Consider the following 144,179-nt stretch of genomic DNA (forward strand, 5'->3'; position numbering starts at 1 on the left):
CTTTTAAATTAAAACCCCCAACCAAGGAGGAACAGATGTACAGAATATGCAAACCCAGGAGAAGGAAGATTTATCAGCAGGGATTCTACAGACTGCAGCTACAATCAGGAAAAATATTCCCCCCATTCTCATGCACTGAGCAGAACCATTTTATACAGGGTATTTGAACGCAGTACCTACCTGACCCATCACCCACAGCTGAACAACAGGATTCCCCTATTTCTAAAGGGCTGCTGAAATAGGACCTGTGCTAAGTTTTGGGCCTGATGCAAGATTTCTCTTAGAGTTCCTATTGTTTGTAAGCTAGCAAGAAGGCACAGACTAATCAATTCAGTGAAGATCACTGCTGTAGCTGCATGACATCCACACTGTATTTCTCTACTAATTAGAAATAAAACACAATCAAAAGAATTTAAATCGAATGTAAAAAGCTTCTGAAATAGCCTGACTTCAACAGGCAAAGATTTACAGGTATTTTAGAGAGAGGCTCAAGCCACTAAGTACAGATCCAAAGTTCTCCAATGTCTGGGGAATTTACCATCAGTTGTAATAAAACATATCTCACTGATATGGCAGAACTGAAAATGGCCAGGCAGGTGGCAAATTGTGATTCCTATTCCTGACTGCCTAAGAATTGCGTGCATCCCTATTATTTTTATTAGCACATCTCTCCCACCCCATGTTTGTCTCATCCACCTGTTAAGTCTTGTCTCTTATGATAATCAATTTGAAGCAGGGACTGTTATTTACTATACCTGCTTGTACAGCACCTTGCACAATGTGGCCTCAGCTTGGCTGGCCTCTAGATGCTACCAGAATCTAACTATTAAAAAATTCACAACAACTTTTTTCAAAGGTGACAACTACCCCCAAAAAGCAGAACTTGAGCGCGACAGTAGGGGAAGTCAGGACAAGAGATTCTAAGCCAGGATACAGTGCAAAGCATGTGCTTTAGATGTGTGTTCTCTTTTCAAGTCTTAGATGAGTGTAAATTGGTTTCTAGTTTACTGAGGGTTATTTTCCCTCTGTTCTTGGAAGCTTCAAAAAGAAAGAGAGAAAAGGGGGAAGTATCAACAGATGTGAGATAAACCACTACTAAAAAGGTGTAAAATATTTAGCAGGTTCTTTTAATAACTAACCAGCCCAGGAGTTTGGGGCTCTCTGTATTGATGGCACAGCACAGGCCTTGTCAAAGAAGAAACAAAACTATCTGATCGCCTATTAAAATGTGTTATCATGGGGACACTTCCAGGGCTCGGCAGAGGCTGTCGTGCATAACCATTTCCCTGAAGATGTTTCTTTGGGGTTTGAGTATATGTTGCATCCTTCCCTTTGTGATGATGTATTGCACCCAATAGGTTTCTGAATGTTTTTTCTTGAAACACACATTACATGAGAACCGGTTATAAGACTTCACTGGTAACTGATGTTATACACTGCCCACATCGCTATGTCCATGCATGAATATAATCTATGATCTCTCTCAGAGTAGAGGAGAGACAGGCCTCAGTTTTAATGAACAGAAAGATTCTTTGTTAAGGCTGCTGGACACAGACAGACCCCATGGCTCTTCCTGGATCTCTTTCTCCTAAACTGACTAACACGGTCTGTACTGCTTACTATCACCATACAAGGTCTTCCTAAATCCTGGCCTGGACTCAGCAATCAAGAGAAACAGCTAACTATGGTCCAATATCCAACCTCCTGATGGAAGAGGTCCCCTGGGGAAATTTGTGGGCAGAGGGTAAAAGAACAAACTGACCTGAAACAGAAAAGCGGGTACAACTCCTGGAGCAGGAGGCAGCACTGAAAAATCTTGGACTGCACATGGGTAGTCTCAGAGAAATTAAGGCTGAAGTCTGCAGCTGACCCTAAATAACAGCAGATTAGAAACCCCCCTCTCTCACACAAATTTTGCCTCTCTTCTGGAGATGGGGTTAGAAGCAGGGAGCTTTTCTGGGCTGGCATTATCTTAAATTCTTCATACAGTGGTTTATTTAAACATAGTTCAGCTCTTTGGCCACCGGAAAACTGTCTATCAAATTTCTCCCATTATTTGCTGTTTGAACTGTGTGACAGGTCAATTGAGTCACATGCTATGGTTTCTGCGCCCTGACTGGCTGATTCCCAAACACAAGATGGCAGCCTTCAGGATAGAAAAAGGGGTAACAGTGAGGTGGCAAAATTTGCAGATGACACAAAACTACTCGAGGTAGTTAAGTCCAAAGCAGACTGTGAAGAATTACAAAGGGATCTCACAAAAGGCAACAAAATGGCAGATGAAATTCAATGTTGTTAAATGCAAAGTAATGCACATTGAAAAACATAATTGCAACTATACATATCAAATGATGGTCCAAATTAGCTGTTACCACTCAAGAAAGAGATCTTGGAGTCATTGTGGATAGGTCTCTGAAAACATCCACTCAATATGCAGCAGCAGTCAAAAAAGTAAAGAGAATGTTGGGAATCATTTAAGAAAGGAATAGATAATAAGACAGAAAATATCATATTGCCTGTGTATAAATCTATGGTACACTCACATCTGGAACACTGCATGCAGATGTGGTCGCCCCATCTCAAAAAAGATACAGTATATTGGAATTGGAAAAGGTTCAGAAAAGGGCAACAAAAATTATTAGGGGTATGGAACGGCTTCCATATGAGGAGAGATTAATAAGACTAGGACTTTTCAGCTTGGAAAAGAGATAACTAAGGGGGGATTTGATAGAAGTCTATAAAATCACGACTGGTATGGAGAAAGTAAATAAGGAAGTGTTATTTAGTTCTTCTCATAGCACAAGAACTAGGGGTCACAAAATGAAATTAACAGGCAGCAGGTTTAAAACAAACAAAAGGAAGTATTTCTTCACACAATGCACAGTCAACCTGTGGAACTCTTTGCCACAGGATGTTGTGAAGGCCAAGACTATAACAGAGTTCAAAAAAGAATTAGATAAATTCATGGAGGTTAGGTCCATCAATGGCTATTAGCCAGGATGGGCAGGGATGGTGTCCCTAGACTCTGTTTGCCAGAAGGTAGAAATAGGTGATAGCGGTTGGATCACTTGATGATTATCTGTTCTATTCATTCCCTCTGGGGCACCTGGCATTGGCCACTGTCAGAAGAGAGGATACTGAGCTAGATGGACCTTTGGTCTGACCCAATATGGCCAATCTTATGTTCTTATGGATGCCATAGTTCTTCTGAAGCAAATCCGTTTCACACAAGTATTCAGTTTTTACTCCCTAGAATGTTCATGTTGCTGTCATATAAACAGTGGCAAAACTGAGCCAATGAAGGGGAGTTAAATAAAAATAGCAAAGACATCTTATTTGAACAAACACTTGCAAATATTTTTCCCATGTTTGCACAGCCCCAGTCAAAGCACACTACAGAAGGGAATGGGAGCAATTAGTTGTTATCTTTATGGGTTAAACAGATCACCCTGCTAACAATCCCCTTGTTTAAATACCATTAATGACAGACAAAAGTCTGCATATTCACCTCAACTGAGACAGCTTCAAGGATGCTCCAGTGATCCATAGTGAACATGGCATATTTAGACTCACAGAGTTGACAGACTCACAGACTTTAAGGTCAGAAGGGACCAACGTGATCATCCAGTCTGTCCTCCTGCACATTGCAGGCCACAGAGCCACACCAACTCCTGAAATAGACCCCTAACCTCTGGTTGAGTTACTGGAGTCCTCAACTCATGGGTTAAAGACTTCAAGTTACAGAGAATCCACCATTTACACTAGTTTAAACCTGCAAGTGACCCGTGCCCCATGCTGCAGAAGAAGGCAATAAACCTTCAGGGTCTCTTGCCAATCTGACCTGGGGGAAAATTCCCAAATATGATGATCAGTTACACCCTGAGCATGTGGGCAAGATGCAGCAGGAAGATACCTGGGAAAGAATTCTCTGTAGTAACTCAGAGCCCTCCCCACCTAGCGTCCCATCTCCATGGATCCCTTAGATCATCTCACCTAACATCTTGCATCAAACAGGAACGACCCTATTGCTATTCCTTCCCAACACTTATATAACCTTCTCTTGGACCACGCTAGCAACTGCACCTTGGGCTTGTGCTTGTGCTGGGGCAGAACACAGAATAACTCAAGCTTCAGTTAGAATTCCAGGTGTGCAGAACCTAAACCTGGCCTCTTCCTCCCGTCTGCTCCCAGGGCCCCGAATGGAGGCTTTTCATCATGTTACTAATGTGCCTCACCCCTCCTTGACTTGGAAAGACCAACTCTCAGAGTGGATTTAGGCTTCAGGACTGCCCTCTCTTGGCTGGTCTGCTGAGACTGCCAGCTAGGGTGCCAGATAGTGCCCCTTATGGTGGCTTGTGATGGACATGGAGTGGTAAACCAATAGAGATAACTGAACAACAGCAGTTTCTGGTCCTTCAATCCAGGTGGCACCCGATCTTCAAGGAGGTTACATCTCTTTGGGATTTGCCATGATGATGATGAGCTTTTAGTCCTTACTGACCAGGGTCAAATTTAAACTGGTTGCAAAGGTAAAAGGTTCTGTGTCCCATTACCAATCCCCTCATCCAGACACTGCCATCATGAAAAAACATCATTCGAACTTCATTTATTTTATTTTAAGAAAAAAAATCACCCAAACTTTGCTAGAGCTGGTAAAATCTTTCTGATTTATTCAAGGCCAGAATGGTCCATCTGTCCTTTATATACATATATTGGCAGTGTTTTGTAAACATCTTGTTCCTAGAAAGACCAATATGGCTATGAATCACATTAATGGGTCAACTGCATTACTGCTATTTTGTTTCCTGTGTACCTAAGATGACAGGGCCATTGAAGATTCCCATCCATAGTGTTACTGGATGAATTCTCTGGAGGTTCTTGGGATAATAGGAAGTGGAAATTGTTTCAGTGGTATTCCTAACAGTAAATCAATACTTTGTATTTTACACTAGGGCCTCTTTGCTACAAAGCTTGTAATGTTTGTAAAGAGGTTAACAAACTTTAGACCTCAATACATCCTTAAAAGGATATACAAGGATTGTTTCATCCACCACTATAATGCAGCCACCTTTGTGGCAGAGTGTTGGAACAATACACAAAACACTGCATAACATTTAGGACAGAAAGTAAACGAGAAAACTGCTAACAATTTAAACTGCATGGATGTGGAATTAAGTCTGCAGAAGTAATTAATCTAATTATGGTTACCCAGTAAGTTATATGGGGTTTTCCCTTGAGGCATATTGTTATTCAGTTGTGTTGCTCAAAGTGTGAAGCTGATATCTCTTACTGAGTAGACTCCAATGTCTTCCAGGGGTGATCAAGCTAGTCTGGAGAAAAGTGAAGTAAGGAGAAAAACAAAAGCAAAAGACTCAGCAAAACCAGAGTCTGGTGCAAATTTACTGACCATTCAAACCTTTCACCTCATTAGTAATCACTTTGCCTTTCCATGCCATGGTATACATGTCTGGTATACACTGAAACGTTATATTGGCATGTAGCTATGTCAGTCAGGGGTGTGAGATTCTGGGTACTCTCCATTTTTGAAAATCTGATTCCTTGTTTAGGCTCTTAATAAGGATTTAGGAGCCTAAACTTTAGGTTCCAATTCTAAAACTCTTGGCCAGAAAGTTTAAGCTCTAACCTCCTGGCCTCCCCAATAAGGATGACGAACCCATCGGAATAAAACAACCTACTCACAACTATAAGCCTCAAGGACTTGTGTTTAATATTCATTTGTAAAGAATAGGTTTTTTAAACTTGCTGCTTCTGCAGCCCAGGGAGGTTGTGAAATCTCCATCATTGGAGACTTTTAAGAACAGGTCAGACAAACGTCTGCCAGGGATGGTCTAGATAATACTAGTTGAAGAAAATTGTTGATGCTCGTGACCCAATGGAGCTGGGGATGAGAGGTTTGGGGTGTGGGAGGGGCTCAGGGCTGGGGCAGAGGGTTGGAGTGCGGGGGTGAGGGCTGCAGGGTGGGGCAGGGGATGAGGGGTTTGGGGTGCAGGAAGGGGCTTCAGGTTTGGGGGGGCTCAGGGCTGGGGCAGGGGGCACTCCCGGTCAGCGGCACAGTGGGGATGCTAAGGCAGGCTTCCTGCCTGTCCTGGCACCACGGACTGCGCTGCACCTCGGAAGTGGCTCTCACCTGCAGACATCACCTGTAATACCAATCACATTGTGTAATGCAAGTGCTGACCTGGCCTTAACCCCTCTGGCATAAACACTATAGGTCGTATAGGGACCAATCCTGCAATGTGTCTTCATGTGCATAGTGCCACTGAGGTCAATGGGCTTATGCACGTGAATGATGGTTTCAGGATCAGACCACTGGACTTGTGGACATTCCCCTGGCTTAATGTAAAGAAAAGTGCAGTGAGAGAATAGATTCCATCAATGTGGAGCAGCCAGAAAGGACATAGAGCCCTTAGCTTAAAAAAAAAAAAAAAATCAATAAGGCTAATTTGGCATTCCCATTTACCCTGTCCTATAAGGCAAAAACAAAGAGGCATTCAATGAAGTTAAGAGCCAAACATTTAAAGCAGATCCAAAGCAACACTTTAGGGAGTTTAGGTGATAGATAATTAACCAGTGGAGCTCACTGCTGTAAGATATCAGCAAGGCAAATCATTTCCTATCCATTTCATACATGAATAAGCAAAGCAGCTGCAGTGACATTAAGTAGGATAACTAAATTCAATGACCAACAACTGTTGCCAATCCCCTGTCTCTGAATGATGACTCTCCCCCCCAAATACTCTCACATAGAGCACTCTTTTCAAAATAAAAAATGTAATTTAAGTGAAGAACAGTAATTTAAACCTTTCCTCAGATGCTGCCTTCTCTAAAGCTGACAGCATGGTAATTCAACATTTTCAGTATGCTTCAACGTTTCACTGACATCTCCCCAACCCTCAAACTCTTTCCCTCAACAGCAAATGGAGAACGTGCAAGAAGAAACCTGCTTATCACATCATCTCCCCTTGTCATAGTCCTTTAATTTTGTACTCTCCACATCACCTGTGCAATTATTACTGAGGGAAGAGGCACCTGAAAATACTATTAGTTTTGAATGTACAATAAGTCTTACTTTTCTGATTTCTATCTTAGCCCTCCATGCATACAGAACATATTAGATCCCTTTTTTTTCTGGACAGAATGTGCGTGTGTTGTGGAATAAGTCTACTGTGTTCTAAAGATGGCACAATAATTGTGTTTTTGACTGTTGAAACATCAGTGTATTTGCATGTTTCTCTATAGATTTACTGTACTGAGGTTGGCTTTATAGAGTAGGACTATCTTTAAAGCAGTCTGCATATTTTAAGATAATAAATAAATCTAAACAACCAAAGAAAGAGTATGAGTGAAGCACCAGTGCAACAGAATCACTAAAGTATCAATGCTAGTATAAGAGAAGCAACCTGGTTAGAGCACTGGTCTGGGGACTCAGGAGATATGGGAGCTATTCCCAACTCTGCTACTGAGCTATTACTTGACCTTGGGCAAGCCACTTAACCCCTCTGGGCCTCTGTTTCTCCTCTCACCCTTTGTCTGTCTTGTCTCTTTGACAGTAGGGGCAGGGAGTGTCTCTCACTATGTGTCTGTACAGCACCTAGCACCAGGGGTCCTGATCTCAAATAATATAGATTTTTAAAGCACTACTGTACAAATTATAGCTCAGGGAGAGCAGTGCCAACACAAGGAGAACAGAAATACTGAGTGCAGGAGCACAGCAGCAGCTAAAAGTTAGTAAACCATTACCGCTCTCCCCTTAGATAGGTACACAGCACAGCCTTGCTTATGAAGTTCCAGGTTCCACTCCAAGTGGAGCTTTTGCTTTGGGAACTAAAATTGATACAGGCAGTTTGGAGGTGTAGCAGCCTTGGGCTTGGCATGAGCACAGTACACTCACTGTTCAAAAACCAAACACGCGTACAAGCTGGAGAACAGGCAGTTTTGCTGAAATGAGATCTGCGCAGCAGGGCAGGAATGGCTTTCCCATTACCCTAATAGGCTAATAACCAAACAAGTGATATTCTTGGTCGTGTCAAAAGAATGGTGATTTCTCACCGTCCCCAAGACACCTTAAAACAGGAGCAGAAACACCCAGGATACAGGATCTGGCCTGTAAATAAAAGAGTGGGCTATGATACAGCCCTTTCCATGCTGGGACATAATTAAACTGCTGTGAATTCACAAGCACCAAGACATCTACCCCATCCGTCAGGCAACAGGGATATCTGAAGCTGTTGCTGGTTTTTTTCACTCCTGAATTTTTTATGGACAAGTCTCTCTACGGGAATGCACGGACCATAATCCTTGGGAACAATGGAGTGATCTAGATTAACGAATAGCCCTCCCCCCCCCCCCCCGAGACATTTCCTCCTCCCAGACTTATTTTATTCAAACTACGGCAAGTGTCGGTTCCCCGAAGTACCGTGTTCTTGGTGGCCGGCACGCACGGCAGCATTTAGGCACGACTGACTTGATAATTGCGTTATCTGCAGCCACCGATGAATGAACAACTGTAATGCATACATCCTGCTTTTAGCTCTCCCAGGGCTGGGAGATGAAGCCTTTCCACAGCAGATGTCGTTTACTCAGTCCAAACACACGCAGAGCATGTATGTGTGTATTTCCCCTTGTGTTAACCGCGATGTTATATTTGTGCCCACACCAAAAGCAAAATTCCCTTTCTGTTTAAAGCCATGATTACAAAGTCTTTCCTAAACCCAGGTCTCTACAGCTGCAATCTCCTTCACCTGCAGATAAAAGGCTCCGTAATAAATCTTTGATCTGTATAAAAAATCGTGGTGCAACACAACAATGTCTAGACTACAGAGACGAGACTAATATCCCTACAGCATGATGGCCTTTTACAGAACACCTAGTCCTCCTGGCTACCATGGCCTCAGTAATAAAATGGACCCCACGGGATTCCTTAATGCGGGGTAACGGGGAGGAGATTACTAGCTACCACACCTGGAAAAGCTCTGGCTTGACGAAAAAAGTTAAATGCATAGATGATCTTACCTTGCAAGTCAATCGACAGCTTCCTTGCTCCGAGAACACTACATGCTGCAGATTTGCAGCTCTGTTTTTCTGTGGCATGAAGTCCTGACTTCACAGACACACGAGCAGCTGGCCAATGGGCTGTGTTTCCTCCTACCTCATTAGAATGGCTCTGGAATCATCCACTCCGGCAGAGCTCAGTTGGCGAGCTTCACAACTGATTCCTTCTCACCAACGCCACGGCAAAAATGGAAGGGGTCTGTGCGTTCCACAGGAAAAAACAAGGAGTGCGATCAGACTTACACTTCATCCATCAGGCAGCCTCCGCGCTGGGCTAGCCAGATGGCGAAGGCTCGGGTTGTGGATATCCCCTTTCTGCACTTGTTGCAGGCTTCAGTCACTCCTAATCCCAGGCATGGTGAAATTGCTAGGAGGAAGGGTGGGAAGCCATAGTAAGGTCTTGAAGGGGCAGACAGAGTTAAAAGTATGTTGTAATAGCAAATTATAATTTCATTTGCCCATCGCTGTCTAATCTAGGGCTAATGCAAACCACAGAAAAATACAGAGACGAGATGAGGGAAATTCACTCCTTAGTTTGTAATTAATTGAATGTCTGGAGCCTGGGAACAGATAATTGAAGTGGAGGGGAGAAGGTCCCTACTAATAAACCTCCACCTAATCCCCTCTACACTTCACAAGCTATTATTTATTATGTGTATTGCAGTGGTGCTGAAGAGCTCCAGCCATGGGCCAGGACCGTGCTGTGCTTGGCGCAGGACAAACAGAACAAAGACGGTCCCTGCCCCAAAGAGCCCAGCTGCAGAAAATACACATTTAAATCAACCCACTCAGGGTCTGATCTGCTGCCTGCATGTAGGAAGAAATCCCATTGAACCCAACAGGGATTTTCACTTACCTCAAAATAGCAGGATCTTTCATGATCTTTTCTCTTGAGCATCAGTATTGGTCCAAGTCGATGTCTTTCTTCTCCCCCTTCAGAGGTTTTAAAAATTAACTATATTTGAAGTCACAGAAAAGTAATTTCATTTTCTTAGCCTCATCCCTGTCCTCCTAATCAGGAATACCCCCAAATTAATTCAAAGGGGACTCCAAGGGAAGTCACTGGATGAAAATATGGCAACTTGCCTGAGAAAAGAGTGACTAGCTCCCGCTGCCAAAGAGAGAACACATTGTGTCTGAGATTATCAATGAAGCATAAGGGTGGTAGGCACTAAACTCTCAGAGGCAGATTTGAAAATCTTAGCCTTTAATTTCAGAGAAGGACAAAAGCCCAAATTCTCAAAACTATTTAGGCACCTAACTCCCATTGACTGCAATAGAAGCAGGAGCTGGGGAAGAGTCCTAAAAGTGGGGGTGCCACAGGCACTGGAACTATGGCCCTGCCCCCATTGTAGCACCCCTTCTCCCCGAGCCCCCGCTCTCGCACCGCACCTGCCCCAAGACTCTGCTCCACACCGCCTTTTCCCCCCCAAGACCTCACCCCCGATTGCTCCTCTCCACCCCCTCCCCCCTGACCTGGCACCACTGAGTAAAAGTTTGATGCTTAAGACCTGAGCCTAGAACCCTCCAAGGACAAAAGACAGGCTGTCTGATATCGAAGTGTTTCACAGGTGGGAGACATAAGTTAGCACCAAGGACACCAGGCAGCCCTCTACTCTTCAAAAGGGGCACATGGAATCCTTAAGAGCTAGACATCCTTGTGCTCTGAGCATGGGACTGCGGAGCCACGAATTCCTGAGCTCAAAATCCAGCTGCGACACAGCTTCCTTGAGGGGCCTTGGGGGGGAGTGACCTTGCCTCCCCAGCTCCTTCCTCTCCCACCTGATGGGTAGAAGGGGGATAAAAACTTGTAGCATCTTTGCAAGACTTCCAAGAAAATTTAGCAGCTCAGGCACAAAATCTTCTCCTCCCCATGATGGCTAATATAAGCATGGGTTGGGTTGGGGAGAGAATTATGATACTTTACTCAGCGGTCTCCCCAGAAAGAACCTTTACCCTGAAAAACAGCAATCTGCAAGAGTGTCTTGTAGGGAGGTTGCAAGAATGAGCTAATATTTGTCAACACTTTGAAGTTAGAAAATGTTATATAATTGAGTGCAAAGCATAAATCCACTAAAAGCAGACAGAGCCTTCCTTGGCTCTTATATTTTCACCCGAAAGGTCAGCATGCAGTAGAGGGCTAGGTAATCACTTTAGCCCTGATTCCTCCCAGCCCAGGACACAGAGCAAGAGACCTGTCTGCCTGTCCCCATCCCAAACTGGGGCTTCTGGGAGCCAGTTCAGTGCAGGGTCTGGCTGTCCTAATTTGTGCCTGGCTATCCATGCCCCTAGGCACCTTGCAATAGCCAGGAAATAGCCATGGCACAGGGCTGACCTGGTTATACCTCCACCCCTCCTGGAACAGCCCCTGCACTAAGGGTTCTCATGTTGGGGAGAGAGCCAGCAGAGCTGTCTGTGAGCTTAGCCAGGCAGGCCTTCAGGGAGGTTCTGCAAATGGTTTGGAGCCCTTGCGTCAATGTAACGGACTTAATGGGAAGCAAGGATTGGGCCCTTTCTCTGACTCGGAATGGTGAATTGCAGAGTCACTTCTGGTGTAATTCAAGTTTAGTTTTGAAACTTGAGGTCAGAGTCATTGAATCATCTGTGCCCAAAAGAGCAGGCATTGCAGGCCAAAATGAGGAAAACTGTGATAAAACTAAAATACTTAAAGACCAGAAACAGCACAGCAGCCAACATGCCAAGTTTTCATTAATGTTGGTGCCTAAATGGGAGCTAAGTTCTTTTGAAAATCAGGCCAATAATGTTTTAGTTGATACCAATAACAGTGGCTCATCTGATCAGGAATAAGCCAATATTTCCTGTGTAAGTGGATAGGACTATGGATCTTAATGCTGGCTGGCGGTGATTCTCCTTTCCCCATTTTCTAAGGTTTTGTGAATAGGAGTTTGTACTTTTTACAGCAAACACCTGTCCCCTGAAATGTCTTGTCTTCCTGCTCCACTCCCAAGCCGGCTTTCCTGCTGGGGCTGCATTAACAAAGGCAAGTAATTGAATGTTACATTGCTAATTGCTGTTTTTCTAACATTTGAGGTGACATTTAGCACATCATGCCATGCCACATCTTCACAGCGTTCTTCCCCCAACAGCAGTAAATTAGCACCTCTGGGAAAGTCAGACACACAGAAAAGAGCGAATACAGACGTGTGTAACAAGAGCACTTGCTAGGCTGAGTACTTCTTAGAGGAGAGGCCAGGTATGTCTTTGTTAGCATCAAAGGTAGATCTGCAGCATCAGAGTCAGGGACAGAACACAGCTCTCCCCATTCCAGGCTCCCTTGCTCCACAAGACAGCTGGGCCTCTTATTCAGTATAACAGTGTTTGAACTGGATGCAGATGACGTCATCCTGACCCTGTGAAGGCCCCCAGACAGAACCACTGTGTCACGTACAAAGGTAAATCATAAAGGGCAATGCAACAGACACAAGTTTACTGACACTTTACATTAGTACTGTGAGCACATGAGTTGTTTGTTTAGCCAGAGTCAAAAGAAAAATAGAAGCATATGAAACATTCCTCTAATCCAAGGAGCACTGAAAGCAGGGATCATGATGACCCCAGCTATTGTGTCAGTGGATACTGCTAGGGGTCCTTAATGCCCCAGATTATTGGCATGATGGACTTGTTCTGCAGTCAGATCTGTTCCAATCTCCGTTCTGACACATGATGCTTGGGTAAGTGGGGGCAGAAATAAGACACGCTGGTTTCTGCTCTCAGGTGAGGCATTTGGAAAACTCAATGGGCCCAATTCCCCACTGCCCAACCTCTTGTCTCATCATTTACACCTCTCTTTCCATGCAAAGGACAGTGAGCATAAATCACCCTGGTACAGACTTCTCCATTTACTTATGTCCCACTAGGTGCAGGGGTAACTTTTGACACAAGGCACAAAGCTGTGGAGAATGAGGGCCCAGGTGGAAGGTCAGATTCTCCCCTGCCTTGCACCTCGTGTCACCATTTACAACTCTGGTAAGTGCATACAAAGTGAATGTTAAATGCTGCCCATCTTGCTCCCAAATGCACAAGGCAGTCAAGAAAAATTTATGCATAATGGTAACAAAACACCTTGATCTTATACAGCACTTTTCATCAATAGATCTCAAAAAGCTCTTTGCAAAGTAGCTCAGTATCATTATCCTCATTTTACAGATGGGGAAACCTAGGCACAATGGGGTGAAGTGACTAGTCCAAAGTCACTAAAAAGTGGCAAAACTGAGAATAGAATCCAACTCTCCGGCATCCAAGTCAGGTGCGCTATCCACAAGACCATACTGCCTCCCCTGCATGAGCTAGGCCCAAAACCAGCATGGCAGTGTTTTACATCCACTTTGCACTGAAGCAATGTCTGCACAAGCTGCAGGACAATGGAAAATCGGGCTTGGAAAAGGTTTAGCAATTACCATGGTCTTAAATGCCTGCTCAGGGAAGAGATTCAGTGCCACAGGTTTCAACCTGGGCCATGTGAAATGCTAGCCATGGTGAGCACTGCAGACTCCTAACTGATGTGGAAGGAGTCCAGAGAGCTATGCCTTCTGGAAATCATCATAAAATGAGGTTCATGACATCCTTTATTTGACCCCCAAAAACTCAGAGTTAGTTTGTCGCAAACCATTTAATTTAAAAGCCCCTGTAAAGATCCCCACTGCTTTTATTCTTCATCATATAAAAGGAAAATCTGTAAAGAGGTGGAATTCTTCCTCTAATTATTTGATAGTTAATAAAGGGAGAAAAGGAGAATTCTGCCTCTTCTTCTTCTTGGAGTCTCACTGAAAAGAGAGAATAAACCCTGCCACTGAAAAGAGAGAATAAACCTTTGTTGTGTCGTTGGGTCTGCTGGGTTTCAGAAGCTCAGGACCGGTTCAGAGTTCTGAATGCTGCCTTAACACTCCTGCCACTGGCCATTTGGAAGCTACAGTGGAGCTAGACTAAGGTACAGTTGAGAACCTACACAGTGTTCCTCATGGAAGAGTGACCTTTTGGATCTAAAATCCCTCCTTCTCTGCTCTTCCTACCCTTCCTGCTACATGCTCCTTCACTCTCCCCTTGTCACTCATTGGTAGGCAGGGTGGGACAGAGGAAAGAGCACAGGGCTGGCACTCAGGAATAGAGCTGTGGGTATAACTGATTCCTAAGTTTGCTGGCAGTTGCAAAAAATTGAAGGGAGAGGGAATCAGTGCAGGTCAAACCAAACCCAAAATATTTTCAGATTTTCAGCAAATCAAAAAATGTTCATTTCAAGTCAGACGAATCATTGGACATTTCCCATTTTTTTTTCTTGTTTTCATATAATAGCAATGTAGGGTAGGGAGGGAACTCCAGAAGTCATCTGCTGAGACAGGGTTAAGTACACCTAGACTACCCAGGCAGGTCTTTGTACAACCTAGTCTTTAAAAGCCTCCAGTGATGGGGATTCCACAACCCCTCTTGGTAACCAGTGCTGATCTACCCTGACAGTTAGAAAGTTTTTCCTAATATCTAACCTAACTCTCCCTTGCTGCAGATTAAGCCCATTACTTCTTGTCCTACTCTCTATGGACATGGAGAACAACTAATCACCACCATCTTTCTAACAACCTTTTATATATTTGACGACTGCTACCATGTCCCCCTTCAGCCTTCTCTTCTCTAGGCTAAACATGCCCAGTTGTTTCAACCTTCCCTCAGATGTCAGGTTTTCTAAACCTTTGATCATATTTGTTGCTCTCCTCTGGACTCTCTCTATTTTGTTCACATCCTTTCCAAGGTGTAGTGACCCAAACCAGGCACAGGACTCCAGCTGAAACCTCACTAGTGCTGAGCACAGCAGGACAACAGCCTTCCATGTCTTACATACGACACTCCTGTTAACACACCCCAGAATGAATTTGCCTTTTTTGTGGCAGCATTGCACCGTTGACTCCCACTCAGTTGTGTATCAACCAAAACAAGCCTCTGAAACCAACCCACATGTGCTAAATGGTTTTGGCCAACCCAAATCTCCGTTTTTAGTCAGAAAAAAGTTTCAGCTGAAAAACTTCCCCCAACTACAGTCAGGAGACCTGGGTTCTATTGATGACTGTGCCACTGACTCAATGTGTGCCTTGGGTAAGTCACTTCACCTCTCTGTGCCTGGGGCTTTGTCTGTTTTACCAGATGCATCAGTTTTATAGATGTGTTTGTCAATCCATTTAGTTAAACCAGTGTAAGCCCATGAAAGGATACTCTTAAATAGGTTTCAAACTGAGCTACAGACTCATGATAAACTAATTTAACTTAGTTTTATTTAAACAAATTCAATTTACAATGATACATAACATTGTGTCTGAGACTTTATTGAAATAGCTAGCAGATGAAGTGGTGCCAAAATATGGTAAGGGAGCAATTTCCAAGGCAAAAGCCTCTAAAGTTTTCCCCAGGGTTGTGAAGATTTCTGCTTGCTTTATGCAAAGCTCTTCATAAATATAAGTCTTAAAATGTCAGACTTCTTTGGTAAGTGATGGGGAGCCACCAATTTCTAGTGCATCTGAAAGAGAGTTCCCCTGTACCATAGGATTAGATGATTATGTGGTGTCAGGTGTGTGGGTGGGAAGGGAAGATTGAAAGAGTTGCTAACATGTCTCACTGCAGCACAGCTGCTGCAGAGAAGGGAATTTTGTTTTCTATCAGCAAGAAAATGAAGTCTTCCTCTCCTTGGTGAAAGAGAGCTAAAGCACAGTTAATCATTGCAATAACCTTTAGTAGATCTCAGTTACAATGCCACTGAAAGTGGCAATTTACAGACCAGAGAGGTGTTGTTTCTTCTATCAGATTAACGCACCTTTACATCCAAAACAGGGCTTAGCTCTCCCTCTTTACTTCCATCGTAAACTCAGTGGCAGGGTGGCAAGACAAAATATTCGAAACATGAAGACCACTTCCTATTCTCTGTTTCTCTGATGTGAATCAAAAGTAATTCAAGGAAGTTACTTAGGATTTACAACATAATAGAGAGCAAAACCTGGTCTCTAGTAATGTCTTTTTACCAGGTCTTCAAATACAATGCTGCCCATATTCACATATTGTTTTCCTTTCCTAAGTGTTGAGTAGTGCTACTCAAAAAGAAACAATTATTTTTCATGGGAAATTTGCTTTTTTGACATTCCCCACAAACATTTTTCAGATGTTTTTTTTACAAGAACCCAAAACAGAATTTTTTTCAGTTTTCAAACACCATTTTTGCTTGTTGAAAAAGGTTTGATTCCTGGTAAACATTTCTAGCTTTTGATAACTAAAACTGAGCTGAAAACAAAAACAACAACAAATCAGTTTTTTTTTAAATGAACAATCAGAAAATTTCAACAAAATGCAGGGTTTCAGAGTGGTAGCCACGTTAGTCTGTATCAGCAAAAAGAATGAGGAGTACTTGTGGCACCTTAGAGACTAACAAATTTATTTGGGCATAAGCTTTCGTGGGCTAAAACCCACTTCATCAGATGCATGCAGTGGAAAATACAGTAGGAAGATATATATACTGTGACAAAGTTCCTCCTCTACCTTGGTGGGTCTTGTGCTTATTGGCGGATTTGCTCGCCTTGGAGCTTCACGGCAGCCCTCAGTTTGTAGCCATCTGGCCCGACCCTGTCACAATACACAGAGAACATGAAAAAATGGGTGTTGCCATACCAACTCTAATGAGACTAATCAATTAAGGTGGGCTATTATCAGCAGGAGAAAAAAAACTTTTGTAGTGATAATCAAGGTGGCCCATTCAAACAGTTGACAAGAAGGTGTGAGTAACAGTAGGGGAAAAATTAGTATGGACTTCTACATAGAGTACTTCTGCCAATGTGCACGGGCTGAAATTGTGGAAAAGCAGCATCACTTGCCCCATAACCTCAGCTGTGCAGAACAGAATGCCATCCACAGCCTCAGGAACAACTCTGACATCATAATCAAAAAGGCTGACAAAGGAGGTGCTGTCGTCATCATGAATAGGTCGGAATATGAATGAGAGGCTGCTAGGCAGCTCTCTAACATCACATTCTACGGGCCATTATCCTCTGATCCCACTGAGGTTTACTAAAAGAAACTACACCATCTGCTCAAGAAACTCCCTGAAAAAGCACAGGAACAAATCCGCACAGACACACCCCTAGAACCCCGACTAGAGGTATTCTATCTGCTACCCAAGATCCATAAACCTGGAAATCCTGGATGCCCCATCATCTCAGGCATTGGCACCCTGACAGCAGGATTATCTGGCTATGTAGACTCTCTTCTCAGGCCCTACGCTACCAGCACTCCCAGCTATCTTTGAGACACCACTGGCTTCCTGAGGAAACTACAGTCCATTGGTGATCTTCCAGAAAACACCATCCTAGCCACTATGGATGTAGAAGCCCTCTACACCAACATTCCACACAAAGATGGACTACAAGCCGTCAGGAACAGTATCCCCGATGATGTCACGGCAAACCTGGTGGCTGACCTTTGTGACTTTGTCCTTACCCACAACTATTTGGGGACAATGTATACCTTCAAGTCAGCAGGACTGCTATGGGTACCCGCATGGCCCCACAGTATGCCAACATTTTTATGGCTGACTTAGAACAACGCTTCCTCAGCTCTCGTCCCCTAATGCCCCTACTCTACTTGCGCTACATTGATGACATCTTCATCATCTGGACCCATGGAAAAGAAGCCCTTGAGGAATTCCACCAGGATTTCAACAATTTCCATCCCACCATCAACCTCAGCCTGGACCAGTCCACACAAGAGATCCACTTCCTGGACACTACAGTGGTAATAAGCGATGGTGACATAAAGACCACCCTACTCCGGAAACCTACTGACCGCTATGCTTACCTACATGCCTCCAGCTTTCATCCAGACCATATCACACGATCCATTGTCTACTGCAAAGCTCTAAGATGCAACCGCATTTGCTCCAATCTCTCAGACAGAGACAAACACCTGCAAGAGTTCTATCAAGCGTTCTTAAAACTACAGTACCCACCTGCTGAAGTGAAAAAACAGATTGACAGAGCCAGAAGAATACCCAGAAATCATTTACTTCAGGACAGCCCCAACAAAGAAAGTAATAGAACGCCACTAGCCGTCACCTTCAGCCCCCAACTAAAACCTCTCCAACGCATCATCAAGGATCTACAACCTATCCTGAAGGACAATCCCTCACTCTCACAGATCTTGGGAGACAGGCCAGACCTTGCTTACAGACAGCCCCCCAACCTGAAGCAAATACTCACCAGCAACCACACACCACACAACAGAACCACTAACCCAGGAACCTATCCTTGCAACAAAGCCCATTGCCAACTGTGTCCACATATCTATTCAAGGGACACCATCATAGAACCTAATCACATCAGCTACAGCATCAGAGGCTCATTCACCTGCACATCTACCAATGTGATATATGCCATCATGTGTTAGCAATGCCCCTCTGCCATGTACATTGTCCGGTTTGGCCAGTCTCTACGTAAAAGAATAAATGGACACAAATCAGACATCAAGAATTATAACATTCAAAAACCAGTCGGAGAACTCTTCAACCTCCCTGGTCACTCAATTACAGACCTAAAAGTCACAATTCTTCAACAGAAAAACTTCAAAAAAACACTCCAATGAGAAACTGCGGAACTGGAATTAATTTGCAAACTGGACATCATTAAATTAGGCTTGAATAAAGACTGGGAGTGGATTGGTCATTACGCAAAGTAAAAACTATTTCCCCATGCTAATTTTTCCCCTACTGTTACTCACACCTCCTTGTCAACTGTTTGAAATGGGCCACCTTGATTATCACTACAAAAGTTTTTTTTCTCCTGCTGATAATAGCCCACCTTAATTGATTAGTCTCGTTAGAGTTGGTATGCAACACCCATTTTTTCATGTTCTCTGTGTATATATATCTTCTTACTGTATTTTCCACTGCATGCATCTGATGAAGTGGGTTTTAGCCCACGAAAGCTTATGCCCAAATAAATGTGTTAGTCTCTAAGGTGCCACAAGTACTCCTTTTCTTATAACAAAATGAATATTTTCCACAAAAATTGTTTTCTTTTGGTCAAGAGGTTATTTCATCAAGAACAATTCTTGATGAAAAAACTTCAAACATCTATAATGTGGAGATCTAAAATTTAAATTTCACATGGAAAATTGTATTGTTTGGAAGCCATTGCTGCTCAATTTAAAATTAAATCATATAAGATTTGTCCCATCTTTGACTGGCCAAGAAGCGGCTTTTTCCTCGCAAGCCATGTTTTTTTCTCATCAAGGTTAGGCTACTGCAACTTCATTCTGCTGGGAATCACAAATTGAATAAGAGTCAACAATGTGATGCAACTGCAGAAAAGGCTAATATCACTCTGGGGTGAATTAACAGGAGTGTCATTTGCAAGACGTGGGAAGTAATTGTCCTGCTCTACTTGGCACTAGTGAGGCCTCATCAGGAGTACGGTGTCCAGTGCTGGTCACCACACTTTAAGAAAGATGTGAACAAATTGGAAAGTGTTGAGAGGAGAGCAATAAAAATTATAAAAGGTTTTGAATACCTGACCTATAAGAAAAGATTGAAATACTTAGGCATGTTTAGTCTAGAGAAGAAAAGGCTAAAGGGGGACCAGAAGGGCTGTTATTAAGAAGATGGTGATTAACTGTTCTTCATGTCCACTGAAGGCAGCACATGAAATAATCAGCTTAATCTGTAGCAAGGGAGATTTAAATTTGATATTAGGAAAAACTTTTGAACTATCAGGATAGTTAAGCACTGGAACAGGCTTCCAAGGGAGACGGTAAAATCCCAATCATTGGCCGTTTTTAAGAACAGGTATAAATATCTGGTCTAGGTTTAGTTGGTCCTGCCTCAGCACGGGGCAATGGGCCAGGTGACCTCACAAGGGTCCTTCCAGCCCTACATTTATATGATTCCATGACTTGGACAAAGTCACAGAGCCAGCAGGTCTGAGAATCCATTACCCTGTCGCATAGACCACATTGCTTTTTTGATGCCAGAGCCAAACTGTCCAGAGAAACTCTTCCCATGTAATTTCCCCTACAAGCTATCAAGTGACAATAAGCTCAGCCAAAGAAACACGACACTTAGAAGCAACACATCATCAGAACTAGAGCTGGGTGCATTCCTAGGAGCAACTAACTAATTCAAAAAATTTCACCTTTTTATTTTCTGTTGGTAAATTAATTGTGAAGAGATCAGAATTCTCTAAATTGCATTTACTGCTCATAATTAATCAATAAGTCATTTCAGCAACCTATGCTTGCTCTGAAGCTTGTTAAGGGCAAATTAAAGTGCTTTTAGCTAGGTTTGACTGTGCTCGTTGGTCCTATGGGTATGTTCTGTTCCCCAGTTAGATGTACATTACTCTTAGAATAAGGTGTCCCGTACAAATACTTACAATTTATTAATCTGAAATTTGCTTTCTATAAATATTTTTCAATGATTGCTTAAAAATCTGTTCCAATTAACACTCCTGCCAATAAACCTATTTGCTAGTATATTCATGAACAGACAACAAAAAAGGGCAGGAACAAAGTGCGTTTAGGGTTTTCATCTAAGAAAATCTGCACACATTTTTTCTTTATTTATATTTGTTCATTTCTAATCAGAACTCATTGGTTTGATCGTACCTTGAGGAGAGAACATCTGTAACTAAGCAACTACTAAGAGCTAGTGACTTATGCTGACACAATCTTTCATAGGGTATCACATACACCACATTCCCTGTCAAGAAACTTCCATGTATCACTCTTGGAGACTGAGTCAATCAGTAGAGAAAGCTGTCCCATCTGTCAGAATGGGGCAGCAAAATGCTTTTGTCATATTGAAACTAGGGATAGACAAATTGCTTTGGATATATTAACCCAACCTCTTTCTACAGCATAAATCTTTGCTCAAAATACAAACTGAATAAGGTCAACTGGTTTATTTCTTTTAGAGATTTTTCACTTCCACCTCCCCTATATTTTTGTATCCCAGGTGTTAACCTAAAAGCAAGGGTACAGAAATTACCCTGCGAAAGGCTCTTCTTGAAGTGTTTCTTCCCAGGCTGGAGCCAAGTATTATCAGAAATTAATCTTGCATAAAAGCCAAAATTTACAATATTTTAGACCAAAGCCACACATCAAATCTATGAACTTTGAATCTTGCCCCTCCTTACAACATGAAACCAGCCAGCTTGATTTTTCAGTATGTTCACGTGTCAGATGGAAGTCTTAAAAGCAATTTGGGGTAGCAGCAAAGTTGGTTATTCTCTGCTAGGAATTGATTGGTTTTCTTCTATCTGCATTTCCATCCATTAGAAAGAATTCCTGATCCACCCACAACAAAGCCCAAAGCATTTGCAGTGTAAAGAAACAGAGACAGCAATTCTAATCAGACTGGAAAGCCAGAAATAAAACTAAGGGCTGAGAAAGTATCAACTGTGGAATAGGTGTGGTTTCCTTCATCTGTTCTAAGATAATGAGCAATGTTGGATCTACATTTTGCAACTGTCTTGCACAATAAGTCATAATAAACAATAGGAAGGTTTTACAATGTATCTTTTTAAACAATTATTAATAACAATAAAATAATATTATTTCACATTTCCATTGAGCCTTCCATCAGTGGATCACCAGAGATTTTGCAAGCATTAATGAGTGGAGTCTCGCAACCCACCTATTAAGTAGGTAAATTTTTTATTATTCCCATTTCAAAGGGTGAGACACTGAGACACAGAGATTTAGACCAAACTTTTCCAAGAGTAGCCTCTGATTTTGGAGTCTTTAGTTTTTGGGTGCTCAATGAGAAACCGCATAAAGGGGCCTGATTTTCATAAGTGCTGCGCACCTGCAGTTCTCACTGAAGAATAAAATGATGGGGTCCAAATTCTCTGTTACCACTCAAGAAAGAGATCTTGGCGTCATTGTGGATGGTTCTTTGAAAATATCCACTCAATGTGCAGCAGCAGTCAAAAAAGCGAACAGAATGTTGGGAATCATTAAGAAAGGAGTAGTTAAGCAAATATCATATTGCCTCTATATAAATATGTGGTACACCCACATCTTGAATACTGCATGCAGATGTGGTCACCGCAGCTCAAAAAAGATATATTGGGATTGGAAAAGGTTCAGAAGAGGACAACAAAAAATGATTAGGGGTATGGAACAGCTTCCGTATGAGGAGAGATTAATAAGATTGGGACTTTTCATCTTGGCAAAGAGACGACTAAGGGGGGATATGATAGAGGGCTATAAAATCATGACTGGTGTGGAGAAAGTAAATAAGGAAGTGTTATTTACTTCTTCTCATAACACAAGAACTGGGGGTAACCAAATGAAATTAATAGGCAGCAGGTTTAAAACAAACAAAAGGAAGTATTTCTTCACACAATGCACAGTCAACCTGTGGAACTCTTTGCCAGAGGATGTTGTGAAGGCCAAGACTATAACAGGGTTCAAAAAAGAAGTAGATAAATTCATGGAGGATAGGTCCAGCAATGGCTATTAGTCAGGATGGGCAGGGATGGTGTCCCTAGCCTCTGTTTGCCAGAAGCTAGGAATGGGCAACAGGGGATGGATCACTTGATAATTACGCACTCTGTTCATTCCCTCTGGGGCACCTGGCATTGGCCCCTGTCAGAAGACAGGATACTGGGCTGGATGGACCTTTTCAATCTGACCCAGTATGGCCGTTCTTATGTTCTTACGTTCTTATGAAGGGATTGCATGGGAGTAATGGAAGACAATGACAGCCTCACAGTACCTAGACACAGCAAATATTAGAGACTACTGAAAATCATGGGGAAATTAGTTTTCCAGTTGTAGAGCTTTCAACTCCGACGAGTCTAGGAACCCATGTCCTTCTGTTCATCTGTTCAAGTTGCTCACATAGGATCATGAATTTGTAAAATGCTGTAGGAGGCTTCTGGGTGGAAGGTGCTATACAACTGTAAGCCATCATTATTTATTAATAGAGGTTCACACTTATCCATTCAGCCCATCCTGGCTGATGTAGGTGTAATGACTTGGTTTCAAAATAATGAGACTACTGGCTCAGAGAGAGGTCAAACTGGAAACTTGCCTTGGTTGGTGCTATCTCACCCCTTTTCTTTCTCATTCTGAGTATGGCTACACTGCAATTAGATGCCTGCGGCTGGCCTGGGCCAGCTGACTTGGGCTGAGAGGCTGTTTAACTGAGGTGTGGATGTTCGGATTTGGGCTGAAGCCCAGGCTCTAGGACCCTGGAAGGTGGGAGGGCCCCAGAACTCATTCTGCAGAACTTATGCTGCCCCAGAACTCATGAGCCTGAATATCAACACCGCAATTAAATGGCCCCTGAGCCTGAGTCAGTTGGCACAGGCCACCCATGGGTTTTTAACTGCAGTGTAGACATACCCTCTAATTCTCCGAAAGCAGCCTGCATGCTAAAAATCAGGGACAAAATTCACTACTGACTTAAGCAGCCACCAACCACTTCACTAAAGTCAATGAAATTCCATCTGCAAACAGCAGAGTTGAATTTGTCTCCTGGATGCTAGCAATAAGATAGCCTCTGTATGCTACCAGAGGAGTTCTCCGAGCATTCCAAATCTGCAAGGCTTTCTGGAATTTGTGACTGGAGCTGCACATTTCCATGTTTCTCTCCCATCTAAGTGAAGTTTCAAATAAATGAGTAAGATTTATAGATATGGATCTGGACCCTCCCAAACCTTTGAGGTGCTCACACACTGGCTTGTAATTGTGCATCTGAGGCCTTTCCTTGGCTTGAAACAAACATGTAAAGTGGAGGAACTCTGGAAGAGGCAGCCTGAATCATTGGGTATTCAGTGCTACAGTTCACTGATTAACCCTCTCCACCCAGGGAGTGTCAGTGTTTTACAACCTACACACACAGGATAAAAAAACCCACAATGCTGTGACATGATTATAAGCAACACCAAACCACCTCATATTGAAATACTTCTCATATGTAATTTGGGGTTTCTGACTGACCAAGGAAACAGTCAGATATGAACCTCTCCCCTACTTGGGGCTGAAGTCTGCACCATATGATTATGTAGCACCTTTCACCCAGAGATTTCAAAGTACTCTACAGAAGAAAGTAAGCAGTATTATCCCCATTTTAACAGATGGGGAAACTGAGGCACAGAGAAAGGATGCAATTTGGTGACAATGACATAGCAGATCAGTGGCAGAACAGGGAACAAAACCCAGATCTCCCAATCCCAGTCTACTGTTCCAGCCACTGGACCACAGAACCTTGCAACCTTCCAAGCCTCTGAGTCATTAAAATTTGTGCAGTCATTGTACAATACAATCTTGCTTATCTCAACTACCATTAGTTGAGATTGCATTTTCCAGTACAGGAATCTGTCCTGAGTTCTATGAATTACACTGAACATTCCCTTGATTATCTTAACTGTCCACCATAGCAGGTGGGTTCTCCCAGGCACTTTGACTAGTTTCCAACTGTTTTCTTCTACTTGATGAGATACAAAGGTGTCCACCTCTGGGTCATTGCTTTGAAGCCAAATATGATTCGTAGTGACAGGCGCCGTTACTAGCACGGCATTTCATTGGTCTGGGTGAAATGGGGTGATTGTTCTTAGTCCACATTCTTGCATGCGCAATAAAATTCAGAAACAGACACAATTCCTAGTTGGCACCTTCCTTGGCAGACTCTGATTGACTGGGCAATGGAAATGGAATTTAGCATTAAACATTTATGTACTGCAGCAGTATCTAGAGGCCAGCAAGCTTAGGGCCCCACCATGCCGGCTTTGTTTGTGGGATATTGCAATGAGGTGCTTAATGCTGATGATTCATCACAGCACAAAGCTCATCTGATTGCAAATTTACAAACCGGGGGCGGGGGGCATATTTTGCCCCCAACGTATACTGTAAATAACCATAGTAATTATAGGAGGGGAACAGGGGACATCTCCTTCACCCAACGTTCAGCTTGGAGTGGGGACAGCCATCTCCCCACACCCTAACTTTTGCAGGGACTGAGAGAAGGCATCAGAGGGAGGGGAAGAGAAGAGTCAGGGGCTGGTTGAGCAGTAGTTCAACTGAGTCTCTTCCCCCTCCTCCTGCCAGCTGTCCATCAGCTGATTGATCCCGCATCAGTTGGGCTCCCCTGCCTTTCCCTGTGTCCTCATGCTGTGCAGTAAGGAAGCTGCATTGGTGGCTCCCACTTGCAGCCAGCTCATCGTCGTGCCTTGTTAAGAAATAGTTATGAGGGGACAGATCCCAAGAAAGGGGGGCTGTCACAAGTGGAGGGCAGGGGACAAATATGGTGGGGGGGCCTTATAATAAGAGGAGAGGCAGGAGCAGAAGTCAAAGTAAGTGCCGGGCATCTTTGTTTGCAGAAAGAAGATGGGGAGAACTTCTCTTGTGGTGAGGTTGTTATGAGCAGGAGGGCATGGTCCTGCAGACAAATGTCTGTGCCCCCCAGCAACTTCTTGGACAAAGTTACCCCTCTGCCACAAAGCCCCAGGTTGATCTGGCTTCTTCTGAAGCAATGAGCAGGGACCGTGTTTATAGGGATTGCACACAAGTGATCCTATTTCCTGCAGTTTCAATGGGCAAGCATAGGTGGCCACTGATGCCCACAACCATCATCTTTTCCTGCAGCTTCCCTCCCAGAGTTGAGGTGTGTTGGTGGGCAGCATGCAGAAAGCCTATCTTGTCACCATCCATTGTGTATCAGTTCAGAGTGGTGGGAGGAGGGAATTCACTCTCAGCAGCTGCCACCTTTCACCAGCAACCATCTCATTGTTTGGAAAAGGGGATGGATGCTATAACAAAGCTGCAGTCTAACACAATCCATGCTATCCCAACACTGAGGGCCCAGTACACCTGTGCAGTCCAGCTGGTTTTTGCCACCTGATGTAAAGCATCTGTGAACCCAGCCTAAGTTAGGCGTGGGGCTACTCTAAACTAAGTACATGGGATGGCCATGGGCCCCAGGGCAGTCTAGCAGCCAAGAGTAGCCAGAGCTCAACGGGATTCTGGGCATGCCCCCATCACTGGGGTCTGCAGGGGGAGTGGGATAGGAATACAGAAATTCCCAAACTGAATCAGATGTATGCTCCATCTAGTTTAGCGTCCTGTCTCTGATCAGTATTAGATATTTCAGGGGAAGGTATAGAAGTCCTCACAGTAGACAGATGTGGGATAATCTACTCCCCATGAAGGTCTCATCCTAATCCCTCATAGTCAGATTGTTTTAGCCATGAAGCATGAAGTTTTGTGTTCCTTCCAATACTACTTTTTGAGCATTAACTATAACAAACCTGGGCATTCTTGTTATCTATATAAGAATCCAATTCCATTTTAGAGATTGCTAAGATCTTGGCCTCAGCAACATCCTGTGGCAATGAGTTCCCCTGTGTAATCACATACTGTGTGAAAAACTACTTCCTTCTATCACTACACCAGCTTTGTGCCAGCTAGGGGCTCCCTATGCCAGTGGAAGTCCAATGAGGCGAGGGAACAACTACTTAGTAATGATAGACACACTGGAATATGGAAATATATTTACATCATTTATTTTGTTTAAAAAACAATGGGCCAGACTCCTGCCTGGTGACATGCCACCTAAACTGAAAGCGTTAATCCCAGGATGAATTTTAATACACATCCCAAGAGCAATGTGACCACCTGCACCTTGAAAATAAGTCAGCAGTTAAGTAGAACCTATGCAAAACCAAGGGGGGTTAAAAAGGGGTCTGTTCTCTCTTTCTCATATTATAAAAAGCTGTTCCACATTAGATTAACTGGCCCCTTTGACTTCTCAGCTTTCAGAGGCTCTGTCTGTGTGTGGTCCATTCATCCTGTGAAGTACGACCAGCAATTCACGTGTGTCTGCCACATTGGCTTGCCAGCCGTGAGCAGCCCATAGCATGTGCTACCAAATGAATCACACTTGGATGTGATTTATGGGGAAAGGCAGTCTGGTAACATGACTTCCCAGAGTCATGAAGGGGCCTGCGAAAGGGGGCCCAGACTGGACCAGAACAAAGCATCGCTCTGCCATTTGTTGACTCAGTAAGATGTGGCATGGAAACAATAGAAAGAAAGAGGTAGTACCTACTACAATGGGCAAGAGAGACACTGGGATGAGCTCACTATTCACTGGATTTATTACACAATAAAAACTAAGGGCTTATCTATACAGGAAAATTAGTCCAGAATAAAGTAGGGTGTGAATTTAAAATGGATTAACTATTCCCAATTAACTCCATGTGTGGACACTCTTATTCCAAAATGAGTGCCTTATTCCAAATTAGCTTCCCAAATGGATTAAGCTAATTCTAACTAAGGCACTCTTGTTGCAAAATAAGAGCATTCACACATGGAGTTAATTGGGACTAGCTAATGAGGAATAGCAATTCTGATCAGACTCCCTGTGTAGACAAGCCCTAAGAGCAACAGATCTATGGTGGTTTTCATAGGAGAACTAGCTCCCTTTGCAGTTCCTTTACTGGCAGCAGGGGCTGTTATGTTCTGTCAGACAGGGAATCTCAAGCAACGATTAATAATGGGGGTGGGGAAAAGAATACATCCCTGCTGTATGCATATGGAAGTCAGTGGTGTTACTCCAGGGATTGATCTGTCCCTTGTATCCCTGTAGCTGTATTTCACATACTGTAGACAGACGCTTCCCTCCAGAGCATGTTCTGTACACACATCTACAACAGAATCTAAATTTGATGAGCACCAGTCTTACAAACAGCCACTTATAGGAACCATGTTTTTCCAACAGGGGAATGGAGGGGGCATAATCACATAACAAAAGTGATGTTGACAAATAACAAGCTGACAACCCTTGAATACACTGGAAATCACTTTGCAGTGGCTTGCTTGAATGACAAGAAGAAAGGAGTGCAAGGCACCAGACTGCTACTTGTGCACAGTATCTACTGTAATTGTGAGATGTTAAGTTTTATGAACTTTCCTATTTTATGAACTCCTCAATCCCAAGTTAATTAAAAAAATTGGGAGTTCTATTATATATAGATACACACACAAATGCAATATACACCATGAGTGTCAGGGCCTATATATCAGCTCCAATGATCACTATGGCTGCACAGCCAAATGCGGGGTACAAAGCTTGCCTTTGTATCTTGTTACCTGTCAACTCTGTGTTCTTGGGGAACCAGGGCACAGTATCCAGCCTGTCTGACTCACGAAGGATCCCCCCACCCAACCCAGCCTCTGCTTGAACCAAAACCGATCAGAAGAAAGACTTACAAAAAGCAATGAAAAGGCAGTGAGAGACACACCTAAACCCCTCCGGATAAGGGTGACAGGATTAAGGAAACTTCTCTAACCTCATTTGCATTGGAGATGGGACAGGGAAGCTTCTCCATTAGCATACAGATTGGAGAACAGAGATTCCAAGGCAAGAACCGCACTGAACTCTGGGACCAGAAAAGCAGGGAAGCACTGCATGATGAGGAATCTCTGCTCCAGATGTTAATGAACCCACGCCTGCACACACCCAGCTCAGTAGTTAACAGACCAGTTCTAGTAATAAATCCTTTATTGGTATCCAAAATACTAAAGCTGCCTAATTGTACTGTGAGCTCCCTCAAAGGAACACAGCTCATAGCCAGGAATGATCAGTTCCTGGGTTGTCTAGCCTGAACAAAACAACATTGGTGTACTCCCTGGAGCCATCAGTTTACCCATAAACAAATCTAGTGTTCTCCCTTGAACTATTGTTGTTTCCCTACCAAAAAAACCCCTACCCACGCTCAAGTAAGTGTTCTGGTGCATGGATCCAAAATCTACATCAGTTCTTTTGGGACTTCATCTTCTCCTGACTGATCATGCTGGGGGCTCTGCCTGTTTTCAGCACTCAGGACCCTCAGCTACCAACACCACCTGGCAACCCCGACCGGTTCAAGCTTCACAGAATGGTGAGAACCCATCTCTCTCTCTTTCTCTCTCTCTCGCTGTCCCTCTTTGTTTTTTCGTCCTACTCTATGGGTATGTCTACACTACGAAATTAGGTCGAATTTATAGAAGTCGGTTTTGTAGAAAGCGTTTTTATACAGTTGATTGTGTTTGTCCCCACACAAATGCTCTAAGTGCATGTAGTCGGCGGAGTATGTCCACAGTACCAAGGCAACCGTCGACTTCTGGAGCATTGCACTATGGGTGGCTATCCCACAGTTCCCACAGTCTCCGCCGCCCATTTGAATTCTGGGTAGAAATCCCAGTGCCTGATGGGGCTAAAACACTGTCACGGGTGGTTCTGGGTACATATTGTCAAGCCCCCGTTCCCTCCCTCCCTCCGTGAAAGCAACGGCAGACAATCGTTTTGCGCCTTTTTTCTTGAGTTACCTGTGCAGACGCCATACCACGGCAAGCATAGAGCCCGCTCAGCTAACCGTCACCGTATGTCTCCTGGGTGCTGGCAGACGCGGTACTGCATTGCTACACAGCAGCAGTTTATTGCCTTTTGGCAGCAGACAGTGCAGTATGACTGGTAGCTGTCATCGATGTAGTCCTGGGTGCTCTTGGCAAATACGGGAGTGACTCAGCCAGGTCATTTCCCTTGTTTCGTCTCAAGGCAATTGAGTCCTACCGGCAGTGCACTGTCTTTTAATCTGCAGCTAGCTGAAGATGATGGCCAGCAGTCATACTGCACTGTCTTCTGCCGAGCACCCAGGAGATGACGATGGCTAGCGGTTGTACTGCACAGTCTGCTGCCAGCAAGAAGTATAAAGATAGATGAAGTGGATCAAAACAAGAAATGGACCAGATTTGTTTTGTATTCATTTTCTCCGCCCTCTGTGAAATCAATGGCCTGCTAAACCCAGTTTTGAGTTCTATCCTTGAGGTTTTGAGTTCTATCCTTGAGGGGGCCATTCTGTTTCTCACAAAGCCACCCCCTTTGTTGATTTTAATTCCCTGTAAGCCAACCAAGTGTGGAGGGGCTTAGTGTGGGTGGATCCAGGCGTGGGGTGAGAGGTTTCTGTGTGGGGCAGTCTGGGTGCGGGTGGCTCAGTGGGAGATCTGGATGCACAGGGGCTGTTGCGGGGTTCCGGGTGCAGTCTCATAGCCCTGGTCAATTGACTCAGGATTGCAGGGCTAAAAACATCTGTATAGGCATTCTGGCTTGGGCTGGATCATGGGCTTTGAAACTCTCTCCCATCACCAGGTCTCAGAGCCCAGGCTCCAGCCTGAGCCCAAAATCTGAATATCTACACTGCTATTTTTTGCCCCACAGCCCAAGTCAATTGACCCAGGTTATATTGCAGTGTAAACATACCCTAAGGGCTTCTTTGCATGGCCACCCCAATACTGCACCCAGCACTTAGTTATCTGAAAATCCAGCCCTATAGGATGTAGGTTTAAGTCTTTCACATCAGCTGCTTGATTAGTTTAGACTCGTGATAGATGAAGACTTTTGATAGCTATAGGTTCCTATACATTAGCCTAGGCAAATAGAAGCCTTGTTATATAAGGCCTTGTCTACACTATGAAATTAGGTCGAATTTATAGAAGTCGGTTTTGTAGAAAGCGTTTTTATACAGTCGATTGTGTGTGTCCCCACACAAATGCTCTAAGTGCATGTAGTCGGCGGAGTGCGTCCACAGTACTGAGGCAATTGTCAACTTCTGGAGCGTTGCACTGTGGGTAGCTATCCCACAGTTCCCACAGTCTCCGCCACCCATTTGAATTCTGGGTAGAAATCGCAGTGCCTGATGGGGCTAAAACATTGTCGCAGGTGGTTCTGGGTACATATCGTCAGGTCCCCCTTCCCTCCTTCCTTCCGTGCAAGCAAGGGCAGACAATCGTTTTGCGCCTTTTTTCTTGAGTTACCTGTGCAGACACCATACCACGGCAAGCATGGAGGCCGCTCAGCTAACCATCACCATATGTCTCTTGGGTGCTGGCAGACGCGGTACTGCATTGCTACACAGCAGCAGTTTATTGCTTTTTGGTAGCAGACAGTGCAGTCTGACTGGTAACCGTCGTCAACGTAGTCCAGGGTGCTCTTTTAACCGACCTCAATGAGGTCGGGGCGCCTGGGCAAACACAGGAGTGACTCAGCCAGGTCATTTCCCTTTTAAGTTTCGTCTCATGGCGATTCAGTCCTACCGGCAGTGCACTGTCTTTTAATCTGCAGCTAGCTGAAGATGATGGCCAGCAGTCATACTGCACCGTCTTCTGCCGAGCACCCAGGAGATGACGATGGCTAGCGGTTGTACTGCACAGTCTGCTGCCAGCAAGAAGTATAAAGATAGATGAAGAGGCTCAAAACAAGAAATGGACCAGATTTGTTTTGTATTCATTTTCTCCGCCCTCTGTGAAATCAATGGCCTGCTAAACCCAGTTTTGAGTTCTATCCTTGAGGAGGCCATTCTGTTTCTCACAAAGCCACCCCCTTTGTTGATTTTAATTCCCTGTAAGCCAACCCTGTAAGCCATGTTTTCAATCGCCCCTCCCTCCGCCAGAGCAACGGCAAACAATCGTTTCATGCCCTTTTCCTTGGATTGCCCAAGCAGGAGCAGATGCCATAGCACAGCAAGCATGGAGCACATTCAGCTCACCACAGCAGTTATGACCATTGTAAACACCTCGTGCATTATAGTGCAGTGTATGCAGAACCAGCACCTGAAAAACCAGGCGAGGAGGCAACGGCAGTGCGGTGATGAGGACATGAACACACTTTTCTCTAAAACCGCGTTCCCCTGCAATTCGGAGATCATGGTGATAATGGGGCAGGCTCATGTCGTGGAACGCCGATTCTGGGCCCGGGAAACAAGCACAGAGTGGTGGGACTGCATAGTGTTGCAAGTCTGGGATGATTCCCAGTGGCTCCGAAACTTTCGCATGCATAAGGGCACTTTCATGGAACTTTGGGACTTGCTTTCCCCTGCCCTGAAGCGCAAGAATACCAAGATGAGAGCAGCCCTCACAGTTCACAAGCGAGTGGCAATAGCCCTGTGGAAGCTTGCAATGCCAGACAGCTACCAGTCAGTCGGGAATCAATTTGGAGTGGGCAAATCTACTGTGGGGGTTGCTGTGATACAAGTAGCCAGCACAATCACTGAGCTGCTGCTATCAAAGGTAGTGACTCTGGGAAATGTGCAGGTCATAGTGGATGGCTTTGCTGCAATGGGATTCCCTAACTGTGGTGGGGCTATAGACGGAACCCATATCCCTATCTTGGGACCGGACCACCATGGCAGCCAGTACATAAACCTCAAGGGGTACTTTTCAATGGTGCTGCAAGCACTGGTGGATAACAAGGGACGTTTCACCAACATCAATGTGGGATGGCCGGGAAAGGTTCATGACACTCACGTCTTCAGGAACTCTGGTCTGTTTAAATGGCTGCAGGAAGGGATTTACTTCCCAGACCAGAAAATAACTGTTGGGGATGTTGAAATGCCTATAGTTATCCTTGGGGACCCAGCATACCCCTTAATGCCCTGGCTCATGAAGCTGTACACAGGCACCCTGGACAGGAGTAAGGAGCTGTTCAACTATAGGCTGAGCAAGTGCAGAATGGTGGTAGAACATGCATTTGGACATTTAAAGGGTCACTGGCGCAGTTTACTGACTTGCTCAGACCTCAGCAAAACCAATATTCCCACTGTTATTGCTGCTTGTTGTGTGCTCCACAATCTCTGTGAGAGTAAGGGGGAGACATTTATGGCGGGGTGGGAGGTTGAGGCAAATTGCCTGGCCACTGAATATGCGCAGCCAGACACCAGGGCAGTTAGAAGAGCACAGCAGGAAGTGGTGCGCATCAGAGAAACTTTGAAAACCAGTTTCATGACTGGCCAGGCTACGGTGTGAAAATTCTGTTTGTTTCTCCTTGATGAAACCCCCCGCCCCTTGGTTCACTCTACTTCCCTGTAAGCTAACCACCCTCCCCTCCTCCCTTCGATCACCGCTTGCAGAGGCAATAAAGTCATTGTTGCTTCATATTCATGCATTCTTTATTAATTCATCACACAAATAGGGGGATAACTACCAAGTATAAAGATAGATGTAGCCAAGGTAGCCCAGGAGGGGTGGTGGAGGAGAGAAGCACCAGGAGGGGTGGTGGAGGAGGGAAGGACAAGGCCACACAGTACTTTAAAAGTTTAAAACTTTAAAACTTATTGAATGCCAGCCTTCTGTTGCTTGGGCAATCCTCTGGGGTGGAGTGGCTGGGTGGCTGGAGGCGTCTGGGTGAGGAGGCTATGGAACATGGGGAGGAGGGCAGTTGGTTACACAGGGGCTATAGCGGCAGTCTGTGCTCCTGCTGCCTTTCCTGCAGCTCAACCATACACTGGAGCATATTAGTTTCATCCTCCAGCAGCCTCAGCATTGAATCCTGCCTCCTCTCATCACACTGCCACCACCTTTCAGCTTCAGCCTGCCACTTACTCTCTTCAGCCCGCCACCTCTCCTCCCAGTCATTTTGTGCTTTCCTGCACTCTGACATTGTCTGCCTCCATGCATTCGTCTGTGCTCTGTCAGTGTGGGAGGACAGCATGAGCTCAGAGAACATTTCATCGTGAGTGCGTTTTTTCCGCCTTCTAATCTTTGCTTGCCTCTGGGAAGGAGAAGATCCTGTGATCCTTGAAACACATGCAGCTGGTGGAGAAAAAGAAAGGGACAGTGGTATTTAAAAAGACACATTTTGTAGAACAATGGGTACACTCTTTCACGGTAAACCTTGCTGTTAACATTACATACATAGCACATGTGCTTTCGTTCCAAGGTCGCATTTTGCCTCCCCCCAGTGCGTGGCTAGACCCTCCCCCCTCCCTCCTCCCCATGGCTAACAGCGGGGAACATTTCTGTTCAGCCACAGGCAAACAGCCCAGCAGGAACGGGCACCTCTGAATGCCCCTTAAGAAAAGCACCCTATTTCAACCAGGTGACCATGAATGATATCACTCTCCTGAGGATAACACAGAGAGATAAAGAACGGATGTTGTTTGAACACCAGCAAACATACATTGCAATGCTTTGTTCTACAATGATTCCTGAGTACGTGCTACTGGCCTGGAGTGGTAAAGTGTCCTACCATGGTGGATGGAATAAGGCTGCCCTTCCCCAGAAACCTTTTGCAAAGGCTTTGGGAGTATATCCAGGAGAGCCACGAATGCCAGGGCAAATTAATCATTAAACATGCTTGCTTTTAAACCATGTATAGTATTTTAAAAGGTACACTCACCAGAGGTCCCTTCTCCCCCTGGCGGGTCCGGGAGGCAGCCTTGGGTGGGTTCAGGGGATACTGGGTCCAGGTCCAGGGTGAGAAACAGTTCCTGGCTGTCGGGAAAACCGGTTTCTCCGCTTGCTTGCTGTGAGCTATCTACAACCTCATCATCATCATCTTCCTCGTCCCCAAAACCTGCTTCCGTGTTGCCGCCATCTCCATTGAAGGAGTCAAACAACACGGCTGGGGTAGTGGTGGCTGAACCCCCTAAAATGGCGTGCAGCTCATCATAGAAGCGGCATGTTTGGGGCTCTGACCTGGAGCGGCTGTTCACCTCTCTGGTTTTCTGGTAGGCTTCCCTCAGCTCCTTAAGTTTCACACGGCACTGCTTCGGATCCTTGTTATGGCCTCTGTCCTTCATGCCCTGGGAGATTATGACAAAGGTTTTGGCATTTTGAAAACTGGAACGTAGTTCTGATAGCACGGATTCCTCTCCCCATACAGCGATCAGATCCCGTACCTCCCGTTCGGTCCATGCTGGAGCTCTTTTGCGATTCTGGGACTCCATCCTGGTCACCTCTGCTGATGAGCTCTTCATGGTCACCTGCAGCTTGCCACACTGGCCAAACAGGAAATTGAAATTCATAAGTTCGCAGGCCTTTTCCTGTCTACCTGGCCAATGCATCTGAGTTGAGAGTGCTGTCCAGAGGGGTCACAATGGAGCACTCTGGGATAGCTCCCGGAGGCCAATACCATCTAATTGCATCCACAGTACCCCAAATTCGAACCAGCAAGGCCGATTTCAGTGCTAATCCCCTTGTTGGGGGTGGAGTAAGGAAATCGATTTTAAGAGCCCTTTAAGGCGAAAAAAAGGGCTTCGTCGTGTGGACGGGTGCACGGTTAAATCGATTTAACGCTGCTAAATTCAACCTCAACTCCTAGTGTAGACCAGGGCTAGGTATAGCTTTCTAACCCTGACTTGTGTGATCAGGTATAAGTTTTCTAAACCTGACTTTTGTAATCAAATTTAAGCTAGATTTAATATTGTAACTGTTTTGTTTCTTTGGCTCTCCTTGTATGGTTATTACCTGGCAATAAATAACTTTTATGGTTAAGCTGGTTGCTTCCTTCACTCCCTCTCTCTCTCTCAATTGTGTTTTTGAATTCCCCATTTGCTCTGCAGCAACGCTCCTCTTACCTAAGCTAAAGATCCCTATAGTGCCCAAAAATCCTGTGGGGTTTGCTCATCAAGGGGTTGACTACCAGAACAAGTGTAACGTGAAAGTGGGGATAGAGACGTGCTGAACCTGTGGCACAGGAGGGTGGCAGCTTGGAAGTGCTGCTTGACCCAGCCTGCTGAGTCCAGGGGCATAAAAGGGTGACAGCTTGGGAGCGCTGATTGACCTGGGCCGCTCAGACGCGCTCTGTTAATGTGTGCATGTGTTCATCTGATTCTGGGGGCTGGAGGAACCCAGCCCTGGGGGAACCTAGGTCCTGCAGGATAGCTCCCTTGGGAGGGAACTTGCAGAAGGGAGAAGTAGAGCTCTGTATGAAAACACAAGTGACAGAAGCAGTACATTGATAGAATTACAGAATGCCCCCCCCCCCCGGGAGAGTAACCCTAATAAATGAGCGTACCCCAAAGTAATGGGCAAATCTGGTAGCAAACTTTCTGATCCTGGGTTGACTGGGCAGGCACTGGGCCCGTCACCAGCATAGTTTAGAGCAGCCTGAAGTTTCAACAGAGATAAATGTCCCTAGCAAGCAAGCTTGTTTTGCAGCTTACTTCATATGGACTTCTGCAAAAGGTGAAACACAAATTATGCTCCACTCCAGCCCCAATCACACTATCCAGTTATAAGCTGAAGCCACTCAGAGATTTTCAAAGTCCATGCTGTTCTGCATTAGAAGGGTAAGCCACTCTCATCTTGGACATTCTCACATCTGAAGCCTGTGTCCCAGTAACACTGGCATGTCAGTTGCAAACAAGCAGAGGTACCAAGCAAACATGTATTCAGCGAAACAGATGCATAGAGCAGACATCTTCTGCAAGAAACTCTTGCAGGGCATAAGCAATGCTAAATTAAAGACATGTTCGTAGGCTGGGATTTTCAAACAAGATAATCTTGGAGGGGAGGCATAGCTTAGTGGTTTGCGCATTGGCCTCCTAAACCCAGGGTTGTGAGTTCAGTCCTCAAGGGGGCCATTTAGGGATCTGGGGCAAAAATAAGGGATGATACTTGGTTCTGCTGTGAAGGCAAGGGACTGGGCTTGATGACCTTTCAAGGTCCCTTCCAGCTTTATGAGATAGGGTATATCTCTCATATTTAAAAAAAAAAAAGGGGGAGTTAGGCACTCAGTTTAAATGGGATTTGGGTTCCGAACTCCCTTTGTCTCATTTGAAATGTCCAGCCATAGTTACAAAGGGACAGGTCTGTGAGTAGCTTTGAACATTACAACCATGATTTCTGAAAATAGGAGCCTAAGGTTAGGCTTCTAAATTCATATTGAGGCATGGAAATAAATGGCCTGATTTGCAAAAGTGCCGAGCACACAACAGCTTCCATTGACTCACAGGAGGTGCTCAGAACCTTTCAAGAAAATCAGGCCATACACCATGGAAGTAAAGGCTAAAGCTTTAGCAAGCAAAGATGCTGGGTTGCCCCATGGAGTCTCCAAATCAAAGCAGTTCAGATGGGGGAGAGCAAGGTATAGAGAGGAATTTAAAGTATGGGAAAAGGTTGCTCTGCAAATACGTTCCAGGAGGAGTCTTTCCTACAGAAGTTTGATGTCATTAACATATGTAACTTGAAATAGTTCTGTAAAAAGCACTAACCTCACTTGAGACAGCGAGGACAACAGGAATACAAGTTTTACATAATGCACAAGACATCCCGAGAGAGTTGCTCTAAATCATATTGACAAAAAGAATGAAGCTGGAAACCATGTAAAAGAATATTTTGCATCTGCAACACAGCTCTGTACGTGTGCAAACCAGCTTACTCCAGGCTCCTCTGGGAATGCTGCAGCACTGAAGAACCTAGGAAAAGAGGCAGCAGCCAAGGTGGAATTATATAGCAAATCCAGTCTTTGCACAACATTTTAATTGTCTCACTCATGTATAACTGCAGGACAAATAAACACGCTCCATTTACTATTTTTGGCCCAATCCTTTCCCACTGACATCAGTGTTTTGCCATTGGCTTTAATGGAAACAGGACCTGGCCCTGTTAAATATACAATGTTCCCCTTTAATATATGAACTGCCAGTAAGCCACTCTTATGCTTAAACTCCTCAGCTCTGTATATTTTGATCATTATAATGAACAGGGAGTTTATCTTATATAAACTGATGTGCTCCCCAGCTCTCTGAATTCCTAGTCTGCCTGCTACAGTCTTATATAGTGTATTATAATACCAGGTGCTTGGCTCTTTCACATCAGTGCAAAGCAGCCCTAAAGCTGCTCTAACTTGTTCTTTAAGAAGTCTCCCACATTTGGGGAATCCTCAGTTCTAATACAGCCAGCTCCTTCACCATGCCTGTTTCTCAGCCCCTAGTGCACAGGACACAGACATCTGAAAGGGGACATGGCCCAGATACCTCTAAGCCCTGGTGATTACTCAGCAGCCAGATTGGCCCCAACAGGCTGCAAAAGCCTGCATAAGTTAGAGCAGCCCTGAGACTGCTCTTTTTTACACTGGGGACTGGCCCAGGATCTGAAGTTTGCAAAGATGACTTAAAGCCACCTTTCTCTCTCTCCTCCTAGCCCTGTGCTGAGCATAGCTAGGCCTGACCAGTGAATCTGGCCCATGAGTTTTCATAAGTATTTATGAAACATTTCCCAGTTAATATTTTCCACAATCCAGCTTTGTTTTGGTAAATATATACTCCCAGTTTATTCTTCAGAAAATTTTACCTCCATCTCTGTCTTTTTATTGTGGTAATGCCTAAGACATTAATTAGGGGTCAGCACCCCATTGTGCTCGGCACTGTACAAATAAGCAGAACAAAGATAGTCCCTGTCCCAGTGTTTTACAATCTAGGTTCAGAAGATGATATATCAAGTGGATAACAAGAAAAATGTGTGAGAGGTGAGGTGGGGGGGCAGGTAACAGTAAAGATGGGTATGTTTGCAAAAATCAGTAATTTTCACGGTCGAAGGTGGCCCCCAATCTAACTAATGCCAAATAGCAGTGATCTGTAGCCATTGCAGCAGAGGTAGGTTTTAAAGAGGCATCTGAAGGAAGATAAGACCGTGGCTTTATGAAGCTTGATGGGGAGTCCTTCCTCTGTATGGTAGAAAAGGTGAAGGTGCTTCAGAGAAAAGCAGCCAATCAAGTGGATAAGTGTTGGTTATGCAATAGTGGGGTCAGTCTCCCCTGAGCAAATGAGATGTGATAGGTAGGGCTAAATGGTGGCTGGGGCCTCGAAGATGAAGGAAGAGGCTTGTTGGTCATCACGGCACACTCACAGGCCAACCGGTTTCAGAATGACTCGTGACTATAGGTGGCCACCTGGAGACCCCTTAAAGAAGCCTGACTTTTTTTCTAATTTTTTTATTTTTTACAGAAGTGCAGCACACCCACTGTGTGGCTATCAAGTGTCAACAGCTGGGCACAGAACCACTGAGACACTTACAGTCTCTCGTCAGTTTGAAAATGTGGCCCACACATTTTAATTTTATATTAAATATTTTCACTGAAAGACCTCCTAGAGAGCCTGAATGCATTCAGTATATGTTTAACAGACAGGGTGGACAGAGGGTTTAGTTTAGTTTATTAAAATACTGTCTTTGCTGTAAACAGAAAATATCCTTCAATAATATAGTGAGTAAGCAACTTCGGTTGGATCCCAGCTAGGTAAAGGCAGTGTCACTGATTAAAGGCTTTAGGGCAGGCTCCTAAACTGTGGTTGCATTCTTGGGGTCAGCGGGTGGGGCTGCGTTACCAATTGAATATACAAGTCAAATCCCCACGTATCCAGATCTGTTCTACAAAACAGCATCCTCCACATGGCAAGACCTTGCATGTAGGGTCCATGCAAGGTCACACTCATGGAGGACACTATTTTGTAGAGCAAAATGGCATTCTACACACAGCATGACCTGGAAGCTGCCATGTTGTAGATCATGTATTTCTGTGGGGGCCTCTGGAAGTGACACATCTGGTTCAACCTCCAGCAATAAGTCTAGTAATGTAATTAGTAATGTAATGTAATTTGCAAAACAAATAAGTCACAAAATGGGGTTATGCAGGCCTTAGGGGAAAGATACAATCTTGCACCTTGATGTGAATGTAAGCAGAGCCTGAATGAGCTCTCCTCTGACATCTAGTGATGAGCTGTGGAAGAGGACTTCAGGAGCTGATCTCATTTGCCTGGGCACACCCACCCTGCCTAGGTGCTCAGCATGATGGGATTGCTTGCCCAAATGGTCACTTTTGGCTTGTATTGGATTCCCAGTATCCTTGTTATTGGAGCAGGAGCAATAAAGAGTTATTATCCTTGTTGTGTGAATCCAGGGCAGCAGAACTGTACTTGGCATTTCCTGATTGAGGGACTCACCCTCACACACACACACACACACAAAACAGGTACTTGTACCTGGTGGTGTGGGTCTTGCCTAAGGGCCTCAGACACCATTTGATTCTTTCTCTCTCCATTGTGTAATAACACAGCTAATTTAGACTCAGTTGAGAGTCTTGTTACATGCTGCAGAGCTGAAATCACTGAAACCTAGGTCTAAGTATTAGACCAGCTCTGGGATAGTGTCTCTGATGCAAGAACCTGTCCAGTGCACCAGCAGTGAGGCTCCCCCACTAACAGCTGAAATCACTGAGAGCTGTGTTAAGTGGGGGGCCCTTAAGACATCTAGGCATGGCAAGCGACCAGCAGGGCAGCTGGCAGAGAGTGCCAGAGCAGAGCCCTGCAGAGAGGGGCGGTGAGTGAGTGCCTGAGCAGCGGAGTGAGTAAGTTGCCTATTTACCCCCACTCCACCAACGGTGGGATGTGAACTCTGCAGATGCACCTCTGAGATACACCCTCCTTTTATTAAAAGCCTTTTGCTACACTCAGATTCTGTGCTTGCAAGAGGGGAAGTATTGCCTCCGAGAGACACCTGGGGGTGGTGTGTAATAGTCCCACGTCACTGGGTGGGGGCTTGAGCTGGTTTTGTGTTGTATTGTTGAAGAGGAACCCCTAAATACTGAACCCGGCCCTTGTTGCTGCCAACTCTGACTGGCAGAAGGGTTACATGAATATGCTGAGACTACAACTCATTTGATCTTCTCTGATAAGGGTTTCTACAGCTAGGAACCCAGAATTAAGAAAGCTTGGTCCCCATGCCTCCTGAGAGTCTAAACCTAGGATATTTCCACCTGCATCATTCCGATGCAGCTTCGGTCCCTGGGTGAGGCCATGTCCTGGTTCATTTAGGGCCTTGTGGATTAAGACCCAGGATTTTGAATTTCCTCCGGTAGTGATCAGGGAAACAGTGGAGTTTGAAAACATCACCACCATGCTTACCTAGTGCCTGGTTTCATAGCTAGCTGCTGCTACTTTAACTGTTTCTCTCGGCACTAGATTGAGAGAGAGGAGCAAACAGCCCCTTGATTGTTTTTGATCTTTTCAAAGGCAGAGGTGAATTTCACACTTTTCTGGGCACCACTTGGCTGTAAGTAAAGAATGCTGCAGTTTTTGGAGCCAATTACAGGCTCATTGACCCACTTTGGTATTAAAATAACTAACAGAATTGGCTCTGTCCTTGGAAAAAGACTTTGCTTCTTTACATGTGTCTCATTTAGAAAATTCACTGTTTAGTGTTTGAGGACAGCATGATTATTCAGGTGGGGGGGAAAAGCAAAACAAACAAGGGTTACCTGACTTGACCCATAGAACTAGATCCGACTGTCACTTTAAAGGAATGACTCTGGATAAATAGTAGGGACTGACTAGCTTTCAAAGGGTCACTAACGGTGATGACAAGCCTTTTCCATTATTATTTAAAAGGTACTTTTCTTTCATAGAATCATAGAATACCAGGGTTGGAAGGGACCTCAGGAGGTCATCTAGTCCAACCCCCTGCTCAAATTCTTTGATGACCTACCTAGCTTTAGCACATTTGGTAAGGGAGATGAGTTCTTGATTGGTCTGCTTTCTGCTGCGAGTGGGATCTCATGGATGAAAAAGCAGGAGTTCTCCAGCCTGCTGCCTAAACAATGCCCTTGTACCACATGTTCAGGACTCATTGTTACAAAGCAGGGAGGCGAAAAGGACGCAGAAAATTCTTGGTGTATCTAGTGCCTCAGTCATATTGTTGAGCAGTTTTACAAATTCTTTTTAGTGTTAATAGTAGAGCTGGGACAAAGCCAGAACCGCAAATCCAACCCACACTTCAGTGGAGGGGCAGATTTAAACCTAGATTCTGAGCCTGCCTGAGCCTGACCATTGAGGGTCTCTCATAACCATACAGCTAAGGGTAGCCTAGAATTCCTCCTTACCTGTAAGGGGTTAAGAAGCTCAATTAACCTGGTTGGCACCTGACCAAAAGGACCAATGTGGAAAGAAGATACCTTCAAATCTTGGGGTAGGGGCTTTGTTTTGTATGTTCTCTTGGGAATCATAGAATCATAGAATATCAGGGTTGGAAGGGACCTCAGGAGGTCATCTAGTCCAACCCCCTGCTCAAAGCAGGACCAATCCCCAACTAAATCATCCCAGCCAGGGCTTTGTCAAGCCTGACCTTAAAAACTTCTAAGGAAGGAGATTCCACCACCTCCCTAGGTAACGCATTCCAGTGTTTCATCACCCTCCTGGTGAAAAAGTTTTTCCTAATATCCAACCTAAACCTACCCCCCTGACCTTAAAAACTTCCAAGGAATGAGATTCTACCACCTCCCTAGGTAACCTATTCCAGTGCTTCACCACCCTCCTGGTGAAAAAGTTTTTCCTAATATCCAACCTAAACCTACCCCACTGCAACTTGAGACCATTACTGCTCATTCTGTCATCTGCTACTGCTGAGAACAGTCTAGTTCCATCCTCTTACCTGAAAGCAGCTATGAAATCCCCCCTCATTCTTCTTTTCTGCAGACTAAACAATCCCAGTTCCCTCAGCCTCTCCTCAGAACTCATGTGTTCCAGTCCCCTCATCATTTTTGTTGCCCTCCGCTGGACGTTTTCCAATTTTTCCACATCCTTCTTGTAGTGTGGGGCCCAAAACTGGACACAGTACTCCAGATGAGGCCTCAACAATGTTGAATAGAGGGGAACGATCACGTCCCTTGATCTCCTGGCAATGCCCCTACTTATACATCCCAAAATGCCATTGGCTTTCTTGGCAACAAGGGCACACTGTTGACTCATATCCAGCTTCTCATCCACTGTAACCCCTAGGTCCTTTTCTGCAGAACTGCTGCCTAGCCATTCGGTCCCTAGTCTGTAGCGGTACATGCGATTCTTCCGTCCTAAGTGCAGGACTCTGCACTTGTCCTTGTTGAACCTCATCAGATTTCTTTTGGCCCAATCCTCTAATTTGTCTTGGGCCCTCTGTATCCTATCCCTACCCTCCAGCATATCTACCTCTCCTCCCAGTTTAGTGTCATCTGCAAACTTGCTGAGGGTGCAATCCACGCCATCCTCCAGATCATTAATGAAGATATTGAACAAAACTGGCCCGAGAACTGACACTTGGAGCACTCCGCTTGATACCGGCTGCCAACTAGACATGGAGCCATTGATCACTACCCGTTAAGCCTGACGATCTAGCCAGCTTGCTATCCACCTTATAGTCCATTCATCCAGCCCATACTTCTTTAACTTGCTGGCAAGAATACTGTGAGACCGTGTCAAAAGCTTTGCTAAAGTCAAGGAACAACATGTCCATTGCTTTCCCCTCATCCACAGAGCCAGTTTTCTCATCATAGAAGGTAATTAGATTAGTCAGGCATGACTTGCCCTTGGTGAATCCATGCTGACTGTTCCTGATCACTTTCCTCTCCTCTAAGTGCTTCAGGATTGATTCCTTGAGGACCTGCTCCATGATTTTTCCAGGGACTGAAGTGAGGCTGACTGGCCTGTAGTTCCCTGGATCCTCCTACTTCCCTTTTTTAAAGATGGGCACTACATTAGCCTTTTTCCAGTCTTCCGGGACTTCCCCCGATCACCATGTGTTTTCAAAGATAATGGCCAATGGCTCTGCAATCACATCCGCCAACTCCTTTAGCACTCTCGGATGCAACGCATCCGGCCCCATGGACTTGTGATCGTCCAGCTTTTCTAAATAGTCCCAAACCACTTCTTTCTCCACAGAGGGTTGGTCACCTCCTCCCCATGCTGTGCTGCCCAGTGCAGCAGTCTGGGAGCTGACCTTGTTCGTGAAGACAGAGGCAAAAAAAGGATTGAGTACATTAACTTTTTCCACATCCTCTGTCACTAGGTTGCCTCCCTCATTCAGTAAGAGGTCCACACTTTCCTTGACTTTCTTCTTGTTCCTAACATACCTGAAGAAACCCTTCTTGTTACTCTTAATATCTCTTGCTAGCTGCAACTCCAGCTGTGATTTGGCCTTCCTGATTTCACTCCTGCATGCCCGAGCAATATTTTTATACTCTTCCTTGGTCATTTGTCCAATCTTCCACTTCTTGTAAGCTTCTTTTTTGTGTTTAAGATCAGCAAGGATTTCACTGTTAAACCAAGCTGGTCACCTGCCATATTTACTCTTCTTTCTACACATCGGGATGGTTTGTCCCTGTAACCTCAATAAGTATTCTTTAAAATACAGCCAGGTCTCCTGGACTCCTTTCCCCCTCATGTTATTGTCCCAGGGGATCCTGCCCATCAGTTCCCTGAGGTTGTCAAAGTCTGCTTTTCTGAAGTCCAGGGTCCGTATTCTGCTGCTCTCCTTTCTTCCTTGTGTCAGGATCCTGAACTTGACCATCTCATGGTCACTGCCTCCCAGGTTCCCATCCACTTTGCTTCCCCTACTAATTCTTCCCGGTTTGTGAGCAGCAGGTCAAGAAGAGCTCTGCCCCTATTTGGTTCCTCCAGCACTTGCACCAGGAAATTGAGAAGCAGCGAAGAATCAGAAAACTCCTGATGGTCAGAAAACTCCTTCTCCTATAAACCATCCTAAAAGTTTCTCATATTACAAAAATTGTAAGTAAAAGCCAGGCAAGGCGTGTTAGATTATCTTTTGTTCTGCTTGTGAATTTTTCCTTTGCTAGAGGGAGGTTTGTTCCTGTTTTTTGTAACTTTGCAACTAAGCCTAGAGGAAGTTCTGCTGTGTTTTTGAATCTTTTGTTACCCTGTTAAGTTATTTTTCATCCTGATTTTACAGAGGTGATTTTTACCTTTTTTTTGCAATAAAATCCTTCTTTTAAGAACCTGACTGATTTCTCTATTGTCCTAAGACCCAGGGGTTTGGGTCTGTGATCATTTTGTAACCAATTGGTTCGGATATTATTCTCAAGCCTCCCCAAGAAAGGGGGTGTAAGAGCTTGGGGGGATATTTTGGGGGAATAGGAACTCCAAGTGGTCCTTTCCATGATCCTTTGTTAAATCACTTGGTGATGACAGCGTACCCTCCAAGGGCAAAGAATTTGTACCTAGGGGAAGTTTTAACCTGAGCTGGTAGAAATAAGCTTAGGGGGTCTTTCATGTGGGTCCCCACATCTGTACCCTAGACTGCAGAGTGGGGAGGAAACCCTGACAGGGTCCACGTCAGATACAAAAACAGAAGGGGCCAATTTGCTGATTCTGTTCCATAGGCAGGATTTTGGTCCAAGATGGTGAAAGTGTCATGAAACCCTCTGATATCATGAGAAATTTCCCCTACCTAAATCTCAACCTAAACCCATATGAGAATGAATTTCATGAGGTCTGTGAAATCCAGATCTGAGCCCTGCCTAAATCTCATCCAGATCAAATATCACCTTCTTGGTCCATCCCTGACAGACCTGTCAGCTATTCAATAATAAGTTTGGGTTTATCTTATGAATCCCAGATGGGGTTGGGGGTCTGTGAAAGAGGTGTCATTCCTCACCCAAAGTAGCAAACATTCACTTTTTTCCTAGAAATAGCCAAGTCACCCTGAGGTCACCAATTCGGAGTGGCATCTACAGTTCACCTTAAGTTTATTTTATATATTACTTGCTCCATCCCCCTTCTTTGATTTTTCTTCCCTCTTTCATTTCACCTTGTTTCCTTCCATACATCACAGGATGTCTTTTCTTCAGTCTATTTCACTGTGTTTCCCTCATCCTACCTTTTCTCTACTGTTTCCACATGACAGCTCTGCACTGGCCATGGGTGGTGGGTATTGTAGGCACGGAAAGGCATTGCCTTCCCAAACAGCCTGATGTCCCCCTGCCCATGTTCCAACCGCAGGCGCCATTCTGCCTGCTGTTCCCTGGGGCAGGCAGGCTGGGAGCCGCGCCACACCGCCCATCCTGCCTGGCACTGGGGTTAAGGGCACTCTGGCCGTGCCACCTGCCCATCCACCTGCCCGGCACTGAGCAGCTTGACCAGGGGGTGCCTTCAGGGGTGGGGGTGGGGGGCAGCCAGCCAAGTTTGGGCTGGGCGGTGCAGCCCGGGGAGGCTGGGGCTGCGCTGCCCAGCTCTCCGGTGCTCCGAGGTTAGGGTGGGGGGCTGGGGGCACTAGACTTGGGTAGGAGCCAGTGGCCACAGTGGGGACTGGGCTCCAGTGGGTGCAGAAGGGGCAGAACGTCAGACAGAAATGGCAGGGCTGGGGGTCTAGCCTCCCCAAACCAGGGGTTCACCCACCGCCCATGGCACTGGCATAAACTTTCCTTATTCTGGCAGAAACTACTTTGTGTCCACCCAGAAGTTGTCTTACACTGATATATTTCACATGTTAAATAGAAAGTTACACCAATTTTTGCAATCAGCATAACTATTTCTGTGGGAATTAAATCAGTTTATTGTAAGGTGGATGCATTAGCCTTTCTAACGTATTTACACTGGTTCCATTAGTCTTCCTGCTGCATTGGCTCACACCTGAAAGTTGGGGGATTGTCTACATTTGGAATTTTTGCACCAGTGTAGGGATATTGATGTAACTGGATCATGTAAGTTGGCATCAACGTGTATTACCCAGGTAGCTGGTTTCATTTCAAACCAGAGTACGTTGCATCAGTACAAACTCCATGTTGCACTAATATAACAAGGCTCTTTGCAACACTTCATGCCCACACTGGTGTTGTGCTAGCTGAGCAGAAGTAACTGTACATCCTTTGCATACCATGGGAAAGCTTTCTGCTGACTCTACGTAGGCCAGAGCAAAAAGGTGGACTTAGGACAGGCCATGTGCAGCTACACATATCTAGTGACTTCAGTATCTGCAGAGTTGGTGTGGAGGGCTGGGAGTGGGAGTTCCGTCCTAGCCCATAGACTGGATGGCAGCCACCGCCAGGGAGAGGGGGGTTACCTAGCAGGCTCACGCTCTAGACTGGGTCAGAGGGTGGATTTTGGCTCCCCAGCTGCTCTGCCTTCCATTAACATAGAGCTCAAACAATCTGATTCTGTGCAGGGGGCACAGGTTTCACCCTCAAGGCAGAGGCCCAGTACCCTGCGGTGAGTGTGACCAGTAACTCTATATACAGTAAATAACATAGATTCTCTATCAGAGAAATCCATTTCTGAACTTGTTAGCACAGGTTATATTTTGGTTATTAGACCAAAAATGTTAAGAGTGTGCATTTCTCTATTTTAAAACTCAGTACATGGCATGTTCAAAGCATTGCACAAGCACTAATTAATCTCTGTGTCAAAGGTAAATGTTATTAGTCATCTCTATTTTAAATATGGAGAAATTGAGGTACAGAGAGGCAAACTGACTTGGTGAAGACCACAGGCAGAACTAGAAATAGGACAAAGTATTTCCCAACTCCTACTTGTGTACTCTGACCTTCACACCATATTGTCAGAGGCTTATAAATTTGTGCTGACAAATTTTTCTGGATTGCAGTTCAGCATGAGCAGCCAGTGTGTGAATTGTAATCCAATGTGATTCTTTATTTTTCCTTTGTATAAGACAACACTTGACAGCATGGAATATTATATTATATTATTATTAATATTATTATTTATTTGTGTAACAGAATAACTCATCAATGACTACATAGCCTCAAAAAAATCAATGTTGTGAGTTGTCCTAACATTTACTAACATAACATTTAAAACTGACACACTGAATGCACAAATCAGTATTTCAGTGCCATTAGAACTGTCAAATGAATTACATGTGGTGTAGTGGAACCTTTCCTCTGGCGTTATTTACAGTATGGTAGGAATGTGATAGTGCGGGTTTAATAAGAGAGCTGAGATGTGGGTAAAGTAATTGCAAGGAAGAAATAAAAGTGATAGGAAGAAGCATGGAGGCCAACATTACCATAAACCAGGGGTAATCAATTATTTTTTTGTCAAGGTCCAAATTTCTTGGTCAAGGTGTTGTCAAAGTCCAGACCTCCAGAGAAAATAACACAAAAATAACAACAAAACAACAACAACAATAATAATAATTAATAATAAAGTAAATAAAAAGTGTTCAGGGTCTGTTCAGAAGCATCTGGCAGTCCAGATTTGGCCCATCATCTGCCTATTGACTACCCCATCAAAAGTGGCCACCAATTCTAGAGGCTGAACTTAAAATACCTGGGGCTGACTTTCAGAGGTGCTGAGCACATGCGGCTCTTGCTCATCTCAATCAAGTGCTCAGCACTTCTCAAAATGGATCCCCATGGTGTCTCAAGTTGAGCACAGGAAGAGTTCTTTTAAACATTAGGGATGAGTAAGGCTACGTATCTGTCACAGATTCCGTGACTTTCCGTGATCTCCATGACTTCTGCAGTGGCCAGTGTGGCTGGCTTCAGGGCTGTCTGAGCAGATCAGGCAGCCCCTGGGCCAACCACACCAGCCATGGGTGGGGCAGTTTTGGTGTAGGTGGGGTCTCAGGGCTGGGGCAGGGGGTTGGGGTGCGGTGTGGAGCTTATCTTGGCGGGGGGCTCCCCCAAAGCAGCCAGCATGTCCCTGCAGCTCCTAGGTGGAGGGGCCAGGGGGCTCTGCAGGGTGCCCCCATCCACAGGTGCTGCCCCCACAGCTCGTGGCAGGGGCAGGGCGCAGAGTCCCCCTGGCCTTCACTCCTTGTAGGAGCTGCAGGGACATGCAGAGCTGAGTACAGAGCCTGCCAGCCCTGCCAGCCCTCCACCCTCCCCCCTCCCCAGCACCAGCAGGGGTCCCAGGCCACACTTTGCCTCAGGAAAGGCTAGTTGAGGTATTTTCAACTGAAATCACCAGTGATTTGCAGCCACTATTTCAGGATGGGGCTTGTTGCACAGAGACCCATCAGTGCCAACAGGCAAAGGGCTCACTGTTCTTTGCAAGCAACTCTTGTCTTAGACCTGACAAACTCACTACATATAACATACCACTTTCATGGTATTTATCCAGAAAGGGTAGCATGTGAGGTTTCCACTAAAAGCTTGTAACTTATTGATACTCATAATCACTGAGAGATGTGAGTGCAGGTAACAATGTAAGTATCTTGAAAACTATGCCGTTATGGTCTAGGAGTGAAAGTGAGTTGCCAGGGAATCATATGTCTCCTTGATGACCCATTCAAGTAGGAGGGATTTGTCACCCCTCCCTGGTTAGCCCATTGTAGAGTGTATTGCTCCATTGTCCACCTTTGCACCAACCCAGAAAAGTCAATGGAAAACCATCAAAGACAAACTATAACAATTAAAACCATTTTGAGGTAAAAAGGAATGACAGGACAGTGAGGCCAACACCTGCCTGTGAAGGAGAAAAGACCTAGTTAGTACATCACAAGACTGGGGTAAGAACCTCTGTATCCATCCGCATCCATCTTGTGGAGCAGGGGCATTTCAGGAAAGACTGGATCCTGGATCTCATGAAGCCAGCCAGCTCTTTTCTTAGATGGGTATGGTAACTATTAAAAAGGGCAGGCCCTAGTGCACACTTTATGATTTTGTTTTGCATTGCAACCATCTGTTTCCATCATACTATCTTATTTCTAGTGGAATCTCTGTTCTTTATTCAATAAACCTTCTTTTGTTTATTGTAAGTGCTCACAAATGCTGTGCGTTATGCAGGAGTGATGGTTTAAGGGAAAACTGGTAAAGTGGAGTAGGCTGCAACTTTGGGTGCAGACGACTTGGGATTTCTATGAGTAGCCAGTGTCAGAGGCTGGATGTCACAGGAGAAGGCTTTAAGGGACTTAGGGACTGGGCTGCACCTCTTGTTAACCTGCCAGATGAAGACAGGGCTGGCGTAGCCTGAAGAAGAGTTCTTAAGTGTCTGAAAGGCTGGTGGTGCTGGGGGCGAACCCCCAGCTACTACAGGCAAAACTCACTGTAGGGGTAACAAGGTGACTCTCAGTCCTAGGAAGCCTAAGAACCATCAGAGGGCTCTCCCCACTGCAGGGGCTACAATGAATTCTTCGAATCAGAAGGGATCCTGCCCATAGGCAAAAAGAAAGGAAATCTGTTCATGCCATTAAGTACCTCCCTCTCCTCTGATGCCAAGGGAGTTATTTGCTGTAGTGAGGTTCAGGGTGTGTGAGGTCACACAGATCAAACTAGTGAGCTTTCAGATTTCTTTTCATGAAAAATGTTGTACCAGTTTTATCCAGCTCTGCACAGCTACACTCAAACACATGCCACTAAAGGATTTGAGGCTCTTGGCAACTTGGACAGCTGCAGTTTGCCTGGGCAACATGAAACAGCTTATCAGTTGAATTTCTATTGTAAATAGAAGACATTTACTGCCCCAGAGAAGTGTGTCTGAGATTTGTGCCAGCATACAGGCAACAACAAAAATTCACCCCATCACCCTGGTGTGTAGAGTGCTTCAGAATCACAGAAGGCAATTATCTATGAATTTGTGCAAGTCCATTAAGATTCCATGATAATGGGTGACCTGAGAAAGTCTTGGTTAGGTCTTATATTAGCATAAGCTGTTATCATGCTCTTCCAAGTGAGATGGACTGTAAAGAACTTTGGAACAAAGCCTCATCCTGATATTTTTAGTTCAGCCACACCACCACTATAATCATGTTCCAACAAGATAGAGACATGGGAAGGAAATAGCCTGACAAAGAGGCAGTTCTTACTGAAGGAAAACTTGATTCCAGATGCCTTTTGCTTTCCAAAGCCAAATGATTACATGTACCTAGAACAGCCAGCTACAGACAGCATGGGCTCCATGGAGAGGACACTGGTCTGGGTGGCAAAGCTGGTGACATCATAAAGGTGAAGTGACATCATTATACAGATGAGGAAATTGGGTAACACCCCTACCCTCCTTTTCAATGCACTTTGCTCTCTGTGGTTTAAAAGTTATATATAAGTGCCAGGTACAATTATTATATCTTCAGTAGCATTTTATTTTCCAGGCCAGCTGTTAAACTGTGACCCATGAATGACTGGTGTGGTACAGATCTCTTCTTGGAGATGGCTTCTGGAGACCTATCTGGTCTTGTTTCCAGCTACTGAATCACATTAAATGCTTTCCTAATACTACTTCTCCATGTAAGCGAATGCTGTGTGATCATTACTGGGAGGGGAGGCCGTCTCTGGGATCAAGCAGAGGAGGACACCTCTCAACTAGTGGCCAATGCTATGAGAAAGTTTCTTAGCACCTAGACTTTAGGGGAACTTTTAATCTAGTCAAGTTACTGACATTCATTTCTAAGTCAAACGGCAGTGGTGGCATAGAACCCACTCTCTTGCCTTCAGCCAGGGACTTATCCACTAGAATACCTTGCCTCCTACTTACCTGCCTCCTGGATAATAGTATTTCCCTAAATTCATTAAAGATTGCAAGGCTCTCTAATACTGCAATAATGGGGAACCTATACATATCTAAAATAGGTCAGGTTTTTTTCTTGGTGAACTCCTCCACATAAATTTGTTTGAAAGACTCCAAGCACCAGCAGCAAAGATTAGAGTTTTCGGATTGAGGAAGGAGAATGGATTGTATTTAGCTGCTGCAACTCTCATGTAGTCCTGGACAATACATGAAAGCTTCCTTCAAAGTATTTGCTGTTAAGTGCTTTCAGCACAGATTCCAAGACCAGACTATTTGCTCAGTGCTGAAAGATGCTTTGTCCAGTGCCTGGCAGGACAGTTCATTCTCCAGCTGCTATATTTCACAGCAAAGAACAAATGAGCAAATCTCAGATTTGCTATAATCCAAACGAATGACATCCTCCCTGCAGCGACTGCAGAGATGGAGTGCAGCAGTGGCTTTTTGAAATGACCATTGGCACGGATGTGGATGTTCTAGAAGTGGTTGAGAGAGAAGGAATTAGTTTTACAAGTCAGTGTGTAACCAGCACTGAAACAAAGAGGCCAATAGTTGCTTGCTCTAAAAGGCCTATTAGACTTTCCACTGGTGGAAAGCCACTTAGGGGTAGAGGCTGCAGTGAAGCAAAATAGCTGCCCCCTCAGTTGTGGGAGGGAGGATGCATGTAGGAGGCTAGTGCATCTCAGAGTGGGTGGTGCTGGCCTGGAAAGGGGCATGGCCAGGAGAGTCAGTGGTTCCCCATAGCAGGTACAGCTCAAGGTTGTTTACACTAGCATTTCCCTTAAAGTCTCCCACTGTTCTAGCACTGGTTAGGGCTTGATGCCTGTGGTTAAAAACCCCAGTACTCCCCCTCTTGGAGCTGCAACTGGGAGAGACTAAGGACAGTTCTAAGGTAGCCAACGCAATAAAGCATCAGCCATAAACTGAAGCTTTCCCCTGGCAGAAACCCCATGGCCTTATCTACAATAGGAGAAAAATCAGGGATCATATCCTTAGCTAACATAAATCAGAACAGCTCTGATTTCAGTGGCATTGTGGGTCTGACCCTAGATGTGTGGCACAGTTCCATCATTTGTAATAATAGTGGAAGCTCTAGTAAAAATGGGGTTTTTTTAAGAGCAGGTTAGACAAACACTTGTCAGGGCGGGTCTAGATAATACTTAGTCCTGCCGTGAGTGCAGGGGACTGGACTAGATGACCTCTCAAGGCCCCTTCCAGTCCTACGATTCTGTGATTCAGAGCCCAAATCCCTTTCTATTGAATCACATCCCAGGGAGCTGTGGAGAATGGCTTTAGATAGGAGAGGGGGTCCCTAGAGCTGATGTGCAATGATAAGAGTTCAAATTAGAGCCCTGCATAGGACAATTTTTTTTAATCCCGCTCCCATCCTGCCCCGCAATACCCTCTCCGACCTGCTCCCATATTATTTCTTGCATGTTTATCCTGCTCCCATCCACAAAAACCTTAGATCCCACAAGAGAGACAGAGTCCCACATGCTACTAAAAAAACCCTGCCAAAACAATGGTCAGGATGTGTGTGTGTATATATATATATATATATGGAATCCAGACACAATTTTTACCACGAAAAGAATAAAACAAATCTTGCTAAAACCATGTAAAAAAATACTTTAACTACTTTAACTACTGACATCATATCCCTTACTTAAATTTAAGCATTAAAACTTTTAAGTGTTTTCCTGCAAATTACTGCAGTCTGTTTTTTTTGCCCACCCAATCCTGCCAACAACAAAGTACATTTTACCAGCTCCTGCTATTATGACAGCGGGATCCCAGTCCCACTGCAGGGCTCGGTTCAAATCACAGGAGATCTTTCCCTGTTGCCAAAAGCTACACTTAAATAAGCATAGGGTTATACAACATGGTAAGAACACCTGGACTCTTGACTATGCTACCACCAGAAGAGAAGAAGGGTCCAAAACTTTCCGGTGTAGATACATCCCAAATGAGGGTAGCAGCAATAACACCTGCCTTCTCTCCAAGTGAATCACCCTTGCAATGCAGGAGGCCTTGCTGGGAGCACACCTATATGTGGTATATGGAAAACCATATTAAAACTGTATCAAAATTGTAGAGCTAGCACTTTAAAAGCTCAGGGTTTTCTCCTCCAGCTTGCAGGTGAGAGGACTCTGTAGGAAGCATGTGAGCAGCAGTCTGTTGGCAGCCTGCCAGTTTACAGTAAGGGGTGAGTTGTGCCTCTCTCTTTTAAGGAGCAGCCTGCTTCATCTCTCTCTGGTTTTGGCTCATGTTGTTAATCATAGTGGGACTAGAAGGGACCTCAAGAGGTCTTCTAGTCCAGTCCCCTTGCACTCATGATAGTATTATCTAGACCCTCCCTCACAGGTGTTTGTCTAACCTGTCCTTAAAAATCTCCAATGATGAAGATTCTACAACCTCCCGGGGGCAATTTATTCCACTGCTTAACCACCTTGGCAGTTAGAAAGTTCTTTCTAATGTCCAACCTAAACCACCCTTGCTGGAATTTAAGCCCAATGCTTCTTGTCCTATCCTCAGAGGTTAATGAGAACAATTTTCTCCCTCCTGCTTGTAACAACCTTTTATGTATTTGAAAACTGTTATGTCCCCACTCAGTCTTCTCTTCTTCAAACTAAACAAACCCATTTTTTTCAGTCTTCCCTCATAGGTCATGTTTTCTAGACCTTTAATAATTTTTGTTGCTCTTCTCTGGACTTTCTCCAGTTTGTCCACATCTTTACTGAAATGTGATGCCCAGAACTGGACACAATACTCCAGTTGAGGCCTAATCAGTGCGGAGTAGAGCAGAAGAATTACCTCTTGTATCTTGCTTACAACACTCCTGTTAATACATCCGAGAATGATATTTGCTTTTTTTTTTTTTTTGCAAGAGTGTTACATTGTTGACTCAATATTAGGTTGTGATCCACTATGACCCCCAGATCCCTTTCTGCAGTACACTTTCCTAGGTAGTCAGTTCCCATTTTGTATGTGTGAAACTGATTGTTCCTTCCTAAGTGGAGTACTTTGCATTTGTCCTTATTGAATTTCATCCTATTTATTCAGACCATTTCTCCAGTTTATCCAGATCATTTTGTATTATAATCCTATCCTAAAGCACTTGCAACCTCCCAGCTTGGCATCATCTGCAAACTTTATAAGTGTAATCTCTATGCCATTATTTAAATAATTTATGAAGATCTTGAACAGAACTGGAACCATAACTGATCCCTGCAGGACCCCACTTGATATGTCCTTCCAGCTTGACTGTGAACTACTCTCTGGGAACGGTTATCCAAACAGTTATTCACTCACGTTATAGTAGCTCCATCTATGTTGTATTTCCCTAGTTTGTTTATGAGGTCATATGAGACAGTATCAAAAGCCTTACTAAAATCAAGATTATACCACATCTACCACTTTCCCCCTATCCAAAGGCTTGTTACCCTGTCAAAGAAAGCTATTAAGTTAGTTGACACAATTTGTTCTTGACAAATCCATGTTGACTATTACTTATCACCTTATTATCTTCTAGGTGTTTGCAAATTGATTGCTTAATTATTTGCTCCATTACCTTTCCGGGTACAGAAGTTCAGATGTCTGGTCTGCAATTCCATGGGTTGTCCTTATTTCCCTGTTTATAGATTGGCCCTATATTTGACCTTTTCCAGTCCTCTGGAATCTCTCCCATCTTCCATAACTTTTCAAAGATAATCGCTAATGGCTCAGATATCTCCTCAGTCCGCCTCTTGAGTATTCTGGGATGTATTTCATCAGGCCCTGGTGACTTGAAGACATCTAACTTATCTAAGTAATTTTTAATTTGTTCTTTCCCTATTTTAGCCTCTGATCCTACCTCATTTTCACTCATTTTAATGTTCTGGATTTTAAGAAATGAAGTAGTATTATGCTGCAACCTTCCATAAAGAGTATTCTGTGTTTTTTATCTAACTTCTCTGTGGGTGTATGCCATGAACATAACACTATACTCTATCTTCATATCCCTGCACCAACACTAATGAATATGGCCTTGTGTCTGCAGAAGCTCTGAGCTGTGTGCCTGGACAGGATAATAGTGGTGTAGGTGTTTGTAACAGCCCTGGCTTCTTCTTCCGCTGCTTGTAAAGGAGTCTAAAGTTGACACTAGTGGATAAACAGTGAAGTTTTCCCAGCATTACTCACCATGTTACCCAGTGCTCTTTCCTTTGCATTATTTACAATGCAATTGTCTGCACTGAACAGGATCTGAAAACAGGATGCTAGAGTCGGATCCCTCATGAAACCGCACACACAAGCCTATGCTACAGACTCACTGCAGCCTGCTAGGAGACTCAGCAGTACTGGGAAGCAGGTTTGTTTGCTTTGTACAAAACATTATAGCATAAAGGCAGCAAGGAAAGAGTAATTTCTCTTTCTATAATCCAATCTACTTTAGCACCATTTTTCCGCCAGTTTCACCAGGTGGGGGACATGGGATTATTTTCAACATGCTCTGGAAGTCAGGCTATACATACTCATTAAAGGAACCTTTCCCTTTAAGTTTGGGTTTTTTTGTGAGGCAGTGGATAGTAGATAGAGTGTTAGTCTGAGGTTCAGGATATTTGGGATCTGTTCCTCGCTCTGCTGCTGACCTGCTATGCAACCTTGGCTACATCATTTCACCTCTGTGCCTCTGTTTCCCCTCCCATCCTTTGTCCATCTTGTTTATTTAGATTGCAAGCTCTCTGGGCCAGGGATTTTGTACATTGCTGAACACAATATTTACTTGTGTTACAGATAAGTTACTCAGAACATATTTCACACTGGAAACCCCACCCTCAGGAAGTCATTACTAAAGAGATCAAGAGAGAAGTATGGGCATCATTTTGCTATAGCAATTATATGGCTTGTAGCAGTGTTAAAAGTCCTTTCAAAGGAAACCTGATGCAAATGCTAAGGAATTTTTGGGGTTTTGGAAGGCTTCTAGTACATGCTTTCATGGCACAGGCATCCCCCCAGTTTGACAAAGAACTGCTGCCCTACTAGAGAGTAGGAGAGATGCCATTGGATTTATCTGACTGGATTTTCCCATTGAGAAGCATTTTGGTGACAAATACCAACTATAAATGCTTAGTGTCTTTGTGATCCATATTTATAAGCTGATAAATTATACATTTACAAAGTGAACACCACTATCACTGAGCAGGTCACCTTTAGGCTATTCTGATGAAAGAGTCTTCTGGAATCTATGGAACAACTAAAACCCTCTGCCAGGTGGTAAAGTGATCATAGAATCATAGAATATCAGGGGTGGAAGGGACCTCAGGAGGTCAACTACTCCAACCCCCTGCTCAAAGCAGGACCAATCCCCAAATAAATCATCCCAGCCAGGCATTTGTCAAGCCTGACCTTAAAAACTTCCAAGGAACGAGATTCTACCACCTCCCTAGGTAACCTATTCCAGTGCTTCACCACCCTCCTGGTGAAAAAGTTTTTCCTAATATCCAACCTAAACCTACCCCACTGCAACTTGAGATCATTACTCCTTGTTCTGTTATCTGCTACCACTGAGAACAGTCTAGATACATCCTCTTACCTGAAAGCAGCTATGAAATCCCCCCTCATTCTTCTCTTCCGCAGACTAAACAATCCCAGTTCCCTCAGCCTCTCCTCAGAACTCATGTGTTCCAGTCCCCTCATCATTTTTGTTGCCCTCCGCTGGACATTTTCTAATTTTTTCACATCCTTCTTGTAGTGTGGGGCCCAAAACTGGACACAGTACTCCAGATGAGGCCTCAACAATGTTGAATAGAGGGGAATGATCACGTCCCTCGATCTGCTGGCAATGCCCCTACTTATACATCCCAAAATGCCATTGGCCTTCTTGGCAACAACAGCACACTGTTGACTCATATCCAGCTTCTCATCCACTATAACCCCTAGGTCCTTTTCTGCAGAACTGCTGCCTAGTCCCTTGGTCCCTAGTCTGTAGCGGTGCATGGGATTCTTCCATCCTAAGTGCAGGACTCTGCACTTGTCCTTGTTGAACCTCATCAGATTTCTTTTGGCCCAATCCTCTAATTTGTCTAGGGCCCTCTGTATCCTATCCCTACCCTCCAGCATATCTACTTCTCTTCCCAGTTTAGTGTCATCTGCAAACTTGCTGAGGGTGCAATCCACGCCATCCTCCAGATCATTAATGAAGATATTGAACAAAACCGGTTACAGGACTGACCCTTGGGGCACTCCACTTGATACCAGTTGCCAACTAGACATGGAGCCATTGATCACTACCCGTTGAGCCCAACGATCTAGCCAGCTTTCTATCCACCTTATAGTCCATTCATCCAGCCCATACTTCTTTAACTTGCTGGCAAGAATACTGTGGGAGACCATGTTAAAAGCTTTGCTAAAGTCAAGGAATAACATGTCCACTGCTTTCCCCTCATCCACAGAGCCAGTTATCTCATCATAGAAGGCAATTAGATTAGTCAGGCATGACTTGCCCTTGGTGAATGCATGCTGACTGTTCCTGATCACTTTCCTCTCCTCTAAGTGCTTCAGAATTGGTTCCTTGAGGACCTGCTCCATGATTTTTCCAGGGACTGAGGTGAGGCTGACTGGCCTGTAGTTCCCTGGATCCTTCTTCTTCCCTTTTTTAAAGATGGGCACTACATTAGCCTTTTCCCAGTCGTCTGGGACTTCCCCCGATCACCATGTGTTTTCAAAGATAATGGCCAATGGCTTTGCAATCACATCCACCAACTCCTTTAGCACTCTCGGATGCAGTGCATCCGAACCCATGGACTTGTGATCGTCCAGCTTTTCTAAATAGTCCCAAACCACTTCTTTCTCCACAGAGGGCTGGTCACCTCCTCCCCATGCTGTGCTGCCCAGTGCAGTAGTCTGGGAGCTGACCTTGTTCGTGAAGACAGAGGCAAAAAAAGCATTGAGTACATTAGCTTTTTCCACATCCTCTGTCACTAGGTTGCCTCCCTCATTCAGTAAGGGGCCCACACTTTCCTTGACTTTCTTCTTGTTCCTAACATACCTGAAGAAACCCTTCTTGTTACTCTTAACATCTCTTGCTAGCTGCAACTCCAAGTGTGATTTGGCCTTCCTGATTTTACTCCTGCATGCCTGAGCAATATTTTTATACTCTTCCCTGGTCATTTGTCCAATCTTCCACTTCTTGTAAGCTTCTTTTCTGTGTTTAAGATCAGCAAGGATTTCACTGTTAAGCCAAGCTGGTCGCCTGCAATATTTACTCTTCTTTCTACACATCGGGATGGTTTGTCCCTGTAACCTCAATAAGGATTCTTTAAAATACAGCCAGGTCTCCTGGACTCCTTTCCCCCTCATGTTATTCTCCCAGGAGATCCTGCCCATCAGTTCCCTAATGGAGTCAAAGTCTGCTTTTCTGAAGTCCAGGGTCCGTATTCTGCTGCTCTCCTTTCTTCTTTGTGTCAGGATCCTGAACTTGACCATCTCATGGTCACTGCCTCACAGGTTCCCATCCACTTTTGCTTCCCCTAATAATTCTTCCCCCTTTGTGAGCAGCAGGTCAAGAAGAGCTCTGCCCCTAGTTGGTTCCTCCAGCACTTGCACCAGGAAATTGTCCCCTACACTTTCCAGAAACATCCTGGATTTTCTGTGCACCGCTGTATTGCTCTCCCAGCAGATATCAGGGTGATTGAAGTCTCCCATGAGAACCAGGGCCTGCGATCTAGTAACTTCCGTGAGTTGCTGGAAGAAAGCCTTGTCCACCTCATCCCCCTGGTCCGGTGGTCTATAGCAGACTCCCACCACAACATCATCCTTGTTGCTCACACTTCTAAACTTAATCCAGAGACTCTCAGGTTTTTCTGCAGTTTCATACTTGAGCTCTGAGCAGTCATACTGCTCTCTTACATACAATGCAACTCCCATTACATACAATGCAACTCCCTACCTTTTCTGCCCTGCCTGTCCTTCCTGAGCAGTTTATATCCATCCATGACAGTATTCCAGTCATGTGAGTTATCCCACCAAGTCTCTGTTATTCCAATCACATCATAATTCCTTGACTGTGCCAGTACTTTCAGTTCTCCCTGCTTGTTTCCCAGGCTTCTTGCATTTGTGTATAGGCACTTGAGATAACTCGCTGATTGTCCCTCTTTCTCAGTATGAGGCAGGAGCCCTCCCCTCTCGCGCGCTCCTGCTCGTGCCTCCTCCTGGTATCCCATGTCCCCACTTACCTCAGGGCTTTGGTCTCCTTCTCCTGGTCTCAGAGCCCAGGCTCCAGCTTGAGCCCAAATCTGAATGCCTACACTGCTATTTTATAAGTTCTGAGGCCTTTTTTTGCAGCCATATTAGGAGACCAGCAGCCAAGAGCCAAGAAGCAGAAAGTCACAACCTCACATTCCATCTAAATTACATTAAAACAATGAAATATCAGGCTGTTAAGAAGGTGATCCTGTCCTAATAGTACCCACCACCACCAGATAAAGAAATAAATCTTAAGATGGTTAAAGAAAACTTTGTTTGATGGCATTCTGTCTGACAAGAAATCACTTATCAACAGATGTGGTTGTGAAATCCCTACTTCTTTACTGTTTTCTCTTTAAGGTCCCCACGTATCTATTGTTTATCTATATGTTCTCTGTCTGGTTCTTTGATTGTTTCTGTGTGTTACATAACTAATTTTGCTAAGTGTAAATCAATTAAGGCGGTGGGGTATGATTGGTTAAAGAATTGTTTTACAATATGTAGGATTGTTTAGAAAATTGTTTAGTAATATTTTAGTAAAATGATTGGTTAAGGTATAGTTAAGCATGACTCAAGTTTCACTGTATAAACTGGGGTCCAAGTAGGAGAACAGCAGAAGGAAAATAAGAATAAGAAGGAAAGACCTGGAAGAAGAAGAAGGACTCACCTCTAAGGCACAGCCTAAGATCAAAGCTGCTAAGAATCCTCTGCACGACCATGACGCACAGCAACCAGAATCTAGATGAGACTGACCTTGCCTAGCCAACAAGGAAAGTCCACTTGCCTGATCAGGATTGGTGAGCATAGCATTGTATCCTTAGCATGTGTATTTTGTTTGGTAATTGTTAATAAATACAGGGTAAGGATATTACTGTGTAAGGCTCTTTCACTGGTAAAAGGTCCTGCAAACCTGCAGAAGATTATGCCTTGAGCCCTAGGAACTGGATAAGGGTAGGTGCTGTGATGTTGCACTCCATAAGATTTTATGAAAATATGCTAATGAGTGTGAATATAATGTAACTGGAATATGCTTCATGCAAAGGGTCTTTTGTAAGGTTTCATTACAAAGCGTATAATCTACTGAGTGTGGTCATCCTATTTGTATAAATGTATCATTCTTGTATCTGAAACTAGAAATATGGAATATAACTCTGAGGTCCTATTGTAATTATGCAAAATGTGGGCCATTAATGGTTTGGAATCTTGATGGCTCCCATCAACTAGGACAATTGACTGTAGATGGTTCTGTTTTACTTGCAAGCCTTCCTGTGGGTCAGGCTGGGAAGAATGAAGGCTTGGGGTCTCACAGGACAAGTGACCATGTCACCTGGTACTGTAATCTATCTTAAACCTGGGCCTTTTCCATTTAGAAGGAGGGGTGGGGACCCAAAGAGACAAAAGATTCCTGCCTTGTGCCAAAGCTATAAAAGGAGGTGGAACAGAACAAAGGGGGCTGCAGTCATGAGAAATCCCCTAGTTACCACCTGAGCTGGAACAAGTACTGTACCAGGAGAAAGGATTGGGCCCAGACTAGAAAGACGTCTCGTCTGTGAAAGAAGCTTATTGGAACATCTCTGAGGGTGAGATTTATCTGTAATCAGTTTCTTAATGTATTAGGCTTAGACTTGCGTGTTTTTGTTTTATTTTGCTTGGTAACTTACTTTGTTCTGTCTGTTATTACTTGGAACCACTTAAATCCTACTTATTATATTTAATAAAATCACTTTTTACTTATTAATTAACCCAGAGCAAGTAATTAATTCCTGGGGGAGCAAACAGCTATACATATCTCTCTATCAGTGTTATAGAGGGTGGACAATTTATGAATTTACCCTGTATAAGCTTTATATAGAGTAAAACAGATTTATTTGGGGTTTGGATCCCATTGGGAACTGGATATCTGGGTGTTGGAGACAGGAGCACTTCCTAAGCTGTCTTCAGTTAAGCCTGCAGCTTTTGGGGGACATGGTTCAGACCTGGGTCTGTGTTTGTAGCAGGCTAGCATGTCTGGCACAACCAGGCAAAGCACTGAAGTCCCAAGCTGCCAGGGAAAACGGGCTCAGAAGTAGTCCCAGCACATCAGGTGGCAGTTCACAAGGGGGTTTCTGTGACCCAACCCATCACAGGTGCCTTTTGCCCGGAGCCCACAGAAGGGAAAGGGTGGGGTGCCTAAATCAACCAGGTGATGCCTTTAGCCCATGGAAGAGTAAAGGTGGGGTGTCCTAGAGTGTGTGTAACAGAGAATTTTGGGCAGGTAACACAGCCATACTCCTGAGGGAATTCTGTGCCAAAACATTGAAAATGATGTACACAATATTTTAAAATACTGCAAATGTTAATTGTCAATAAATAAATATGTCTCCAGCATGGCAGTGGGGAACAAAGGCCATTGGCTGCATTGCAGTGGGAGATCACCCTGAAGACCTCACCTGCCCTGGTACAGGGACTCAGCAGTGAGGCTGCACCTGACCCTGACACAGTGCAAGGGTTGGGCCAGGTGCACCAAGTGTGGGTGGACAGGCTCAGTCCAGCAGGATCCAAGAGTGGAGGGGCTTAGTGTGGGTGGATCCAGGCGTGGGGTGAGAGGTTTCTGTGTGGGGCAGTCTGGGTGTGGGTGGCTCAGTGGGAGATCTGGATGCACAGGGGCTCGTTGCGGGGTTCCGGGTGCAGGGGCAATGGGACTCTGCAGGGGATCCAGGTGAAGGCGGTTGGGGCTCAGCAGTGTCTGGGTGTGAGGAGGTCTGGATGTGGGGAGATGGAGCTCGGTGGGAGGGTCTGCGGGGTTTAGTGGGGGGGGTCCAGGTGTGAGGGGCTCACTGGGGGAGGGCCCAGGTGCTGGGGGACTGGGGCTTGATGGGGTGGGGGTCCAGGTGCAGCTGGTTAGGGATCAGTGGGGTGGGAGTCTGGGTGTGGGCAGCTTGGAGGGGTCCCAGTGTACAGGGGTAGGGGTTGTCAGGGTGAGGGTTCAATGGGCCTACTTAACCAGGGAGCCCCAGCTGCTGCTGAGGGGATGCCGCATGCCGGGCTCCCACTTCCCCCCACAATTCCCCTATCACCTTTTCTTCTCCATCCCCCTGTTCTCATTCCCCTCCCCCTGCCCTATTCCCCCCTCCTTCCTTCCCCACTTCCCTCATTTCCCCCACCTTTAGCCCCATTGCCGGCACTCACTCTTTCACAGAAAACAGGAGGGCTCCCAGCACACAGAAGGGGAGCACGACTGGCACTAGGACTCAGGAGGCGGTGTTCAGCTACAGAGTCAGCAGAGCCCAGATACAGCCTCCTTCAGCTGGTCACCTCTGTGCTTGTTGAAATGGGGGGAGGGCAGTGGCACATAACCCTGTGTGCCCCCATGCCTTGCCTCTGTTTGGAGGGGAGCAATCCGCCCTCCAAAAAAACTTTGCCAATGGTTACCCCCTGATCCCTTCCTCTCCCCCACCCCCAGCACGGCTTCCCTTTGCTTTCCTGCTGTTTTCAAGTATGAAACTGCAGAAAAACCTGAGAGTCTCTGGATTAAGTTTAGAAGTGTGAGCAACAAGGGTGATGTCGTGGTGGGAGTCTGTTATTGACCACCAGACCAGGGGGATGAGGTGGACGAGGCTTTCTTCCAGCAACTCACGGAAGTTACTAGATCGCAGGCCCTGGTTCTCATGGGAGACTTCAATCACCCTGATATCTGCTGGGAGAGCAATACAGCAGTGCACAGAAAATCCAGGATGTTTTTGGAAAGTGTAGGGGACAATTTCCTGGTGCAAGTGCTGGAGGAACCAACTAGGGGCAGAACTCTTCTTGACCTGCTGCTCACAAACGGGGAAGAATCATTAGGGGAAGCAAAAGTGGATGGGAACCTGTGAGGCAGTGACCATGAGATGGTCAAGTTCAGGATCCTGACACAAAGAAGAAAGGAGAGCAGCAGAATACGGACCCTGGACTTCAGAAAAGCAGACTTTGACTCCCTCAGGGAACTGATGGGCAGGATCTCCTGGGAGAATAACATGAGGGGGAAAGGAGTCCAGGAGAGCTGGCTGTATTTTAAAGAATCCTTATTGAGGTTACAGGGACAAACCATCCCGATGTGTAGAAAGAAGAGTAAATATTGCAGGCGACCAGCTTGGCTTAACAGTGAAATCCTTGCTGATCTTAAACACAGAAAAGAAGCTTACAAGAAGTGGAAGATTGGACAAATGACCAGGGAAGAGTATAAAAATATTGCTCAGGCATGCAGGAGTAAAATCAGGAAGGCCAAATCACACTTGGAGTTGCAGCTAGCAAGAGATGTTAAGAGTAACAAGAAGGGTTTCTTCAGGTATGTTAGGAACAAGAAGAAAGTCAAGGAAAGTGTGGGCCCCTTACTGAATGAGGGAGGCAACCTAGTGACAGAGGATGTGGAAAAAGCTAATGTACTCAATGCTTTTTTTGCCTCTGCCTTCACGAACAAGGTCAGCTCCCAGACTACTGCACTGGGCAGCACAGCATGGGGAGGAGGTGACCAGCCCTCTGTGGAGAAAGAAGTGGTTTGGGACTATTTAGAAAAGCTGGAGGATCACAAGTCCATGGGGCGGATGTGCTGCATCCGAGAGTGCTAAAGGAGTTGGCGGATGTGATTGCAGAGCCATTGGCCATTATCTTTGAAAACACATGGTGATCGGGGGAAGTCCCAGACGACTGGGAAAAGGCTAATGTAGTGCCCATCTTTTAAAAAGGGAAGAAGAAGGATCCAGGGAACTACAGGCCAGTCAGCCTCACCTCAGTCCTGGAAAAATCTTGGAGCATGTCCTCAAGGAATCAATTCTGAAGCACTTAGAGGAGAGGAAAGTGATCAGGAACAGTCAGCATGCATTCACCAAGGGCAAGTCATGCCTGACTAATCTAATTACCTTCTATGATGAGATAACTTGCACTGTGGATGAGAGGAAAGGAGTGGACATGTTGTTCCTTGACTTTAGCAAAGCTTTTGACACGGTCTCCCACAGTATTCTTGCCAGCAAGTTAAAGAAATATGGGCTGGATGAATGGACTATAAGGTGGATAGAAAGTTGGCTAGATTGTCAACGGGTAGTGATCAATGGCTCTATGTCTAGTTGGCAGCCGGTATCAAGTGGAGTGCCCCAAGGGTCGGTCCTTGGGCCAGTTTTGTTCAATATCTTCATAAATGATCTGGAGGATTGTGTGGGTTGCACCCTCAGCAAGTTTGCAGATGACACTAAACTGGGAGGAGAGGTAGATACACTGGAGGGTAGGGATAGGATACAGAGGGCCCTAGACAAATTAGAGGACTGGGCCAAAAGAAATCTGATGAGGTTCAACAAGGACAAGTGCAGAGTCCTGCACTTAGGACGGAAGAATCCCATGCACTGCTACAGATTAGGGATCGAATGGTTAGGCAGCCGTTCTGCAGAAAAGGACCTCGGGGTTATAGTGGATGAGAAGCTGGATATGAGTCAACAGTGTGCTGTTGTTGCCAAGAAGGCCAATGGCATTTTGGGATGTATAAGTAGGGGCATTGCCAGCAGATCGAGGGACGTGATCGTTCCCCTCTATTCAACATTGGTGAGGCCTCGTCTGGAGTACTGTGTCCAGTTTTGAGCCCCACACTACAAGAAGGATGTGGAAAAATTGGAAAGAGTCCAGCGGAGGGCAACAAAAATGATGAGGGGTCTGGAGCACATGAGTTCTGAGGAGAGGCTGAGGGAACTGGGATTGTTTAATCTGTGGAAGAGAAGAATGAGGGGGGATTTCATAGCTGCTTTCAACTACCTGAGAGGGGGTTCCAAAGAGGATGGCTCTAGATTGTTCTCAGTGGTAGCAGATGACAGAACAAGGAGTAATGGTCTCAAGTTGCTGTGGGGGAGATTTAGGTTGGATATTAGGAAAAACTTTTTCACTAGGAGGATGGTGAAACACTGGAATGCGTTACCTAGGGAGGTGGTGGAATCTCCTTCCTTAGAAGTTTTTAAGGTCAGGCTTGACAAAGCCCTGACTGAGATGATTTAGTTGGGGATTGGTCCTGCTTTGAGCAGGGTGTTGGACTAGATGACCTCCTGAGGTCCCTTCCAACCCTGATATTCTATGATTCTATGATTCTATGATTCTGCAGGGAAGCACAGGAATTCTGCGGGAGGCGGGGCATTTTCTGCAGACACATAGTCACACAGAATCCCCCCAGGAGTAAGAGCCAGCTTAGAGCAGCCCTGCAGCTACTTTAAACTGTGAGGACTGGGTTGTCACAGAATCGGCTCCAGCACTAGGAAGCAACTAATGGCTACACTGCAGAGAAAAACCCACGGCACTGAGTCTCATAGCCCTGGTCAATTGACTCAGGATTGCAGGGCTAAAAACATCTGTGTAGGCATTCTGGCTTGGGCTGGATCATGGGCTTTGAAACTCTCCCCCATCACCAGGTCTCAGAGCCCAGGCTCCAGCCTGAGCCCAAAATCTGAATATCTACACTGCTATTTTTTGCCCCACAGCCCAAGTCAATTGACCCAGGTTATATTGCAATGTAAACATATCCTAAGGGCTTCTTTGCATGGCCACCCCAATAGTGCACCCAGCACTTAGTTATCTGAAAATCCAGCCCTATAGGATGTAGGTTTAAGTCTTTCACATCAGCTGCTTGATTAGTTTAGACTAATGAAGACTTTTGATAGCTATAGGTTCCTATACATTAGCCTAGGCAAATAGAAGCCTTGTTATATAAGGCCTTGTCTACACTATGAAATTAGGTCGAATTTATAGAAGTCGGTTTTGTAGAAAGCGTTTTTATACAGTCGATTGTGTGTGTCCCCACACAAATCCTCTAAGTGCATGTAGTCGGCGGAGTGCGTCCACAGTACCGAGGCAATTGTCAACTTCTGGAGCGTTGCACTGTGGGTAGCTATCCCACAGTTCCCACAGTCTCCGCCACCCATTTGAATTCTGGATAGAAATCCCAGTGCCTGATGGGGCTAAAACATTGTCGCAGGTGGTTCTGGGTACATATCATTAGGCCCCCCTTCCCTCCCTCCTTCCATGCAAGCAAGGGCAGACAATCGTTTTGCGCCTTTTTTCTTGAGTTACCTGTTCAGACACCATACCACGGCAAGCATGGAGGCCGCTCAGCTAACCGTCACCATATATCTCTTGGGTGCTGGCAGACGCGGTACTGCATTGCTGCACAGCAGCAGTTTATTGCTTTTTGGCAGCAGACAGTGCAGTCTGACTGGTAACCGTCGTCAACGTAATCCAGGGTGCTCTTTTAACCGACCTCAATGAGGTCAGGGGTGCCTGGGCAAACACAGGAGTGACTCAGCCAGGTCATTTCCCTTTTAAGTTTCGTCTCATGGCGATTCAGTCCTACCGGCAGTGCACTGTCTTTTAATCTGCAGCTAGCAGAAGACGATGGCCAGCAGTCATACTGCACCGCCTTCTGCCGAGCACCCAGGAGATGACGATGGCTAGCGGTTGTACTGCACAGTCTGCTGCCAGCAAGAAGTATAAAGATAGATGAAGAGGCTCAAAACAAGAAATGGACCAGATTTGTTTTGTATTCATTTTCTCCGCCCTCTGTGAAATCAATGGCCTGCTAAACCCAGTTTTGAGTTCTATCCTTGAGGTTTTGAGTTCTATCCTTGAGGGGGCCATTCTGTTTCTCACAAAGCCACCCCCTTTGTTGATTTTAATTCCCTGTAAGCCAACCCTGTAAGCCATGTTTTCAATCGCCCCTCCCTCCGCCAGAGCAACGGCAAACAATCGTTTCATGCCCTTTTCCTTGGATTGCCCAAGCAGGAGCAGATGCCATAGCACAGCAAGCATGGAGCACATTCAGCTCACCACAGCAGTTATGACCATTGTAAACACCTCGTGCATTATAGTGCAGTGTATGCAGAACCAGCACCTGAAAAACCAGGCGAGGAGGCAACGGCAGTGCGGTGATGAGGACATGAACACACTTTTCTCTAAAACCGCGTTCCCCTGCAATTCGGAGATCATGGTGATAATGGGGCAGGCTCATGTCGTGGAACGCCGATTCTGGGCCCGGGAAACAAGCACAGAGTGGTGGGACTGCATAGTGTTGCAAGTCTGGGATGATTCCCAGTGGCTCCGAAACTTTCGCATGCATAAGGGCACTTTCATGGAACTTTGGGACTTGCTTTCCCCTGCCCTGAAGCGCAAGAATACCAAGATGAGAGCAGCCCTCACAGTTCACAAGCGAGTGGCAATAGCCCTGTGGAAGCTTGCAATGCCAGACAGCTACCAGTCAGTCGGGAATCAATTTGGAGTGGGCAAATCTACTGTGGGGGTTGCTGTGATACAAGTAGCCAGCACAATCACTGAGCTGCTGCTATCAAAGGTAGTGACTCTGGGAAATGTGCAGGTCATAGTGGATGGCTTTGCTGCAATGGGATTCCCTAACTGTGGTGGGGCTATAGACGGAACCCATATCCCTATCTTGGGACCGGACCACCATGGCAGCCAGTACATAAACCTCAAGGGGTACTTTTCAATGGTGCTGCAAGCACTGGTGGATAACAAGGGACGTTTCACCAACATCAATGTGGGATGGCCGGGAAAGGTTCATGACACTCACGTCTTCAGGAACTCTGGTCTGTTTAAATGGCTGCAGGAAGGGATTTACTTCCCAGACCAGAAAATAACTGTTGGGGATGTTGAAATGCCTATAGTTATCCTTGGGGACCCAGCATACCCCTTAATGCCCTGGCTCATGAAGCTGTACACAGGCACCCTGGACAGGAGTAAGGAGCTGTTCAACTATAGGCTGAACAAGTGCAGAATGGTGGTAGAACATGCATTTGGACATTTAAAGGGTCGCTGGCGCAGTTTACTGACTTGCTCAGACCTCAGCAAAACCAATATTCCCACTGTTATTGCTGCTTGTTGTGTGCTCCACAATCTCTGTGAGAGTAAGGGGGAGACATTTATGGCGGGGTGGGAGGTTGAGGCAAATTGCCTGGCCACTGAATATGCGCAGCCAGACACCAGGGCAGTTAGAAGAGCAGAGCAGGAAGTGGTGCGCGTCAGAGAAGCTTTGAAAACCAGTTTCATGACTGGCCAGGGTACTGTGTGACACTTCTGTTTGTTTCTCCTTGATGAAAACCCACCCCCTTGGTTGACTCCAATTCCCTGTAAGCCACCCGCCCTCCAGCCTTCGATCACAGCTTTCTTGCAAAGGAAATAAAGTCACTATCATTTAAAAAACATGTATTCTTTATTAATTGATTATAAAAATAGGGAGATAACTCACAAGGTAGCCCGGGTGGGGTGTAGGAGGAGGGGAGGAGGGAAGTAAAAGGCCACTTTAAAACTTGTTGACTTCCAGCCTTCTGTTGCTTGGGCTGTCCACTGGAGTGGAGTGGCTGGGTGCCCGGAGCCTCCTCCCCCCGCCCCCCCCGCCGCGTTCTTGGACGTCTGGGTGAGGAGGCTATGGAACTTGGGGAGGATGGAGGGTGGTTAAGCAGGGGCTGCAGCAGTAGTCTGTGATCCTGCTGCTGTTCATGAACCTCCACCAGAGGCCAGAGCATGTCCGTTTGATCCTGCAGTAGCCCCAGCATTTCCTCATGCCTCCTCTGATCTTCCTGCCGCCACCGCCTCACATTCATCTGCCACTGTCCTGTACTCTGCTATTGTGTCCCTTCACGCAGCTCTGTCAGTGCCGGACGACTGCATGAGCTCAGAGAACATTTAATCGCACATGCGTTTTTTTCGCCGCCTTATCTGAGATAGCCTTTGGGACGGAGGAGGGAGGCTTGAAACATTTGCAGCTGCTGGAGACAAAAAAGGGAGTGAAGTATTTAAAAAGATACATTTTATATAACAATGGCTATACTCTTTCACGGTGAACAACACTATTCACATTACATAGCACATGTGATTTTGGTACAAGGTCGCATTTTGCATCTTATATTGAGTGCCTGCGGCTTTGGTGTTAGAGATCACGCACGCAGGGCCGGGCAACAGAATTCGGCTTGCAGGCGGTCATGGTAAGCCTTTCGGCTTCTGCAACCTTCATAACAGCAGCCCCCTCCTTTCCCATACCAAGTAAAGCCCGTTGAGTTGGCCATTTAGTGCTGCAGTTTTCCTGTTAACGTGCAGCAGCAGAAACCAAACTAACCCCCTTCCTGCATCCAATTCTCTGGGATGATCCCTTTTCCCCTCCCCTCACCACCTGGCTGGTATCAGGGAAGATCTCTGCTAGCCAAACGCGAACAGCTCAGCACCAATGGCCCCCCCTCCCACCACGTGGCTAACTATGGGGAGGATTTCTTTTCAGCCACAGGCAAACTGCCCAGTAGGAATGGGCACCTCTGAATGTCCCCTTAATCAAATTCCCCTATTTCAACCAGGTTACCATGAACGATATCACTCTCCTGAGGATAACACAGAGAGATAAAGAACGGATGTTGCTTGAATGCCAGCAAACACTGGGACCATACGCTGCCAGGCTTTGTCATGCAATGATACCAGATTACTTGCTACTAGCATGGCATGGTAAAGTGTCCTACCATGGAGGACGGAATAAGGCTGCTCTCCCAAGAAACCTTCTGCAAAGGCTTTTAGAGTACCTCCAGGAGAGCTTCATGGAGATGTCCCTGGAGGATTTCCGCTCCATCCCCAGACATGTTAACAGACTTTTCCAGTAGCAGTACTGGCCACGAATGCATCCCAAGTCCTCAGGGCTACTTAATCATTAAAAAATGCTTGCTTTGTAACATGTATTATATTTAAAAAGGTACACTCACCAGAGGTCCCTTCTCCAGCTTCGTTGGGTTGGGAGGGTATTTCAGTCAGGTGATAAAAAGACCCTGGCTGTCAGGGAGAATGGTGTGCTATGTGCTCTCCCCAAGCTCGTCCTCCTCCTCCTCATCTTCCCCATCTGCAAAATCCTCAGCCATGGCGGAGAGTACCCCATCATCGGAGTCCACGGACAGGGGTGGGGTAGTGGTGGCAGCCCCCCTTAGAATTGCATGCAGCTCAGCGTAGAAGTGGCATGTCTGGGGCTCTGTCCCAGAGCATCCGTTTGATTCTTTGGTTTTCTGGTACGCTTGTCTGAGCTCCTTAAGTTTCATGCAGCACAGTGTTGCGTCCCTGATGTAGCGTCTGTCCCTCATGGCCTCTGAGATTTTTTGAAATGTTTTGGCATTTCGTCTTTTGGAACGTAGTTCTGATAGCACGGGTTCCTCTCCCCATACAGCGATCAGATCCAGTACCTCCCGTTCGGTCCATGGTGGAGCTCTTTTTTGATTCTGGGACTGCATGGTCACCTGTGCTGATGAGCTCACCTGGCCAAACAGGAAATGAGATTCAAAAGTTCCCGGGGCTTTTCCTTACACCTGGCCAGTGCATCCTAGTTCAGAGTGCTGTCCATAGCGGTCACAATTGGCTCCCGGAGGCCAATACCTTCGAATTGCGTCCACACTAACCCTAATTTTATACGGCGATGTTGATTTCAGCCCTAATCCCCTCGTTGGGGAGGAGTACAGAAATTGGATTTAAGAACCCTTTATGTCGAAAAAATGGCTTCGTTGTGTGGACAGGTGCAGGGTTAATTCGGATTTAATGCTGCTAAATCTGACATAAACTCATGGTGTAGACCAGGCGTAACTCTCAGTCATTCAAAATAAAGTCTGAAAGATGCCATGTGTTTGTATTTCTATTCAATAATCTAAGCACAGCCAGAGTAGTCATTAAGAAAACTTGGCAAAATGTTCTCTGGCAAGAACAAGATCCTCTCCAACCAGCTACCCAGCACCCCACTCTTCTTTGTTCCATTTAGGTCCTGAAACCATGCCCACTGTGGTTAATAAATGCTTAACACCCATACTTAACCCCAATAGTGTGGGTTCCTAGGCTTTTCTTGGCTTGAATTCTTACAGTTTCCCAGATTTGGATCCAATTGCTTGGTAAGTCTCAAGAAGATTGGAGACTCTGGAAAGGCACTTAAGCATGTGCTTAAGTCTCATTAAAGTCAAAGGGGTTTAAGCACGTTCCTGAATTGGATGCTGATAAGAACCAAAAGTGCAAGAGTTTAGGTGCTCATCAGAAGTTTAGGCAGACTAGGATACTGATTGTCCTACTGCAGGAAACCAGTAATCACTTGGAGCAAAGCTCCAGAAATCTAGCAAGACTATGCTCTGCCTTTCTCCCCCTGCCTTGGGCACATTTTAAACTGTAAGGACCAGTATCTGGCCAGGATCAGAAGCAAAGTAGTGCAAGAAAAAGACACTTCAGACTTTTGACCCTCAAAACAATTGAGTTCCATCTGAGTTGAGTCAACTTACTTATTTGACAGGTTTCAGAGAGGCAGCCATGTTAGTCTGTATCCGCAAAAAGAACAGGAGTACTTGTGGCACCTTAGAGACTAATAAATTTATTAGAGCATAAGCTTTCATTGGCTACAGCCCACTTCATCGGATGCATAGAATGGAACATATAGTAAGAAGATATATATATATACATACAGAGAAGGTGGAAGTTGCCATACAAACTGTAAGAGGCTAATTAATTAAGATGAGCTATTATCAGCAGGAGAAAAAAAAACTTTTGTAGTGATAATCAAGATGGTCCATTTAGACAGTTGACAAGAAGGTGTGAGGATACTTAACATGGGGAAATAGATTCAATATGTGTAATGACCCAGCCACTCCCAGCCTCTTACAGTTTGTATGGCAACTTCCACCTTCTCTGTATGTATATATATACCTTCTTACTATACGTTCCATTCTATGCATCCGATGAAGTGGGCTGTAGCCCACGAAAGCTTATGCTCTAATAAATTTGTTAGTCTCTAAGGTGCCACAAGTACTCCTGTTCTTTTTACTTATTTGACTTGACCTGCTCATCCCTAGCTTGGACACTTACACCTACAGCAGTCCTAAGGAAACATATACAAGGGGGCAAATTTACCTCTGTTGGCTTCAGTGGAATTATACCAGGGATCAATTAGCCCAAGTGACACTATCCACTTTCAAACCGCTGCGTGCGGGGGGGGGGAGGGAGGGGGAGGACCAGATAGAAATGGTAATGCTATTGCCAGATACCACGAAGTAGCTAAACTTTGGTGTACACAATAATATTGCATCTTGAAAAGCCATTTCAGAAGGAGGGCTGGGGTCCGGAGGCATGCAGTAAACAGGATGAGAGTGCTCACAACTGTGTGGCCACTCCTCAGTTCATTCCAAAAATAAACTGCTGCACCCTTAGAACAAAACCCTGACCTGACCAAGTGAGCTACTAAAGCCATTATCTCAAGCCCTGTCCTGTACTCAGGCAGGAGGAGATGTTATCAGGAGCTGGCCAGCCAACAGAAACAACTGCTGAAACAAAATCCTTTGGGGCGGGTTCATTGTTCCCTGAACACCCAGCAAGCATCTTCCTCTCTGGAATGGATCCACCCTGCATAACAGCAAGGAGCTTTGCTAACATCATTAGCCATTATCCAAAGCAGCAAGACAGTGAATGAAGACAATGCAGCAGCTTACATGTGCTTTATCACTTCTCTGCTATCAGTTCTCCCCAGCTCTAAACAATAAAGTGAAGGAGGGAGTGTGTGGAACAGGGAGATTGCGAATCAGGATTCCTGGAGCTAAGTTCAAAGTTGACGTGCAAAGTGCTGTCAACTGCAGATCATGAACATGGGGGCCAGATTGCAGCCCTGGTGATGCTGTCATACAAAGGAGAAAGGGAACATAAGGACAACTTTTATTCTGCTGTTCAGGCTACCTGCATCATGGGTGGCAACAACTGCTATTCCCCGCTCCACTTCTGTGCATGTGGCCAGGAAGTGGGCAGAGCCAAGTTCTGACCACTGCAGCTGGGCCAATGTCCTGGGCAAAGTAATCCATGCCAACTATCTGGAGGATAGATTTGAGAGGTGAAGAAGTGGGGAACCCAGGAACCAGACTGTGCCTCAGAGTTTGAATCTGGTTTCTGGCCTGCTCCAGGGGCAGTACAGCTGTGCATTGCCCCATCCTCACAACTTGCGACTAAGCCACAATGGAGCAAATAAGTTGGAGCATTTATATAGCAGGGCCAGGAGAGAAGAGTGTAACAGGAAAAGTAGCTAAGAGGAGACGCAGATGCGAGATAAGGCAGCCCCTACTCAGTGATGTGCAGCCTGGGTTTTAACTAAGGGCTCCGAAAGTGTCTCCCTCAGCCTGTGATAAGACCGTGGGTGTGCTGCAGAGAGCACTGGGGACTCTATTTGTTCTTCACTTGCTGTTCTGTTTAAACAAAACCATTTTCATCAACCAAGGTTTGATGGGGAGGTTTAGGTTGGATGTTAGGAAAAACTTTTTCACCAGGAGGGTGGTGAAGCACTGGAATGCGTTACCTAGGGAGGTGGTGGAATCTCCTTCCTTAGAGGTTTTTAAGGTCAGGTTTGACAAAGTCCTGGCTGGGATGATGTAGTTGGGGATTGGTCCTGCTTTGAGCAGGGGGTTGGACTAGATGACCTCCTAAGTTTCCTTCCAAACCTGATATTCTATGATTCTATGATTCAAGCAAGGAGGGAGGCAGCCCTAAGTAGCAAATGAGCTTCTACAGAATGCATTTGCTAGAGGTGTTTATGTGCTGTTCCTGAAAACTGTACTGAGCATACGCTAGTGTAGGAGGTATATATCAAATAAGCGATGAAGACTTCGTAGGGTAAATTAGATGCATCCTTCCATAGATTCTTCCCCCAGAATACATGCCTTCTGGTGCAATACAATCTCTCCTATAGTCAGAAAGGTTTATTCTTCAGCAATATTTTTATGAGCCTCAGGGATAACTCATATATGACATGGATGATTAAGCAGCATCCAGAGAGGACAACTCCAAGACAGCAAAGACATGCCAGTCTTCCCTTCTGTTTGGTGGAGCAGATGAGACCCCCCTCCCAGCACTATTACCTCTACCCATTCTAGCTCACAGGTGTGCTCATAAGTTGTATGCTGTGGCCCGCACTCACCTGTTCACAGTTTACAGGAGGAGAGACTCCCTTTCCCTTGCATAGACTTCTTTACTGAAGTGAAACTTAAGCTGCTTGATGCATCATCCAGCCTGGCATCCTAGGTTCTATTACCAGCTCTCCCACAGCCCTCATCATGTGACCTGGGGACTAATCACTGTGGCTAAAGTTTTTACAAGTGGCCACAGATTTTGGTGCCCAACCTGACATACCTTGGGCCTGATTTTCAGGATTGCTAAGTACCCATTCAGGTAGACAGGATACATACAAAAACCATCCAGAAAACCTAAACCCATTCAGTGTCCCACATTGGGCTTCCAAAACTGAGGCACGTGCATATGCGTGCACACACACACATCAGTTAAAATCCTGGTCTTACCCTCGCTCTGCCTCAGTTTCTGCATCTGTAAGATGGAGGCAAGATGTACATGACATGAGAATGCCTCACATCAAACCCCTTTGGTTGCCAGAAAGGCCAAAGAGGGAATGGATCCTATTGAATTAACAATTTGTCCTAGAGGCAGGGCCCTTTTAGGGCAGGACAGAGACACTTTTGGTGGGGCAGGTAGAGAAGCTGACCCTGAGGCTGCTTATGAGGTCCATGTTCTGGGAGTAAACAGAAAACATCAGTGCCCAGGCTTAAACTTTTGAATAGTGATTTACCGGAAGTTGACATTGTATGTGATTACTACTGGTAATCTAACCTGCTAGAGAGGCTAGCTTCTTTTTAATGTATTACCTAATTAAGAGATTACAATATACATGAAGTAACATTAGGTTATGCCCTGTAAGTGATTTCTTCAGAGAAGAATTACTTTGATATAAGCTCAGTCAAAGGGAGTGCAATTAATGAGGGGGAAACTAGCATTAAAAATAAATGAAAACCAGAAACATATAGGAATGTTGGCAAGGAAATAAAGGAGCCCATCAGATAAGAACAGAACAGTGTTGTGGTCTGTCCTGAAACTATTTCCCCAAGTAAATTTATTATCTTTGGTGCATTAGCATAAACCCCTGAGCAGGACGGCTAGGAAATGGCAGGCCCTGCTCAATGTGTTTGTCAGGGTGTTGCTGTTGAGTGTTTAATGGTGTCGGGTTCCTCGTTCTAGGAGGAAGCAGAGATGTGATGTTGTTTTGCCGACAGCAAAACAAAGTGGAACTGTTCTCTTTGCTGGAGCAAGTGCTACTCAGGTCACAACATGATACAGTAAAAAAGAAACCAGGTCGTTTAGTGGCCTAGCTGTCACCCTACACTCTAATAGAGTAAATTTGCCCGATACAACCCCACTGAAGTCAATGGAAAGACTGAAGAAACTAGATCGGGCAAACTATGGCCCGCGGGCTGAATCCGGCCCACCAGCCATTTTAATCTGGCTGTCGAGCTCCTGCTGGAGAGTGGGGTCTGGGACTTGCCCAGCTGCGGCATTCCAGCCAGGGAGTAGGGTTGGGGTCCATTCCTAGCGGCTCCCGGAAGCAGTGGCTTGTCCCCCCTCCAGCTTCTACACATGGGGCAGCCAGGGGGCTCCGCTCCGCACGCTGCCCCTACCCCAAGTGCCGCCCACACAGCTCCCATTGGCCAGGAACCACGGCCAATGGGAGCTGCAGGCTTGGTACCTGCAGATGGGGCAGCATGCAGCAGAGCCACCTGGCTGCGCCTCCACATAGGAGCCAGAGTGGGGACATACCGCTGCTTCCTGGAGCTGCTTGAGGTAAGCGCCCCCCCCCCATGCCCCAACCCCCTGCCTCAGCCCTGATCCCCCTCCTGCCCTCCAAACCCCTCAGTCCCAGGCTGCAGCACCCTCCTACACCCCAAACCCCTCATCCCCAGCCCCACCCCAGAGCCTGCACCCCCAGCCAGAGCCCTCACTCCCACTGCCCCAGCCCAGAGCCCCCTCTCACACCCTGAACTCTTCATTTCTGGCCCCACCCTGGAGCCCGCACCCTAGCCAGAGTCCTCACCCCCTCCCTCATCCCAACCCCAATTTTGTGAGCATTCATGGCCCGCCATACAATTTCTATACCCAGATGTGGCCCTTGGGCCAAAAAGTTTGACCACCCCTGAATTAGATCCTGTTCATAATGAGAGCCTAAGTACAGTGACCATGCTGTCACAGCCAGACACTATTCTTGCCTGACACTGGCTGCTTGCACCGTAATGCCAAATTTCATGTCAGGCTGCTACTGTCACCTTATTCAATAGCTCTGAACAGCCTCCTCTGTCCCTCTGCTTCCCCTATGCATCAGACCATAAATAATGGTTTGTGTTGTAAGGCTGAGTCTCCCATTGTGCATGTGAGCCACAGAAAAACAGTAAGCAAGTTCTAAGTGCACCAAGTTCATAGTCTTTGAGACAATTTTCCAAAGCAGTTGTACGTTCAGAATTAGGGACTATGGGGAGTTCTGCCAGGACAATCCATGGTGGAGAGCAACAACATGTCTCTCTCCATGACTGACATCAACACAGGCTTTCAAGGAGCTCTACTCTGCTAGCCAACCCACAAGACGGACATTTAGAGAAAAAAGGGCTGGATGTGTAGCCCTGTAGAGGGCTCCACTGCCTCACTTCTACTCCCAATTAAATCAGACAGCAGCGAGGTTTTCCAGTTGATCAGTAACATATGGCACTAACAGGAAGTATCGTAAGATCCCTGATAAGCATGGGGGAGGTGGCTGTGACACTGCACCCCATATTCTTCACAGTGATATTATTGTAATATGATTATGGCATAATTATGATGCATTTTGTACAAGATGTCTCTCATCAGGTGCCTATGGAAAAGCTATGATTTGCTGAATATGATTATCCTATTTGTATGTATGTATCATTTTTGTATCTGAAGTTATGAATATTGACTATGTATCTGTATATGTAGTCACACCTTGGTGACACCCACTAGGCAAGATGCTTCCAGTCTAAATAGCTGGTTGTGAAGGGCCCAATTCGGGGTAATAGGCCATTAGGGAAATAGGCCTCAGGAGAAGCTTATCCCCCACCTGGTGAGCCTTCCCGAGAATGCTCCAGACAGCCTGTAAGTTATGGCTGCTATGACTCTGCAAGGGCCTGTGACCAGGCCACATGACTCTGGATTCAATTTTGGGTACCTGTGTTTTTCCACAAGCTGGTCTGGGAACTGAGCTTGGAACAAAGTGTTCCCACCATATGCTAAATCAGTGGTCACCAACCAGTAGATAGTGATTGACTAGTCAATTGTGGATACTCTGACAGTCGATCTCAGTCTCCCTACGGTTGCAAATCCTGTAGCCAAACTGGTAGATTGGCCTCTAACAGTCCGGCAAAGCAGCGGGTAAGGCAGGCTCCCTGCCTGCCCTGGCCCTGCTCTACTCCCGGAAGTGGCCAGCATGTCCGGCAGCAGCTCCTGGGGGGCAAGGGGCAGGGGGTCTCCATGTGCTGCCCTTGCCTGCAACCACTACCCCCACAGCTCCCATTGGCCAGGAACGGGAAACTGCGGCCGCTCCCTGGGCTGGAGCTGGGGGTTGGGGTGCAGGACGGAGTTCAGGGCTGGGTGATCTGGTGCTTAAAAAGGTTGGAGACCTCTGCTTTAGATCTTCAGGCTGCTTTTGCCTAGTAACCCACAGTAATTGAGAAATACATAAACTCCACAGCATTATCTCTTAAAAAGATAAATTTATTAAAATAATGGCTCTATGAAGCATAATTTAAAGAACTGGCAGTGCTTGTACATTATTTTTAAACTACACTTTAGATAAAACTTCTGTGCAGATATTGACAAATGTAGTTAACCAACACAAGTCCATTCTGAGGCTTCTACCAATCAGCTGAAGACTGCATTGAGGAATCAAAGATCATCGATGCACAATTTTAACCCTGTTGTGGATGTCACTTACATTTCAGTGTAAAAAACAGCTCTCAGTAACAATAACATACTCTCAGAGGTTATACTAATATCTTTTACTTTTACTGAACTGGTCCAGTTTGTTGCCAGTATCCTGCTGCGAGAATTGTGTGGGTGGAATCTCTAAAGTAAGTCAGAGCTTTATTTCCATATTGCTCAAGTTCCATATTGAATTGATCTCTTGATTAAAAAGCAGTTGCTGTATTTCTACTTGTCTGGATTCCTACTGTTACTCCAAAATACAATTAACTTAATGCACTTTTTCAGTATGGCCATGAAAGCTCCCCTGGTGAGAAGGACTCCGATGCCATTTGTGAGCTGTAATATATATTTGAGGTTCATGGTTTTTACTGAAGTAGGTAGAGTGCAGAGTAAACCACTTTTCTCACTAGTCAGAAGATATCTGCTACTAGAAGACTCTTTAATGCAGCAGACAAAGACATAACAAGATCAGAAAATTCAAATTGGAAATAAGACACAAATTAGGTAATTGATCATTGGCACAAAATCCCAAGGGATGCTGTAAGCTTTTCATTGCTTAGAGTCAAGATTTGTTCTCCCTCTAAAAGATATACCCTAGTAGATGAATAGTACTGTGATGGGTTCTCACCCCTGGGGTGCAGTCTGGAAGCCGTGAAGAACCTCTGTGCCCCTCCAACCACTCAGTTGGACTGGCCCTGCTCACACTGCTTCCTTGGTTGGAGACACAGCCAGCCTTGCCCAGGCCCTGTTATCATAGAATCATAGAATCATAGAATATCAGGGTTGGAAGGGACCCCAGAAGGTCATCTAGTCCAACCCCCTGCTCGAAGCAGGACCAATTCCCAGTTAAATCATCCCAGCCAGGGCTTTGTCAAGCCTGACCTTAAAAACCTCTAAGGAAGGAGATTCTACCACCTCCCTAGGTAACGCATTCCAGTGTTTCACCACCCTCTTAGTGAAAAAGTTTTTCCTAATATCCAATCTAAACCTCCCCCATTGCAACTTGAGACCATTACTCCTCGTTCTGTCATCTGCTACCATTGAGAACAGTCTAGAGCCATCCTCTTTGGAACCCCCTTTCAGGTAGTTGAAAGCAGCTATCAAATCCCCCCTCATTCTTCTCTTCTGCAGACTAAACAATCCCAGCTCCCTCAGCCTCTCTTCATAAGTCATGTGCTCTAGACCCCTAATCATTTTTGTTGCCCTTCGCTGGACTCTCTCCAATTTATCCACATCCTTCTTGTAGTGTGGGGCCCAAAACTGGACACAGTACTCCAGATGAGGCCTCACCAGTGTCGAATAGAGGGGAACGATCACATCCCTCGATCTGCTCGCTATGCCCCTACTTATACATCCCAAAATGCCATTGGCCTTCTTGGCAACAAGGGCACACTGTTGACTCATATCCAGTTTCTCGTCCACTGTCACCCCTAGGTCCTTTTCCGCAGAACTGCTGCCTAGCCATTCGGTCCCTAGTCTGTAGCAGTGCATTGGATTCTTCCATCCTAAGTGCAGGACCCTGCACTTATCCTTATTGAACCTCATCAGATTTCTTTTGGCCCAATCCTCCAATTTGTCTAGGTCCTTCTGTATCCTATCCCTCCCCTCCAGCGTATCTACCACTCCTCCCAGTTTAGTATCATCTGCAAATTTGCTGAGAGTGCAATCCACACCATCCTCCAGATCATTTATGAAGATATTGAACAAAACCGGCCCCAGGACCGACCCCTGGGGCACTCCACTTGACACCGGCTGCCAACTAGACATGGAGCCATTTATCACTACCCGTTGAGCCCGACAATCTAGCCAGCTTTCTACCCACCTTATAGTGCATTCATCTAGCCCATACTTCCTTAACTTGCTGACAAGAATACTGTGGGAGACCGTGTCAAAAGCTTTGCTAAAGTCAAGAAACAATACATCCACTGCTTTCCCTTCATCCACAGAACCAGTAATCTCATCATAAAAGGCGATTAGATTAGTCAGGCATGACCTTCCCTTGGTGAATCCATGCTGACTGTTCCTGATCACTTTCCTCTCATGTAAGTGCTTCAGGATTGATTCTTTGAGGACCTGCTCCATGATTTTTCCAGGGACTGAGGTGAGGCTGACTGGCCTGTAGTTCCCAGGATCCTCCTTCTTCCCTTTTTTAAAGATTGGCACTACATTAGCCTTTTTCCAGTCATCCGGGACTTCCCCCGCTCGCCACGAGTTTTCAAAGATAATGGCCAAGGGCTCTGCAATCACAGCCGCCAATTCCTTCAGCACTCTCGGATGTAACTCGTCCGGCCCCATGGACTTGTGCACGTCCAGCTTTTCTAAATAGTCCCTAACCACCTCTATCTCCACAGAGGGCTGGCCATCTCTTCCCCATTCTGTGATGCCCAGCGCAGCAGTCTGGGAGCTGACCTTGTTAGTGAAAACAGAGGCAAAAAAAGCATTGAGTACATTAGCTTTTTCCACATCCTCTGTCACTAGGTTGCCTCCCTCATTCAGTAAGGGGCCCACACTTTCCTTGGCTTTCTTCTTGTTGCCAACATACCTGAAGAAACCCTTCTTGTTACTCTTGACATCTCTTGCTAGCTGCAGCTCCAGGTGCGATTTGGCCCTCCTTATATCTTTCCTACATGCCCGAGCAATATTTTTATACTCTTCCCTGGTCATATGTCCAACCTTCCACTTCTTGTAAGCTTCTTTTTTATGTTTAAGATCCGCTAGGATTTCACCATTAAGCCAAGCTGGTCGCTTGCCATGTTTACTATTCTTTCGACTCATCGGGATGGTTTGTCCCTGTAACCTCAACAGGGATTCCTTGAAATACAGCCAGCTCTCCTGGACTCCCTTCCCCTTCATGTTAGTCCCCCAGGGGATCCTGGCCATCTGTTCCCTGAGGGAGTCGAAGTCTGCTTTCCTGAAGTCCAGGGTCTGTATCCTGATGCTTACCTTTCTTCCCTGCGTCAGGATCCTGAACTCAACCAACTCATGGTCACTGCCTCCCAGATTCCCATCCACTTTTGCTTCCCCCACTAATTCTACCCGGTTTGTGAGCAGCAGGTCAAGAAAAGCGCCCCCCCTAGTTGGCTCCCCTAGCACTTGCGCCAGGAAATTGTCTCCTACGCTTTCCAAAAACTTCCTGGATTGTCTATGCACCGCTGTATTGCTCTCCCAGCAGATATCAGGAAAATTAAAGTCACCCATGAGAATCAGGGCATGCGATCTAGTAGCTTCCGTGAGTTGCTGGAAGAAAGCCTCATCCACCTCATCCCCCTGGTCCGGTGGTCTATAGCAGACTCCCACCACTACATCACTCTTGTTGCACACACTTCTAAACTTAATCCAGAGACACTCAGGTTTTACCACAGTTTCGTACCGGAGCTCTGAGCAGTCATACTGCTCCCTTACATACAGTGCTACTCCCCCACCTTTTCTGCCCCGCCTGTCCTTCCTGAACAGTTTATAACCATCCATGACTGTACTCCAGTCATGTGAGTTATCCCACCAAGTCTCTGTTATTCCAATCACGTCATAGTTCCTTGACATCACCAGGACCTCCAGTTCTCCCTGCTTGTTTCCAAGGCTTTGTGCATTTGTATATAAGCACTTGAGATAACCTGTTGATCGCCCCTCATTCCCAGTATGAGGCAGGAGCCCTCCCCTCACAGACATTCCTGCCTGTGCTTCCTCCCAGTATCCCGCTTTCCCACTTACCTCAGGGCTTTGGTCTCCTTCCCCCGGTGAACCTAGTTTAAAGCCCTCCTCACTAGGTTAGCCAGCCTGCTGGCAAAGATGCTCTTCCCTCTCTTCGTAAGATGGAGCCCGTCTCTGCCCAGCACTCCTCCTTCATGGAACACCATCCCATGGTCAAAGAATCCAAAGCCTTCTCTCCGACACCACCTGCGTAGCCATTCGTTGACTTCCACGATTCGACGGTCCCTACCCAGGCCTTTTCCTTCCACGGGGAGGATGGACGAGAACACCACTTGCACCTCCAACTCCTTTATCCTTCTTCCCAGAGCCACGTAGTCCGCAGTGATCCGCTCAAGGTCATTCTTGGCAGTATCATTGGTGCCCACGTGGAGAAGCAGGAAGGGGTAGCGATCCGAGGGCTTGATGAGTCTCGGCAGTCTCTCCGTCACATCGCGAATCTTAGCCCCTGGCAAGCAGCAGACTTCTCGGTTTTCCCGGTCAGGGCGGCAGATAGATGACTCAGTCCCCCGGAGGAGAGAGTCCCCGACCACCACCACCCGCCTTCTCCTCTTGGGAGTGGTGGTCGTGGAACCCCCAACCTCAGGACATCGCATCTCATGCCTTCCAACCAGCGGAGTCTCCTTCTGCTTTCTCCCCCCAGACATATCATCTGGTCCACTCTCCGCAATGGTACCTGTGGAGAGAACATGAAAGCGGTTGGTTACCTGTGTCTGTGTTACTGGAACCCGGACATTCCGCTTACCTCTTCTGGAGGTCACATGTTGCCAAGCTTCTTCACTGGCCTCTTGGCTCCTCTGTGCAACCTGCTCTATATCTTTAGAGCTTTGTGCCCCTAGAAGCCTATCCTGTGTTTTGATCAACACAACCGCAACACGACAGCAGGTGATCCCACACACCCAAACTGAGTTACCTGAGAGTGTTTTACCTAAGCCACCCAAGTACAAACAGCAGACCCCAGCCAGTTTCCCAGCTCCCCAGGCACACCCCCGCTCTGGAGTATAAACCCAAAATTATATCGTCTTGCACTGCACAGGGATCTGAACTGTATATGCTCATTAATATGTCCACCCCTCCCTCAACGTGGGGAGGAATATGCACACTTGTGGTAACCAAGATGAGATTTTTCCCCAAATACTTCACTTAAAGACACCACTGGGTTTAGGTTAAAATATAAACAAGGTTACTAACTACAAAAAGATAGATTTTAAGTGATTATAAATGATAGCAAACAGATCAACGCAGATTACCTAGCAAATAAACAAAAACACAAACTAAATGTAACATACTAGATAAACTGCTAATTCATATTCAATTTCTCACCCTGACTGATGATACAAGCAGGCTTGCAGATTCTCTAGGCACAAGCTGCACTTGCTTTGCAGCTTGGGCTCCCCAGGTTTCCATACACTGGCTAGAAATCCATTTAGCCTAGGTCTAGCACTTCCCCCAGTTCAGTCTTTGTTCCTCTGGTGTTTCCAGGAGTCCTCTTGTGGGGGGAGTGAATAACAACCGATGATGTCACTCCCTGCCTTATATAGCTTTATCACAGTGGTCTTCAATTTTTTTAAGCACAAGATCGCTTTTTGAATTTAAGTGCAACCCAGGATCTACCTCAAAGAAAATGTAGAAATAACAGTAATCTCACAAACCCAAATATCCTTGCCCCACCCCCTGCCCACCCCTTCCCCGAGGCCACGCCCCTACCCCGTTCCTTCTCCAAGGCCTCGCCCTGCTCAATCCATCCCTCCTCTTTCTGTGGTTTGTTCTCCCTGACCCTCACTTCACCAAGCTGGGACAGGGAGTTAGGGTGCAGGAAGGGGTGTGGGCTCTGGGCTGGGGTCAAGGGGTTTGGAGTGTGGGAGTGGCTCCGGGCTGAGCCTGGGGTAGGGGGTTGGGGTACGAGGGGGACTCAGGGCTGGGGCAGGAGATTGGGGTGCAGGAGGAGGTGTGGACTCTGGAAGGGAGTTGGGGTGCAGGAGGGGGTGCAAGGTATGGGAGGGACTCATGGCTGCGGCCGGGGTGCAGGAGGGGGTTCAGAGCTGTGGCAGGGGGGTGGGGTGCAGGAGGGGATGTGGGATGTGGGAGGGGGCTCAGGGCTTGGGCCAGGGGTTGGGGCATGGGAGGGTTTCGGGCTCTGACAGGGCACTGCTTACCTCAGGCAGCTCCCAGGCAGCGGCGCAGTGGGGCTAAGGCATGCTTCCTGCCTGCCCTGGCCCCGCACTGCTCCCAGAAGCAGCTGGCATGTCCGGCAGTTGCTTCTGCAGGGAGAGGGGCAGGTGGTTCCACCCACTGCCCCTGTCTGCAGGCACCGCCCCTGGAGCTCCCATAGGCCATGATTCCCCGTTCCCGGCCAATGGGAGGTGCCTGCAGGTGAGGGCAGTGCATGGAGACCTCCTGCCCCTTCCCTCCCCAGGAGCCACTGCCGGACATGCCGGCCGCTTCTGGGAGTGGTGCAGGTCAGGGCAGGTAGGGAGCCTGCCTTAGCCCTGCTGCGCCACTGAACTGTTAGTGACTGATCTCCCGGTTTAGCTGCAGGAGAGTTGGATGGCAACCCTATTGACTGGTTGATTGTCACGCCCCTGACAGTCAATCTCAGCCTCAGTGACTGAGATAGACTGTCAGAGGCTCTGTGATCGACCAGTCAATTGCAATCTGTCAGTTGGTGACCACTGATTTAGGACTTTGCTCTTAAATTCCTTTTAATGATTTTCTTAAATGTTCGGAAACCCAATTAGCAAGCAGTGAATTTGCATCTTGAAACATGTTACAAAAGGCAAGACATTCTTTAGCATTGGGTGAGTACTATCAGACAACATTTGTGCATTCATTTCAATCACCACCAATTTCCATCCTTTTATTCATTTTCCATGAACATTCACACTGTCACTTCAGACCTCTAATAATTACTACATAAACGGAAGCCTATGGTTAACCACAATCAGCTAATACTTTTAAATTGCTTATTTGCCTACACCTGGAGTTAGGTAGTGTTTGAAAAAACATTGATGAATGTGTTAGCTGAGCTATTTTAATACTCCATTCATTTTCTCATCTAGATAAGCCCTAAGGAAAGCAGTCCTAGGAAGGAGATATTCCCAGGTTATTTTGTGAGACAGTGACACAATTAGTGGGTGCAAAGGAAACCTGTTCAGATTCTCCAATTACACCTGACCAAAGCAAGTATAAAATGCTACCAAATTTGAATGTGCAATTTTTATGCTCACTTTGCACAGGTGCAGAGAACTGCGCAAGTTGGAGGAGAATCCAGGATATCACAAATATACAGAACTAGGTAGGTAAGCAAGATTTACTCCAAAGTCTATAGCCATATTCTGATCTCTTTGCTCATACTGGGTAGTACCTTATTCCATGAATAATCCCATTGACTTCAGTAGAGCTATTCACGAATATACTGTTCAACTGAGAACGGGTATTTGAATCTGGCCCTAGTTTTGTAGACTTGCTACTGAACTGGAATTTTAAATGCATTTGCAGTCTCAAACTTCCAATACAAAGTTAGTGATCTATTGCATCCTGAAAAGCTGCAGTGATAAGTAGGGGTCTGTGGAAAGTACTGCCGAAGACAAAGGAACTATTCAGTGAACAGTTTACCAGGTTCTGTCTGGGAATGTCTGACCTGACTGATTTTACAAGTGTGTTCCTTATTTGATGAATGGTTTATGCCAGCATATTCCAGACTTTGTGCTGCCCATGAACTATTCACAACAGTTATGCTTTGAGAATTCACTATTTATATCTCACGGTTTGTGCTGCATCTCCCAAATACAGTTGCCAACTTTCACGTGGTAAATAAGCACCCTGACTTCCACAATAAGCCAAAAATCAAGCTAATCCCATTTCAAAACAAGGCCAAAACAAGCCAATCCCTAAGAACCCCAACACTCTCTGTGACTAGATCCCTCCGGGTGTGCAGTCTGGGACAGTGGTGGGCCTGCTGTGCACCCCTGACTCTCTCCCCTTCTTGATCCTGCTTGCCCCTTGCCCCTGCTTGCCCCCCTTTGCCTCCCCTTGCCCCTGCTTGCCGGGAGCTGATCAAAAAAAAGAAGCAACAAGCCAAATAAGCAACAAGCTACAAGCCAAAAACTAGCCAATAAGCAACTCACAAGCCAAGTAAGCCAAAAACAAGCCCAATTTCTGCATTTTTTCCCCACAGGTTTGGCATGTCTGATCCCAAGTCATATGTTATCCTCTGCTTCCTGTTTGGGCAGCTTCCAGACCACAAGCTCATACTTCATAGAATGGTAGGGTTAGAAGAGACCACAAGGATCATCTCGGCTAACCCCCTGCCTAGGCTGTATCTAAACCATCCAAGACAGATGGCTGCCCAGCCTCCTTTTGACAGCCTCCAGTGAAGGAGCTTCCACAACCTCCCTGGGCAGGCTGGTCCATTGTCCGACTGTTCTTACAGTTCGGAAGTTGTTCCTGAGATTTAATCTAAATCTGCTGTGCTGTAGTTTGAACCCACTGCCTCATCCTGCCCTCTATGGCAAAACAACAACTTTTCTCCATCTTATCTGTGGCAGCCTTTCAAGTATTTGAAGACCACTATCACATCCTCCCTTAATCCCCACTTTTCCAAACTAACCATTGCCAGGTCCTTTGCTCACATGGCTTGCCTTCCATCCCGCTCTGATCATCTTTGTTGCTCATCTCTGGATCCTTTCCAGTTCCTCAGGAACCAGGGAGGGTCAGGGGACCATGCCCCCCATTTTTAACATGGGTGTAGTTTGGGGGACAGGGGCAGCATTGCCCCCCAAACTGCAAGCCTTGGGCAGGACTCCAAATTACACCCATGTTAAAAAGGGGGAGGCATGGTGTGGAGCAGTGCCTGCCTGAGGCTTGCAGTTTGGGGGGGGGGGGAGGCAACACCACCCCCTGTCCCTCAAACTATGCCCATGTTAAAAAGTGCCCCCCCCATTCTAGTGCCTGTGGCCCCCCACTTCTACAAAGGTTCCGGTGCCCTTGCTCAGCAGTGCTGATGCCAAGCCAGTTTTCTCCCATTCTGTATTTGTGCATTTGTTTTTTCTTCCCAAAGTGTAGCCCCTGACATTTGTCTTTGTTGAATTTCATTTTGTTGTCTATAGCCCAGTTCTCCAATATATCAAGATCCCTCTCAATTTTAGGTTTATCTTCCAAAGTGTTGGCAACCCCCCAGCTTTCTGTCACTTGCAAACTTGATCAGTATGCTCTCTGTACCTACATGCTGGTGTCAAACACACGCCAATGAGCTTTTGCACAAGTATTTGAGTATTTATGACTTTCCCTTTCCAGGAACATTTGTGAAAAAAATGTTTGCTTGGATAAATGTTAGTAGAAAGCAAATAACTCACAAGTTTCCCTTAACCAATATTTGCCATTTAAATATTAATGGAAACATTTCTGTGGTGTTCACCTAGACCAGTGTTTCTCAAATGCAGCCACCAGTGGCTTTTCTTGCAGCCACAGCCTTCTGGGCCGTGATTGGGTGGAGAGGGGACAACGCAGCAGCCCCTCCCCCTCCCTGTTGCTCCTGGATGTACCGCCTTGGTGTTGTCTGCTGGGGCTGCAAGCAGGGGTTGTACCCTGCCCCACTCTGGAGACAGCTTGGGCACAACAGTGGAGAAGCAGGCAGCCAGTGCGTTCCCCACCTTCCCAAGGGTGGTGGGGCTCAGGCTTTGGGCTTCACCCCTGGGGTGGTGGGGTGGCAGGCTCTGACCACATGGCTTCAGGCTCCATCCCCGTCCCCTGGCCATGGGGCTTTGGGCTCTGGTTACGGGGCTTCGGGCTCTGGCTCCTCACTGTCTCCCCCACCCCACCCCCAACTCCATTGCCCCTGGCCTCTACTGCCTGAACCCTCAATCCAGGGCTTAATTTGTCCCCAGGCTTGCTGGGGCTGAGTAAGTCTGCTGTGAAAAGTGATACTTTTATGTTTGTTAATATCACTTTTTACAACAGACTTACTAGCTAGCAATAGATAAATTACAATAATTTGGATGTCTGTGCATATTTATTTGTTTTTCTTAAAAGCTAATTAAGTATTTTAGGGAAAAGCATGAGAGCGGCCACCAGCAAGAGTTGGTGGCTGCACTCTGAGGCCTCAAAAAATTGTCCTGAGAACCCCTAGATCCACTGTGCACATTTACAGCTTCCACAGAGATGTATATTGGCAGATACAAAACACACAGTATATGACAGGGTTACTTGGAAAGCTAGTTTCACTGGCCCAGATCCTCAGCTGGTGTCAATCACTGCAGCTCCTTTGACTCAGTTGGAGTTATGGTGGTTGGCACCAGCTGAGTTTCGGTCCCATTCAGTGCTGTCAGAAGAGGAAAGGTGGCAGGGAATGATTCCCCAGAGAGCTGGGTTTGGGTTATATTTCCTGCATTTCTTTAGTTTTAGCTGCAGTTTTCCACTGGCCCAGTTCATAATGTTATGAAATGTCATTTCAGTTATAATTGCCTCTACCTTTTAATCTCCCACCCTCATCCCCCTTGGGACAATTGCTAAAGATTTAGGAATAAACCCTGGAAACTTAACTCTGTGGCTTTCAGGCACTACAGAATTAGGCCCCCAGTTGCACAGTAACTAGCTGGGTTGTCGATCAAGTTGACTGTAGGAGTTTGTGTGTAAAAAAGCCTAAGAAAAGTAGTTGTGGGATGAATTTTTTTTTGTCCTACATTATGACTCTATAAAGTACGTCCTTCCCTTATGTTAGCTTCGTTGTACCAAAATGGCATTGGCACCAGGCCCTGAGGCATTTCTAACTAATAACAGCAGGTCCCTACCCAGATCACCATAGTCATGAAAAACAGCAAATGGATGTCAATGTGCATCTACCAGGACGGTTCTATAAATAGAAAAGTTAAGTCCCAGGCTGTGATCCTGCAAACTGCCAGACTTCAGTGGGGCTCCACCGAGGCATAGCATTCCGCCCTCACTGACCAGTCTGCAGGATTAGGGCCCAAGATGTTGCTGCTAACAGAGGTCCTGACTGGAGCTATGGATCTGCAACTCCTGCTGACTGCAATCTCCAGCCACCATGTTTAGCTGCTATGGCTTTAACCCCTTTATTTGCTGCTCTGAAAACTAGTACAGACACGTTACAGTCACATTCATCTAGCTCTTACATGTAACATGCAGCCAGCTCCCACATAAGTGAAATTTTACATGCAAGGCTAATAAGGACAGAGTCTATTTTGTTATAATGAAAGAGAGAGAAATTGGAATGTATAAGAGACAAATCAAAACTGTCAGGATTAGTCCTGAACTGTTCAAAATCCCCTACTCAGGTAATGCTACCATGGGTATTTTCCTTAAATAAGGAGTTCAGGATTGGGCTAATAGCAATTAGTGCTGAACTCCTGGGGTAAGCGGCAAGTCTGACTATCGAGTGTGTTAGCTGAATAATCTATCAGCAAGAAGGGCTGGAGGCAACTTTGAAGTAAAAGCATAAAGATTTTAGCCCAGCCTTTGAAAGTTATTTGCCTGTGTAAGAGGAGCTAAGCTAAAAATCCATTCCATCAACTAGGCTTTTAAAAGAATCTAGGTACAATCAATTTAGACAAGTCAGGCACCCGTGGAACAAAGCATAGGCTTTACATTGTACTGCAGGTGCTATAAAACTGTAGCCATCATTTTGGATTCAAGAGAATTGGCATCTGTTGTAAAGGCTTAGTGTCCAGCTCACCATTGCATAAGCCAGTGGTTCTCAAAGTGTGGGGCACGCCCCTCTAGGGGTGTGTGGAGGAATGTTTGGGGGGGCATTGTGGGGTCAGGGCCAGCTCCCGCTGGGGGCGGGGAGCACCATGCTTCCAGCCCTGCTCCACCCCCAGACCAGCTCCACCTCCAACCCCAGTCAACCCCAAGTCCTGCTTCACCCTCACTCCCTCTCCCCACCCCAGACCAGGTCCACTCTACCCCCTGCTCCAGCCCCAGCCTGGCTCTGACCTCATTCCCTCTCCATCCCCCAGCCCAGCTCCATCTCTAACCCAAGCTCCTCCCCCATATCCAGTTCCGCCCCCAGCTCCACCTTTAGTCCAAGCTCTGCTACTGAGGAAACTTTGGCTGTGCAGTCATGAAGGTAGGGCATGGACAGATTCGGTTACTGACAAGGAAAAGTTTGAGCACAACTGGCAGAAGCAAACGCAATCTCCCCAGTTCCAGCCAAACTGCACCTGCTTATTCCAGTAGTTTATTTGGCCTTTTGTTTTTTGTTGTATCGCTCCCCCAACCCCCCTTTTGGCATGGCCCCCTAGACTAGCTTGAGTTTTTAGCGTGTGTTAGTTATGCTTTTGATTGCATTCCAATCATGGCTTATTCGATAGAACAAAAGCCTCTGAGGGTGCTTTATAAACAGAATTTTTAAAAGTCTGCAAATAAGTCAGGAAATAGCTGTAAGGGTAGGGAGAAGTGGCAGCATGGACCGGCATAGTGGGGATTTCACAACACAGACAGTGCTGGACAGCCCTAAGCAGTGTGATTTTTTTTCTTGCAGTGATTAATTGACAAATACAAATGAGTGCAGCTGTGAACCCCATTTGGTTAAACACAAAGCACTCAGCAATGACGGTGTCAAGGTTCCTCCCCCACTCTGAACTCTAGGGTACAGATGTGGGGACCTGCATGAAAACCTCCTAAGCTTACTTTCACCAGCTTAGGTTAAAACTTCCCCAAGGTACAAATTAATTTTATCCTTTGTCCCTGGATCTCCACTGCCACCACCAAACTCTAACTGGGTTTACTGGGAAACGTAGTTTGGACACGGCTTTCCCCGCAAAATCCTCCCAACCCTTGCACCCCACTTCCTGGGAAAGGTTTGGTAAAAATCCTCACCAATTTGCATAGGTGACCACAGACCCAAACCCTTGGATCTGAGAACAATGAAAAAGCATTCAGTTTTCTTACAAGAAGACTTTTAATAGAAGTAAAGAAATCCCTTCTGTAAAATAAGGATGGTAGATACCTTACAGGGTAATTAGATTCAAAACATAGAGAATCCCTCTAGGCAAAACCTTAAGTTACAAAAAAGACACACAGACAGGAATAGTCATTCTATTCAGCACAGTTCTTTTCTCAGCCATTTAAAGAAATCTTAATCTAACACATACCTAGCTAGATTACTTACTAAAAGTTCTAAGACTCCATTCCTGTTCTATCCCCAGCAAAAGCAGCATACAGACAGCCACAGCCCCTTTGTTTCTCTCCCTCCTCCCAGCTTTTGAAAGTATCTTGTCTCTTCATTGGTCATTTTGGTCAGATGCCAGCGAGGTTACCTTTAGCTTCTTAACCCTTTACAGGTGAGAGGATTTTTCCTCTGGCCAGGAGGGATTTTAAAGGGGTTTACCCTTCCCTTTATATTTATGACAGACGGATACATGAGAGTTAAAAGAAGAGGCTAAAGGATGAGGAGGGATTCAGTTAGCTGTTACTACAGAGACCCCCTGTAATCCAGATATCTGGGTAGCCAAAGGCTTAGAGTATAAGCAACCAACAGGAAGCATACGCTGCTGCTGACCTATTAATCCAAAGAGTGCTTTAAAAACTGATTTGGATTAACCAGGCCTGTCTAGTCATCATTTAAAGTGTTCTCTGTCTCTTTTCATGCTGACTCTCAGACTTTGAGGACAAAATTGCTGGAAATAGGAACTCTGAACTGCAGACACTGAGTTACAAGCAATGGGGCTTCACTCTCCTGACCCATGACTGCCAGTCAAGTGGATCAGAACTCCCAATTTATCTGCCTTCCCTTGCAGTGGGATGAGGACTCTTGCCCTTAGTCACAGGTTAGATGATTTTCGTTTTAAATCCTGGCAGTTCAACCTGCCTCGTTTTCAATATTTTAAGTGACTTTAGTGCTAGATCAACAGCCCTGGAGACTGAAGGCCTCTCTCCAGAGACCAGCTACAGCATGAACAGCGGCAAAACACATTTCCACAACAGCACTGACAATACGTCTCAACCCTGACCCAGCTCATGAGGCAGAGCAGGGAGTTCTGGTCCAGGCATCCATTCAATCCTGGGTCTCTACTAAGACTCCAAATACCACTGCTGCCACAAGCAATTTGGACACACCTGTCTTAGTGTGATATATTTGGACAATGTTTTAGTGACTTCGCTCCAGAATGCTAAATTTTTGACTGGGAAATTTAGATAAATATTAGGGCTGTCAATTAATCACAGTTAACTCACATGATTAATTGCACTTATAACAATAGAATACCAATTGAAATTTATTAAATATTTTTGGATTTTTCCCTACATTTTCAATATTGATTTCAGTTACAACACAGAATACAAAGTGCACAGTGCTCACTTTATATTATTATTTTTGATTACAAATATATGCACTGTAAAAATGATAAACAAAACAAAGTATTTTTCAATTCACCTCATGCAAGTACTGAAATGCAATCTCTTTATCATGAAAGTGTAACTTTCAAATGCAGATTTTTTTTTGGTTACATAACTGCACTCAAAACCAAAACAGTGTAAAACTTTAGAGCCTGCAAATTCACTCAATCCTACTTCTTATTCTGCCAATTGCTAAGACAAAACAAGTTTGTTTACATTGACGGGAGATACTGCTGCCTGCTTCTTATTTACAATGTCACCTGAAAGTTAGAACAGGCATTCGTATGGCACTTTTGTAGCCGACATTGCAAGGTATTTACATGCCAGATATGCTAAACATTCATATGCCCCCTCCATGCTTTGCCACCATTCCAGAGGACATGCTTCCATGCTGATGATGCTCATTAAAAAAACAATGTGTCAATTAAATTTGTGACTGTACTCCTTGGGGGGAGATTTGTGTCTCCCCTGCTCTGTTTTACCCGCATTCTGCATATATTTCATGTTATAGCAGTCTCGGATGATGACCCAGCACATGTTCATTTTAAGAACACTTTCACAGCAAATTTGACAAAACGCAAAGAAGGTATCGATGTGAGATTTCTAAAAATAGCTACAGCACTCAACCCAAGGTTTAAGAATCTGAAATGCTGTCAAAAATCTGAGAGAGACGAGGTGTGGAGCATGCTTTTAGAAGTCTTAAAAGAGCAACACTCTGATGTGGAAACTACAGAACTCAAACCACCCAAAAAAAATAATAAAATGAACCTTCTGCTGGTGGCATCTGACTCAGAGGATGAAAATGAACATGTGTCAGTCCGCACTGCTTTGGATTGTTATCAAGCAGAACCCACCATCAGTATGGAAGCATGTCCTCTGGAATGGTGGTTGAAGCATGAAGGACATATGAATCTTTAGTGCATCTGTCACGTAAATATCTTGCAACGCCGGCTAAAACAGTGTCATGAGAACACATGTTCTCACTTTCAGGTGACATTGTAAACAAGAAGCAGGCAGCATTTCTCCTGCAAATTGTAATCAACCTTGTTTGTCTGAGTGATTGGCTGACCAAGAAGTAAGACTGAGTGAACTTTTAGGCTCTAAAGTTTTACATTGTTTTATTTTTGAACATTGATTTTTTTTGTACATAATTCTACATTTGTAAGTTCAACTTTCAAGATAAAGAGTACTTGTAGGAGGTGAATTGAAAAATACAATTTTTGTTTTCTACAGTGCAAATATTTGTAATCAAAAATATAAAGTGAGCACTATACACTTTGTATTCTGTGTCAATATTTGAATTGAAAAAAAAATATTGAAAAATCAATATTTGAAAATGTATTAAACATCCAAAAATATTTTAAAATAAATTATATTTATTGTTCTTTAACAGCACGATTAATTGCGTGATTAATCGTGATTAATTTTTTTCATCACTTGACAGCCCAAATAAATATACATTTCCTAGTAGGCTAAGATTTTTAAAATGCATTATTCACCAAGGTCGCTATCTGGAGAGGTCATTATCTTGTGATGTTTTTGTACTAAACATTTGTATTATATTATAATTAATTTTTATGTAAGAATGGCCATACTGGGTCAGACCAGTGATCCATCGAGCCCAGTATCCTGTCTTTTGACAGTTGCCAATGCCAGGTACTGCACTGGGCAGCACAGTATGGGGAGGAGGTGACCAGTCCTCTGTGAAGAAATAAGTGGTTTGGGACTATTTAGAAAAGCTGGATGAGCACAAGTCCATGGGGCAGATGCGCTGCATCTGAGGGTGCAAAAGGAGTTGGTGGATGTGATTGCTGAGCCATTGGCCATTATCTTTGAAAACTCATGGCACTTGGGGGAAGTCCCAGATGACTGGAAAAAGGCTAATGTAGTGCCCATCTTTAAAAAAGGGAAGAAGGAGGATCCAGGGAACTAAAGGCCAGTCAGCCTCACCTCAGTCCCTGGAAAAATCATGGAGCAGGTCCTCCAGGAATCAATTCTGAAGCACTTAGAGAGAAGGGAAATGATCAGGAACAGTCAGCATGGATTCACCAAGGGCAAATCATGCCTGACTAACCTAATTGCCTTCTGTGACGAGATAACTGGCTCTGTGGATGAGGGGAAAGCAGTGGATGTGTTGTTCCTTGACTTTAGCAAAGCTTTTGATACAGTCTCCCACTGTATTCTTGCCAGCAATTTAAAGAAGTATGGGCTGGATGAATGGACTATAAGGTGGATAAAAAGCTGGCTAGATCATCGGGCTTAACGGGTAGTGATCAATGGCTCCATGTCTAATTGGCTCCATGTCTAGTTGGTGGGCGGTATCAAGCGGAGTGCCTCAAGGGTCGGTCCTGGGACCAGTTTTGTTCAATATCTTCATTAACGATCTGGAGGATGGCGTAGATTGCACCATCAGCAAGTTTGCAGATGACACTAAACTGGGAGGGGAGGAGGGATAGCTCAGTGCTTTGAGCATTGGCCTGCTAAACCCAGGGTTGTGAGTTCAAACCTTGAGGCGGCCATTTAGGGATCTGGGGCAAAATTTGGGGATCGGTCCTGCTTTGAGCAGGGGTTGAACTAGATGACCTAAACTGGGAGGAGAGGTAGATACACTGGAGGGTAAGGATAGGATACAGAGAGCCTAGACAAATTAGAGGATTGGGCCAAAAGAAATCTGATGAGGTTCAACAAGGAAAAGAGCAGAGTCCTGCACTTAGGATGGAAGGATCCCATGCACTGCTACAGACTAGGGACCAAATGGTTAGGCAGCAGTTCTGCAGAAAAGGACCTAGGGGTTACAGTGGACGAGAAGCTGGATATGAGTCAACAGTGTGCCCTTGTTGCCAAGAAGGCTAACAGCATTTTGGGCTGTATAAGTAGGTGCATTGCCAGCATAACAAGGGATGTGATCATTCCCCTCTATTCAGCATTGGTGAGGCCTCATCTGGAGTACTGTGTCCAGTTTTGGGCCCCACATTACAAGAAGGATGTGGACAAATTGGAAAGAGTCCAGCGAAGAGCACATGACTTATGAGGAGAGGCTGAGGGAACTGGGATTATTTAGTCTGCAGAAGAGAAGAATGAGGGGGGATTTGATAGCTGCTTTCAACTACCTGAAAGGGGGTTCCAAAGAGGATGGATCTAGAGTGTTCTCAGTGGTAGAAGATGACAGAACCAGGAGTAATGTCTCAAGTTGCAGTGGGGGAGGTTTAGGTTGGATATTAGGAAAAACTTTTTCACTAGTAGGCTGGTGAAGCAGTGGAACGGGTTACCTAGGGAGGTGGTGGAATCTCCTTCCTTTGAGGTTTTTAAGGTCAGGCTTGACAAATGCCTGGCTGGGATGATTTAGTCAGGGATTTGTCCTGCTTTGAGCAGGGGGTTGGACTAGATGACCTCCTGAGGTCCCTTCCAACCCTGATATCCTATGATTCTATGACACTCAGAGAATGGTGTTGCATCCTTGACCATCCTGGCTAATTGCCATTGATGGACCTAACCTTCATGAATTTATGCAGTTCTTTTTTGAACCCTGTTATAGTTTTGGCCTTCACAACATCCCCTGGCAAAGTGTTCCAAGGTTGACTGTGCATTGTGTGAAGAGTACTTCCTTTTGTTTGTTTTAAACCCGCTGCCTATTAATTTCATTGCGTGACCCCTAGTTCTTGTGTTATGTGAACGAGTAAATAATATTTCCTGATTCACTTTCTCCATGCCAAGCAAAATTTTATATACGTCTTTCATATCTCGCCTTAGTCATCTCTTTTGCAAGCTGAAAAGTCCCAGTCTTTTAAATCTCTCCTCATATGGAAAAGACTGCAAAACACCAAGTCTTCACTGACATACAGAAAGCCTTATAAGCCAGTCACTGTCAAAGCCAATTTTAGAAGTACAGTGAAACCCTGCTATAACGTGATAATTGGGGTCCAAAATTTCAATAGCGATAAATGGGGGTCGCTTTATAGCGGGGTTACGAAAATTTACCATTTCAAGCCGGTCAGTTAAGTCTTGCAAAAAAACCAACAGTTATCCCAGCGTGTTTTAAACATAAAAGTAGTAATTTAATTACATGTACATGAAAGAAACATGTGATATTGTCTATACTAATCACTGCTCAGAATGCAAAGTCAATCTGGTTTCATGACTCCATAATTTTAAATTTCATCAATTCTTAAAAAAGCTATCTAGTGTGGTCTGCTTATTTGCCACAGACTGTTGGCTTCTAGCAAAGTCAAGAATGCTTCTGAGTTGGAGGATTTTGATGCTGTCCACGTCTTGAGTTTCCAGCCACCTCAAACTGGCTTCTAGGTGCTTTACTGCCTTGGACACCTTTGGTGGGGGAGTTGAGGTGCCATCATCATCGTCGTCATAATTAGCACCACTGGTTTCGGGCTCTGGTGGTGCAGCTTCATTCTTCCAGCTGATATTTGCAACAATTTCATCATCTGAGATGTGTTCATATATGGGGCAGATGTCATCTGCTGGAAACCAGTTGAGGGTATGATGACTGTGCTCATAATTCTCTGAGTGTTTCTTCGGCTAAACGTACATCATCTTCAATGAATCTTGTAAATTCAGGGTCATCGTCGTTACCATCATTGTGTGTAGATGACGGAAAAGCTGGACCAACCAGCATCGTTCAATGCAACGTGCAGAGATAGCATCCCAGGCTTTCCCGCCGACGTGACAGACTTCTTTCAAGTTGAGTGATGCCAGTGATGTGTCGACGGAGGAGTTGTTATCCGCTATCATCCGCTTGATTATTTCACAACGATAGTTTTGCTCAAATACTGATATGATGCCTTGGTCCAGTGGCTGGATTTCTGATGTAGTGTTCTTCAGGAGATAAGAGACTTTAATCTTGCCGTCATGACTGACAAGATTTTCCACTGAGGGGTGGGCAGGGCAATTATCCAGCAGGAGGAGAGCTTTTTCCTCCTTCTTGAGTTTTCCCAAATAAGCCCGAATGGCTGGCACAAAAGTTTTATGGAACCAGTCTTCAAATATGGAGCTATTCATGCATGCATTCTTGTTGTTGGTGTATTCAAAGGGAAGGGCCTTCATATTAACATGATGAAAACATCTGGGAGACCTCGCTTTTCCAATCATCAGAGGTCTGACTTTGTGGCTGCCAGACTTGTTGATGCAAAACCAGAGAGTGACTCAGTCCTTCTTCTGCTTAAAGCCTTCTCGTTTGTGTCTATCAGTCCTGGTTGCGAGGGTGCGATCGGGTAACATTTTAAAGCATAAACCAGTCTCGTCAGAGTTGTAAACTTGATTGGCTGTGTAGCAACCTTCCTCCAGCAACTTTTTAAGCTCAATTGGGTAGGAATTGGCATTCTCTTTATCAGCTGACCAAATTTCCCCAGACACAAGAATTTGGCTTATAGTGTGCCTTTTCTTGAATCTGTCCAGCCAGCCATTACTCGCCTTAAATTTGGATTCATTTCCATTGATAAGGCGATCAAATTTCTCTGCTTGAGCTTTCAGAATAGGGCCAGAAATGGGAACTCCTTCTGAGCGAGCCTGGACAAACCATTGGTACAAGGCTGACTCTAGGCTTTCATCATTAGCAAACTTGACCTTTTATGCTGTAAACCAGTTTCCTCTTCAAGAATGCAGAGTAGGCTATGGAGCTTTTCTTCTTCTTTTTTCCACCCTCGCAGAGTAGACTCGCTAATTCCTAGATCTCTAGCAAGCTGAGTTTGTTGTTTGCCCTTCTTTAGTTGATCCAGGGAGTACAATTTCTCTTGGGCAGAAAACGACTTGCGTTTGCGATCTGGCGTATCCCTAACAGTAAAATATTTTCTAAAATATAGGAAATTAATAACAAGTTCATAGGCAAACGCCATACACATGTACAATCCGAGAACTAAGTGCAATGGGCCTGCAATGGCCATGAGTCACTTTATCCTATAAGACCGGAAGAAACCGTTTTATTTATAAATGTTGTAAAAAAAGTATTCTGGCAAAACGCGAACAGTATTACGGCCTTAAAGGGGAGCTAACTTATGATTGCGTTATATCCGAATTTGTGTTATCGCAGGGCGCGTTATTGCAAGGTTTCACTGTATTTAATGAGGCTGCTAAGAATTCTGGAGACACAACACAGTTTATGAGAACAAACATGGCTGTCACATCATACTTTCTGTTTAAGCAAGAGACATTCCACACTACAAACTGGAGGCCAGTGTTAAGTGCATTGTCATTTGTTAATCCTGAAGTTGGACACTGGTTCCAAACAAGACAGGAAAATGCTCAGTATCTTTCTGTAACAAACTCAACTTACTAGTTAAAAGCATGTGGTGCAATAGTGAAAGACTCAGCAGTTGAAAAAGTGAAGAACTCTCTCATCACATTCAAAAAATGTTCATTCATTGCTGATGAATGCACTGATTGAAATGGGCATCTAGTATTAATTTATTGTGTATGTTATCTTGATATCAGTGGTAGGCCAGTCCATGCATTTCTAGACTTTCTGTAAATAGAAGACACATCCCACCTTTTTAAATGCTTGTAAATTGAACCCTAAGCAGATGGCTGCTTGTGCATTTGATGGAGTTGCAAACTGCTGTGGAAGACAGTGGAGTACAAGCTTTGCTCAGACAAAAGTGTAACCCTAATCTCTCCTATACACACTGCAGAGGCCATCTACTTCAACTAGCACTAGTATGAACTGCAGAATCTTCAAAAGACATTTACAAAGCCATATATTTAATGTCTTTGTTATACTCTTTTTTTTCAGCAAGAGTCCAAAAAGACTGAACATCTTGGAAAAAATAGAAGATACACTGGGCCTGAAGTTGAAATTAGTCCAACCTGGAAAAACCCACTGGCTTTCTCATGAGCAATCCTTGACTGTTGTCTTAAAATTACTGCAACCATTATTACTGGCTTTGGAAAGTGTCTATCAAGATAGGACGGAGCTAAGTAGTGAGGCTGGTGGACTACTTTTGCTGTTAAGTTCAGAGAAAACTATTGCCATTCTTTCTCTTGTAAATCTCATGTTGAAACCACTTGGGTCATTAAACAATGCCATCCAGGCATCTGCTACAACAGTAGTAGATCTTTATCCAGCAATAGAAGGTACACATGGATCAATCAGAGAGATAGCCACTGAAAACGTACTGGAAGAAGCAAAGACTTCAGTGCAGAAGTTGACTAAGGAAGGCACTTATATTGAATCATTAAGTGAAGAGGACAAGAAGTGTTAAGCCAGCTGAAAAAGTACATAGACTTGATTCTTACAAATCTACAACAGTGATTTTTAGATTTTATTCCAACTCTAAGTAGCTTTTACAGATGCCTGTCTTATAAAACACTGACAGTTGTGTGAAGTGAGGCACTATCAGCAATGGGGCTGCCATGTAATCAGGACCCAATAGAGAATTTGAACACAGCATGTAATATCATACGATGAATGAATAAAGATTTGACTTCAACTTTTGCTTTATCATCACTAGTGGTTCGACCCAATCTTTGTGCTATGTTTCCTGGAGTGAAAGAAGTAGAAATTCATCTCTTGCTACTCCCAGTCACTACAGCTACAGTTGAGCATTCTTTTTCCTCATTGAATAGAATTTTGTGTTCTGAAAGAAGTCGCCTTCTGCCTGATCATGAGCATCTCATGAAGGACTGGAAGTATTGGACACAAGAGAAGTCACCAAACATGAATGCACTGCATTCGAGAAGTTCATGAACAGAGTTGTGCAAAATTACAAGATGCAGATGTAGTGCTTCATAGTAAACTTGAGTAGCCAACTTTAATTTGTGAAGATTTTAAAACATGAGTTAAATTTAATAAAATGGTCATGAAACATTTTTTAGTTTTTACTATGGTGCCCACTTTTGCCCTCATGGTCTCACCCCTCAACAACCCTCACCACCACCACCTCATAAATTCAGACATCCCCCCCGCCCCGATTTCAATTCCTGAGGGACACACTGCCCTTTACTGCTTTGCTGCAGTTACCTCCAGTCTGGACTGCTCACAAACGGCCTCCAGGCATGCAAGTCACTCCCAGCCACGTCTGTCTATGTGTGTTGCAGCCAGCCAGCCACACCTTGGCTCCTACCAGCCTTGGTTATACTGCAGGGTGACCCCAACACTCTCCGAGTCTTAGATTTTCCCCCAGAAATGTGTATACTATACTTCCCAGCCCTCTCCTGGACAATACATGTGTATATAAAGCTTGTTATTTCTTTAATAGAAATATTCACACAACTTTCCACCCCAGATGGAGTTTGCCAGCCACTTCAACTTGAACACATTGGACTGGATATAACAATGAAACAAGTTTATTAACTCCAAAGAGAGAGATTTTAAATGAGTACAAGTAATGAGGCATAAAAGTCAGAAATGGTTACAAGAAAAGCTACTGGTGCCTAACAAACTATATCAGATTCAAGCAAAGTTTCTCACCATATGCTCTCAGCAGTCTTACTGACCTTCTTTATTTTAACTCTCATGTATCCATCATTGCTGTGTGCTTTGTGTTGAACCCAATCTTAGCTTAGGTCAGGACCCCTTCTCCCAGAGTTCAGCAAATGCTTCCTTTGTCATTTCTGGTAATGGGCAAGAAGAGAGAGAGGGGTGCCTTCGAGTGTTTGTCTCTCCTTTTTATAGTGTCAGTCCCCCATTCAAAAATATTTCCAGCTGAGATTCAGGAGACAGAGTCTATGTAGAACAAACTATGGCCCGGGGGCTGCATCTAGCCCTTCAGACATTTTAATCCAGACCTTGACCTCCTTGCCCAGCTCCAGCACTCCAGCTGGGGGCTGGCTCCGTACAGCTCCCGGAAGCACCGGCATGTCCACCCTCTGGCTCCTATGCATAGGGGCAGCCAAGGGGCTCCACACACTGCCTCCTCCCCAAGCACTGCAGTGCCAATGAGAGCTGCAGGGGTGGCGCTTGTGGATGGGGCAGTGTGGCAAACCTCCTGGCTGCATCTCCGCATAGGAGCCAGAGAGAGGACATGCCGCTGCTTCCGGGATCTGCTTGAGGTAAGCACCGCCTGGAGCCTGCACCCTTTACCCCTTGCCGCACCCCAACCCCTTACCCCAGCCCCGATCCCCCTCATGCTCTTCAAACCCCTTGGTCCCAGCCCAGAGCATCCTTCTGCTCCCCCAACCCCTCATCCCCAGCCCCTACCCAGAGCCCGTACCTGCAGCCAGAACCCTCAACCCCCCACCACGCACGCCAACCTCCTGCCCCAGCCCGGAGCCCCCTCCCAGCTGGAACCCTCACCCCCTCCTGCACCCCAACCCCCAATTTTGTGAGCATTCATGGCCTGCCATACCCAGATGTGGCCCTTGGTCCAAAAAATTTGCCCACCCCTGATGGTAGAAGGATGTTCCCTGCTGCTTTTCCCTTATCTGCTTGAGTGTCCTTTGTTTCCCTCCATGCTTGATTACTCAGTTTACTGCTGAAATGGGAATTAAGCAGAGCACGCATTCCTTTGCTTGAGAAAGACCTGTTTACTAACCTCAGTTTGGAACATGTTAATAACACCATACAGTGGAATCATAACTTCGTATACCACGTATATAACGTTGCCACATGCATTTTATTAGGACAAAAATGACCAGCAAATTATGAGTTTTTAAATCATACCTCACAAGGCATACTTTGTACAAAGATTATTACACTATTGTGTGGACACAGGCGTACATTCTATCACACTTAGAAATTGGACAAAGGCTGCCAAGTCATTTAATTTTATATCAGCTCACTAGCCAACAGATAATGGCTTTCTGTCACTACCAGCATGGGCAAGATTTAAACCAGTGCCCAGAGGTGAAAAGTTTTGTATCCCATTACCAGCCACCTGAGCCAACCAATTCTCATTGTTATGTTTTGTCATGGTGCACCCTTTTTTGGATGCTGAACTGAGACACTTCTGTGCTTGAAAACTGTTCAGAATTTGGTGAATAACTAATTCAATTATATGCAGCTTCTAGAAAGTTAAAGTGAGGTACTGCTTGTTACGACCAGTTTATTCACAACCAAGACAAGCATTGCATTCATGCTGACCCTTTGTACAGCTCTAGGAAGGAGTTTCCCACTGCCACTGAGAAATGTTTGATCTCGAGGAGTATGATGGGACCTGGGGTCTTGACTCATTCACAGGAGTCTTTATAGCTTGTTGATTGCCATCAGCTTTTAGAGAGAAGGTTTATTATTGTTCAAGTGACAATAGGACCCTCTTTTGCATTCACAATATAACTTATATAACAATATGCATTCGTCACCAATTTTATACAACAAACATGGATCACATCAGCCAGGCTAGATGTTGTCTGTTATAAGTCTGTGTTACTAACTGCAATTGTTTTTGACAGACAAATGCAGGTTGCCATTTTCCAGCAGCCACTGGGAAGTAAATTAATCATTCATTAACAAGCCAGAGGGGATCTATTTTTAAGTTATACCTGCTGCGATAAGAGAAGATGTCAGAGTCTGGGGGAGGGAGGAGGAGGAAAAATCTTCAGCTCCTGATCTTGCTGCAGCTGACTCCAATGGGAAACAATGAGGGATGCCATCAGTCACTGCTCTGGCAATAGGGTTTACCAGAAGCTGCCCGTGGCCCCTGCCAGCTACAGGAGAAGCCCCATCACCTCTTCCAGGGTGAAAGGGGTAGGCTCGCTTGTGTCATAACACAACCCCATGTACAGCAGAGTTTGTGTGTGCCAAGACCACTGCAGGAAGAGGGTTCCATAGTCAGTGCCATGAACACTAACCCACTTCACAGCATTTACTTGGGTAAACACCAGCTAGTCTCTCTAAAACCCCTGAGGCTGGGGCCCTGACACTTTCAATGGAGCTATACAACATGGGGTGAACAGGGAAACACCTGGCAAAGTCTGAAATGGAAAGCGATATTGACTAGCCAAGACCTCACTGGGGCACTTCACCAACACTAATAGCTAATCCTCACACTGTGCTGTAGTCAATATTCCCACCAGTAGAGATGGGGAAACTAAATGAGGCTACGGCTCAGATTTTTGAGTGTGTGCTCTCCTTCCAGCTCCTGTGGGTTTTGGGTGCTTAGCATGAGCCAGGCTGTCAGAAGTGCTGGGCCCTCACCTCTCCAAATAGAGTCACAGATGTGGTTTCTCAATCCCACTGAAAGTCAGACCCTAGGTATGTCAAGTTGGGGAGCCAAGAACTGAAGCACAAGATTAGTGAGCACTTGAAAGACTGGGCCTAAGAGACTTTTCCAAGCCCACAATGGGCCAAGTTCTCCAACAGCACTCCTCAATCAAAACTCCCACTGATTAAGGACTGTGATTGCAAACCTGTATCAGAGATGACTTGAGAACTCGGAGTCATGACTCCTAGTCTAGCATTCAGACCACTGCAGTAACCTTCGCTATACCTGCCAGACTAGAGAAAGAGAGAGGAATGAGGACTAAACTGCAGGGATCAGTTGGAAGCCAACTGGATCGGATAAAGAGGAAAAGGTTCTCTGACCTAATGTCTTCTGGCTCTTCTGCTGGCAGCAAAAGCTTTCTTTGCCTTCCTTTATTTTCCAGAAGGCCATCTTCCATGACTCCCTTGCAGTGAAATCTTCTGCATTCCCTTTAGAAAGACTGTTTTCTTCCTGCCTGAAATAGATACTTCATTTCAATGGTGCTGTCTTAAGGGCCAGTCTGCATACAGGCCTTTTAAACAGGTCCAGGGAAAAGTGCTAGTGAACAGCGTGTTACATCCTGATTGTGCACAATACTTTGTTTTCACTCACTCATTTCTTTTTTGTTCCATAGAATCTAACATCTCCATTGTGTTTACAAATGCCGACGTGGGGCTGAAATGCTGGTCCTATTGTAAATCAGTGGGAGCTTTCCCACTGACTTCACTAGAGCCAGGCTATCATCCCAGGGTTACAAACCATGCCAAAGGCCTTCCTTTCCCCCTTGTCTCCTTCCAGGCAAATCTTAAAAGTTTATAATTGGGAAGGGCAGTTTTTTGGAGACAACTTGGCAATTTTACCCTCAGAATGTACTTAACACAATGACTTCAATGACAATGACAATGACTTCATTTCCAGGGACATCAAATCTATTCTACCTCAGGATAAATACTGCTTTAAGCAAAAATCAACTTTGACATCTTGGGTAGAGCTGGTTGAAAAATGGGACTTTTCATTAAAATTTAAAATTTCCCCCTCCCCCAATCAAAAAGTTTCGAGTTTTGAAGTCTGACAAGCTTTAGACTCAATAAGTTATTTACTTCTGTTGAGGTGAATATCCGCTTAGCACCAACTGGGGAGGGGTTTAATCTTCAAGAAAATTCAAAACTACTTTTCGATTCCTTGGCATTTTCTCTTCACTGGATATTTCCACCTTGTGTTATTAGAGAGAGCGCCAAATTGAAACCCAGGATCCAAACAACCCCACAACTTTGAAAGAGTTTATCAGAACTTCACAGGCTATACCTGTCTAGCTGTGAAAGGCAGTATATTCTCCAATCCAAAAGAAAAGTAAATCTCTAGTAAAAAGTTAGTTAATTTTTTTACTTGTGGCACAGACCACCTTCTCCATCTCCCAGTGACCTTTGTTTATTGGGTAATGACATGGAGTTTTGGAAAATTAAAGTTACGATAACAGAGACTGACCATGTTGTATTTGCTCTAAGCAAGATGTAACATGATTTTTAAATATAGTTAATATGAAAATGCCACTGCAAAAAGTGTTTTAAAGTGCACTTATGCAGTCACAGAATGGAAAACTACTGTTTCCTTCATTTTCCTTACTGTAATGAGCACAGCGGTAGGAGGGCTATACACACAAACACACACCGGAAACTGTGGGTTCTGTTAGCATGCCGATCTGGTTTTATAGCAACTCATGGTATTTATATTATACACAAGATTTTCCATATCCCTCTGTGATTGACCCAAGCTACCTGTAAACAAAGAGATGCTGTGACAGAAACTTACACTCAGGGTTCTTCCTTCCAGAGAGTCAAGATTTTACATGTAGATAAAAAAAACTGCTCCTCCCCCCAATCACATAGCGGGAAGAAGCACAAGAAGTATAGCATCACCACTTGGAATACACTAATCTGCCTATACTTGACACCATAGAATATGCCATACAAGTATTAGATTATGCTTCCAGCAGTGATCACTACCCATGCTTTGCAGAAAGCATTTGCAGAAAGATGCTTAATGCATCTACCTAATTGTAAAAGGTACCTGGAGAAGAGATTCCTTCCCAACCCATCCAAATAAGCTTATGCTCTCAACCACAAGACTTGATAACCCTTATCTTAGCCTCATTATTATTAGAGATGGGCCCAAGCCCTGAATCTGAACAACCGTGAGTTTAGATGATGTTTGAAATCTGAGCCAACGGTTATCTTCATTTTCTCTGGAATTACCTGTATATGTGAAAGGTGACAAACGTGATAATTGTTGGGAGCTCCAACCCACATTCTATGCCTAGACCGAGAAATAAGAACTACATACTAATGCTGTTTCAGTCACATACACAGAGTATGGGAGCCTAATTCTAACCTCCTTTACACTGGTGTAAATCCAGGGTAATTACTGTGTAGTGAGATCAGAATCAGGCCTTGGGTATCTAAACAATATTCTCTTTACCCTCTGTTTCACGTGGCAGAATATAGAAAAATTCCCTGCAATCCTAAGATTATTTTTGGAAGCTTGTTAATTTTATGCTAATAGAAAGCACCATGTCTAGAGCGAGGTGGGCAGAGCAGTGCATTTCTGACAGATTATTGATTCACATGCTTTTCAATTTGTTAATGCAACTGAAATTCCTTAGCAAATATATATATACACACAAAACCAAAAGACCATTCTTCCTCAATCCTGTTATGTATGCGAACAGCAGAGAGGCTAACAGAGGGAGTTTGCCTGGGAGTTCACCTGGGGAGAGCCCACTGAGGCTTACATCTCGCCGGCTTCTCTGAGTAGTTACTACAACTCCTGAGGAAGCTCATAGAAGGAAGGTAATATGGATGGGGAGCTTTCAGCTGTTGTGACCTGCACTGGATGTGCCATGTTTGTCTTTCTTCCACAGGACAGAAGCGACTTTCTCTGTACAAAGTGCAAGCTGGTCTCCATATTGGAAGAGAAGGTTCAAGGTCTAGAGAAACAGGTATCGACCCTGCGTTGCATAAGAGAAACTGAAGATTTCCTGGACAGATGTCAGGATATGCTTCTAAGGACAAAACATTCTGAAGATTCAGAGCAGGCTGCACTGCGGGGACAGGAGGACGGTGAAGAAATTTGGCAGCATGTGACCTCCAGAAGAAGAAAGGGGAGAGTCCATGTACCAGCAACGCAGAAACAGGTAAGTAACTGTTTTCATGTTCTCTCCACAGGTACTAATGTGGAGAGTGGACTAGATGATACATCTGAGGGAAGGGAACAGAAGGAGACTCCGCCGATTGGAACGCATGAGATGCACTGTCCTAGGGTTGGGGGTTCCACGACCACTGCTCCCAGGAGAAGGAGAAGGGTGGTGGTGGTCGGGGACTCTCTCCTCAGGGGGACCGAGTCATCTATCTACCGCCCCGACCGGGAAAACCAAGAAGCCTGCTGCTTGTCAGGAGCTAGGATTCATGATGTGACAGAGAGACTGCCGAGACTCATCAAGCCCTCGGATCGCTACCCCTTCCTGCATCTCCACGTGGGCACCGATGATACTGCCAAGAATGACCTTGAGCAGATCATTGCAGACTACGTGGCTCTGGGAAGAAGGATAAAGGAGTTTGAGGTGCAAGTGGTATTCTCGTCCATCCTCCCCGTGGAAGGAAAAGACCTGGGTAGAGACCGTCGAATCGTGGAAGTCAACGAATAGCTACGCAGGTGGTGTCGGAGAGAAGGCTTTGGATTCTTTGACCATGGGATGGTGTTCCAAGAAGGAGGAGTGCTAGGCAGAGACGGGCTCCACCTAACGAAGAGAGGGAAGAGCATCTTTGCAAGCAGGCTGGCTAACCTAGTGAGGAGGGCTTTAAACTAGGTTCACCGGGGGAAGGAGACCAAAGCCCTGAGGTAAGTGGGGAAGTGGGATACCGGGAGGAGGCACGAGCAGGAGTGCGCGAGAGGGGAGGGCTCCTGCCTCATACTGAGAAAGAGGGACGATCAGCGAGTTATCTCAAGTGCCTATACACAAATGCAAGAAACCTGGGAAACAAGCAGGGAGAACTGGAAGTCCTGGCACAGTCAAGGAATTATGATGTGCTGGAATAACAGAGACTTGGTGGGATAACTCATATGACTGGAGTACTGTCATGGATGGATATAAACTGTTCAGGAAGGACAGGCAGGGCAAAAAAGGTGGGGGAGTTGCATTGTATGTAAGGGAGCAGTATGACTGCTCAGAGCTCAAGTATGAAACTGCAGAAAAACCTGAGTATCTCTGGATTAAGTTTAGAAGTGTGAGCAACAAGGGTGATGTCGTGGTGGGAGTCTGCTATAGACCACCGGACCAGGGGGATGAGGTGGACAGGCTTTCTTCCAGCAACTCACGGAAGTTACTAGATTGCCGGCCCTGGGTCTCATGGGAGACTTCAATCACCCTGATATCTGCTGGGAGAGCAATACAGCGATGCACAGACAATCCAGGAAGTTTTTGAAAAGTGTAGGGGAGAATTTCCTGGTGCAAGTGCTGGAGGAACCAACTAGGGGCAGAGCTCTTCTTGACCCGCTGCTCACAAACAGGGAAGAATTATTAGGTGAAGCAAAAGTGGATGGGAACCTGGGAGGCGGTGACCATGAGATAGTCAAGTTCAGGATCCTGACACAAGGAAGAAAGGAGAGCAGCAGAATACAGACCCTGGACTTCAGAAAAGCAGACTTTGACTCCCTCAGGGAACTGATGGGCAGGATCCCCTGGGAGAATAGCATGAGGGGGAAAGGAGTCCAGGAGAGCTGGCTGTATTTTAAAGAATCCTTATTGAGGTTACAGGGACAAACCATCCCGATGTGTAGAAAGAAGAGTAAATATGGCAGGCGACCAGCTTGGCTTAACAGTGAAATCCTTGCTGATCTTAAACACAGAAAAGAAGCTTACAAGAAGTGGAAGATTGGACAAATGACCAGGGAAGAGTATAAAAATATTGCTCAGGCATGCAGGAGTAAAATCAGGAAGGCCAAATCACACTTGGAGTTGCAGCTAGCAAGAGATGTTAAGAGTAACAAGAAGGGTTTCTTCAGGTATGTTAGGAACAAGAAGAAAGTCAAGGAAAGCGTGGGCCCCTTACTGAATGAGGGAGGCAACCTAGTGACAGAGGATGTGGAAAAAGCTAATGTACTCAATGCTTTTTTTGCCTCTGTCTTCACGAACAAGGTCAGCTCCCAGACTACTGCACTGGACAACACAGCATGGGGAGGAGGTGACCAGCCCTCTGTGGAGAAAGAAGTGGTTTGGGACTATTTAGAAAAGCTGGACGATCACAAGTCCATGGGTTCGGATGCGCTGCATCCGAGAGTGCTAAAGGAGTTGGCGGATGTGATTGCAGAGCCATTGGCCATTATCTTTGAAAACTCATGGCGATCGGGGGAAGTCCCAGACGACTGGAAAAAGGCTAATGTAGTGCCCATCTTTAAAAAAGGGAAGAAGGAGGATCATGGGAACTACAGGCCAGCCAGCCTCACCTCAGTCCTGGGAAAAATCATGGAGCAGGTCCTCAAGGAATCAATTCTGAAGCACTTAGAGGAGAGGAAAGTGATCGGGAACAGTCAGCATGGATTCACCAAGGGCAAGTAATGCCTGACTAATCTAATTGCCTTCTATGATGAGATAACTGGCTCTGTGGATGAGAGGAAAGCAGTGGACGTGTTGTTCCTTGACTTTAGCAAAGCTTTTGACACGGTCTCCCACAGTATTCTTGCCAGCAAGTTAAAGAAGTATGGGCTGGATGAATGGACTATAAGGTGGATAGAAAGTTGGCTAGATTGTCAGGCTCAACGGATAGTGATCCATGGCTCCATGTCTAGTTGACAACCGGTATCAAGTGGAGTGCCCCAAGGGTCGGTCCTCAGGCCGGTTTTGTTCAATATCTTCATAAATGATCTGGAGGATGGTGTGGATTGCACTCTCATCAAGTTTACAGATGACACTAAACTGGGAGGAGAGGTAGATACACTGGATGGTAGGGATAGGATACAGAGGGCCTAGACAAATTGGAGGATTGGGCCAAAAGAAATCTGATGAGGTTCAACAAGGACAAGTACAGAGTCCTGCACTTAGGACGGAAGAATCCCATGCACCGCTACAGACTAGGGACCGAATGGCTAGGCAGCAGTTCTGCAGAAAAGGACCTAGGGGTTACAGTGGATGAGAAGCTGGATATGAGTCAGCAGTGTGCCCTTGTTGCCAAGAACGCCAGTGGCATTTTGGGATGTATAAGTAGGGGCATTGCCAGCAGATCGAGGGACGTGATCGTTCCCCTCTATTCGACATTGGTGAGGCCTCATCTGGAGTACTGTGTCAGTTTTGGGCCCCTCACTACAAGAAGGATGTGAAAAAATTGGAAAACGTCCAGCAGAGGGCAACAAAAATGATGAGGGGGCTGGAACACATGACTTATGAGGAGAGGCTGAGGGAACTGGGATTGTTTAGTCTGCGGAAGAGAAGAATGAGGGGGGATTTGATAGCTGTTTTCAACTATCTGAAAGGGGGTTCCAAAGAGGATGGATCTAGACTGTTGTCAGTGGTAGCAGATGACAAAACAAGGAGTAATGGTCTCAAGTTGCAGTGGGGGAGGTTTAGGTTGGATATTAGAAAAAACTTTTTCAGTAGGAGGGTGGTGAAACACTGGAATGCGTTACCTAGGGAGGTTGTGGAATCTCCTTCCTTAGAAGTTTTTAAGGTCAGGCTTGACAAAGCCCTGGCTGGGATAATTTAGTTGGGGATTGGTCCTGCTTTGAGCAGGGGGTTGGACTAGATGACCTCCTGAGGTCTCTTCCAACCCTGATATTCTATGATTCTATGATTCTATGTACTGGTGGGACTGCCATTGACTTCAACGGAAACCAAGTGTAACAGATTCCCCCCAGGGTGCCACCTGGGACTGGGGTACCACTGAGCCCTCTGACCTACCAGCCTGGGCTCCGTCTGAGTACTGTGCTGCTGTGACAGGCTACAGATCATTCCCAGTCCTATACTCCCACCAGCATTTACACAGGCAGGGACACACTCAGCTGCAGCTGCATGCAGGCTTTAGCCAGTCTCTGCATGAACCAATAATAGAGAGGCTGCAGCCAAAATTACCCCCAGCTTCCCAGCCTAGGACCCCAGAGGTGAATCATCCTGCCCTGATCAAAACCCTGACCAGTACGAATTTATTACTCAATTTGCCTCCCCCTCAATGTGGAGAGGAATATGCACAATATGCTTGTGTTAAACCAAGCTGAGATTTTTCCCCAGACACTTCAGTCACAGGTACACCATCTTAGATAAAGCAAAAAACAAGTTTATTAACTCCAAAAGATAGATTTTAAGTGATTATAAGTGATAGCAAACAGATCAAAGCAGATTCCTAGCAAACAAACAAAAACACAAACTTCAGATACAAAAATGATACATGCATAAAAATAGGATAATCATATTCAGCAAATCATAACTTTTCCAATGACACCTTAAATGACTCATGTTGTACAAAATGCATCATAATTATGCCCTAATCATATCATAATAATACCACTATGAAGAATATGGGGTGCAGAGTCACACCAATTATGTTATGTCTGTAAGTAGAGTCAGGATGAGCTCCCCACCCTGACATCTGGTGGTGAGTTGTGGCAAGTTGTGGAAAAGAACTTCAGGGGCTGATCTCATTTGCATAGGCACACCCACCCTGCCTAGCATGAGCCCATAGCTGCCCAAATGGTTACTTTGGCTGCTGTGAGATCCCCAGTTTCTCTGTTATTGGGGCAGGAAGAATAAATTGTAATTATCCTGATTATGTGAATCAAGGACAGTGGAACTGTACTTGGCCTTTTGTTATGATGAAGGGACTCACCATCAACTAAGTAGCAGTTGCTAGGCAAGGGACATGGGTTCCAAACTCAGTGAATTGAGAGGAAAGAAAGAACTATTTACTGGTATGGGGTTACTGGTGAGGGTTTTACATGCTAATTGCACTGCCTCCTATTTCCACTATGGAATATCAGAGCTAATTTTGATTCCATTAGGAGTCTAGTTATAGGCTGCTGAGCTGAATTCACTTTGGGCCAATGGTGCACCAGCACTGAAGCTCCCCTACCACAGGCTAAAATCACAAAAGAGCTAAACTTACTAAGAGCTGAAATCACAGAGTGTTGTGTTAAGTAGTGGGGGAGCCTGAAGATATATTGCAGAGCAGTTTGCAGGACGGTTGGCAGAGCAGAGCGGCTGGTGGAGTGGAGCAGTTTGTGGGATGGCTGGAGCAGCTCATGGGGCGTGGCTGGCAGAGAGGAGCGATTTGTGGGACAGCTGGTGGAGCAGAGCGGAGCCCCATGGAGAGGTGGGGCAATTGGCTTTGGACCATGTAAGGTGCCCCTAAACCCTCACACACAAACACACCCCCCGCGTCTCCACCCAGGTTGGGAGGTAAAACTCTGCAGATAAACTTTCGAGCTCTGGTGCTGCACTGACCAGGGGCAGAGACTTTTGGGTTGTTGGACTTTTGGGACTTTGGGTGACTTTGGGTTGCTGGACTCAAGAACCAAAGGGAAAGGACATGCCCCAAATTGCTTGGGGTGGTGTTTTTTTGCTCATGGGTTGTGTTATGAATCCTGTTGGTGGTGTTTCCCCAACATAATGCCACATTTTTTTCTCTCTGTTATTAAAAGGCTGTTGCTACACTCAGACTCTGTGCTTGCAAGAGGGGAAGTATTGTCTCTTAGATGTGCCCAGCGGGGGTGGTATATATTTGTCCCAGGTCACTGGGTGGGAGCTCGAGCTGGTTTTGCATTGTGTACTAGAACAGAACCCTTAGATACTGAACCCGGCCCTTGTTGCTGCCAACTCTGACGGGCAGAAGGGTTACATGTCCAAGAGCTGAAAGTCTGTCTGAAGAGAGACCAGATCAGACACACAGCAGCTATTACTCTGCCGTTCTGTCCCAGCTATGGAATTCTGTATGGTGGCTGAAAAGCCTGGAGAGTATCTCACATCCCCCAGCAAATAGGAAATTTAGAGTAATTTCCATAGAGCTTTATTGGTTTCATCCCAATTAAAATGTGACCTAGACCTAAAGGCTTAACGTTCCATTAGCAGATCCTTGAGCCATCCAGTCTCCACATTTTCAGCTGACCCATTTACTGTAAACAGACTAAAGCTTGTTTATGTGGGTTCTCTGACCTGCAGACAGGAAGCACCATCTGATATGATACTGTGCATTACAGTTAGGGTCTACAGTATATTTCCTTTCTGTTCCTAAAGATCAGAGGTAGCAGTCCTTTGCAACACATTACTGTAACTTTGCCAGCACTTTCTAGCTACCATCTATTGGGATTTTCCCTTCTTGTTGGGTTTGAACAGTGCTACACACTATGGTGTCTGAACAGTGTTTTGCTTGAGAGGTTAGCAGAAAGACAAGGTTTCCATGTACACAGGGCAGCCAGAGTTCACAAAAGGGAGACAAACATCTAACTTGTATTTTCCTGTATAGGCACTTTGAGGGAGCTGAAATTACCAAGATTACCCATGGGAACATTTTTTGGAAGGGTTGTGCAATTAAGTTTTCATAACAGATTTATCTCAAGGGAGTGTGCTCTGGGAATTAGCTTCCTCCCTCAGAATACACAAGGGAATTCCCCCAGAGATGTTTGGTTTGAGGGCATATCTATCCATTGCTCTGATGTTTGGAAGCAATCCGCAAGATGTCACCCATCAATTAAGGCTGTATCCTTTAATTAAAGGGAGTTAGATTTCAAAGGGAGTGAGTTTCCTCTTAGTTTTGCTAGCCCAGGGATAGGACAATCACAAACATTTGTTTTATCCCTTTCTGTAAGACAATCTCATGTTTCAGGGCATAAGCTAGTCACCTCAAGTGGCCAGGGAGAAGTCTTTATGTACAGCATCCCAAAAATAATTATAAGCATGGTACAGGTAGAGTTCCTCTGAAATATCAGGTATTGGATGTTACTGAGGCAGGATGCTGGACTGGATGGACTGTCAGCCTCATGCAGGGTGGCAGCTGTTGACCCCATAAAAAAGCCCATAATGCAATCATAAAACTAGAGTCACCACTCTTGATCTTGTCCAGGGTGAAGAGACTGTACAGTTTTGCAAACTAACGATGAGGTACAGAATTTTGTCTCTAAAATCTGAATATTGTCACCCACTGTGTTTCCAGCATGAGTGCTTCTGCTGATGTGTTGTCAATGTCAAAAATTGAGAGCAAGCTGTCTAAAATTCCAGAAGGCAAGAATATGGAGTTCAAGTGGAGAGGAAAACACACTTTTGTGCATCATAGAACCCAGAAGGAGATTAATCAGGAAGCTGAAGTAGTATTGACTGAACTAAGAGATCCCCAGCATGATTAAGGCTATGTCTACCCTGCAGAATTTTGTCAATAAGAGCTATGCCGCTTTAATTAAACCACTGTTGCATGTCCACACTAGCTCCTTGTGTCGGCAGAGCGCATCCACACTAACAGCTCTTGCATCGACACAGAGAGCAGTGCACTGTGGGTAGCTATCCCATTGTGCAACTGGCTGCAGGATGCTTCAGGAAGGTTTTGCAATGCCTCATGGGGCAGGTACAGCATCACATGATGCAGATTTCTCAGTCCCATCGTTTCATGAGCATCCTACTAGATTGCCAGATGTTTTTCAACTGAAGTGTGTGGAGGGGAGAGTGTGTGACAGGGAGCATGTGGAGGAGAGGGACAGACAGAGTGTATGTTGGGGGAGTGTGTGAGAGAGTGTGGGGGAGTGTGTATGTGAGAGAAACAGAGTGTGTGTTGGGGAGTGTGTTGGCATGCTATCTCTAAGTTAAGGCAGCCGCTGGAAGCAACCAGTCCTAAGGCAGGGGAATGGGGGTCACCCCCTCCCCCCATCAGCCACCATCTCCCTCCCTGACTCTTCACAGCACAGCAGTCTCTCTCTCTCTCTCTCTCATATACACACCTGCCCCTGCCTGCCTCTGTTTGTAGTGCGGGAGACAGCACCATTCCACGCTAACTATATACTCTCTGCTGCTGGAGCTCAGCTGTCTGAACTTCCCGGACAGCTAAGTTCAAAACAGTGAGCAGAGCAGTCACAGTGGGCATTGTGGGATACTGGGGAGGCCAGTTATGGTGATATAACGAACGGCAGCATCTACACTGATGCTTTGTCGCTTAAAGTTTGCAGCAAAAAGCTGTATGCTCTTGTCTCAGGTTGACTCAGACTTCAAGGCCAGAAGGGACCATCATGATCATCTAGTCTGACCTCCTGCACTTTGCATGCCACAGAACCTCACCCACCGACATCAAACTCCTCCCACCCACAACATCCAAAAAAAGTTTAAAAAAAAAAAAAGAGTGGAGAAGGACAATCAAGATTTGAAACAAGATTTCAGGGTTTATCTTTTTATTAGAAATAGCAAAAGCTAAGATGTTAAGATATTAATGCAGACAGCACCGCTTTGATATCTAGATCAGAGGAGGAAAAATAAAGTTATCTATCTTTTCGTAACTGCTGTCCTTCGAGATGTATTGCTCATGTCCATTACATTCTAGGTGTGTGCGCGCCCGTGTGCACGGTCGTCAGAGACTTCTACCCCTGCGGTATCCGCAGGGTCAGCAGTGGCGCCCCCCTGAGCGCTGGGCTCATGCACATCAAGCACCGCTGGCCCTATGCCCTCTAGGTTCCTTCTTGCTGACAATTCCAACAGAGAGGCAGGAAGTCAGGTAACAGAATGGACATGAGCAACATATCTCGAAGAACTGCGGTTGTGAAAAGGTAGGTAACCATTTTTCCTTCTTTGAACACTTGCTCATGTCAATTCCATTCTAGGTGACTCACAAGTAGTTTTGATGGAGTTGGGCTCGGAGTTTATGGTCTTGCGGTGTGCAGCACTGCTCTGCTGAAGCCAGCATCGTCCCTGGCCTAATGGGGATGATGTGCATAATGGGACGTAAATGTGGGGACAGAAGACCAGGTACTGGTGTTACCCCATGGATTGCCCAAAATCAGTGAGCTGATGGCAGAGTTGGGAGTATAATGCAGGTCTCCTAGCTCTCCGTCCCATTCTCTAAAGCCCCAGACAACGCTGCCTTTTTGTCTGGGCATTTGAGCAGGCGAATGACCACCCCCTGTGCATTCATCTCTTCTAATGTTTCCCATTTCCTCAGCATAAAGAGTCCTCTTCATCTGCTTCGTCAGGAGACACCACCTCCCTCAGCCCTGTCACGTGGAACACAATGTGCTACTGGGGACACGTGTTCTTCAGCGGCTACAAACAAGCTTTTTAATGTAGACGATTCTCCCTCTCTCCCCCCCTTACTTTTATTTGGGGGTAATCGTCTGTCTTCATTTAGTCTTCCTGTTCTCCCTCCTTTTCCTTCTGTATGGTCCTTGACCTGTACAGCTAGCAGAACATTAAGTGTTCTTGGGCTCAACCATGCTGCTAATTACCCAAAGGCTCTGCAGTGCTTTCCCTCCCTTCACCCCCTGCAGCCTTATCCACTATGGAAATGGCACAATAGCTTCCATTTGCAGAGGCCCCACTGACTTGTGCCTGGGGAAGAAGTATGTTGTCAAAGCTCGTTTGTTTTAAAAACATATTTCAAGAAAGATTTAAACACAGAACTTGTTTTCTTGTCGCTCACCCCACACCCCACCCCATGAGCTCCAGGGAACATTAGTTTCACATGATGCTCCTTAATTCCACCAGTGTAAAACCCAGAATAGAATAATTATCTGCAGTGGAGTTACTCCAGATATGCCCTATTGCAAAATGAGATCAGAATCTGTCCCTCCATTGTAAAACACATCACAACCAGAAATCAGTCTGCAATTTCCTTGAGCACTGATACTTGGCATTTCCTAGCTTGAATATAAAGGTACAGCTCCCCTTCCGCTGGGAGGTGCAATTCCCAGCCCAAGCAGAGGTACATGTGCTAGCTTTGATCAAGCTAGCGTGCGAAAAATAGCAGGGTGGCTGTGGCAGCATAGGCAACAGCTGGGGCTAGCTGCCCAAATAAAGATCTCAGCCTGCTAGTCCCCAGGAGAAGACTGATTGACTATTTGGCTACTGGATATAGGGTTTCCAACTTTCTAATCGCACAAAACCAAACATCCCTGTCCTCCCCTCTGCCCTGCCCCCAAGGCCCCGCCCCTACCCCCGCCCTGCCCCTTCTCTGAGGCCCTGCCCCCACTCACTCCATTCCCCTCCTTCTGTCACTCGCTCTCCCCCACCCTCACTCACTTTCACCAGGCTGGGGCAGGAGGTTGGGGTGCAGGAGGGAGCCCGGGCTCCGGTTGGGGGTGTGGGCTATGGGGTGGGGCAGGGGATGAGGGGCTTGGGGTTCAGGAGGGGGCTTATGGCTGGGGAAGCGGGTTGTGGTGTGGGAGGGGTGTGGGCTCCAGGAGAGAGTTTGGGTGTGGGAGGGGCCTCAGGGCTGGTGCAGGGGGTTGGGGTGCAGGCTCCGGGAGGGAGTTAGGGTGCAGGCTCCAGCCGGGTAGTGCTTACCTTAGGCGGCTCCCAGAAGTGTCCAGCATGTCCCTCTGGCTCCTAGGTGGAGGGGTCAGGGGGCTCTGCATGCTGCCTGCACCTGCAGACACCACCCCCATGGTTCCTGGCCAATGGAAGCTGCGGAGCCAGCACTGGGGGCGGGGGCAGCACATAGAGCCTCTGTGGCCACTCCTGTGTCTAGGAACCAGACATGCTGGCTGCTTCTGGGAGCTGTGCAGAGCCAGGGCAGGCAGGGAGCCTGCCTTAGCCCTGCTATGCCACCGACCAGACTTTTAGCAGCCTTGTCAGCAGTGCTGACTGGAGCCACCAGGGTCCCTTTTTAACCGGGTCTTCCGGTCAAAAAACAGATGCCTGCCAACCCTACCTGGATAAGAGAGAAGTGCAATAACATGGGCTGACCAGAGAGCTGAGAGTCAGGAATTTCTGTCTTATAGCTCTGGATCAGAAACTCACTTCATCTGTGACCCGAGGCAAGGTACTTAACCACTTTGTCCCCATTCCTACAATTCATCTGTAAAACAAAGATAAAAATACTGGGGGAGGGTTGAAAGGATTAGTGTGCTGGTGTCTGTAAAGCAGTTTGTGGGGGAAAGAATGCTATATGTATTAACGCAGTGGATAACAGGATGGGTCAACAGCAGGAATTGAACCAGGACTTCTTGATCTAAAACAGAGGTCTCCAAACTGTGGGGTGTGCCCCCGTAGGGGGGCACGTAGGAACATTCGGGGTGGGCCCAGGCCAGCCTCCACGGGGGGCAGGAAGCGGGTGCCACCCAGCCCTGCCCCACCCCCAGCTCTGCTATGGCCCCGGTTCCCAGCCCTGCACCTGGCCACACCCCCAGCCGCAGCTCTGCACCCAGCCAGGGGCCCAGCTGCTGGCCCCCGCTGCAGCCTGGCTGTGGCTCCTCTCCTGCCCCTGCCCTCAGCCTCAGCCCCGGCCACAGCTCTGCTCCCAGCCCCCCTCCCTGCCCCAGACCCGCCCCCAGCTGTGGCCCCAGACTCGACCCCCTTACCCCTGTCCGCATCCCCCACCCCCAGCTGAGGCCCTGCTCCTGGCCCAGCTCCAGGGGGCAGGGGAGCACAGACAGGAATAAGGAGGGCACGACCCTCAAAAGTTTGGGAACCGCTGATCAAAAGCATGAGCCTCTACCAACTGAGATAAAATACAGAGCCCAGTAGGTAGGAGCAGCATCAGACTCCTCTTTCCATGGGCCAGCTGCTAGAGCATGAGAAAGACCCACACTGAGTTAGTTATTTAAGCTCCAACTGAGAACAGGGCCTTACTGTGCTAGGGGCTGCATACAAACATAGATGTCAGATTACAGTCTAAATCAGGGGGTCGGCAACCTTCGGCATGCGGCCCATCAAGGTAATCTGCTGGCAGGCCGCAAGGCAGTTTCTTTATGTTGACCATCCACAGGAATAGCCCCCCACAGCTCCCAGCAGCCGCGCTTCACCATTCCCTGCCAATGGGAGCTACGGGAAGCGGCGCTGGCCACAGGGACATGCTGGCCACCGCTTCCCGCAGCTCCCATTGCTCGGGAACGGCAAACCGCTCCCACTGGGAGCTGCGGGGCGGTGGGGGGGTGGCGTGCCTGTGGACGGTCAATGTACACAAATTGTCTTGAGGCCCACCAGCGGATTACCATGATGGGCCACGTGCCGAAGGTTGCTGACCCCTGGTCTAAATAAACACAACAGGCAGAGGGTGGGAGGGGAAGGGAAGCAGGGGCTCAGAGGGGGAAGAGAATTGCCTAAGGCCATAGCAGGTCACTGGCAGAGCTGGGACTAACATGCAGCTCTCCTGATACCTCACTTCCCTGTCTTCAATGCCAAAGGATTAAAATGCCTGTTCTTATCAGTTATTATAGGTGCAGCTGGTAGCACAGACTGTTAAGGTTGCCTGACACTTCTTATTGTAAGACCCTTTTTTCATTGCTTATCAAACATTGCCAAACTGTAACTGGGCTGAAATTTTCCATGCCAAGTGTCTGCCTCAGGTTGATTTTCTTGGAAAATTTCAGCCAAAACAGTTCAGCTGTTTCCATGAAAGAAGCTAGAGAAGAGTGTTTTGCCCATGTTAAAACACTTCTGGCAACTTTTTACTTTGCAAAGCTCTAGTGCTCCTGTGCTTTGGAGCAGGGATTTGAAATTTGGCAGGGACTGGCCTTTGTATCAGGGACATACCTTTTTGACATCCCTGTGAAAATCCCCCCAGATTTGGCCAGTTTATAAGCCTTTGGGGGAAAACTGCCATTTGTACATGCTCCGAAGAGACTTGCTAGAAATCAACAGCCAAAATGTCTACAGATTCTGTCTTTGCTGAGCATGCTTAAGCCTCACAGCTCCTCTGCATGACCAGACTGCACATGCGCTGTCCCCACAGAACAATGGGGCATGCTGCATCCCCCTCATCGCTCCTACATGTGACTGTACCTTGCACTTCCATCCCCACAGAGTGACTGAGCGCACTCCAGTCCAGGGCTTAGGACTCTCCCTGTAATGGCTGCTCCTAGCTAGTCTGGGCCAAGCACTGGCATTGAGAACAAGGAGCCTACCTTTCCAGAGCTCTCAGTGACCCCCTGCTGGTCATCTGAGTCAAATGCAGAGGGGAGGAATGGGAGTAGATTAGGACAAGGAGTTTGTGAGACTGGAGGGAGGAGAGAATCTGGTCTGGCTGCGCAAGAAAACTAGACTGGCCTGGGGATGGGGAAAGACTAGAGGAAATTGGGACTGAGAGTGAGCTCAAAAGAGAGATTAGGACTGGGATGAGAAGGCAGAGGGGCAACTAGGACTAGAAGCCAAGGTTGGGGAGAAGAGACAGGACTGGGACAGGGCAGAAGGGGTCAAGCTTAAGGGAGAGGTAGGCAGAAGAATCAGTGACTACCTGAGCACACTGCTCTCCAGAGCCTGGAACGGAATCCCGGATTCCAGACTCTCACCATTCCTCTGCTGTCAGCAAAAACCTGTGAAACCCTCTTGGCCAAGTCCCCCAAATCCCCCTCTTGTGCTGGACCTCACAGGATGACAACCTACTACCGTGATATATTACTATATTAGCCCAGGAGGCAGAAGTTGGTCCAGTGGATTTAGAGGTTCTGACACTCCCACCGAACCATACGGGTGCCGCTATAAAGCCCCATGATGCAGTTGCTTTAAAAAAAAAAAACTAGGAAATTACACATCAACTGTTAAAAGAACTTTAAGGTTGCAAAGTCAGGAATTACCATAGTCAAGGTTGCCAGTCCACCTAATTTGGCCCCTTGGTAAGTATGCATTACTTATGATGATACTGTGTTTAATCACACGATCACTTTTTCCCACAAGAACCTTGCCTCATTCAGTGCACAGGCTGGATGGTGCTCACTTAATGAGCAGCTATTCAATATTTTCTTTTATCCTCATTGTTTGATGTGTGGCCATGGGCCTTATTTTACTGCACATTATTCAAACCCTGTTCTGAAAACAGAATTATTAATGTCCTTATGGTCTGTTCTATGGTGCTTATCACTGCAGTATCAGAGTGTTTCATAAATGTTAATCAATTTTCACAATTCCTGTTTAAGGTGAGGGGTTGGTATTATCCTCAATTTACAGATGGGCAGCTGGGGGATAGAGATTAAGGTCAAGTGTGTAATTCTGGGTAGCTAATTTGAGGTGCCTAGAACCTGATTTTAAACAGTACTTAGCATTATATAGCAATTTTATGTATTCTAGCACAGCTCCCAATGACTTCAGTCACAGCTGTGAGTGCTCGGCACTTCTGCAATTCAAACCCTAGCATCTCAAGTTGGGCACGCAGAAAAAGACAACTATCAGCTACCACCTGTGAAATTTGGTTTAAGTGACTTGCCCAGCATCACATAGGAACTCTGTAGCAGAGGCAGGGATAGAATCCTGTTCTCCAGAGCAACACTGACTTACCTTAACCATAAGGCTTCCTTTCTCTTCCTCCAGTCTCTCACCTCATTCTCTACACACCTTCCAACTTCTGCAACAAGTGAAGCAGAGGTCCTCCAGATAGCATCCTTTATTACACAACCCCAATTTCATCATCAAATCAGGTTCATCCTGTGCACAAGGATCCTGTGGGGGGAAAAATAGTCTATCATATTGATATGCTCAGGGGAAACAAATTAAGGTTGTAGAGGAAACATTAATACTGGAATTTCCAAACTGGAGTGCTTGACTTTGCAACCATAGTGTTCTTTTAATATAATTTTGTGTGTAATTGTAGAGATAAACCATAAGACAAGGATACTAAAATATTAAGGTACAGATCCACAAAGGTATTTAGGCTCCTAATTTCCATTAGGGTTGCCAGGTGTCTGGTTTTCAATCAGAATGCCTGGTTGAAAAGGGACCCTGGCAGCTCCGGTCAGCACTGCTGACCAGGCTGTTAAAAGTCCAATTGGAGGCACAGCGGGGCTAAGGCAGGCTCCCTGCCTGCTGTGGCTCCGTGCAGCTCCCAGAAGCAGTGGCATGTCACCCCTCAGACTCCTAGGCATGGGGTAGCCAGGGGGCTCCGCGCCCAGCACTGGCTCCGCAGCTTCCATTGGCTGGGAACCACAGCCAATGGGAGCTGCGGGGGGGAGAAGGGGGAGCACCTGTGGATGGGACAGCGCACAGAACCACCTGGCCACGCCTACGAGTAGGAGCCAGAAGGGGACATGCCCCTGCTTCCGGGAGCCGCCTGAGGTAAGCCCCGCCCAGAGCCTGCACCCCTCACCCCCTCCCGTGCCCTAACCCATTGCCCCAGCCCTGATCCCCCTCCTGCCCTCCAAACCCCTCATCCCCAGCCTGGAGCACCCTCCTTCACCCCAAACCCCTCATCCCCAGCCCCACCCCAGAGCCTGCACCCTCAGTCAGAGCTCTCAACCCCCCCCACACACCCCTACCACATGCCCCAGCCTGGAGCCCCTTCCCACACCATGACCCCCCTCATTTCTGGCCCCACCCCAGAACCCACATCCCCAGCCCAGAGCCCATACCCCATCCCACACTCCGACCTCCTGCCTCAGCCCAGAGCCCCCTCCTGTACCTCAAACCCCCCTCATCCTTGGCCCCACCCCAGAGCCTACATCCCCAACTGGAGACCTCACCCCCTCCTACACCCCAACCCCCAGAGCTAGTGCAGTGAAAATGAGCGAGTCAGTGAGGGTAAGGGAGACCAAGTGACAGAGGGAGGGGGGATGGAGTGAGCAGGAGGCGGGGCCTTGGAGAAGAGGCAGGGCAGGGTGGGGCCTTGGAGGAGGGGAGGGGCAAGGTTGTTCGGTTTTGTGCCAGTAGAAAGTTGGCAACCCTAGTTTCCATTGAAATTGGGTCCGGGCCTAACAGTCTAGAGGGTACCATGTCAGCAAGTGAAGCTGTAAAGAACCTCAAAAAACAACTTAAACATCTTAGGCTATACATGTGTGGGACAAATAAACAAGTTAATATGTTTATCCAAACAGCTGACTAGAAAGGCTCTACAGACTTAGAACTCTAGTTAGCATTCTCACCTGTTTTGGTAAGTCAGTTTTGTGGCTCATACTGCCATTGAAAGACACTGAGTGCCAGTGTCATTGAAAGACACTGAGTGGTCAAGGTGAGGCTTTTACTTACAGTAAAAAACTACCTATGGCAGCAGAAATACCAATGTCACATGTCTCTGCTCATGTCTTGTGGGCATGTGGCCCATTGGCAACTGCCAGTCAAAAATCCCCAACGGCTGGAGGCGGGACACTACATGGGGAGGGCTCTGAGTTCCTGCAAATAATTCTTTCCCACGTGTCTGGCTGGTGGGTCTCACCCACATACTCAGGGTCTAACTGATCACCATATTTGGGATTGGGAGGGAATTTTCCCTCATGTCAGAGTGGCAGAGACCTTGGCTGGTTTTCACCTTCCTCTGCAGCAAGGGTTACAGGTCACTTGCAGGTTTAAACTTGTGTAAATGGTGAATTCTCTGTAACCTGAAGTCTTTAAACCATGGTTTCAGGACTTTAGTAACTCAACCAGAGGTTAGGGGTTTATTACAGGAGTGGGTGGGCAAGGTTCTGTGGCCTGCAATGAGGAGGAGGTCAGACTAGATGATCACAATGGTCCCTTCTGGAATTAAAGTCTGTGAGTCTTGGGAGCATGCATGTCAATTTCCATAGGCCTGTAACAGGACCAAAGATCAGCTGTTGACCCATCCTATTAGCAGACCTTAGAAGCCTGCAAGAGCTGCTAAGGTTCTGCAGTCTGGTTGGGCCAGGAGTGGCTTGATAACGCCACCCAGGATGCAAGGGAGGCAGGAGAAGGAACTAGGATCAGCAGCTTGCGGAGGGAAGCTCTAGAACAGCCTGCCTCAGGGTGAGGTTTATTATAACATCTGAGGTAGCAACAGCTGCTTACCCACCAGCTGCCCCAATTTGCTTTCTCCCCTCTCTAGTCAAGGCACCACTGGCACTTTTGAGTTACTTTTCCTTTGTGAGGTCTGGTGTAACCTAATTGTTTAGCTCAGAGCCAACTCTTCCAACCCTCTTCTCAGGCTCAACAGCTCCTTCCAGCATGTAACAGACTTCCCCATTCCCCTAAAGAAATCTGATGAGGTTCAACAAGGACAAGTGCAGAGTCCTGCACTTAGGACGGAAGAATCCCATGCACCGCTACAGGCTGGGGACGGACTGGCTAAGCAGCAGTTCTGCAGAAAAGGACCTGGGGATTACAGTGGATGAGAAGCTGGATATGAGTCAGCAGTGTGCCCTTGTTGCCAAGAAGGCTAGTGGCATATTGGGCTGCATTAGTAGGAGCATTGCCAGCAGATTGAGGGACGTGATCGTTCCCCTCTATTTGGCACTGGTGAGGCCACATCTGGAGTACTGCGTCCAGGTTTGGGCCCCCCACTACAGAAAGGATGTGGACAAATTGGACAGAGTCCAGCGGAGGGCAACGAAACTGATCGGGGGCTGGGGCACATGACTTACGAGCAGGGCCAGCTCTACAGTTTTGGCCGCCCCAAGCAGTGAAAAAAACTGCCGCCACAGACGGCAAAAGGAAGACGCTGCAGCCGATTTGCCGCCGCGGCATGCAGCACAGAGAAGCTGCAGCCGAATTGCCGCTGCGGCCGGAGGAACTGCCGCCCCTTTCGAACTGCCGCCCCAAGCACCTGCTTGGAACGCTGGTGTCTGGAGCTGGCCCTGCTTACGAGGAGAGGCTGAGGGAACTGGGCTTGTTTAGTCTGCAGAAGAGAAGAGCGAGAGGGGATTTGAGAGCAGCCTTCAACTACCTGAAGGGTGGTTCCAAAGAGGATGGAGCTCGGCTGTTCTCAGTGGTGGCAGATGACAGAACAAGGAGCAATGGTCTCAAGTTGCAGTGGGGGAGATCTAGGTTGGATATTAGGAAACACTATTTCACTGGGAGGGTGGTGAAGCACTGGAATGGGTTACCCAGGGAGGTGATGGAAACTCCATGCTTGGAGGTTTTTAAGGCCTGGCTTGACAAAGCCCTGGCTGGGATGATGTAGTTGGGGCTGGTCCTGTTTTGAGCAGGGGGTTGGACTAGATGATCTCCTGAGGTCCCTTCCAATCCTAATCTTCTATGATTCTATTATTCTTTACCACCCACCCCATAGCCCCTACTACTGTAGGGGCCAAGGAGGGGCTTCTCCTGCACTCCTGGCTGTTTCCTCCAGCTCCCTGTGTGATGCACCAAACCTGCAATTCTTTCCAGGGGAGGCTTGACCTTAGCAGGCCCCAGGGCTCCAAGGCACTTCTACTTAAGCTAAGCTACAGGTTTGCCTTATAGACTGTGGCTGCTCATGTGACTGTCATCTGACCTCCACTCCAGATCCCTCCTGTAGCTGTACATCCCAATGTGCCTGCTTGGTAGCAGGGCCAAGCCTTAGAACAGGCCTAACACCCTATTAGGTCTGAGCTGCCAACTCCCTAGAAAGGAGGGTGCATGGAGACAGTGGCTTAGAGCCTGTGATGGAGTCAGTCCACTCACCGTAGGTTTGGACATCTGCAATGTGTTCCTGCTGAGGTTATCAAAACCAGGTGTCTGATTTTGATTGTTATTTTTCTCCCAGGGCAACTGCCCCACTGACATTAGGATAGCATCGCCAACCTCCAATGCTCAAAAATCAGGAGTTAGGCCTCCAAAAATATATATACACACATGCACACTATGGTTCTTGTTATGTCTCTTGGTTTTTGAGCCGTCACTGCTGCTGAATGGGGGCTACTGGAAATAAACTAACGCTGGCTGCCCTGAAACCTGCCTCCAGACTCAGGCACCTTCCTGAACCTTGAAGTAATCATGACTCAAGTTCTGAGTTTGCAAAGGAAGTTTCTTGCAGCTTTCCTCTAGATTCACAAGGCAAGTATCACTGCCAAATGGGTGTTGTTCACTTAACTTGTCTTCTGTACTTAAAAACAATCCTTGGGTAACTTTGGGTTACTTGGAAAAGGGAATTGATGAATAAACTCTAACACACTTTTGGGCCTCCCAGAAACTGTGTTTATATGAATAAGCCATGAAGCATACAAAGGCCAGACCACTGGAAAGACTTCCAACACTGATAAAAAGAAAGAAAACAGGTCAGGAAGCTTAGATCTAAATGTGTTTTCAATTGATTTTGTTCCTGGCTTTCTTTAAAGCTGATTTGCTTGAGAAGTGCTATGGAGTTATGCTCATTAGTTTCAAACCAAGTTATAGCAGGCACCACCTTAAAGACCTATGAGGTTCTCTTTTAAAAGAAGTGAGTTTAGCACAGCTTAAAGGTGCTAGATAGACAGGGTTGCCAATCTCTCTACAGAACAGGTATTGAACACAGAGGGGCAAGCAATGCAAGCTTCCTCCACTCTCTGAAGCTCAGGTACTTATATAGCTCTCCCCTCCCCAAAATTCACTGTAGTATCTGAGCACCTCACAGTCATTACTGCATTTATCCTCACAATACCCCAGTGAAGTAGAGCCACATTATGACACCCCTGATGTTATAGATGGGGAAATAGAAGCACAGATTAAGAACCAGATCTTCAAAAAGGTATTTAGACTCCTAATTTCCGTTGAAATCAATGGGATTTAGGTGCCTAAAATAACCTTTGAGGATCTGGGCCTGAGTGACTTGCCCAAGGTTACAGAGGAAGCTGGTGGAGGAGCAGGGAATTGAATCCAGAGCTGAGTCCCAGGCTAGCACCTTAACAGTTGGGTCATCGTTTTTCTCTGCTGTTCCTCCTGCCAGTGTCTCAATCCTGTTCTGAAGGGATCATTCTGATGGAGGTCATAGGATAGTTCAATCTCCATGGCCCATTAGTCATTGGCCTCAGCTGAGACTTCCAAGAAGGGGCCATTAAAGCCAGTTACAGTCCCAAGTCCACCTCAGACAACATCTAATGTTCAGTCTCTTTATCCCCTCTTCCTGGGGTTTACTAAGACTCCCAGGCTCTCCCCCATATTCTTCAATGAAGACCACTCAAAGAAATCTCAACTCAAGTACTTCTAATCCAGGCTGCCATTAAAAAAAATGGAGAAAAGTTGTTCTCTCTTGCCACAGAGGGCAGGACAAGAGGCAATGGGTTCAAACTACAACCTAGCAGATTTAGATTAAATCTCAGGAAAAACTTCCTAACTGTAAGAACAGTAGGACAATTGAACAGGCTGCCTACAGAGGTTGGGGAAGCTCTTTCACTGGAGATTTTCCAAAGGAGGTTGGATCGCCATTTGTCATGGATGGTTAAGACATCTTGGCAGGGAGTTAAACTAGATGACCCTTGAGGTCCCTTCTAACCCTATGATTCTAGTTCCACTTAACTCCCAACACTTTACCAAATTCTGTCCTGCGTTCACCTCGGTGAGTACCCCTTGTCTCCTTCCATCTTGGCAATTCCTCAATCTCAGCTCTGTATTGAACCATTTGGGGCCCACTACAGCAAGAATCATCATCCTCTGCAGCCATTACCCTGTCCTGCCTGTAGCAGCCTTCCCTGACACCTTATCCTGCTAGGCTTCTTTTCCAGGTTCACATCCTCCTTCAGGGTGTCTTACTAGAGCTCAGAAAAGTTCTTTCTTACTCTTATTTCAGTGTGTTTCCTCATGGCTTAGGCATCTCTCAGCCTTTAACCCAAGAGCTCTAGGGCTCCTTCCTCCCCAGCTGTGTTTGATCACCACTCATACCTAACAGCTCAGGTTAGTGAGCTAACCAAGTGGCCTAGCTGGGTTCAGGCCCTGCTAACAAAGATTAACCTGTCTGGGGGTTTACAGACCCCCATCACAAAGCTCCTTAGAAAATTTAGCTGTATGTGTTCCTTTAAGAGTCTCTCGCCTTTCCTTCTTGGTGAAGATCAAGGCAAAGGGCCAATCACATGTATCAGTAGTGCATCTTCTGTCAATACATTACCCTCCCTGTCATGCTCTCCACTGACTGTGTTCATTTGTTTCATTCCCTGCCTGTACTTCCCTTTGCAGCTTTTACACTCAGCTGTTGGCAGTTAGACTGTACCCTTCATTGTATTACATTTCTACGGCAACATTTCTTCCATCCCACAAGATCCTAAAGCTCTTTATTAACTAAACACACAGAGCACACACCACTGAAATGCAGCCACCTCTGCCCCCAGCAAAAATATAAGGGACAAGAATATAAGATTACTGTATCAAACTGAATCTGAAGGAGATATTTACGCAGGCAGAAAGTAATTTTGGAGCTAGAATTTGCCAGATGTAAGGCAAAATATTAGAGATGCTCTGAAAATTAAGGGCCTGAGCTTGCTGAGAAATGAGTATTCAAGGGGAGTTAAAGATGCTCAACACTTCACCGTACAGGGCCTTGTTTTTAGCAATCTAGCAATGTACCTAAGGAATATTGTGCAGCCATTCGTTTGTTTATAACTATAGCCAGTGCAATCTACTCCTCAAGTTATAACATCAACAAAGAGAGTAAATAGCTAGTTCCTTATTTTCTCTTAGAAGACGTCTGCAAACTTCTGAAGATGCATCCAGTCCCTGGTAGGAACGGATTGGCCAGTAGCTTTATCCAGAGAGTTTTTTGTTTTTCTTAAAAGAGAGAAGAATCAGGAGGATCTCTGGTGTGAAGGAAGTCTGGGAGGCAAAAGCTGACAATAGAGTGGAATTTCATGCAGGATTTGGTGAGGTGCAATGCCAGACTGTGCTAGCTGCAGGGAAGATTTTGTACAGAGCAAAGATATGCAAAGCTCATCAGTTTCTGTCACATTTAGTGGCTATTTGTGTCTCTGATTAGGTGGCTGTATTAGCTTGTGGGGCTGGTTTGGGGTGATATGTTTTCTTTTGATTTGATTCTCAGGTGGGAGGAGGGAGAGGAAGGTAGTAATAGAAGGATCAGTGGTTATTGACTCCATTCATGAGACACAGATGTCACCTTTTATAACCCTGGCTCATGTCACTTGACTTGGTCTGGAAATAGAGATCAGAATCTTGGCATAACACCGCAAATGGTCCTTATTGCAAAGATAGCGAGACTCTTCCTTTCTTTTAGCAGAGGAGGAAGAGCTGTGTGCTCCCTTACTTAAGGAGAGAAACCTTCTTCACTCCCCTCCCCAGGAAGCAAACTTGGAAGAAAACCTTAAGTGAACCCTTGCAAACTACAACTATCACCTCTTCTGGTGGTGAAGTGATATAGGAGAATCAAAGGGGAGAATATGGCAGTGCATAGGGAAGGGTGGAAGAGAAATGGAGAAAATGAGGGAGGGAGGGAGGAAGGAGAATGGAGAAAGAATGGGGGCAGTCAGAGACTGGAAAGAAAAAATGCAGTTACTTATGGACTGTGAGAAGAAGAGCAAAACTCAGGAGACAGTACATAAAATATCATTTACAATTGTATAGAAGGGGTGCTGGGAGATGTGCATTAATGTTTGCTTTAGATATCACTGGGTATGTGAGTATAGGAGGAGAGGCCATTGAGACCAGGTTGTGGAGAAGAGATGCACACAAGAGACCAGTAGTTTTACGGGTAAGAGAAGGGAAAACCTGAACTGGCAAGTTACAGAGATAAGTTTAATTATGTTTTAATGACAAAAATCATAGAAAAAGTCAAGGAACTTGTGCCAGGTATTTCAGGGAAACAGACCTTTCATTTTTGTGTGTTTTACATCAGTACAGAGTTCCAACCACAGCAAATCTAAATGACAGCATTTATAGGAATGGGTGCACCAGCGATGCACATCCCTCCCAGAAAAACACAGCCAAAAGCTGATGTTCTTGCTCAGCTCTCACTCAGTGAACATTTCCATTAAAGTCAGTGGAAGTTTTGCCTGACTAAGAACTTAATCCCCTAGCTTTTGTAACAAACCATCTGCCCTTTGCAAGATCAAGTGCAGCAGAATTCCCACTTATGTCACACATTGCATCACCTGGGAATGCTCAGGGTGACATAGTTAGGAACTTGCCTACTTTGTAAAGCTAACCAGGCCAGGCCCTGGAGAACTGAGGACAGGATATCACCATTAAAGGTCATGGAGCCTACACATTCATTCCCTTTAGAGGCAATAGGAGAGCTCTTGCTAAGAAGTCAAAACAATTTCCTTCTGAGGTAGAGTCTGCTACTGCTCAACAAAACCTGGTGTTATATGGAAGGCGTTCCACACTTGCTGAGTGGGAGTGGTTCTGCACAGGCTTACAATACTAACTGTTGTACCACCACCACTAATATAAATTAGATATTGTGGTGATGGGCACTTTAGAAATCCCTAAGTCTGACATACAGAGGGATATTTTGGAATAGAAGATACTTGCATTCATTTACAGAGATAGGACAGTTTACTCAAGTTTGGAAAGGAGGAAATATTTCTGGTAAGATAACAGAAGGCTCCGAGAGAGAGTTCTTATCTTCAGAGAAACAGGTACTGGGCTGCTGGAGTAACAGGAGACATGTTAGACCCGCAATAGAGGTCTCCCTACAGGATGGGGAGCAAGCAGATACTGGACACAGTGTTGGTATATAATACTTTAAATGCTCTTTATTGATTACAAAACAAACCTTACTCACTCCACATTCACACCCCAAACACACTATACCAGAGTCCAAAGGTCAGAATGGTCCTGATGGCCAGTCGAGGTTCCTTCCATCAGGATAAGATTATAAGATGCAGGGAGCCGGCCAAAAACACTTCTATATCCACACGGGACTCTGGATCAATAAATGACTCTGATTTGCAGAAATTATAGGCACCCATTTATAGTCCGTTCCGTAGCATCATCAGTTCTTTTACTTTGTTTACTCAGCCTTCTCCCACACAATTCCAAAGAGACAATCCTGGGCAGGACACCATGATCCAAGGCATGCCATTTCCTCCAATTTTTATACAATTTTATATCAGGTGTTATTTTCTTTTTTGATGGTTTTCTGCATTTTTTTCAGAACATCAGATTGTTTTTGCACAAAAAGGTCTAATAGTCCTTGACCTTAAGTCCTTGCTTCAGTTGCTAACTTGCAATGCACCATTCATGTCAAGCACGCATCATTCCTATCAGGCCTCAATAACCTATAACATATTGCATGAATATATAAATCACGATGTAATATATAATATCCTAACATCCTCTGTAATATCCTAATATCTCCTCTGTACACTAACCAACAGCCAGTGGAGTAAGGCCAGAGGCTGGTGGAGTGGTCACGGATAAAGTGAGCTGGATGGGATTTGGGACAGGACTACAGCAAAGGTCAGTCCAGCTCTAGAGATTCATTCTGTTGCAGGGAGTGAAGCAGAGTAATCTTTTCCAGATGCATAAGGGGTGAACCTCAAATGCTTTGGAGACTCAGTGCAGAGGATCATAAGATTTAAAAGTTCTTGAAATATTGGAGCCTCTTGGGCCAAATCAGGTAAAGTGAGAGCACATTTAACCTCACTGAAGTCATTGGGACTTTGAGTCTACAAAATTGGGCTGGAAATATCACCAGAACAGCATATTTCATTGTGTTTTGGGCAATTCCATGTTGCTGCACAGCCAGAACCAGGAATGCAGCATGTGTGAAAGTGAAAAATAACTCTTTCAAAGTCAATGGAGCTGTACAGAACTCCAGAGGGCTTAGGGTTCTATTTGAGTTTTGGGCAGAGGTTGGGATCAGTTCTTTATCTGAACTGGTTCACCCATCCCTATTACAAATCAGGCAGCTTTGTGTTATGCCTCTGTGCAGAAAGTTAGAATGGCAAACCAAAGGATGAACAAGCATCTCAAAGAGGTCATTAAGAGAAAGCAGAAAACCTACAAGGAGTGGAAGGGATGGATCAGCAAGGAAAGCTACTTCATGGAGGTCACAAGTGTAGGGGGAAAATGAGCATTGCCAAAAGCCAAGCAGAATTGCACCTTGCAAAGGAAATTAAAACCAATAGTAAAAGGTTCTTACATCATATAAAAAAGAACAAAGTGGGACCATTAAGCACTGAAGATGGGGTGAAGATTAAATGTAATCAAGGCATGGCTCAATACCAAAATTAATACTTTGCCTCAGTTTTTAATAAGGGTAATGAGGAACTTAGGGGTAGTGGCAGAGAGGCTAATGAGAAAAATATATGGAAGTTGAAGTTACCACATCCAAGGTAGAAGTCGAGTTCAACATCTTAATGGGACCAAACTGGGGAGGGGCGGTGCGCTGGATGATCTCTATCCAAGAATGTTAAAGGAACTGGCACATGAACTTGCAAGCGCAATAGCAAGGATTTTTAATGAATCTGTAAATTTGGGAGTCATACACTATGACTGGAGAATTGCTAACATAGTTCCTATTTTTGAGAAAGAAAGAAGTGATCTGGGAAACTTCAGACTCATTAGTTTGACCTCAGTTGTATGCAAGGTCTTGGAACAAATCTGAAAACCTCTGCACTAGGATATACTTCCTGCTTTTCTTTTCCAACTCTCCTTCCTGATTACAATGCCATCCTTTCCCCCCTACCCAGCAACTGACCTTATTTCATACTAGAGCCAAAGAGACTAGAGCAGTGAGGGGATATTCACACCACCTGTGAATCTGCTGGAAAAAGTCAAGTTATTTTCCAGTCCCACAAAAAGGGGGGAAATGTCCTCTGATTTCCATGAAAGTGCAGTTTGTCATCAAATGAAACAAAATTTTAAAATCAAGCCACCTCAAAGTAGAAATGCAAAACTAGCTGCTTGTGTTAGTTCACACAGTTTAAGCAGCCAGATGAACATTTGAATTGGAGTTCTGTTGTCAGGTGCATTTTTACTTGGGCCCAAATGTGGATCAAGTCAATGCTTTTCACAAACTAGATTTTTCACCCAAGAAAAGGTCACGCTTACCCACACTACAGGCAAAATTTCAGCCTGGCCTGGAACTAATTTATAAGAGCTGGTGAGGGACTCATTTCTCACAGATAGAGAGTTGATACATTAGCAGTTTTAAGAGATACAAGTCAGTAATATTTGAAATCTGGCTACTGAGCTGCATATAGGACTTTCACAATAATCTGCAATGGGGACATTCTTCATTCTATTTGGATGCCTTCATTTTCAAGTACATGCTGCTACTATGTTACAACCCGTGTAAATCCAACACAGTAGCAGCAAGCAACCAAACAAATGGACACTGTGTTAAAGGTTGCCTGCCAAAGATTCCTTACTGACGTTGAAGGCACAGAAATGACAGCACTTCTGTCCAGTGCTGGTGGGGGCAGAGAACCCAGGAATCAAATCCAAGTTTCTTCCACTACCTACTGGGTGGTGTAGACAAGAAAAGTGTCCTGAGGGTGACATAGGATATGATCCTGGAAGGTGCCAAGCACTCTGGCCCTCACCCAGCAAATCACAGAAGCACACACTTAACTTTAAAAACATGAGTAGTCCCAAGAAGTCAATGGGTGGACTGGGGCCAGAATATTTACTACTTTGCAGGGCCGAGCCCATGATTTCCTTCATGGAAAGCAGCACCTGGGGCAGGTGATAATGCAAAATACCCTCCAACTTTATTGTGCCCATGGGTACTGACAATGACCCACACCTCACCTGACACCTGACTCACTCAGTGAATGTTATTTGAGTTGGGTGGGTAAAGAGATCACAGTCAAACAACTGAAGTCATGGGAATGCCCCAAAAGAGCTGAAGGGTCTGATGCTGCAAGGTGCAAAGTGTCCATAACTCCCATTGACTTCAGCAGGAGTTGGGGTTACTCTGTGCCTCCTAGGATCCAGCCTTAAGTGAGATCACAAAGAGAATGCAACAATATCCTAGCTGTCCTAATTTTATGAGCCAGCAGGCATCTGCATAGTGCCTAGTGCAATGGGGTCCTTCTCCCTAGCTAGGGCTCCTAGGTGCTATAGCAACACAAACAATAAGAATCAAGGTAACCTCAGTATTGTGCATGTGCCTCCTACCCACATCTCTTGTTTCAGAGAAGGTAGTTGTTAAATTACTAATTAATTAGCATTAATAGATAATACAGGATGAAGTTCACATTTGTTGCAAGCTAATTGTTTTAATACCAGAGGAAAATAAAATTGCATCTCACAGCAGTAATCAGTAAATCCAATTATGCATGTAACTCATGTGATTTAGGACCATGGAAAAAGTGGGCTGTAGACAATGAACTCTGCCTGATATTATGTAATATTCTCATGAGTGCATGTATATACACACTGCCATCTTGTGGAGACTTTCTTAATCAAGACTTGAGTGTCAAATCTGTCACAAAGATCCAGATATTTAAGTGCCTAGCTCCCACCAATCTCAATGGGATGGCCTTTGAGGGTCTGGGTCATTCTGTATGTAACACTACTTCTCCATATCTACAGTTCCCTACTGCCTATTGAGCGGATGACAGCCCATCCTAATATATTTTAGAAAACCTCAGCAGCAATTACCCCCTTTTAAAAAACCCTTCAGTGCCACTGGACACACCAAGACACTCCCTGTGGGGCATGATTCTGCAACCACAGGTGCAACCACTGGGCTAGAATTAGGACAACATGTCTCCCATACTACTTGTTGTCTATCCTATTGATGCCTCCCTCAATACAACTGCAGGACACCTGCATTTTCACTCCACCTTTCTGCAATCTTTACTCACCTTGAGCACTCAAACAAGTAGCCCCATTAAGTTCAAATGGGACTGCCAACATTGTGAGAAATGGTTACAGAACCAGGCCATCTGTAAGTGAAGGGAAGCAGGAAACATCCTCACCATTCATCATGGAGAAGATTTGCAGTTCAGAAAACACCATGAATGATTGTTCTCCTGGGAGCTTCCACAAAAATCTCATATCTTAGCCCATAATTTTCACTTACCAAGGGGCACCTGTATTTCCTCTCTCCCTAGATATACTATTTGTTTTCTATACCTCCCTTCTTTCTTTTATTCTTCTCTCCTTGGTTTTAAATACTCTTACTTCAGACTGGAATAATCCACCTGATAATGCTAACACAAGGTAAATCTAACCTGCAGTGGGGAGATGTAAACATACCCATGCTAACTCTGCTTGAGCTAACACATTAGAATAGCAGTGGAGCTGCAGCAGGACATGCAGCAGCTTGAGCTAGCTGCCTGAGGCCATGTCTACACTACAATGTTAAGTTGACTTTATGTAAGTGACTTCAAGCTTTCAATTTAAGCAAGTTGATCTTGCACGTCCACACTATGCTCATAGTGTCAGCGGAGTGCATCCTCACTAGCAGGGCTTGCATCGACACACGGAGCGCCGCACTGTGGGTAGCTATCCCACAGTGCATGGAGCCGAGTGGAACATTGGGTTGGGCTTGCAATGCCTTATGAGACGAAAACATTGGCGTGGATGGTTATGGGAACATGGCATTAGCCTCCCATCACGCACTTACCTCCCTCACTCCCTGAAATCAACAGCAAACAAACCAAGTCTTTTTCACAAGCCTGGGTTACCTGCACAGATTCCATAGCATGGACCCTGCTCAGCTGTACACTGTTGTGAGCATTACAAACACCTCGTGCCTTATCCTGCAGTATTTACAGAGCCAATACAGGAGCCGCTGCACAAAACAATGTGATGCCAAACAAGCAGCCCTGCTGGAAGCCATACAGCGGAAAAATTTGCAGTTCCTGGCAACAGTCACGCATCACCTTGACATGGTTGAGCACTGCTTCTGGGCCCGGGAAACAAGCACTGACTGGTGGGACCGCATCATTATGCAGCTATGGAATGACTAGCAGTGGTTGCAGAACTTTCGAATGTGTAAGGCCACTTTACAGGAACGATTCCCCAGCCCTGAAGCGCAACAATACCAAAATGAGAGCTGCTCTGACAGTGGAGAAGTGAGTGGCGAGAGCTCTGTGGAAGCTTGTAACGCCAAACTGCTACCAGTCAGTGGGGAATCAATTTGGAGTGGGTAAATCTACCATGGGATCTGTTGTGATCCAAGTTTACTGGGCAATCAACACACCTGCTAAGAAGGGTAGTGACTCTGGGCAACGTGCGGGACATAAAGGATGGTTTTGCCACGATGGGGTTCCCTAACTGCATTGGGGCTATAGACGGAATGCATATCCCTATCCTCCCACCAGACCACCTTGCCAAAGAGTGCATAAACTGAAAGGGATACTTCTCAATGGTGTTGCAAGCACTAGTGGATCACAGGGGCCATTTTACCGACATCAGTGTGGGATGGTCAGGACAGGTGCATGGAAACTAGGTCAAATTACAAAGGCTGAATATAAACAAATAACAGAAGTATGTAGGGACAAAATTAGAAAGGCCAAGGCACAAAACGTGATCAAACTAGTTAGAGACAAAGGGCAACAAGAAAACATTCTACAACTGCATTAGAAGCAAGAGGAAAACCAAGGACAGGATAGGCCTGTTACTCAATGGGGGCGGGGAAATAATAACAGAAAATGTGGAAATTTCAGAGGTGCTTAATGACTTCTTTGTTTCGGTTTTCACCAAGAGGGTTGGTGGTAATTGGACATCTAACATAGTGAATATCAGTGAAAATGAGGTAGGATCAAATAGGAAAAGAACAAGTTAAAAATTACTTAGACAAGTTCGATGTCTTCAAGTCACTAGGGCCTGATGAAATGCATCCTAGAATACTCAAGGAGCTGACTGAGGAGATATCTGAGCCATTAGCGAATATCTTTGAAAAGTCATGGAAGATGGGAGAAACTCCAGATGACCTGGAAAAGGGCAAATATAGTGCCAATCTATGAAAAGGGAAATAAGGACAACCTGGGGAATTACAGACCAGTCAGCTTAACTTCTGTACCCGGAAAGATAATGGAGCAAATAATTAAGCAATCAATTTGCAAACATCTAGAAGATAACAAGGTGATAAGTAACTGTCAGCATGGATTTGTCAAGAACAAATCATGTCAAACCAACCTGATAGCTTTCTTTGACAGGATGACAAGCTTTGTGGATAGCGGGGAAGCGATAGATGATAGACATAGTGTATCTTGACTTAGTAAAGCTTTTGATACTGTCTTGCATGACCTTCTCATAAACAAACCAGGGAAACGCAACCTAGATGAAGCTACTATAAAGTGGGTGCAAAACTGGTTGGAAAACCATTCCCAGAGAGCAGTTATCAGTGGTTCATAGTCACGCTGGAAGGGCATAACAAGTGGAGTGCCACAGGCATCAGTTGTGTGTCTGGTTCTGTTCAATATCTTCGTCAACTATTTAGATAATGGTATAGAGAGTACACTTATAAAGTTTGCAGACAATACCAAGCTGGGAGGGGTTGCAAGTGCTTTGGAGGATAGGATTAAAATTCAAAATGATCTGGGCAAACTGGAGAAATGGTCTGAAGTAAATAGGAAGAAATTCAATTCTTGTGTTATGAGAAGGAGTAAACAGAGGTGAAAGTAAGCTGGTATGGTCCAGTATGGCGTACCGGCAAGAACCTGTACACCGCTGACTGTACCGGCATCCCCAGGCCAGCGATTTAAAGGGCCTGGGGCTCCCGGCAGCAGCCGGAGCCCTGGGCCCTTTAAATCCCTGCCTGAGCCCCGCTGCCAGAGCCCCGGGATAGTGGTGGTGGCGGCCCGGGGCTCCTGTCTGCCACTACCGCAGCAGAGTCCCGACCCCTTTAAATCTTGATTTAAAGGGCCTGGGGATTTAAAGGCCCCGCCTCTTCTGGTTGAGGCCCTGCCCCTTCCGGTTGAGGCCTCCCGCTCAGGACTCCAGCGTACTGATAAGTCCTTTAAGTTACTTTCACCCCGGAAGTAAATAACACTTCCTTATTTACTTTCTCCACACCAGTCATTATTTTATAGACCTCAATCATATCCCCCTTAGACTCTTTTCTCTTTTCCAAGCTGAAAAGTCCCAGGTTTATTAATCTCTCCTCATATGGAAGCTGTTCCAGATCTCTAATAATTTTTGTTGCCCTTTTTAAAACCTTTTCCAATTCCAATATATCTTTTAGAGATAGGGCAACCACATCTGCATGCAGTATTCCAGATGTGGGCATAACATGGATTTATATAGAGGCAATATGATATTTTCTGTCTTATTATCTATCCCTTTCCTAATGATTCCCAACATTCTGTTTGCTTTTTTGACTGCTGCTGCACATTGAGTGGATGTTTTCAGAGAACTATCCACAATGACGCCAAGATGTTCCTTGGTGTCATTGTGACTAGTAACAGCTAATTTAGGCCCCATCATTTTATATGTATAGTTGGGATTATGTTTTCCAATGTGCATTACTTCGCATTTATCAACATTGAATTTCATCTGCCATTTTGTTGCCCAGTCATCCAGTTTTGTGAGATCCTTTTGTAACTCTTCGCAGTCTGCCTGGGACTTAACTATCTTGAGTAGTTTTGTATCATCCGCAGTGATATGAACAGCAGCTAGTGGAAGAAATACACCCAGAGCTGATAACTGCCTAGCTTTAAGCTCTGGCTGCAATCTAAGGTGGTAGATAGTGTGCATGTGGGTTGTACAATGATGCAACAAGAGGAAGCCCTGCCCCTTTAAGTGGGATCCCGACCAGATCAGAGTATTAGAAGATTACTGTGGGATTTATTGTACTGCTAACCGAGCTATGCATGCATGCTGCAGGCTTTATGAGATAAATGAGAAGACATGCAAAATTTACTATGCCTGCCCATCATGGCACTGATTCAGAAAATCATCCCAATTCAGGAAGGGAGCTTAAGTACATGCTTAAGTGCTGTTCCGAGTCTGGGCCTATGTTCGAATTTTTTTTTTAACACTCATAACTCAGTGCAGTTGAAATGAGTTTCACTGGAACACTCGAAGGCACTTCTACTCAGTGACAGCTATTTCCTTGACATAGCTAAACTCTTGATCCTTGGCAATTTTGGGGGTAGAGCTCTTTGGAGAAAGGTTGCCATTTTTTCACACTGGGAATGTGCATGTTGTTTTCTACTCTGCTATTACTCAGACACCTGAATTATTTGTGTTAAAAAATACCCTTTCCCCACCCCCCAAAAAATCACCAACTTCCAGAGCTCCTGCCTGTAAAGTTTCATCCCCAAGGTGAAACTTTCAGAACATTATGATGATCTAATTAAAACAGGAATTTGGAATGGGACTTGTGACAGGTTCCCCATAGGGTGCTACCTGGAACTGAAGTACCACTGACCCACCAGCCTGGGCTCCCTCTCACTGTACTGCTGTGACAAGCTTCAAAGCCTTCCACCCTGCACTTTCACCAGCATTCACACAGCTATGCACTCAGAGGCAGTTACATGCAGGCTGTCTAACCACCAGCTTCCCATACTAGGACCCCAGAGCAGCACCGTCCTGCCTTGGTCAAATCTGGTCAGTATATGGGTTTAATACCCAGTCCCCCACTCCCTCAATGTGAAGAGAACAATGTACACTTGTGGCGACCAAGCCAAGATTTTCCCCAAGCACTCCAGTCAAAGCACTCTAGTTTAGATTAAAACAAAAACAAGTTTATTAACTACAAAAGATAGATTTTAAGTCATTATAAGGGATAGCAAACAGATCAAAGCAGATCACTTAGCAAATAAACAAAAAATGCAAACTAAGCTTAATATACTAGATAGATTGGATATGAATTAGCAGATTCTAAGAAATGATACAAACAGGCTGCAGATTCTTAAGGGGCAAGCTGCACTTGCTTTAAAGCTTGGAATCCCTTTCATGCACAGGCTAGAAATCCCTTTAGCCTGGGACCAGCACTTCCCCCAGTTCAGTCTTTGTTCCTCAGCTGTTTCCAGGAGTCTTCTTGTGTGGGGAGTGAAGAACCCCTGATGATGTCACTCCCTGCCTTATATAGCTGTAGTATACAGTGGGAACCCTGTGTTTCAAAACTTGGTTCCCAGACCAGTTTGTGGAAAAATACTGACATACCAAGATGGAGTCTAGAATCATGTGGCCTGGTCACATGCCTTTGCAGTGTGATAGCAGCCATTGCTTACAGGCTGGCCAAAATGCCCACAGGAAGGTTAAGCTATTCAACAGTCCATTGTCTTTGTTGATGGGCCACCGGCACTGTCTGGCTTTTTCATTGTTGTACCTGAAAGGCTGGCTGTGGGTGTTTTCCAGAGTAAGCCCATTTGAAATACAGATCCTTAGTCAATATTCATACTTCAGATACAAAAGTGACACATGCATACAAATAGGATAATCATATTCAGCAAAACATAACTTTTCTGACACCTCACGTGACTTATCTTGAATAAAATACATCATAATTATGTTATAATCATATCATAATAATATCACTATGAAAAATATGGGGTGCAATGTCACAGAACTATAATGCAGTCAAATACCAGAGCCCTGTTGTGGTATACTCAGGCCACTCATGTTGTAGCCTGATCCCCTAATATGATTAAATGGATAGCATTAACAAGGCCCTACAATGGGGTGTAGTGGGTGAAATTTCCTGGGTCACAACTGCCTCATTCCAGATTTGCTCCTCAAAATACCAGAAGAACCACAGGAGAGGGTCACTAAGGAAGAAGAAATGGTCTTTGGAGAAGCAAACTGTGATTTATAAAGAAGCCCATGCAGCTGATCCTACCTTTAGGACCTGAGAGCTGTGTTGCCTAGACAGCATGGGCTGAAACTCTCCATTCCTCTCAGTAACAAGGGCTCAAGCTGGCTCTGGTGGTTCCAGACAGCTACTCTCTCAGAACTAGGGTTGCCAACTTTCTGATCATACCAAACCCGAACACCCTTGCCTTGCCCCTTCTCCAAGGCCCCGCCCCTGCTCATTCCATCTCCCCTCCATCCGTCACTTGCTCTCCCCCACCCTCACTCACTTTCACTGGGCTGGGGCAGGGGGTTGGGGTGTGAGAGGGGGTGAGGGCTCTGGCTCGGGGGGTGGGCTCTGGGATGGGAATGAGGAATTTGGGGTACTGGAGGGGGCTCCAGGCAGGGGCAGAGGGTTGGGGTGCGTGAGGGGTGCAGGCTCCAGAAGAGAGTTTGGGTGCAGGAGGGGGCTCAGGGGCTGGGGCAGGAGGTTGGGGTGCAGGACAGGATTTGGGGTGCGGGGTTTGGCTGGGCAGTGCTTACCTCAGGTGGCTCCCGGGAGCAGCCAGCATGTCGGGCTCCTAGGTGGAGGGGCCAGGGGGCTGTGCACACCCCCTGGCATCGCCCCCACAGCTACTGGCCAATGGGAGCTGTGGAGCCGGTGCTCAGGGCAGGGGCAATGTGCAGAGCCCCCGTGACCACCCCTATGCCTAGGAGCCGGACACGCCAGCTGCTTCCAGGATCCGTGCAGAGCCAGGGCAGGCAGGGAGCCTGTCTTAGCCCCACTGCACCGCTGACAGGACTTTTAGTGGCCCGGTCAACAGTGCTAACCGGACCCGCCAGTGTCCGTTTTCGACTGGGTGTTCCGGTGGAAAACCAGATGCCTGGCAACCCTACTAAGAACCATCCCAATAGAGCATGCTATGAAACACAATCCCCAGTGCAGACATGGTCACAGTGCTAACTTGGAGCAAGGCAAGCGGAGAAATAGGGTCTACATAAACTTTAAACCCCTTCTACAGCAGGGGAGGAAACTGGAATAAAGCCCCCCTCTTCTGTATGTTATGGCCCAGCAACCCCCCGTCTTTATTTCTTGGTGCTATACACTGGGTTTTGAGTTCTATGACATTGTGGCAATATTTTTCTTTTCCCCCAGCCCCCTGCTCTTGTGAGCCAGGGATGTGGGGGAAAATAGCTGTAAGGGCTTTTTCCTACTTACAGATTCCATGGAAGTAGTGTTTTTTCTGTCCTGTCACAGGTTGCAAAATGGCAGCGTTTCTACTTCGAAAAGCATTTTCTAAGTGAATAAGGCAAAAGTGGGCAGAACAGATAGCTGTTCCACTCTCCGGTCCAAGCTTTCCTATGAGGCTTAGTTGTCTCCCTTTGTGACTTTTTCAGTAAAAACTTGCAGATCAATCAATATTAATCATTCTCTGGGGATTTGTTATAACACATTAACCTCTATGAACTCATTAGGCTTTTAATGCAGACGCTATAAGCAAATCACGTCTACAATACTTCTCCTGTAATTTAGCATTAATTAAATGTGCCGTTTATATTTTCAAGTGTTAATCATTTTTATGACTCCAACATATTTGGTAGGATGAAGGGAATTGATCTATACTGTCTAGTGGAAGACATATACCAGACAGGGACTCAGAAACCCCTGTGGTATAAATGCTGAGACAGATTAGATAGAGGTCCCCAAATACAGTTCAAATATCTCTTCATATTTCACACAGTGTGATTTATTCAGTATTCCTCACATGAACATTCATTTACAGGCTGTGTTAGAAGTGCTTGTTCCCTACTCCAAGAGTAAGAATAATTCTTTTGTAGTTCTTTTCATCATCTCTACTAGGACATTGCCCTATCCCCAGACCAGCAGTTCTCAACCTGTGGGTCCCCGGACTATGTCTAAGGGGTCCACAAAAGACCTGGACTGAAAACTTACTGAACAGAATTCAATTGTATATACTGACAATAGATTTCCAAAGAGGTCTGCACCTCCATTTGAAATTTCCAAAAAGGTCCACAAACAAAAAGTTGAAAACCACTGCACTAGACAATTCTGCCTCTCAAAAGGCAGAATTTTTCTCAACTGTTCTAAGCACTAGTCGACACTGCCTCAACAAAACACAATCTTATGCTTGCTTCAGCAGCATCTATACTTCAGTTGGAACAATACACAGGAGATGACATGGCCAAGGAGCAAGAACACATTATGCTTGTGAAGCATTCTATTTGGGGGCAGGGAGAGATTGCTTTGGGCCACAGGCTTATGTTTTTAGACTGGTTGATTGGTGGCTTTTTCCTTTTGTACTGAATCTTTTATTCAAGAGTCTGTTTACCACTTGCCTCTCTTGTTTTAAACCTTGGCTGCTGAATTGTTAAACTATTTGTGGAGTGTATCAAATGAAAAAGGTGTAGAGAGACATTGTACAGTTAAATGGTGAACCACTTGAGAAAGCCATGGAGATCCGTATCCAAGGTGGAAAAAAATTGACCAAGATATATGGTGCCATTTGTATGTGTTCTACTGTGCCTATGTAATTTAACTGTTTCTTCTACATTCCTTAAAAAAATTAAGGTATTCTTTAAAAAACGCACATAAATCACGAAGAATAAAAAGTGATACGAGGCAGTGCTGTTTATTTCAAGTCATTCTGCAAGGTATTGTCCTACTGCAACCACGTAGTAAATTCAGTCATTTGGCAATAAGGTCAGTAATTGAATATTGTTATTTGGATAGATAGCACAAGCTATATATTGTTGTAAATATAATTGATGCCCTGTCACTTAAGATCACAGTGTAACTGGTGCACTGTACGACTTTTCATTCTTTTTCCTTTGGGGATTTATCAAGGCATGTGTGAAGAATTTACAATGAGTCATCACAGAATTCTGACTAATTTAATGGCCTGAAAGGGACTTTATTGCTTGTTGTTGGAGTTGGTTGGGGGGAGAATAAAGGGAGATTGGCTTAGAACAGGAAAAAGGGTTTCAAACATTTTAATTAAGATGAGCCTGCAGTGTGAACTTCAGATCCAGGTGTGAACTACCACAAACTTCACTTCTCAGGATGATCAGACCCTGTAAGTTTTTCGGATCTGGGCCCAGATCCAAAGCTGGAGGGAGGTCATACCCTGGGTTGGCTTTAGGCTCGTCGCTAATGTCAAGGAAGAAATTGAGAGTGGAAAACTACTTTTCTCCTTTGAAGTATTTTTTCCTATGCTATAGCTAGTTCAGTTGCATCTTCTTTGCTTTTATTAAAGGGATCTCTTGGTGGATATTGCATCTGCTTTTTAGTCTCTCTCATTTAACCAACTTTGCCTAGTTCAGTTTAGGAATCAAATACTTTTAAAAAATGGATTATTCAAGAATATAGTCCATGATAATGGTCCATCTAGGGCCACGTCTACACTACCCGCCGATTCGGCGGGTAGTGATCCATCTATCGGGGATCAATTTATCGCGACTAGTGTAGACGCGATAAATCGATCCCCGATCGCTCTGCCATCAACTCCGGAACTCCACCAGGATGAGAGGCGGAAGCGGAGTCAACGGGGGAGTGGCAGCCATCAATCCCGTGCCACTAGGACGTGAAGTAAATGATTCTAAGTTGATCTAAGATACGCAACTTCAGCTACAAGAATAGCGTAGCTGAAGTTGATGTATCTTAGATTGATTCCCCCCCCCAGTGTAGACCAGGCCCTAATGAAGGCAAGAATGGATTACAGCATGAAAAACATGTTTAAAAACAAGATATCTGAGGCAATCAGTGCAGTATAAACAATGTCTAATTAAATAGATAAAATAATACAAAATGTTACATATGGAACAATTCCATAGACAGAGGTGACATTGCTAAAGGCTCTTACATTTTGAGGAGTCATTTCGAGGATAAATCCTCCCAACAGTGAGCAATGAATTATAACAAACCCGTCCACTCTTGTAATGTTATACAATTAGCCATTCTGGACAGAAAATCCTTTTGCCAGAGCACATTGTATGAGAAGTGTTGATGGGTACCTTGTGACCACATCTGTGACACTATAATGTGTCAATATTTTCTAGACCTGGAAGGACTTTTCTGTTCCAACACCTCGCCTTGGACTCATGTTGGAAAGTTGTATCTGTGGCACACAGTGCTGTGCTCAGCATTATGCCAGTTCAGAAGTTTGATCATTGATTTGCATGGGACCACAACGGTGGGCCAGTGCTGATCACTATGGAAACTCCCACTGTAAATAGACATATTTTAAGTAGCTCATTAAGATCATAACATTATTATAGGCACTTACATTACTAAGAATAAACAAGTTAAGCTACAAACAAAACTATTAAAGATCTTACATCGGAAGATAAAAACCTATTTTTTTCAAATTACCCCAAGAATTCACTTGACTTTTCAAGAGACTTAAAAATCTTTTCCTCCATTTTAATATTATGTGT

At 45.6% G+C, this 144,179-nt stretch overlaps 1 protein-coding gene across 1 annotated transcript in view; it reads right to left on the bottom strand.

Moving 5' to 3' along the window:
• SORBS1 (sorbin and SH3 domain containing 1) overlaps window positions 1–9,130 on the bottom strand; it is a 262,831-nt gene extending 253,701 nt beyond the window's left edge. The window contains exon 1 of the mRNA XM_074958401.1: window positions 9,034–9,130. The gene's annotated coding sequence lies outside the window, so the exon portion shown is untranslated. The remainder of the gene's footprint in view (window positions 1–9,033) is intronic.
• Between the last annotated feature and the right edge of the window lie 135,049 nt (window positions 9,131–144,179).

This window comes from Natator depressus, chromosome 7 (assembly GCF_965152275.1).
Source record: "Natator depressus isolate rNatDep1 chromosome 7, rNatDep2.hap1, whole genome shotgun sequence".
Classification (NCBI taxonomy): domain Eukaryota; kingdom Metazoa; phylum Chordata; order Testudines; family Cheloniidae; genus Natator; species Natator depressus.